Raw genomic sequence first — 119183 nt, 5'->3', positions numbered from 1 at the left:
CCAAAGGATTATAAATCGTTCTATTTTAAGGACACATGCACACAAATGTTCACTGCAGCACTCTTCACAATAGCAAAGACTTGAAACCAACCCAAATGCCCATCAACGATAGACTGTACAGGGAAAATATGGCACATATATGCCATGGAATACTATGCAGCCATAAAAAACGACGAATTCGTGTCCTTTGTAGGGACATGGATGAACCTGGAAACCATCATTCTCAACAAACTGACACAAGAATAGAAAATCAAACACTGCATGTTCTCACTCATAGGAGAGTGTTGAACAATGAGAAAACACACACACACACACACACACACACACACACACACACATATATATATATATATATATATATATATATATATATATATGTATGAAGTCTATACTCTTTCCATAGTCTAACCAAATTTATTGGTGGTGCCTATCACACTGTTCACAATGTTGAACTCAAGTCCCCAGAGGTCAGATCCTTTGCTCTTCCAGGCCCAGCACTCTGCTGATGCTGATCCTATCTGTCCACTCTCAATTTCCAAATGGGTAGGACGTGGCTGTAGGTGAGGGTTTCCTATAGGTCGGAGGAAGCCAGAAGGCAGTGTTTGCAGCCAATGCTCAGGTCAAGAGCTTTGATGTGATGTCTTTCGTTCACGCTGAGGTTATTGGGAGAGTCCACTCTGGGAGTCTGTGACATCAATTGTACTGTTTTGGCTAAAGATGTTGTCTATCATGAGGAACTCTGTAGAGAATTTTCGCCTGGCAATTGAATCAAATAATTTTGTTCCTCACTTGAAAAACTGCTTATTTTGATGTCAGTGGCATTCTTTCTCTTTTGACAGAAGAGAACTTCAACTTCATGAGAGCTTAGATTCTGTCCCTGAAGCCCAGTCTGAACTCACTTGAACTCACACATTGCTCAATCTCAGCACACATAACAGTGTACTTGAATTACTTTTCCTCACATCTTTCTCTTCAACTGCACTCTGAGGTCTTTTAGAATAAGGATCATGACTTTGAATTTCTAGTGCAACAGATTAGATGTGGAAGTTAGAAGATGTTTGGTAAATATTTTTCTTAAGTAGCTCCCACCTGAAAATCACAGGGTCATCCAGCATTTTGCAAAGGCTGGCTCAGTCACCAGGTCTCCCTGGAACTCCTACAGGCACCTCCCACTTAACAGAGTGTCCTCTGCAGTTGGTCATTCTGAGAACAGCTGTTCCCTTTCATTGCCGGTCTGCTCACTGCCTCTGGGAAGAATAGAGGGGATGCAGGAATCTGCTCCTGAGCTGCCTTCTTTCCAAGGTCAATGATACTATTTAATCTTGGTTTCATAGGAAGAAAGAGCATGCAGGACATCCAGGAGTGTTCTCCAGAAAATGAGAAAATGCATGAAAATCTCTCTTGGTACTCGGGAGTTGCAATTCATGACTATATTTTAGGCATGAATTCAACAAACATTCGATCATAATTCATCAGGTACTGTGCTAATTCTACATAAAAGCAAACACCTTTCAAATAATTCTCTCACTAATATATTCTATCTCTGTAAGCAATCCCTTCCTCTTCAGGAAGAAAATATACTGACGGGTTTTGAGCAAATACTGAGCCTTCATGGCCATTTACTGATGTTCCTGTACACCTGGGCACAAGGGCACTGAGTCATCAGCCTCACAAGAACCAATTGGATCTGTTTCCTGTCCTGCTTTTGCCAATTAGGCTTCTCGATATAATTACCTAATCTATCAAAATACAGCACAGATCAATGAAAAAAGAGTATGAAAGAAGAATTGCAGTTTCCATAAAAACTAATCTGAATGCTTAAATGAACAATGAAAGCATGTTCCAAAATTACTGTTAGTTCTGTAGGTGTGAGTCTTCCAATGCCACAGATTAACACAAAAATGAGCAATATTGAATGATTTACTAAGACAGAATGCTATGCGTCTGATGCTAAGATCTACCCTTAAACTAATTCAAACTGCAAATCACTGACAATGATTGATAGATATGCTTTCAACCAGACAGAGTAGAATTCTATTTGCTGAACCCTACATAAACAAATGTTCCACAGTCTCATTCTATTATAGTGAATGAATTATAGGTAAAATTGAAATATTCATGTTACAAATGAATCCATTTTTATAAATACTGATTAATGGACATTTTCAATTGATCTAGCCACTTACATTCCCAAATTTATTATTAAGGGAGCTTTTCATAGCAATATCTCTCACTTTTTCTACTGTTTATTGTATAAATACATACCAAGCATCTTCTATTCTCTAGCTTGCATGCCAGACACTTGGGAGTCCAAGGAAGCATACCCACATTCCCAGAGCTCACAGCCTGTGAATCGCACTAGTGCAGGAAAGACTGCCTCCCAATGTGACACATGCTATCTGAGCATTGCGTTTGTGGCTCAAGGGTGCTCACAGGAGAGGGTATCTAAAAATTCCAAGTTATCTTGCTGCCATCCTGAAGAGGAATGCCACACCCAAGCACCCAGGCGAAGCAGGAAAACATTGTTTTTATAAGTTAGAGAATGCTCACCAGGTGGCTGGCTACTCATGCAAGCCAACAATCTCAGCAACAGTTTTATTATTGACGACATCACAAATCTAATAGGCTGAATCTTTCAACAACCGTCAGTCTATAGTCCAACATCACACCAATGCAAAATTTATGAAAAGATTTTCAAGAGACCCTGAAGGTTCTTAAGTCACAAGCTTTACAGAACTGCCTACTACCATTACCCAGTGTTCTAGCAGAAGGAGTCCTTGCCTCCAGGCAAACACAATTCAGCATCTAGAAATCCCAAGATACACAGGGAAGCAGAACATGCAAGTGCTAGAATGGGAGGAACACCAGTTTAGAATGCTGGTTTCAGAGATTTGGGATTCTCAAGCTGACTGCATGGCCAACATGGGTCACATGCTCATTCCATGCAAACTAAGCAGAGAGTGAGGTTATGGGATTGCCACAGTCTGTGCCAATGTGCATTTGTGCTTATATATCTTTTTTCAGAATATGTGGGTTAAGTGTGACTTTACCATAACTATGGACTGAAGATAACTAGTGTTGTGATCCTGCAGCCTGAGAAATTCACGTGACTACCCAATGACTATAATCACAATAAGCATATGTTCTTTTCATCTATGTGGCAGCCACCTAGAATCTGAAGAGACGGCTGTGATGCTTGTTTTGTATGATGGTGTGGTATTAGTTGGGCACTATTATTGTGAATGTAACAATGCTGGCTATAGATACAGAAGACATTTGCTTGCTGTTATCTAGCGGTGACAGCAGAGTATAGAAGAAGAAATCTCCATGCTCATGCCCATCATATTGGTCCAATTGTTCTGAAACCTTGCAGGATGCAAACACAAGGAAGGAGCGCAGAGACATAGCGGATCTCATTCCTCAGTGTGTATGTAGAAGTGAGTGGATCATGGAAGGCTTCGTGTAATAGGTAGAATTTTAACTGATGACTGCAACTGACCCAGTGTTATTATTATAATTATACCCTCTGTAAATTTTGCCAGTCACCTAAATTTTGGTATTGGGCAAGGAGAGGTAGATAGGATCTAGACAGATGGAAATGGGACAAGAGATAATTTACAGCAGTGTTAATAAAAGCATAGAGTATTTTAGGGAATGGTGAATGATTTATTCATGAGTTTTATTCCTTGTGCCACCCCATGTATTTGGTCATGGTGGCAAGATCCCTCTTAAGTAGAATCACAAGGCTGGAGTGCTCTGAATAACGAGCATTATTTTTTGTGGCCTTGAAGTGACAGGGATTGGTGTTAGTTTTGTGATATTCATAGGGGTGAACACCACAATAATGTAAAGTACAGAGAGAGCCAGGCAGGTCAGGACAACATGACAAGACACAAAGTCAATGCCCTGTTCTACTTATCCTCCTCATAGGGATATGTCCAGCTCTCCAGGGTCAGAAGACCGGATTTAAAAAAAAAAAAAAAAGTGTGGGGTTTAAGGGAGAAGAAAGAAGCAATGGAATGCAGCCCCTCCTCTGGAGCATTTTTATCTGCAAAAGACTCACATTGGGAGTAGGGGAGATAGGTAATCTTTGAATTAAATTCACCATTGTAATTGTCACATAAAAATTTAAATCTAAATTGTTCATAGCCTTAATATGGATGTCCAAGAATTCCTATTCAAATTCTATGTCACTCAGCACCTCTTTGTAATATAATATCTATAGAGACTTGATATTTAGTTTAATACTCTTGTTTAAAATCCTGGTAAACGTGAGAGAACAATACATATCAATCTCAGATGTTCTGAAGTTGAAGAAACTTGTCATTCCCATTTCAGGTGTGCAGGCACCCTTGCCTTCTTATCAAAGACATTTGCAATTATTGGCGAGGGTAGGTAGAAATGCAGGATTCAGTCTTGAGTTGTATCTATAAAATTATATGTATTCATTTTTAAGAGTTATTGGAAACAAATATGATAAACATGTAATACGTGCTTAATTTTGTGTTGGGTTGGTGAATGCAAATTAAATTGCCTTCTAGCCTATGTGTCCGGTTTACAAACTTCCTTCTGGCATACCCTATGTCCTCATTCTTGGTGACTTTAATATCCATGGAGTTACTCCACACAATGAACCAGCCTTCTCGTTGTTTTTACGTTTTCATTCAGAATTAATTGTAGATTGCTTCTGGCTAAGATCAAGTGCAGAATTAATTGCAGACTATGAAGAAGTTACAAAAAGAGTATAGAGAGTTCCTGTATGCCCATCACTCAACCTACAGCAATAGTGACTTTTTAATTGAATGAATTATCAAAACCAGGAAATTGACATTGGTATCATCTAATTATCTGCACTACAAATCTTTTCTGATCTCTCCAAATATCTATAGTACAATCTTACCAAATTTTACCAGTGTTTGCATGCACCCATTTTTGGAGTGAGCTATTTCTCTATGTTTCATTCCGTAACATTTTGTCACATGTGTAGATTCATATAACCAGAATGGCATTGAATATAGAAGTGTTTCTTCACCACAGAAGAATTCCCTTGGGTTCCTCCTACTGTCACACACACAATATGCTTCTTCCCAAATCCCTCTAATCACTGATCTTTTCTTCATCTGAATAATTTTGTCATTTCAAAAGTGTTACATAAATGGAATCATACAGTATTTAATCGTTTGACTTCGGCTTTTTTCATTCAGCATAATATCTTCAAGATTCACACAAGTTTTTGCAAGTAAGAGTAAGTTATTGCTGATTTTTTTTTAGACTACTGACTAGTATTCCATAGTATGGATGTACTATGCTTTGTTTCATTATTCCTAAGTGGAAGGATATTGCTATTTTTTCTAATGTGACATTTAAAAATAAAGCAGCTATAAACATATGCATACAGATTATTTTTATTTTTTACTTTAAGTTCTGGGATACATGTGCAGAACGTACAAGTTTCTTACACAGGTGTACATGTTCCATGGTGGTTTGCTGCACCTATTTTTTTTTTTTTTTTTTTTTTTTTATGAGACAGAGTTTCACTCTTGGTACCCAGGCTGGAGTGCAATGGCGTGATCTCAGCTCACCGCAACCTCCGCCTCCTGGGTTCAAGCAATTCTCCTGCCTCAGCCTCCTGAGTAGCTGGGATTACAGGCACGTGCCACCATGCCCAGTTAATTTTTTGTATTTTTAGTAGAGACGGGGTTTCACCGTTTTGACCAGGATGGTCTCGATCTCCTGACCTCGTGATCCACCAGCCTCAGCCTCCCAAAGTGCTGGGATTACAGGCTTGAGCCACCGCGCCCGGCCTGCTGCACCTATTAACTCATCATCTAGGTTTTAAAGCCCACATGCATTAGGTACTTGTCAAAATCATCTCCTTCCCCTTGGCCGACAGGTCCCAGTGTGTGATGTTCCCCTTCCTGTTCCATGTGTTCTGATTGTTCGACTCCCACTTATGAGTGAGAACATGCAGTGTTAATTTTCTATTCCTGTTAGTTTGCTGAGAATTATGGTTTCCAGCTTCATTCATGTCCCTCCAAAGGAATGAACCCGTATTCTTTTATGGCTACATAGTATTCCATAGTGTATATGTGCCACATTTTCCTTCTCCAATTTATTAAATAGGAAATGCTTTCTCCATTACTTGTTTTTGTCAGGTTTCTCAAAGGTCAGGTAGTTGTAGATGTCTGGTGTTATTCTGAGGACTCCGTTCTGTTCCACTGGTCCATATATCTGTTTTGTTACCACTGCCATACTGTTTTGGTTACTGTAGCCTTGTAGTATAGTTTAAAGTCAGGTACTGCAATGCCTCCAACTTTGTCCTTTTTGCTTAGGATTGTCTTCGCTATACAGGCTCTTTTTTGGTTTCATATGAAATTTAAAGTGTTTTTTTTAATTCTGTGAAGAAAGTCAATGGTAGCTTTATGGGAATAGCATTGAATCTATAAATTACTTTGGACAGTATGGCCATTTTTACAATAATGATTCTTCCTATCCATTAGCATGAATTTTTTCTTTTATTTGTGTCCTCTCCTCTTTCTTTGAGCAGTGGTTTGTAGTTCTCCTTGAAGAGGTCCTTCATGTCTCTTGTAAGTTGCATCCCTAGGTAGTTTATTCTCTTTGTAGCAATTGTGAATGGTAGTTCATCATGATTTAGCTATCTGCTTAACTGTTATTGATGTGTAGAAATGCTGATTATTGCACGTTGATTTTGTATCCTGAGACTTTACTGAAGTTGCTTATCGGCTTAAGGAATTTTGAGACTGAGATGATGGGGTTTTCTAAATATACAATAGTGTCATCTGCAAAGAGAGACAATATGACTTCCTCTCTTCCTATTTGAATACCTTTAATTGCTTTGTCTTGCCTGATTTCCCTGGCCAGATCTTCCAATACTATGTTGAATAGGAGTGTCAAGAGAGGACATCCTTGTCTCTTGCCACTGTTCAAAGAGAGTGCTTCCAGCTTTTGCCCATTTAATATGATATTGGTTATGGGTATGTCATAAATAGCTCTTATTATCTTGCAATGCATTCCATCAACACCTAGTTTACTGAGAGTTTTTAGAATGAAGAGACGTTGGATTTTACCAAAGGCCTTTTCTACATCTATTGAGATAATCATGTGGCTTTTGTCATTGGTTCTGTTTATGTGATGGATTACATTTATTGATTTCCAAATGTTGAACCAGCCTTGCATCTCAGGGATGAAGCCGACTTGATCATGTTGGATAAGACTTCGATATGCTGCTGGATTCAGTTTTGCATATGAGATGGGTCAAATACAGCACACCTATTGGTCTTGACACTATCCAATTTGCCAGTCTGTTTCTTTTAATTGGGACATTTACATTTAAGGTTAATATTGTTATGTGTAAATTTGATAATGTCCTCATGATACTAGCTGGTTATTTTGCACATTAGTGGAGGCAGTTCCTTCATGGTGTCATAGGTCTCTACATTTAGGTGTGTTTTTGCCATGGCTGGTACCAGTTTTTCCTTTCCATATTTAGTGCATACCCCAGGAGCTCTTGTAAGTCAGGCCTGGTGATGACAAAATCCCTCAGCATTTGCCTGTCAGGAAAGGGTTTTATTTCTTCTTTGCCTATCAAGCCTAAGCAAAGAAGTTTGGCTGGATATGAAATTCTGGGTTGGGGTGGCTGGCATGATGGCCAAATAGGAACAGCTCCAGCCTGCAGCTCCCAGCAAGATCAGCACAGAATGTGGGTGATTTCTGCATTTCCATCTGAGGTACCCAGCTCGTCTCATTGGGACTGGTTAGATAATGGGTGCAGCCCACAGGAGGGTGAACTAAAGCAAGGTGTGGCATCGCCTCACCATGGAAGTGCAAGGGGTTGGGGAATTCCACCTTCTAGCCAAGGGAAGCCATGAGAGACCGTGCCATGAGGAACAATGCTCTGCTTTTCCCACAGCCTTCACAGCCTGCAGACCAGGAGACTCCCTCAGTCGCCTACACCACCAGGGCCCTGGGTTTCAAGCATAAAACTAGGCATCCATTTAAGCAGACACTGAGCTCGGTGCAGGAGTTTTTTTTTTTATTTTTTTAATACCCCAGTGGCACCTGAAATGCCAGTGAGGCAGAACTGTTCACTCCCCTAAGAAGGGAGCTGAAGCCAGGGATTCAGGTGGCCTAGCTCAGTGGATCCCACCCCCAGGGAGCCCAGCAAGTTAAGGTCCACTGGCTTAAAATTCTCACTGCCAGCACAGCTGTCAGAAGTTGACCTGGGACACTTGAGCTTGGTGGGGGGAAGGGCTTCCATGATTACTGCGGCTTGAGTAGATGGTTTTCCCCTCACGCTGTGAACGAAGCCACCTGGAAATTCTGACTGGGCAGAGCCCACTGCAGCTCAGCAAAGCCACTGTAGCCAGACTGCCCCTTTAGATTCCTCCTCTCGGGCCAGGGCATCGTTGACCAGTGATTATGATTTCGGGCAAGGTACTTCTCTCCGGGTCTCAGTTACTCCGTCATTAAAATAGGTGTGTTAGAAAAGTTCATCTCTAGAATGCCTTCCAGCCCTGGTGATTGTGGATATATGCAACTTCTGATCCTTGTACATGTTTCTCTGCCTCCTTTCCTCTTTCCCATAAGCCACACTCAGGACCATTTGTACTTCGAGAATAAAAACCTTGAACCAGATTTCTTTGGAGTCCGCTTGCAGGACCCAGAACAGCTTCTAGCGGTATGGCTCCTGTCTGCCAAGGTGATGTCCAGAGACCTTAGCTGCTTTCACTGTGATGTACAAATCTTCCTGGGGCCCTAAGTCTCTGGCCAAAATCATTGTTACATATTCTTGCCAAACCACAGTACTATTACTGTGAATTGATGAATCTTAGAATCTCTGGTTAGAAAAGAATATTGGAGGTTGTTTCTCCCAATAAAATGTATGCTCCTAAAACAAGGGCTTTGTTTTGTTTACGACTGTATACTTGTCACTCTGGAAAGTTTCTGGAGCATAGCAAGTACTCAACAAATATTTGCTCGTTTGAACAAGTGAATCTAACCTTACCCCTCCATTTACAGAAATCTTAAAAAGGACTCATGCAGAATCTGCTTCTACAAGTCTAGCAATTGAGAGCTAATTGTTCCTAAAATCACCCATTTCATTGTTTCACTGAGAAGCTGGTATAACTAGAGGAGGGCAGTGTTGAACTCCATATATCCCTCTACCCCAGCACCAAGTCAAGAACTGAGGGGCAGGGGTGGCATGGCAAATGAGCAAAAGTCATCTCTGAAAGGGAAAATGCAAGACTCAGACACAATAGCCTTCCAAGTTGTAGACTGTATTTTACCTTATAGTATATCTAGGTCCGTTCTTATCCTCACCTGTGGGTTAGACAGAAGCAGGATTTATTAAATTCGGTAATGGCCGAGGCTTTTTGCAATTTTTATATATATCACCAGAGGGCGCACTTGTTGTTTAAATCATCACAAACCTGCTTCCAGGGACTTGCAGAATCTGAGATGCAGGATTTGAATAATAAATAATCAGACATTTAGGTCCTGTCACTGGCCCTTTCTACAACAAAGTTATGATACCAAAAGAAATATTACCGAACAAAGCCAATTCTCGGGGAACATCACAACAGGTAAGAACGGTGGAAAGAAAGCCCTCCTTTACCACTTACTAGGCAGCCAGCAGAAAGCCAAAGGCCACAGACGGAGCTGAGTAGTATGAGTATTATGGCTTCTCAATGAAGGGGTCCCAGGGCCTTGCTCACCCAGACTCAGAGTCCCTAGAGAAGTTATCTGCAGGCGCTACCTCACTCTCTACATCTCTGGCAGTCTCCTTATAAACTGTCAGGGCTAGACGAAGCTGCAAGGACATCAGCCATTCCTCCGCTCTTCTATTTTACACGTGGGGAAACTGAGGCCCAGAGAAAACTTAATAATGACTTGCCCAACATCAAATGACTATCTAGTCGCAAAGTCTGGAATTAAACCCGGGATATTATTTCGCTATTTAATTGTTCGGCTTCTTGGAAGTTGTCTTTAGAAATAACCCTTTGGATTCAGGACAACCTAAACTCTCTTGATGACTAAGACTCATCTCTGTAGAAGGGGCTATTTATTGAATGTGATATCTTCACTCAAAAGAGGGAGAAGGGGGTGGGATAGGGAGGGAGGGAGGAAGGTAGGAAGGAAGGGAGGGAGGGAGGGAGGAAGAAAGGGAAGGAGGGAGGGAGAGAGGGAAAAGACGAGAGTTTCCTGATGGCCTTGTATCCAGGCAGCTTCTGTTGCTGCTCTGTCTTCCTAGCAACTGCAGCTATGCCACATTGTTTGAAGTATTCATTTTGTTCAAAGATGAAGGATAAACTCTCAAAACAAAGGACATTTTTTCTAAGGACTGAGATAAATTATAATTCAAGGACAAAAGAGTCAAGGGTGAGCAATCCCTCAAAAACCATCTGCAGAACAATTAAGCATTGTCAATAGCACAACTCATTTCTGAAGTGCAGACTCAGAGAGCCTTGGAAGCCAGAACTAGAGAGGCCCTTGGAATCATCACACGCAGATTACTCACTTAGCAAATGAAGAATGCGTGGTTCAGAGGGGAAGGGACAAGATCATAACTGAAATGCTTTCAGGAGCCAAGGAAATTAAGCAAGCCGGGGTCAGATAGGAGATACTTTTGATATATTACAGGAAATGTGTGACTTTCCCCTTTAAGAAAAATAACAGAGCAAACATTTGACAAATGGCAAATGGCACATGCCCTCAGTGATGGGGACAAGAATGGGCACTGTGACAACCTGGACTTGCTCTGCCTCAGAGGGGCAACTGCTATCCAGCTCCATTTGGTCACTGTCATGTAGAGATGGGAGCCTGAAGTTGCCAGGTTTTCTGTTATTTTTAAAAATATGGGATTTATACTTGAAATACCCCGATTTTTTCTATGGTGGCCACCAATTTGAATTCACTGCAGGCCAAACAGGGCCCTAAAGAGTCTGGATTCAGCCCCATGTTTGTAGTCTGTGCCTTCTGGCTCAGGGTACTATGGGATGGCAGGGAAGGGGCCCTCCAGGAAACCCTGGGCTTGGGTTTCAGCTCAGTCATCCACTTGGCTTGTGACCTCCAGAAGCCTCTTCTCTCTGGCTTCTGTTTTCTCACCTGAACTGTGGGAGAGAGGAAGCAGGGGATCTGTTTCTAACAGTCTCTGGGTTTCTGACAGCCTCTGCAGATGGAGACTCTAAATTAGCCAGGCACTGTGGGAAAATAATAAGATCTAGAGACAAAAGGTCCAGCAAACTCCTTTATCTCTCCATGTCCCTATCCCACTGTAACTTCAAATTCCACATTTCCAAAACTGAGCTGATCTTGCCCTCTCCCCACATGGCTCCTCCGCTAGTCTTCCTACAGCGGATGGTGCCACCCCTCAGCCAGTTGCCGAACTCAAAAACCTTGCTTTCATCCTCAACTTCTCCCTCCGCCTCTACCCTCATCCAGTCAGTAAATCCTGCAGATTCCATTTCTTACCTCTCTACTCTCTTCACTTCATCTGCAGCACCATCCTCCTAAGCCAGGCGACCATGACTTTTCACTGGAATCACTGCATCAGCCCCTGACTGTCTTCATTCTTAGCCTCCTCCAGTCCATTCCTCAAGTTGCAGTCAAAGTTGCCTTTTTAACATTATGATAAAAATGTATCTTCATGTGGAATGTAGAGGGTGCAGGTGCAATTTTGTTACATGGCTCTATGACATAGCGGTGGTGAAGTCTGGGTTTCTAAAGTATCCATCGCCCGAAGTAGCTGTACTCACTAAGTAATTTCACATCCTCCACCTTCTCCCACCCCCTTCACCCTTTCAAGTTTCCAATGTCTATCACTCCACACTCCATATCCATGTGTATACATTATTTAGCTCCCACTTACAAATGAGAACATGTGGTATTTGTCTTTCTGTTTCTGAGTGTTTCACTTAAGATAATGGCCCCCATTCAGTTCTATTCACTTTGCTGCAAAATAATTAAGGTAGACCCCTATCTCTCACCATATATAAACATTAACTCAAAATGGATAAAAACCTGTAATCCCAGTGCTTTGGGAGACCAAGGTAAGAGAATCACTTGAGGTCAGGAGTTCAAGACCAGCTTAAACAACATAGCAAGACCCCATCTCTACAAAAAAAAAACCAATCAAATAACAATTAGCTGGGTATAGTGGTGCACACCTGCATCCCAGCTACTTGGGAGGCTGAGGCAAGAGGATTGCTTGAGCTCAAGAGTCTTAGACTGCAGTGAGCTATGATTGCACTACTGTACTCTAGCCTGAGTGATACAGTGAGACCCTGTCTCTTAAAAAAAAGAATTGAAGACTTAAATGTAAGACCTGAAACTATTAAAATACCAGAACATACCCTAGGAAAACTATCCCTTCTGGGCATTGGTCTGGGCAAAGAGCTGTCTTTACAAAACACAGGTTTCCAGCTTACTGTCTTTCAGTGGTTGCCCTCAATATAAAATCCAGACTCCTTAGGATGAATCTTTGTTTTTTTCTGAACTTTGCTCATACTTCTCTTACCAGTCCCCTGGAGATGGTGAACTTCTGGAGAGAAGAAATATAGCTTATTCACCAGTGAGTTCCCAGAACCTAGCACAGTATCTGGCCCCTGAAAGCCACACACCATTTGACAAATGAATGAAATGAATGAACGACTGAGTGAATCTATGAATCTAAGGACTCTACCATTTTCCAGGTACGTGACCCTGGAGTGCACATGCTCACTTTCTCTACCTGTAAGAGACCCTGTAAGGAGCAACTTAGACAAGAGGTATTATGAGCTTTAGAAGTAAAATTAAACATCAGTTGCTACATATCTTGTCTGTGTTTCAGTTTCCTGACTCAGTACATATCTCAGTACCTGCCTCATAGCCATAAAGGATGAATTAAATGAGTCCACATGTTTTGAACAGCACCTGGCATATAGTAAGTAGTTACTAAACAAATAAATGTTTATTTGTAATTATGGTAATGATGACAGTGATGACTGATCTTTACAACCCTCTGAGATGCCAGGTGTAGTGCATATTTGCTCCTTTGGGGCTGCTTTTTTGGTAACAGCCTCTTGATTTCCTTTTGGATGAAGCCTCAGGTGAAGTTTCGATATGACATCAACTAGGATGTGCCCTCCCTAGCCAACGGGGTGAGGCCACAATTGGAACTCAGCCAACATTCTAAGTGATAGGAAGGGAGAAGAAAAGTTAGCTTCTCATACATCCTTGTGGTGACATCTGGATGTGACTGTGGAGCTGTTCCTAACCCTGCAAACTTCTGGAGCTTCCAGACATCTGCCTTTCCAAACCTGGTTCTTCAGCTTCCAGTTTCATTCGTGAGCCTCCCTGCGGCCTACCCAGAAATTCCCCTTTGCCTAAATCAGCCAAGGGTCATTTCTGTGGTTTGTTGCCAGAGACCCCTGACCATGCTTCATGGTCAGGAGACTGTTCAGCCATTAACTCACTGTGTGACCCCAGACAAGGGATTTCTCCTCCCCGTGCCTCAGTGTCCCCCTCCGAAAGTTGGGGTCCTTGGTCAGGCTAGTTGTTTCCAACCCTGGCCAATCAACAGAATCATCTGGGGAACTTATTTTACTTCAACATTGAAGTAAAACTTATTTTACTTCAACATTGATCCCACTTAATTAAATTTTTCAGGGGAGGGAGCTTCAAAATCCATACATTTGTTGGGGGGGCGGGGACTGAGTCTCACTCTATTACTCAAGCTGGAGTGCAGTGGCTCAATCTTGGTTCACTGCAACCTCTGCCTCCTGAGCTCAAGCAATTCTCATGCCTCGGCCTGCCAAGTAGCTAGGATTACAGGCACCTGCCACCATGCCTGGCTGATTATTTTGTATTTTTAGTAGAGATGGGGTTTCACCATGTTGGCCAGGATGGTCTCAAACTCATGACCTCAAGTGATCTACCCGCCTCAGCCTCCCAAAGTGCTGGGATTACAGATGTGAGCCACCATGCCCAGCCCAGAATCCATACTTTTTAATAGTTTACCCAGATGATTCTGAGATACAGCTGGGAAGCACGGGGCTCCTCTCCTACTCCATCACTCACTCTGTTATCCTGCTGTGCCTAGAAGAGGAAGTTCTGCCCAGGAAACCCTTCCCCTACTCTGTGTGGGTCATTACTTCTTACAATTCAAGTCTCTGTTCAGATGGTATCTCCTCCAAAAGACCTTCTCCAAACACCCAATTGAAAGTGGCAGCTCTCCACCTTCACTCTGCATCACCCACCTTCTTTGTGTTTTCTTCACTGTACTTACCATTGTCTGAAATTGTCCTTTTACCTGTTATTTTAACCTGGTTTATTGCCAGTGTGTCCCCACCAGAATGTGAGTTCCATGATAGCAGGGAAGCTGACTGTCTTGTTCTCTACTACATATCCAGTTTTTGAAATAGTACCAGCTCAGAGTAAGCCCTCAATAAAATATCTGTTAAATAATTTGCTTTGCAAGATCTTAGAACCATGACCACAGAGAAAACAAAGCCATGATTCTCACTCTTCCTGAACAAGTGTTTCTAATGTTTCTTCCTGAGATCAGCAGCCAGGTGACCTTGTCTTTCACCTTGAGCTGACAGACTGATATCTGTAGCCCCCAGGGGCTTGTCCCAGATCTGTGGCCAGCCCCTACAGAAAGATCAAACCACACTGCACCAGCCCCCAACACACACACACACACACACACACACACACACACACACACACGCACACACACACACACACACACACACGCACACCAGCAAATGGTCTCAGCTAGGATTCTCCTCTGAGACACCTTGCTGATGTCCTTGGCTTTTTACTCTTCAGGCTTGCAGCCAGGAAATACAACTCTGGAGACAAGCTCTTAGGAGCACCAGGATGTCATCTCTCTTTGAATCAATTGTTTCACAAAAAAAGTTCTGCTCTTTATTTTCCCATCTCCATCCCCATCGCATCTGCTCTAAATCCCAAATCCTTGAGATATGGCATTTGGGCACTATTCCTAGACACCTAAAAGGATTACCTTTGCTGATTTAAGTAAGGGGATAATATACAGCTTTTGTTGAGAGATCCTACCACAGTTAGGTTCATGAGTTTCCATTTGCTCATTTGCTGTAACAATGACCCTAAGGTCCCTGGCTGCATAAACCCTAAAGGTGTAGCATCAGAAAAACCTCCTGAAGACTTGCTCTTCGAGATAAGTGCTAAAACTAGCTCCCATTTTTTATGGAAGTGAGTAGGGAAAAAGGAGAAAAGAAAGAAGGAGGGAAGGGAAAGAAAGTATGAGTTTTCAAAAAAAGAAAGTGACGTACTTTGTTACTTCAGATATACTAATCTGTTTCTTCCCCTCTGAGATAATTATTTCAGCATTCAACAAAAATTTATTGAGTATCTACTATGTACCAGGCATTGTCCCAGACACTGAAGATATATCAATGAGCCAAACACATGAAGATGCCTGCCCTGTGGACCTTGTACGCCAATGAAAAAAACAGATATTTAAAGGGTGAACATATGAAATAAATGCCCTAATCTATAGCTCATAAATAAATGTATCAATATAGAATAACATATGTCATAAGAAATATGTAAAATATGAGATACATAACATAGTTTCATTATTGTACTTTAGGTTCTGGGGTACGTGTGCAGATCATGCAAGATTGTGCATAGGTACACACATGGCAATGTGGTTTGCTGCCTCCATCCCCCCATCACCTACATCTGGCATTTCTCCCCATGGTATCCCTCCCTGACCTCCCCACCCCCTGCTGTCCCTCCCTTGCCCCCCACCCCAACAGACTCCAGTGTGTGATGTTCCCCTCCCTGCGTCCACGTGTTCTCATTGTTCAACAGCCGCCTGTGAGTGAGAACATGCGGTGTTTGATTTTCTGTTCTTGTGTCAGTTTGCTGAGAATGATGATTTCCAGATTCATCCATGTCCCTACAAAGGACATGAACTCATTGTTTTTTATGGCTGCATAGTATTCCATGGTGTATATGTGCCACATTTTCCTTGTCCAGTCTATCATCAATGGGCATTTGGGTTGGTTCCAAGTCTTTGCTATTGTAAACAGTGCCACAATGAACATACGTGTGCATGTGTCTTTATAATAGAACCATTTATAATCCTTTGGGTATATACACAGTCATGGGATTGCTGGGTCAAATGGAATTTCTATTTCTAGGTCCTTGAGGCAGCACCACACTGTCTTCCACAATGGTTGAACTAATTTACACTCCCACCAACAGTATAAAAGTGTTCCTATTTCTCCACATCTTCTCCCGCATCTGTTGTCTCCAGAATTTTTAATGATCGCCATTCTAACTGGCGCGAGGTGGTATCTCAGTGTGGTTTTGATTTGTATTTCTCTAACAGTGATGATGAGCATTTTTTCATATTTTGTTGGCCTTATATATGTCTGTTCATATCCTTCTCCCACTTTTGGATGGTTTTGTTTGTTTTTTTCTTGTAAATCTGTTTTAGTTCCTTGTAGATTCTGGATATTAGCCCTTTGTCAGATGGGTAGAAAATACAAAATAAAAATTCCCATTCTGTTGGTTGCCAGTTCACTCTAATGATTGTTTCTTTTGCTATGCAGAAGCTCTGGAGTTTAATTAGATCCCATTTGTCTATTTTGGCTTTTGTTGCCAATGCTTTTGGTGTTTTAGTCATGAAGTCCTTGCCTATGCCTATGTCCTGAATGGTTCTGCCTCGATTTTCTTCTAGGGTTTTTACGGTGTTAGGTCTTATGTTTAAGTCTTCAATCCACCTGGAGTTAATTTCATATAACATAGTTTATAAAGAATTTATCCAGTACTTTAGAAGGTAAAATGTGTCATTATAAAAGAAAAGATAAGGAAGACTGGGACTCCTGAAGGAAGCAGGCAGAGGAAGGCTTATGACGTCTTAGGCAGAGAGGTCAGGGGAGGCCTCCCTGAGAAAATGACACTGGAGCAAAATCTTGGAGGATAGAAGGGCGTTCGTTCTATGTAGCACATTGTTTCTTCTTGGCAACCCAAGATGATCAGAATCAAATTTGAGGTTCAAGCACAGTACTCTAGAGGCCCCCGTGGTCTGTGCATTTGTAGTCCTTTGTCCCTTCGAGAGGCAGGATAGGACAGTGGTTAAGGGCATCGGTTTCACTGTCAACCTGGATTCAAATACTGCCTCTACCACTTACCAGCTCCATGACTTAGAGCATCATATTTCATTTCTCTGAGCCTCAGAGAAATGCTTTCCTGTGCTTCAAGATGAAGACAGTGATAGTACTTACCTCACATGGCTCTTTCAAGGGTTAAATAATGTACGCAAACTCCTTCGCACACAGAAATAAACTCAATAAAAACCAGCTGTGATTATTGAGCCTTGATCGTGTCACTCAACATTTATTTACATTTTCCTTAGTCCTGATTCTTTATCTTCACTGATATTTTAACATTGTTTTATGGATCCTGCTCCTGTGGTAAGCTACTTCAAATCCTTTGTGGATTGCAGTAAGTTATAAATAAGTAAGAAAATAAATAAAAAGTCTGGATAGGGGACATTTTCACTGAAGCAAAGCATTTCATTACCAAGACAGTGAATTGCAAGTGAGGTCAAAAGCAGGAAGGATGGACTCTAATATCCAACAGTCCATCAAGAACCACCAGTAAAACATTCTCTGGTTTCTCAGATCATCTTTTTCTCCCCATCTCCTCTTTTCTTAAATCTCTCTTCTTCCCTCCATCAAGAGAGAGTAAATGAGTCACACAAAATAACCCAAGAAGCCTCCCTAAGTCATCACAACCTCACAACTATTTCATTGCCATGGGCCTCATAGAATTCTTATTCCTCATCAGAGAAGAGAAAGAAAATCAAAGAGGTCACTTTCTATGGCTTGACAGGGTGCTGGTTAAGTGAACAGAGTCAGACATAAGCTAGAATCTTGTTTAGTGAGCTCTGTGACCTTGGGAAGGCCCCTGGACCTTTCTGTGCCTCCTCTTCCTCTTTGGTAATAGCAGTCCCTTCTAGGGTGCTTTGGCAGATCAGAGGAAAGAATGCAGGGAAGCAACGTGGATAGCTGATTTTTAAAGCCCTCGATAAATGCGAGATTTCCTTCCTGAACTGCAACCTGGGGTAACGCTCTTCAATAAGAGGGTGTATAGGGTGGACACAGGATAAGGAGACTAGCTTAGGTGCACCCCTGTCTGATAGAAACACAATACAAGAAACAAAAGGAGAAAGCTCTTTGTTGTTGTTGTCCTGCTACTTTCTAGAGGTATTGTCACACTTCTTCCTTGCCATAGCCCTTTGAGACGGGCATTATTATACACATGTGACAGCTGGGGATGGGCTTTGAACCCAGAGCACATAGCTAGGAATGTTTACAAGGCAGCTCCAGCTTTCCAAGGTTGCCTTTACAATGGGCAGGGGCAGCGATTAACCCCTACCACAGGACATCAGAGGCAACGCTGACAGGAAGCTGTGAGGTCCCAGACCACTAGAGTTCCATGACTCTGTGACCCCTGAGCTGGGGACATCAAGAGTCTGTGCCAGGCTGATGCTGCTGAAGCTCTCTAAGCCTTACTTCCTTCCCTTCCTTCCATCAGCCCAAAGGGCTTTTATGTTAAGGCATCCCTGCTTCTGTGACCATGGGCTACGGAACTGGTTAGATCTGAATTTGAAACACTCACCTCTGATTGTAAGAAACTGACATGCTTCTGCTTCCTCTTCTGAAATTGGGAACGTCAAAAGGCCCACCTCCCACAGATGCCATAAAGATTCAATAGAGCAGTGCCTTGAGAAAACACAAAACAGTAGCTGGCACATACCAAAGTGCCCGTGTATAGTAGCTGCTATTGTTACGTTGACGCAGCCTGGAGAAATCAGACTCATGCTGAACCATGGTGATGATACTCTGTGGGTGGGAAGCAGGTCCTGGCACACAGGCTGACGTATCTATGCACACTTCCATACAACCCAAGCAGTATGGCCTTTTTACCCAACATATAATCCTCCCCCATTCCACAGGAAACTCCTTGAGGGCAGCACAGGGACCTAGTTGGGTCTAGGTCTCTAGGCCTTTTCCCAGGAGAAAAAAAATAAAAGACCAATCAAGGCCCGGCCTAGGGCCTCCCGGTCAGTGCCCTTGATCCACAAACATGTACCAATGGGCCCTTCTGTGCTGGGAACTGGGGAGAAGGAAGACATCCCGCCCGACTTTCGGGGAGTTCAAAGTGCACCTGGGGAAAAAGACAAGGAACCACTATCACAGTAGACAGAAAGTAATGAGGGCTGAGTGTCCCCGGGAATATCGGGAGAAGCAGGTGATATTTAAGCTGGACCTAAAAATTAGTCAAGACATGGAAGGATGGCATTTCAGACTGAACAGACAATGTGAACAAGGGCCTAGAGATGGGAAAACACAGGGTTTGTTGAAAGAAAAGAGTTGTGAGGTGAGGCTGAAGGACTGGAATGGAAGGGGACTGAGGTGGGAGCCGGCAATGAGGCCAGTGAGCCTCAGGGGCAGGGAACAGAAATAAAAGTCATCGCTGTCATAGAGAAAATGAGGAGGGAGGGCCAGCGACTTGAAACAGAATAGTCACAGCACGTCTCTTAGAAGTGACGCATTGAGGCTGGGCACGGTGGCTCATGCCTGTAATCCCAGCACTTTGAGAGGCTGAGGTGGGCAGATCACCAGGTCAGGAGTTTGAGACCAGCCTGGCCAACATGGTGAAACTCCGTCTCTACTAAAAATACAAAAATTAGCTGGGCATGGTGGTGGGCACCTGTAATCCCAGCTACTCAGGAGGCTGACACAGGAGAATCACTTGAACCCGAGAGGCAGAGGTTGCAGTGAGCCAAGGTGGCGCCATTGCACTCCAGCCTGGGCAACGGAGCAAGACTCCATCTGAGAAGAAAAAAAGAAGAAGAAGAAGAAAGAAGAAATGACACATTGAAGAGGTAAAGGAGTAACCATATGACTATCAGGCGGAAGAGTTTCCAGGCAGACAGACCAGCAGTGCAAAGGTCCTGAGGCCACAGGGCTGCCAGGTCGGTTATACATTTAAAAGGCCAGTGTTACTGGAGCGTGGGAGAAGGGAGAGGGTGGTAGAAAGAGAGGTTAAAGAGTTAAAAGGGAGCCAACTCCTGAAGGGCCTTGCAGGTCATGATAGATCTTTAGCTTTCCTTTGGATGAAATGGAGTGCTGTGTAAGATTTCCAGTAAAGGAAGGACGTGCTCTGACCTAAAGGATCGCTCCGACTGCTATGTAGAGAATCAGCTGCAAGGGGCCAAGGGTGGAAGCTGGGAGACCAGTAAAGAGGCAATTACGGAAATCCCAGAGGAGGGGGAGGATGGTGGCTGGAACCAGGGTGGTAGCTTTATGGTGGCTCGCCTCTGATTCCCCGTCTAAAAATGGACTTTAGGATCCCTGCCCTGTTGCAACCCATAGCCCAAGCCCGCCCCCATGGGGATGGAAAGTCGGAAACCTCGGGCCAGCGCGGTAGCAGCGTGGAGAATACGGGATTGTGGGGGGATTGTGGGGAGATTGTGTGGGATTGTGGGGCTCATGGGCAGCTACCTGCACGTCCGGGTCCCTGGTGCTCACAAGAAAACCAAGACAGGTGCGTGCCCCACGCCGCACGTCAGGAGGGCAAGAATCCGTGGAGGGAGGGGCTGTCCACTCACTCTCGCTCCCCAGAGGCCGAACAGGGAGAATTAGGAAGAGGGACGCCTCCTCAGAGTCCTAGAACCGGTCCTGGGCACCCAGCATTTTGTGCGCCCTGGTATGCGGCCGCTCCGCTGCAGGTGTTGGTATCACGCGGGGTGAGCCACAGCATGCCCCCAGTGAGCCGACCGCCCCAAACTCTGCCCCCTTTGTCTCGCTGGGCCCTACTCCCTCTGTCTGCCTGTCTGTCCCGTCCCGGGTTCAGCGCTCATGGCCCTGCTGGGGTCCCTCTGGCTGTCACCGTAGCCGCGCGGCCCCACCGGGGGCTCCCCAGAGGAGAAAAATCATGAATGAAATGGATGCCGTAGTCCCACTCCTCCGCCCTCCCTGTCCAGGCAACCTTGGCGTGGGGGAGACGCATGCGGGGACTCCGCGCAGAGTTGCTCGGAAGAGGGGGGCACCTGAGATGGGGTCAGGGGTTAAGGGTCTGGGATCCGGCCCCCTTCGGGCCCCGGGAGCAGCCGGATCTCTCGGTTCCCCGCCCTGCCAGCCCCGCCAGCCCTGCGCAATTCCCGGGGAGCCGCGCAAGCCCGCCAGGGGGCGGGGCGGAGCTGGGGCTGGGGGTGCCAAATCCACCCGGCGGCTGCGCCGGCGACTCCGCAGCTGAAGCGCATTTGGTGAGGCGGTCGGGCAAGGGAGCGCGCACGGAGCGCGGGACGGAGCGCCGGGCGGAGGGACCGAAGGACGGACGGACCGAAGGACGGACGCCCCCGCACACGCAGACGCACTGAGCTCGGCGCGGCCCCCGTCGCACACACACTGGCACAGACACAGGCAGGGACACACGCAGACACACGCACACTCGCGCGCTCACATCCTCCCGCCAGCCTGCCCGCCCGCCCGCTCATCTGCGCCCGGAGCCCGCTCTGGCCGGTAAGTGCGGCGCCTCGGTCGGCGTCTTTGTGTGCGGAGTCGGAAGGTGGAGGGCGCGGGTCCCTCCTGAGGCGGCCCCGCAGCTGACACCTTCTCCAGCTCTCCGGGCAGAGGAGCCGGCGCCCGCCCCCGCCACGCCCCCGTGGGGCTCCTGGCGCCCCCAGATTGGGGGAGGGGTCCCCCAAGCAGAGGAGGGGGCTCGGCGCTTGGTAACCGGGTTGGAGCGGCGGCCACTCCCCACGAAGCCGGTGCACGGTTCCGGGGAGGAATTGGGATAGTGGTTTGGGGTCTGAGCCTCTGCGGCCGGCGGAGGCTGGTGCGCGGCTCTGGGCTGCATCGCCTCTCCAGAGCCTGAAGCCCCTGAGGGAGGTTGAACATCGCCGCTAGCCTGGTCCAGGTCTCCAAATCGCGGCTCCCAGCCTTTCCATCGCTTTGCCTCCACCGACCCTTTAGCTTTAGCCTCCGGCGTCCCACCCTCCCCCAGAATAAAAGCTTAGCGCGCTCCCTTCCCCCAGCATGCCGCTCGTTTCTGGATGAGGCGCAGGCTCCAGCAAAACCAGAGATTGCCCTGGTCAGAGCCTTGAGAGGGCTTGCCTTATCAAGGATCACAGGTCTTAGAAGGTCAGGGCGAGACGAATCTTGGGAACTTATTCAAACCCCTCATTTTACAGATAGGGAAACTGAGGCCCAGTAAGGTAGCTTGACCAAGGTCACCTGAGAGTGGTAAAGCTTGCATTAGAATCTAGGGTCCCTGGGTTTAATACTCATGGCCCCTCCTACACAACTAGATCCTACCCCCATTGAAGCCCCAGAACCCCAAAATTCACCTGAGTGTACCACGAAAGTCTAATTCCAGCCCTGCCCCACTTGGAGAGGCAGGTGCCATTCATTTGCTACCATCCGTACTGTGCCACAAAAAAAGGGGGGAGGGGGAGAGGGGAGGGAGCTTGGATTTGCTTCATTCAATCTCAAAGGAGAGCTCTCATGTCTCTTATGCAAACACTCAAACACTCTGGATTCGGAATTCCCTTTGGGAGAATGAAGAAGCCCTGGACCTGAGATCACATTCCCAGGTGTTAGTCCTGATCCACCCAGGATACACTGAGCCTGAGTATCCTCAGTTGGATTAGGTGATGTGGCATCCCAGGGTTTGTCCTCTTCTCTACTGTGTCCTGACTGCATGCCCTCCCAGTCACCCTTCCCTCCCCTTTAAGGGCCCAGGTCTTCTACCTCAACCAGGCCCCTTCCGTCATCTCTTTGCGGAGGTCCCCACCTCTTTCTCCTTGGGGCTTGTTAAGGGCAGCCTCTTGGTGCTGCTGACAAAGCTTCTGGGGAAGCTTGAGTGACAGTCACCCCAGGTTCGGGTGGTTTCTCAGCACAAGGCTCCCTCAAGGGCAGCCGGCTGTCCCCAGAGCTGAACCTGATGCCTGGTGCAGAGAGGGTGCCCCGAGAGGTGTGTTGAAGGAGTACAAGCCTAGACCGATGGTGAAGGGATGGAGTCAGTCACCTTGGAGGAGACTCTGGATGGAATAGTTGGCAAGGAGGGCAGTGTTCAGTCTCTAGGGACCTGATGTTCTGGTGTCAAGAACTTCCTTTTTAAAATTATTTTCTTTCCATCGGGCTTTTGGGGAACAGGTGGTATTTGGTTACATGAGAAGTTCGTTAGTGGTGATTTGTGAGAATTTGGGGCACCCATCACCCAAGCGGTATACACTGAACCCAATTTGTAGTCTTTTATCCCTCACCCCCTCCCTCCTTTTCCCCAGTCACCAAAGTCCATTGTGTTGTTCTTATGCCTTCGAATCCTCATAGCTTAGCTCCCACTAATGAGTGAGAGCATACGATGTTTGGTTTTCCATTCCTGAGTTACTTCACTTAGAATCAGAGTCTCCAATTCCATCCAGAACTTCCTTTTTGAGTGGGGTGAGGAGATAATCATGGAGCTGAGCCAGGGTGGCCAATTAGCAGAACTTCAGGGGCTGCTGCTGACCATGTAGTCCATATAGATGGCATTGTGCTCCGAGAAGCACTGTTTACACAGACTTCATAATGAATGGTGGCCCTGGGGTTTTGCCATGTAGAGGTCCTACCTTGAGAGTGAAGAGATCTGGATTCCAGGCCCAGTGTCTTCCTTACTGGCTGTACAATGTCAGTGTATAACCCTCTGGGGTCTCAATTTCTCCATCCAAAAAATAACATCATTGGATTGATGATGTTATGAACTACTTGGCAGTGGGGCAGGGGGACCACTTATTTAAATAACTGCTATGAGCTTCTTTTGCTCTGTGAAGGAATAATTTCTGACTCAAGGATAATGTATGCAGAGTACTTAGTACAGTGCCTGGCTCACGAATTGGTAGCTAGTAATTCCATTAGGACCCAGCTTTGTGGATGTACCGTATACTTTTTCCTTTCTTCACATCATCCAAGCACATGGGATTCTTAAGGCCTCAAAGTCCTCCCCCCTCAAAAAAATCCTTTCCCCACTGACCTGGGGCTCAGCCAGCATAAAACATCCATGAAAACTCCCTGGGAGGAGCAACTGTTTATTCAACGTTTTATATGTTAGCATGATAGAATTTCCTAATTAATTTGTATATAGTGTCAAAAGCTTTTCCTATACTTTGTCACTTACTCCTCGTAACACATCCGTGACATCAATAGTGTTACCCCCATTTTACAGATAGGGAAATTAAGACTTGGATTTTCACTTATGTAAGGGCGCATGCCGTGAAAGTCTCAGATCCAGAGAGCTAGGCCTCCAGCTCAGATGATCTGATTCCAGATTCTGAACTCTTTCTTCTGTGTCATATTGCCTGTCCTTTCCCAAGACTTGCCCTAAAAAAAGAGGCAGATAACCCCTTAAAAACAGTTGAGAAGAAAGGGGAATTTTCTTCTCCTCACAAGTCAGGAATGGCTTCTTGGGGAAGCCAGGTAGCATTCAAACTGGGTCTGAATGATTTGTACTTAGAAGAAAGGAAGAAAACTATTTCAAGGAGTGGAAACAGCATAAGCAGAGGCTGGACAGGTAAGGGAGACTTCTAGGATACGTACAGAAACTGCAAAGCAGTTTATTCCCACTGGAGCCAAAAGAACAAAAAAAGAGTCTTGAGAAAGAAGGTTGGGTAAGGGGATGGAGGTGATGGAGGGGGCACTGACTGCCATGCTAAGGGGTTGGCAGTCTTTAGTTTTTGAGTGAGGGAGAAACATGATCAAACCTTAACATGATTAAACTCACTCTGGCTACCCTATGGAGAACAGATTGGATGAGGAGAACCCGTTGGCCAGAAGCCCAGGTAGGAAATGATGACAATGGTTTAGGTGAGATACAGAGAGTATGGACTGGGGGTGGTTGTAAGAATGGTTTGAAAAAGGAGTTGATGCGAGAGGCCACAGTATCACTGAAATTGGTAACTGATTGGATGTAGGCACTAGCCGGAGGGAGGAATAAGTGATGGCAGGGCTTTGAGACCAAATGGCCAAGGATGCCATTCACAGACAGAGCCCATCAGGAGGAGGAGTGGGAGGCTTAGGAGTAGGGGCTGTGAATCTACCAGGGACCATCATGATTCCTCCTAAAAAGCTGGTTCATCAAGCACCCTAAACTATCAAGAACCAGTTCATCTAGTCATTTATTATCCAAATACTTATAAACATCTGTTACATGCCAAATTGTTCTAGCCCCTAGGGATACATTGCTAAAAAGACAAACTTCCAGCCCAGGGTCTACCAGGGGAGACAGCAAATAAAACATAAGCAAAGATAAAATTGTTCAGGTGCTGAGCAGTGAGTGCTTTGGTGAAAAAGTAGGATGAGGGTTGACTGGGAGGAAGAGTGGAGGAAGAGACTTGCCTTAAAATAGAATTGTCTTTGAGGAAGTGATATTTGAACAAAGACCTGAATGAAGAGACCTGGGGAATAGCATTCTCAAAAGAGGAGACCACAGGTGCAAAGGCCCTGGGGTCACCAAAGCTTGGTGTCTTCAAGGAACCTGAAGTGTAGATGTAAAAGATAGACAAAAGGGGAAAATAATAAGGGAAAAGGTGAGAGAGTGGGCAGAGCCAATCTTGTAAGGGCCTATAGACCTCAGAAAGTTGCATGATGTTAATGAATCTAAGAGAACACATGTCCTGTTCACCTTATATTCTTTGTGCCTAGCAAACCAAGCCTGTCCCTCCACAGTAAATAGTTGAATGAATGAATGTATGTTGGAAATGACCAGTTATGTATGAGACTGCATATCTTGGACTTATATGAACCAATAAATAAAGATGTTATGCCGTAGGAAGGGTATAGTAAGCTGTACTGTGATGAAAATAATAAAGCTCAGATAATTTGAATTCTGTATTTTCACTCAAGTATGAAAATTAGTGAAATCTGTATCTTTTATTCAATGCAGCTTGACATTATAAACATTGCTGTTGACTAAGACTAAATAGTAAAACATACCTGAAATAACTGTAAAACAATGAAAACGATAATGTTTTTCATCTTCCTTCATCCTCCTCCCAGCACAAATACACATCTTTCTGGCTTCATTTCAAATTTCCTCTTGCACTCTCAACTGTTTCCTTTGTAGAGGTTTTAAAGAAACTTATCTCTAACACAAAGACCTGTATTTGCAGGACGAGATGTTATCATCTCCAGTAAATTGACTTATCTTAGGGAATTATGGAAAATAAGATTTCTTTAACATCTCCATCTTTTCCACATCTGGTGAGATGTGGAACAAGCATCGTGGCCACCAGTGTCTGGCAAAACTTAGAAGTTTCCAAACTCTTAGACTGAGAAAAGCTTTTCCCACTGTGCTGCAGCACATGTAGCAGAAGCCTGTCTCCTTCCTGGGTCCCCGTTGAAGCAAGTGTGACTCAAGTTTCTATACCTGGGGTGTAGCATGTTGGATGGGGAGGGGATCCCCTCACACCAGATGCAGGAGATCCAATGTTTGCAGATTTGTAAGGAAACAAGCATCTTGGGAATTCCTAACTTTGGGGTAACGTAAGGGATAGACTGTTCACAGCCAAATTTCCTGGTTAGTCAGATAGCAAAATAAAGACCCTAAATTGCCCTCCTTTTTTGTGGTGAGCTGGTTGGTTGCAATCATTAGACACACCAAGTCTCCACGTGTCTTTCTGAAGAGTCAACATGAAACACCCCCTCGCCTCCCATTCTTCTGGAAGCCATCTGGGAGGGATTTATGGGCCTCAGTGGCGGCAGCATATGGGCATCTGGAGTCAATGTTGAAGATTCTTGCAAAACTAACAATGTGTATATTTCATCATCTGCCTAAAGGTGTTGTCCGGCATAAATAATAAATTACAGTTGTGAAAATAGCCATACTGCATGCTAGAGAACAAATGTAAGATGAACCATCATTTTATATGCCCCATCCTGTGTCTTCTGTAGATCTCTATTTTATAATAGTTGAAATTAGTCCACATATGGTTTTATAGCCTGCATTTTTCACTTAACGTTTTGTCATGACTTCTCTGTTTATACCTGATTGTCCTCTTATCCTCAGTGGCTTGCCCCTGCTTTAGTTAACTGTCTTTATTGTTGCACGGAGTCAGTAATGAGCATCTCCAGGCACATAGCTTTTCCATCTCGGAGTCTCAAGGCATCCATCTGAAGCACCCTCAAGAGATAGGATGAGATCAAGGTGGTTAAAGAGGGGTGCAGGGAACAGAACATGTCGTGGTCCTGGGGTCTGGAGTAGAAAAAGAACAGGAAGCTGGGCGCAGTGGCTCACACCTGTAATCTCAGCACTTTGGGAGGCTGAGGCGGGGGGGATCACAGGAGTTCAAGACCAGCCTGGTCAACATGGTGAAACCCTGTCTGTAGTAAAAATATAAAAATTAGCCAGGCACGGTAGCGCCCACCTGTAGTCCCACCTACTCAAGAAGCTGAGGCACAAGAATTGCTTGAACCTGGGAGGCGGAGGTTGCAGTGAGCCAAGATCATGCTGCTGCACTCCAGTCTGGGCAACAGAGCAAGACCCTGTCTCAAAAAAAAAAAAAGAAAAAGAACTGGGAACCCCAGAGCTGGAACCAAGGAGAGGACAGAGAGGAAGATAGATCATGAGCCAGGGGGTCGAAGTCAAAGTTACAGAGCACTAGGGGTGGCAGAGCGGCGTGCAGCTCTGTCTGATTTCAGGGGGAAGTCTGTCCTTCCAGTGTTCTGTTTGTTTGGCATGGGAGGCTTTCATTAAATTGTGATAAAATACACATAATACAAAATTTACTATTTTAACCAATTTTTAGTGTATAATTTTGTGGCATTAAGTTTATTTACAATGTTACACAACCATCACCACTGTCCATCTCCAGATGGTTTTTCATCTTCCCAAGCGGAATCATACTCATTAAATACTAATTCCTCATTCCCATCTCCCCCAGCCCCTAGTGATCTCTGTTCTACTTTCTGTCTCCATGAATTCACCTAGTAGGTGGTGTCAGGTTTGTCTTTTTTTTTTGTCTCGCTTCTTTACTTAGCCTGATGTTTTCAAGGGTCATCTATGTTGTATCATATATCAGAATCTCATTTCTTTTCAAAGCTGAATATATTCCATTGTATGGATATCTCACGTTGTTTATTCATTTATCCATTTCCACCTTTTGGCTATTGTGAATAATATGGCTATGAACACTGGTGTGCAAGGATCTGTTTGAACCCCCACTTTCAACTTTGGAGTATATACCTAGCAATGGAATTGCTGGATCATATGATCATTCTGTGTTTAACTTTCCGAGAGGTGCAGGGTGCACTTTTTAAAAAGGATCTTTGTGTGCCCAGTATGAAGACCACTGAGTGAAGTCTTAGGAGTAGAGAGTCCAGGAAGAAGCTGTTAATTTAAAAGCTCAATGTTGTTTGGGTTCTGCATAGCCCTGGAGGTAACAGAAGAGGGAAGAGGGAACAGAATACAAATGAGTCTGACTCCATTTCTGAAGAATTGTTGTGATTTAGCGGCATTGTGGGTGGAAAAAGAAAGCTCTCAGGAGAGATCTTAGTGGGTGGAATTCATTCAAGCATGCAAGTATTTACTGTACTGAGCATTGTGGTGGACAGAAGACCCTCAGCAATCAACCTGACTGCAAGGACCCTGCCTGCAAGGAGCTTAACGTCTAGTGGAGGCGCTAGAGGAGTCACCTGGCAACAGTGGTCTGTACTGATGCATTCTAGGCTCATCATAAGTGCTGACTCTTACTGAGTGCTTACTACATTATCTCAATCTTGGTTAACAGTTCAGTGAAGAGGTATTCTGTGTATCCTCAATTTGCAGGTGAGGAAACAGCTTGAGTAACTCTGTTTTAGGTACACACAACAATTCCAGCTCTGTCAGAGCCGGAATTTAAACCCAGGCAGTAACTGTGTTCTGTAGGGCTGTGGGAACCCAGGAGAGACACCTGCCCAGGGTGGAGGTCAGAGAAGGCTTTCTGAAGGGAGAGGTCAGGTGAGTATTTTCATGCAAGTTTGCTATGATCTTCTTTAGCCCGTGATGTAAGACAGTGCTTTTCTGTAGTAGCCGCAGTAGTGTTCAGCCTTGCTTCCAGTGACTCCAGACTCTCAGGGAGCCCCCTCTCATTGAGACTCCACTTCAGAAGAAGATGATCACTTTTATCATCCTTGATGCTTGTTGTGAGGCAGGGAGGCCGGGGGTGAGGTATTGCCTTTTCCCACTGCCATCTGCTGCCTCTGATACTTCCCTAGCTGGTCAGCATCTGAGGTGCCTCAGAGGGACCTCCTGGAACCCCTCCAGGGCAGCATCAGGCCGGTGAGCCAGAGTTAAGCAAATACAAGGCCTAGGAGTGGCAGTGAAGATCCTGTGTCCACCTTCTGGGCCACATCACTGTCCCAGGATACTCCCACCACCACCAAAGCCCTGTCTTACCAAAATACAGATGTAGCAAGGTCTTTCTGGTGTTTCTGTCCTTCTGCGGCTCCCCATGGCTTGCAGCAGTATATCTCAACAGGGACCTACTGGCCTTTGAGTGGGAGAGTTCTTTGCTGAGAAAGCATCCCTGGCCCTGTCTCCTGTGTATTTGCCTGTAGCACCCTTCAGTCATTATAACAACCAAAAATGCTCACACACATTCTTCAGGTTTATTTTACAAGCAGTCAAATGTACAGATCTTAAGTGTTCAGTGCATTTTGACAACTGCATGAGTGCATATAACCATCACAAAAATCAAGACTCCGAAGATTTCCATCATCCCCGAAAGTTCAGCAATAACGATTGTTCCCATTTCTATCACTGTAGATGGGTTTTGTATGTTGCTAATCATCATATAAGTGGAATCATACAGTATGTGCTCTTTTGTGTTGTGAAATAGTTTTTGAGAAGCCAAACGCAGTGGCTCACACCTGTAACCCCAGCATTTTGGGAGGCCGAGGTGGGCAGGTCACCTGAGGTTAGGAGTTTGAGACCAGCCTGGCCAACACACAAAATCCCATCTCTACTAAAAATAAAAAAATTAGCTGGGCATGGTGGTTCATGCCTGTAGTCCCAACTACTCAGGAGGCTGAGGCTGGAGAATTGCTGGAACGTTTGAGGTGGAGGTTGCAGTGAGCTGAGATCATGCCACTGCACTCCAGCGTGAGTGACAGAGTGAGACTCCATCTCCAAAAAAGAAAAAAGAAATAGTTTTGAGATCCATCCATGTGGTCAGGTTTTCCCTGCTAACCCCTGACATGCACAGATTGAATGCCAACTAGAATGGCAATACCTGCCTCTGTACCCATGAGAAAAAATGGCCTATGAGTCAAAGTTAGTGTGTCTTAGGCTGATGCAGGAAGCCCTCTGTCGTGTGACAAGAGTCCCTCTTCTGTCCACTCTGTGGCCACACTGAAGTGCCTCCTCTGCCTGGTGTACCTTGCGCTTTCACCTCTCCGGGCCTTTGCCCTGCAGTGCTCGCTGCCTGGAATGCCCTCTCCTATCTGGTGAACGCCTGCTTGTCCTTCAGGTCTCTTCTGTGCAGCTTCCCAGACGCTATCCTGTGCCCTCCTGAGTACTCCCATAAGACAGCCTCAGTGGCCCTTAATGCATTTCTCACTGTACTCGCTAGGCTGAAAGCTGGGTGTAGGGCAGGGACTGGCTCTGAGTTATCTCTGTGTCCCCCAGGGCTCAGTACAGAGTCTGATATTAAAGAAATTGATAGACGATTATGGAAAGATTATCTCACAGACGAACTGGGTTTAAAATGCAAAATGTATTCTGAACTGCCCTCTGGAGCTAAGAAAAGAAAGGTGGGGCCAGTCGCAGTGGCTCACACCTGTAATCCCAGCACCAGGTCGAGGCGGGCAGATCACTTGAGGTCAGGAGTTCAAGCCACCCTGGCTAATATAGTGAAACCCCATCTCTACTAAAAACACAAAAATTAGCTGGGCGTGGTGGCAGGCGCCTGTAGTCCCAGCTACTTGGGAGGCTGAGCTAGGAGAATTGCTTGAACATGGGAGACAGAGGTTGCAGTGAGCTGAGATCGTGCCATTGCACTCCAGCCTGGGCGACAGATGAGACTCCTTCTCAAAAAAAAAAAAAAAAAAAAAAGGTGGTCAAAAAAGACAGTCTAATCTCTGGCTACAGATGATAAATGTAAACTGAAACTCCCCGCCAGTGAGGCAGAAACCTCCATCCCCTCCTCAGAGGACCTGGCACCATGGGAAATGGCATGGATGAACACAGAGTAGCGCAGCTCAGGGAGCCAAGGGAAGGGGAGCAGAGATCAGAGTCAGTCATGGTAGGCTGCCTGGAGGAGGTGAGTTCCAAAGGTTTTCAAAGAGTTGTTTGTGTCAAGCCTAGGAGTTGCATAATCAGAGTGTGAGAGCCCTAAGGCATGATTCAAGGCCACCTGGATCATGGGCCTGATCTGTCCTCTCATGACCCTGGTACTGAGTCTCATGCAGCTGCCCTTCCCTCCTCCTTCACTCCTTTCCACTCTTATCTTCTTTTTCTCCCACTTGGTCTTTCCTTCCCGTCTTCCTTCCGAATCTAAGTGGAAAGGAAAGAGCTTGGTGTGCATTCCCCTGCCTTCCATTTTTTCCTCCTCTGCCCTGGGCTTTCTGTCGTGTGGGATAAAGGAGTTCTATCCCTTGCCCTTCTCAGCCTGGGAAGCTTACAGAAGCCAAAGGTATGGACAAGAGAGGCAGGGAGCAGCCCAGGACAGCGTGTGGCTCATTACCAGTTTCCAAGTCACAAGAAATGCTGGGGGAAGGATTCAGCCAGAGGAGAGATCAACACACCCTAGACTGACTCGGAGGAGGCCTGGGCTGAGGTGGGCCTTGGAAGGGCAGGAAACCACAGCACAAAGAGGAGGAGCAGGGAGGCCTTTCCTGGCCGGGCCTGAGCACAGAAAGGTTAAATCAGTCTGGGGACAGGGGGCCTGGTGAGAAGCTGGAGCCCACAGCAGAATGTGGCAGGAGCTAGGAGCCCCTCTAGGAGCTGAGAGACTAAGGCAGAGAAGCAGGAGGGAGCATGGCTGGGGCAGGTGGATGTTGTGGCAGAGGAGGAGCTGGGAAACCCTGTGAAGTGGAGTTTCCAGTTCTTTTTTTTTTTTTTTTTTTGAGACAGAGTTTCGCTCTTGTTACCCAGGCTGGAGTGCAATGGCGCGATCTCGGCTCACCGCAACCTCCGCCTCCTGTGTTCAGGCAATTCTCCTGCCTCAGCCTCCTGAGTAGCTGGGATTACAGGCACGAGCCACCATGCCCAGCTAATTTTTTGTATTTTTAGTAGAGACGGGGTTTCACCATGTTGACCAGGATGGTCTCGATCTCTCGACCTTGTGATCCACCCGCCTCGGCCTCCCAAAGTGCTGGGATTCCAGTTCTTTTACCCACCCTTTCCTAGGGCTCTGGGTCTGCCCTGGGGACCTGGAAACAGCCTGGAGCTCTCCCGAGGGCAGAGGAGGTTCTCCTGGGAAGGCCTCTCATCCTCCAGCTGCTGTTGCCTGCATTGTTCTCGTTAGCTCCAGAACAGCTGACAGAGCCTGAGGAAATAGGAAGTAGACCCTTGGAGCTGGTGATACCGCCTGGTACAAAGAGCAGGCGTGGCTCCCGTGTGAGGTTGGCTTGGAGGGAGACAGGAAGTGAAGGTTTGAGCCAGGTCAGCAGGAATATGGAGGAGGAGGCCTGCCCCAGGATTGCTGAGCTCTCTCTATGTACGGTCCTCACTTCCCAGGCTTCATCCCAACCCTGCAGCTCTCATCCCTGCCATGTTAAATGGGAGGAAACTGAGGCACAGAGAGGTTAGGACACCGGCCCAAGGCCCCATGGGGAAAAAGTGGCAGAGAACAGCGTTTCAGCCAGGTCTCTCTGCCTCTGAATTCTTCCCTTCTCCAGAGGACCACGGTTCCCTTACAACGTGTGATGTCACAATGGTCCATCTGTCGTGCTTTGAGGAATTCAGCCCGTGACTGAGGACCTGTGTTGACAGCCTGCCCTGGGCCCAGGTTTCCAGCCGTCCACTGGCACAGGGCAGGAAGACGATCAGCCATCCTGGGCCCAGGACCAGGCCCCGTCCTGTGTTCTCCATTGTCCACCTCAGCAGGACCAGGGAGACCACATACCAGCTCTCGTGTCAGTCCCTCCCCTCTCTAAGTGCCTGTAGCTCCTGCAGAGTGAGCTCATGATGTCCTCATCAGCTTGTCTCAAAGGGCTAATGAAGTAAGGTACTGAGAAGCATGTGGCACACAGTAGGTATGCAGCTGCTATTAATTAAATTTGAATGCAAGAGGTCAGGCTTCTTTTAACCTTGACTCCTGGTCCCACCTAGATATTTTTTCCTAGTTCCCACTTTATTTTTTTTTCCCGGCAAAAGACCCTCAAATCCAGCTAATGTTTCCAAACCCAGCCTCTCTGTATCTTCCCCTCCAGGCCCTGCTTCTGACTCAGTTTGTCTGACTCTTCCACCAAACCCAAAGATGCTGAGATCTTCCCAGGTTGCAATGACCTGAGCCAGGCCTGAGCACAGAAGGGTTAAATCGGGCTCGGGGCACGGGCCCTAATGAGAAGCTGGAGCCCACAGCGGGGTGTGGCAGGAGCTAGGGGGCCCCTCTTGTTGCACGTGGGAGCAGACTGAGCTTTGAACTTTAGCTCTCCCTTCTGTGAGTACATCCAGGCCTGTGAGAAGGAGCCTCGTAAGCAATGAGGAGCAGAGCGGATGCCAGAAAGGATCATCAGGGACCATCCGGAGCAGGCACAGCCACGCTGGCAGCCCAGGCCCAGGCAGCATCAGGGAAGTCTAAGGATGAAACCAGAGGCATGAAATAATGTGTGATTGGGGTGAGTGTGTAACCAACACAGGCTAGGCCAGAATTCTAGTTCCAAGGATTCTGTTAGACCATTCTTGTATTGCTATAAAGAAATGCAGCAATTTCTTTATAGCAATGCAGGAGACTGAGTAATTTTTAAAGAAAAGAAGTTTAATTGGCTCATGGCCAGGCTGTACAGGCAGCATGGCACTGGCATCTACTTGGATTCTAGGGAGGCCTCAGGAAGCTGACAATCAGGTAGAAGGCAAAGAGGATGCAGGCACATCACACAGCGAAAGCAGGACCAAGAGAGTGAGTTGGGGGAGGTGCCGCACACTTTTAAACAACCAGATGTTGTACGAACTCACTATCGTCAGGACAGCACAAGCCATGTGGGTTCAACCTCCATGACCCACCAGGCCTCACCTCCAACACTGGAGATTACAGTTCACTGTGAGATTTGGGGGTCGGGGACAAATAGCGAAACTATATCACAGAGGGGAATGAGAGAGCTGCAAGAGTGGACAAGGCCTAATCCTGGAGGGCAGAGACTCTGCCTACCAGGGCAGAAGGCCAATTGCTGGGGTTGGGTCAGTGTCTGAGCCAGGTGAGCAACAGTGAGACTGAGTTAAAACTCTAAACAGTAATACTGGCTAACACAGAGCATGCAGTGTGCCATGTGCTTGTCTGAGAGCTTTAGGTTTACTCCTCACAACTGCATTCTGAGTTAGGTCCTCCTGGTGGTCTATTTTAAAGATGAGGAAACTGAGGCACAGATTGAGCAAACCTCCGGACCTCTGCTAAGGCTGACTGCATGACTCTTCATATTCATAGCTTGAAATCAGTCATGGTGGGAGCATTTACACCATGAAAACTGGCAGAGGCACAAATCAGGGCTTTGCCTTTCTCTTTTGTTTGTTTGTTTTAAGAGACAGGGTCTCGAACTGTCACCTAGGCTGGAATGCAGTGGTGCAATCATAGCTCACTGCAACCTTGAAGTCCTGGGCTCATGTGATCCTCCTGCCTCAGCCTGCTGAGTAGCTGGGACTATAGGTGTGTACCCCCTTGCCCAGCTCACACTTTATTTTTTTGGTGAGATGGGATCCCACTATGTTGCCCAGCCTGGTCTTGAGCTCGTGGCCTCAAGCGATCCTCTTATGTCAAACTCCTAAAGTGCTGGAATTACAGGTGTGAGCCACCATTATTCCTAAAGTGCTGGAATTACAGGTGTGGCCTACATTATTCTTTTTTAATTCCTGCATAATATTCTGAATAGTTTATTTCATCTTGCTCCCAGTGATACAGCAGTTCAGTCCAGTAAAGAGACAGTCAAGAACCAGTTTACCAGCACACCACAGGATTCATCCCAGAGCCTTCGTGGACCTCATCCATGGGAGAAGAAATGCTATATTAACTGGGAAACAGGCAAAGCCTGAAACACAAGACGATGATAATTAACATTTTTAGGAGCTTCCTAGGCCCTAATCTATACATTTTCCATGCATCTCATGTAAAGACTTTGTGTGAAGATCAGCATTTACTCAGTCTCCATCATAACCCTCTGAAGTGTAGACACATTTATCCCTGTTTCACAGATGAAGAAACTGAGGCACAGATAAGTCAAAGTCTTGCCCAAGATCAGGCTGCCAGTGGGGGAGCCTTGTTTCATACTTGGGCAGTCCAGAGCCAAAACCTGTGTGTTTACTACTTTTATGCTGTTGTTTGTTTTTGAGACGGAATCTCACACTTTCACTCAGGCTGGAGTGCAGTGGCACGAAGTCAGCTCATGGCAACTTCCGCTTCCTGGGTTCAAGCGATTCTCCTACCTCAGCCTCCCCAGTAGCTAGGATTACAGGCACCTGCCACCACGCCCAGCTAATTTTGTGTTTTTAGTAGAGATGGGGTTTCACCATGTTGACCAGGCTGGTCTCAAACTCCTGACCTCAAGTGATCTGTCCACCTCGTTCTCCCAAAGTGCTGCCCACCTCGGCCTCCCAAGAATGAGCCACCATGACTGGCCTTTTATGGTGTTTTTCATGAGCCATTTGTAAATGCTCAAACTCTACCCCACTTTTTTTTTTTAAACATTTGCCTGGTTCTAGATACAGTATTAGACATGAGAAACAGAAAGGTCCCATATCACAGGCTGCAAACCTAGTGATTTAAATAAAGCCTGGGTCGAGATAAACTGAGTTTGAAGCCTGGTTCTGCCACAAACCAACTCTATGACCTTGAGCAGGTGACTTAGTCTCTCCAAGTCCCAATCTCCACGTATAGGTGGAGGATGACTGTTTACCTCATAGGGTTATAGTGAGAAGTGAATGATGTCATACATGTGCAGTGCTTGGCATCCAGCACACGATAAGTTTGCAGTAAAAGGAAGCTGCAGTGATCGTAGACTGCAGGTTTATGTCCAGGTAGCTCCGTGTGAGGCAGGGAGACTGGCATCAACAGATAATGACCGTGTGGGGAGGTAAGAACAGAAGACGGGGTACCCAGTTCTTCCTAAGGGAGTCCGAGAGGGTTCTATTGAGGAGGTGATCTTTGAACAGAGTCTTAAAAGGCAAATAAGAGTTTTCCAAGCAGAGAAAGGAAAAGGGGGCTTTTCCAGTGGAGGGAGAAGTGCATCCCAAGGCATGATAGGTAGGAGCGAGCAAGTAACTGAACGGAAATACCAGAACACACCCAGGAGAGGTGTGATCACACCTTCTCGTTTGTGACGGCCTGTTTTCTCCGTGTAAATTAAACTGCATACCTAGGAGGAGGTGCCAGGAGAGGGAGCAGAATGGAGTGTTTTCAGAGTCTTGGAGAACAGAGGATCAGACCAGATGACCTCTGAACTCGAAAGTTCAGCGTCTTGATCGTCTTTTGGGCTTCCAACCACTGCACCATTTATTATCAAGTAGGACCATCCACAGCATCAAATCACAACTGAACCTGGACTCTTGTCGATAATTGGCACTGGCCAGATCCGCCCTCCATGCTTGCCGATTGCCCTCCGTGGACTAAGGCCTGTTTCCCTGACGCTGTGAGTGCCCTCTGCTGGTTCACTGCCATTCCACCCTCTGCCTCACTAAGCCCTCACAGGCCCGAAATTGAAGCCTGACCTCTAAGGAAAGACCCTTGGAGTTCATCTCATTCAGGCCCTTTGGTTTTCATCGGGGCTGCTGAGATTCAGATAAGAGAAATGACTGGCCCAAGGTCACACGGTAGCCTGGGACTAGAGCCCAGGGCTGCTGGACCCTGGGCCAGTGAGCGTATGTGTCACGGCACCGATGGAGCACAGCTGCCACCATCACAGGCTCCCCACCCAAGCCAGCCTCCCAAGGCCTGCTCCCTGGGTTGCCATTTCAGGTGGAGAAGGCCGAGATGGTGGTCCAGTGCGGGATTTCCGATCATTCTTCTAGGGAGAATGGCAACGAGCCCCTTCGGACACCCAAGCAGGAACAGGGACACAGGCACAGGGATCTCCCTCTTGTTCCTTCACTCGTTCGCCTGGGCCACTTCACCCCCTGAGCCTTCGTTTTCTCGTCTGTAAAAATGGGGATCATCACATGTTACTCACATAGATTTATGGTGAGGATTTCTTAACAAATAGAAAGCAACTGCCGTGATGTGCGGTCTCTTCCTGTTGTATTTGCAGAATATTGTTTTTGTCAAAAACTAAAAAGTGAAAGAGGGGTTAGGAATATGGGCAGTAGGGGAAGCTCTGTGATGACTAGCTGTGTGGCCTTGAGCAGGTCACTTCACTTCTCTCAATATCCATTTCCTCCTCTAGAAAATGCAGGGAATGCTAGTATGTGCCTCCAGGGGCCGCTGTGAGGGTTGAATCTGCTAACACGTGCAAGGCACTTGGAGCAGTGCCTGGCCTGTGTGGTCCACGTGCTGTGGTGATAGATGCCCATTCTGTTGTGAAGATGTCATTGTTACCCTCTTCATCCGTCAGGGGCTATCTAAGATGTTCCTGGATAGGTGGCCCTGAGATTGCTTCTGCCCTGTTTCCTGCTTCCTTCCTCACTCTGATCACGTCCCCCGTTCCCTTCCATCCTCACCAACCTGACCATGAAATTTTAAAAGTGTAGATTTTAAAAGAAAGCCAGCGTGGCCCTGAGAAGAGGCTATGAGGGTCCACAGAACCGGAGCTGAATCACTGTGAATTCCTGACCCTCTACCCCAAAGACGTAGTTAGGACAGAACGTGTGGGCGTCAGCCATGAGCCCCTGGTGTCTCACGATGCTGCCTGCGCAGCTAGCCCATGCTACTTTGGTCCCAGCAGGGTGGCCAAAGCCAGCAAAGAGTCTGAGTGTTTCTCCTGCTCCCGTCCCACCCAATCTAGGAATGTGGCAGGATGGGGCTCCTCAAATCTCCCTCTAGCGCCCTCCTCCGCAGAGTACAGGGGGAAGCTGGTAAACTCAGTTCATACTGGACCTTTGGAGCAGACCACAGACACCTGCAGTCCCAACAACGCCTTTCTGTTGTCAGCAAGGGAGGGCACATGGTCCTCGGATGCCTCTCTTGTCCAAAGGCTGCCCTGGATGATTTGGCAACGTTCAAAGCCCTTTGCGCTTTCCAGAAGCTAGGTTCCCAGCCCTTTCCTGGGAGTTTATACGCGGTCTATACCTGCTTCCCCACCACCACCACCCTCATTTCTCTTCTCTGCCATGCCTTTGTCGGTTGTTTGCATAGTTCCCCAGGACCTGCTGTTTACCAGTCACCATGCTAGTCAGCATTCGCCTTCTCTCATTCACTGGCAATCTTCACCACAATCCTGTGTGGAAGGTATTGTCATCCGCGTTAAACATATGAGAAAAAGGTAAGGCTTGGAGTGATAAAGACACTTTTCCAGAGCCACACAGTTTGACTAGAGCAGAGTGAAGGCCTGTCCTCAGGGAAGGCTTCCTAGAGCAATTCAAGATTAAGCTGGAGCTTAAAGTCTGAGTTGGATTTTAAGGAGGGGTGCAAAGAGGTGATAGCCTTCCAGGCAGGAGAGACAGCTTAAGCAAAGGGGCAAACGGAGGGCTGTGCTTTGTGGTCAAGGAGGTGATGAGGAGGCAGTTATGGTCTGAAATCAGAGGGACCGGAGTAGGTCCCCAGCAGAGGGGCAGTCCCCAGCTGCAGTCCGGGGTCACGACGGCCCCTCTCTTATCTGATCGTCATGCCCACCTTTTTAGCTGGTCTCCTGCCTCCCAAGCCAAGAATCTATTCTTAGAGCTGGTTGATTTTTTAAATCCTTAATATCAGGTATAGAAGAAATGTCTCATTGTGTTTCTTAAATGAAATTAGCCCAGACTCAGAGCTTCCCAGCATCCCTACCTGATAGGAAATTCAATCCCAGTCATCACTGGAGGGATCCCAACCCACTGCTGTGACCACCATACCAGGGATGTTTGAAGGAAACCACACTGGTTATAGCTGAGACACCTTCTGTGTAGAAAGAAATTTAGTCTAAAAGGGGAGTGTGGAAAGGGGTGTGGCATGGGATGGGACAATCTAATCGCTCCCTTGTAATTTTTTCCCTTACTGTGCCTTCTGCAGGGAGGGTGCCATGTGGGGTGCAGCAGAAGCCCTGGAGGCTGAGATCCAGCCCTCTCTACGCACTCAGCATCACCCACGCAAACACCAGGCACTAGTCATAGAACTGATGGGCTCTGTCACCTTCCCAGGTCCCGAGGTCCCCTCCCCTTCCAACATCCCCACCTCCCTGACCAAGAGACACCTCACCCCCCAGTTGCTCAAGCTTTTACAGAACAAAGATTGGAAGGATAGCTCCTCCAGGAACTTGACCTTTGGTCCTGCAGCCAAGCTGCCTCTCCCAAGGGAGAGGTCCACCTTACCTCTCTGGAAAGAAAGGGAGGGATAAAGAAAAAAATTACAAGTGAGCAATTCAGCAGATTGTCCCCTCCCCTTTCCATACTCCCTTTTTAGGCTAAATTTCTTTCTAGCCCTTGAATATGCCCTGCTTTGTGTCAATTCCAGGCCCATCCACATGCCCTCCTTCTACCTGGAACACCCCACCCGCTCCTGTCTCATCCCACAGCCTCTCACCCCCACTCCTCTTTCACGTCTCACCAGAGACAGCCCTTCCTGGGAACCAGACCTCTCCTGAGTCCTCTGCCTCCTTAGGGGTCTGGCTGGCACTCCCAGGGCACCCTGCTTGCCTCCCCTCACACAGGTCACTTGCCTTTTCTCCTTACCTGCATCCCCCATGAGATGCTTGTCATTCATTGTATTCCCAGGGTCCCACACGTAGCTTGAACATAGTAGGTGTTTAGAAAATGGGTTGAACAAATGAATGGTCCAGTCCCTGAATCAGACTCAAATGAAAAATGGACAGCTGTTGCCCAAGCCCCTCAGCAGGCTGAGCCTACCCTGCTGTTTTCATCTTCGCTTCCCTGGGGTCTCTGCCATGCCCACGCCCCGCTTCTCCCACTCAGAGAAGAGCAGGGATAGAAGGGAAGTCATTTGTCTGGGCACATCCCAAGCAGAGAACACTCAGACCCTGTGTTTGGGATCCAGAAAACTCCAAGTTTGCAGTCTGCTCAGACGTGAGGACAGATGGCTGGACAGTGGACAGCTGGGCAAGGAGGGGAGGCAGCTTGGCAGGACGGAAATAGCAGTGAACTAAGCATTGGGAGTCCTGGGCTCAGAGCCTATTCATTCCATGAGTTTGCTGCACGCATCAGTCTGGGTTCTTTGGTTGCCAGCAACACAAGAGGACTCTGAGTAACTTGGGCAGAAAAGATATTTATTAGAAGGCTTTGGGGTATGATACAAATAACAGCTAACTGAGCTCTGGTTCTGGGCTGTCTGTGTGGCAGGAGGCAAGCAGGGCACCAGGGGAGGAGAAAGGTGGCTCACAAAAGGAAATCAGGAGTTTAACTACCTGAAAACAATTGTTGACACACTGTGTGACCTGAGACTAGTCACTTAACCTCTCTTTGTCCCCGTTTTCCCGTATGGATGATCTGAAGCTGCCCTCTCTCCTCCATTTATATCTCCAGCTTGCTTTTTGCTGAGAAAGCTTCCTGCCCTGGAAGATGGCACCCTTCCCCATCCAGACACCTTGGGAATGAATTATGAGGGAGCCAGGTGAGTGAGTGTTTACGTGGTTCCCCTGCACCCCGCCCACTGAGAAGGCCAAGCCTTCTCCATCTGGATCCTCTGGGGCACATGAGGTGCTCAGCCTGATCATTCCTTTTCCGTGAAGCCAGCATGTCCTCTGCCCCTGCCTGCTGAACATGCTGGTGAAAATCTGGATGGCATTATAGGCCTCTTCCTGGATATAGTTTGGCCATCTTTAACTGGGAGGCTCCTAGCTGGAGTCTGCCCTCCTGGAGCCGCTGAAGCTACCTGGGACCCTGCCACTGCCCTAGATGTGGCCTTTAACGTGTACATCAACAGGCTCAGGCCCTGTGCTAAACACCTGGGATGCAGAGGTGGTTGAGGGGGTGAGGATGCTCCAAAGTCAGAAGCTGGTGGGGGAGGAAGGTGCATAAACAGCTAACTATAGCAGCAGAACAAAGTAAGAGACAAAAGGATATATGAACCAGGTGTGTGGGGGAGCCCAGAAGTGGGAGGGCGCAGTTCTTCCTGAGAGATCAGGAAGTGCTCTGTGGAAGGCATACCACCTAAGCCCCACCTTGGAGAACAAGTAAGATTCGACAAAAGAGGAAAGGGTCTTCCAGGCTGAGGGAACAGCACAAACAAGGCTCAACGGGAGGAACCGACAGGTTTGATTCAGCAAATACAGATGTCGGGTGGAGTTGGAGCTTTAGGAGGGCGGCGTGAGCACCACATTAGCAGTGAAGGGTCTTTACAGGGTACCAGGAGCACAAAGCCCAGGAGAGAGGGCTGGGCTTGGCTCAGCCTCACACTCAAGAATCAGGCTCAGGCTCTCTGACTGGCACAGCAAACCTGCCAGCTCTTTCTCTGCATGAGTCCTGGGCAAAGCCACGACTTTATGTTAGGAGACTCCAGGATGTCTCTTAATAGCACCTCCCACCCCCCCTCCACTCCCCAGGCAGAGGGGAGGTGCCTCTGTTAGAACACTTCACCCAAGCCGAAGCTGCATCTGTTCTGTGTCTTCTGCACTGGCCGTGAGCTTCTAGAAGATGGGGTGGGCAGTCTAGGCTGGGTCTCCAGCACCCAGCGCTGGTGGCATAGCTGCACGGCACATTACCTTCACACAGACGAACAAGCAAAGGAAGGTGATGACATTCAAGTTACAATGGGCTTAGAGTCTAGGCACCTTATTCTCATAAGCGAGGCCTCAGACCCAGAGCGCAGAAAGGATTGCCCAAAACCACAAGTGTGATGGGAGGAGAGTGGAAACAGAACAGTTTGGTTCATAGGAGCACTATTCACAAATAGCCAAAAGGTGGAAACAGCTCAAATGTTCAACTGATGAATAGATAAATAAAATGTCATCCATCCTATAGTAGAATATTATTCAGCCATAAAAAGGAATGAAGTACTGATGCATGCTTTGGACTTGGATGAACCTAGAAAACATTATGCTAAGTGAAAGAAGCAAACACAAAAGGCTACATATTTTCTGATTCCATTTATATGAAATATCCAGAATAGGCAAAGCCATAGAGACAGAAAGCAGATATGCGGTTGCCAGGGGCTGGGGGGGAGGAGGACAGGGAGTGACTCCTTAATGAGTACAGGATTTTCTTTTGGGGTGACAAAAATATTCTGGAAGCAGATCATTATGATGGTTGCACAACATTATGAATGTATTAAATGCCACTGAATTGTACTCTTTAAAATGGTCAAAATGTTGAATTTTATGCTATGGGAATTTTAGCACAGTAAAAAGAGTGGTTTCAGACCAGTTCAGATGCTACCAGCTGAGTCTAAAGTCCATTCCTTAAACATAAGCTGCTGCTCCCCCACTTCCTGTTATAGGCGTCCCCAGCCAGGCCAGGTGTGAAAGAGCCAGCATCACTCTCAGTGCAGGAAGCCACCTGGTCAAGTGGAAGAGGGCTTCCCCCGCCCCCAGGGAGGCAGGATTCCTTGCTTCTGGGTTGCTTCTTGCCCACATGCCTCTACTGAGGCCTAGCCCCCATCTGCTGCTCCATCCCACTGACAAGCCTACTTCTGATTGCACCAGATGTTCCCTACATCTTGAGCTTCCATGGCTTGCTCTATTTGCTCTACTCAAGAAATCCTTTTCCCTTGCAACACTTCATCCACCTAGAAACATATTTTAAAAACCAGCTCCTGTCTCCCTCTTGGAGAAGACTTCCTCTACCCCTTGCCCCTCCCCACAAATGAGCAGAGCCTTCCCCAAAGTGGTCACATGCATACCTTAGTTAAAGCAGGTATCAGAGTACAGTCGTGCCTGCATGTCTTTCTCTCTGAGAAGACTGGGAGCCTGCAAGGAGGGGCCTGGATCATTCATCACTGTATTCGTAGGGCAGCTCCAGGCCTTGCTCACAGAAAGTGCATGCCTGTTGAATGACACGATGGCTTTGGGAAGCTGCTTTCACTCTGGGATGTCCTCCATCAGTGAAGTGGGGGCAGGCTGGGTGATTTCCAAGTCCCTCCATCCCTGGAGCTCTCTGGTTATAAAGGAAGCAGTGGTGTGGGCAGCCCAGCCAATGGCTGCTCTTGTCATAGGCCAATCTTCTGTTCCTGTTGCCTGGCTGATAGAAGTGGGGAAGGAGAGAGAAGGAGCCTTAGCAATCCAGTACAAGCAGCTATTTCTGCTGGTGGTGGGGAGGGAGGAAGGCAGTACCCAGAGACTTGAGTTTTCCATCCAGCCTGAATGGCCATCTATTTTCTCTAGAAAGCTGATTAAACCCTCCACTGGACAGTCTAGACATGCAGGTTTTGGATGGGGTCGCCTGGAGTCCTTTGACCTCAGGGAAGAGCAGTAGGCTCTTGCTCCATTTTCCTTTGCAGTCAAGAGGTGCTACTCGTTCTGCTTTTCTGATTATGAAATTAGTCATTTTCTAGGAAGCTTATTTATAGAGTCCGCCGCACACATGCAGCACTGAGCTATTCTGAACACAGCTTGGGGCCTGAGAGGCTTAAGGTGTGAAAGCAGGTGTGAGTCACACATTGGTCCCCTCCCAGAGGTATCTGGATACTATGCCTTTCTGTACCCAGCCAGGGGGCTGCCCTCAGGGGCTGCCATCCGGCTGGGTGCTCTTTAGGGTAAGGAAAGAACAAGTTTAGGATTGGAAGGTTGGGGGTGGGTGCTCTCAAACACAATCCCTGTGGCCACGACCAGCTCAATATGAAATGTGGGGCAAGTCAGAGCCCACCCTCTGCCTCAGTTTCTCCTCTGTAAAATGAGAGGCCTTCCAGATCTGTGATTCTCTGACTTCTGTGGACGACAGCTGTAGAGGAGAGCTCCAAGCTACTTAACAAAGACCCTCCCACAAAGCAGCTCAGATCATGGCTGTGTTTGAGGTTCCTAATGTTTTCTCAAGAACGTCAGGTCAACATTCACTTATTCCATAAGTGTTTATTTATTGAACACCCTCCTACGAACCAGGCACTGTGCAAGGCTTTGAAGATACGATGGTAAATAAAACAGAAACAGTGGACCCTGCTTTCATGAAACCTACAGTTGAATGATGGAGACAGATGTTGAATAATGGCATAAATTAAAATGACATTTCTAACTGTGTCAGGTACATACCATGAGCAAAAAGTACGAAGAAGTAGAGCTGGAGAACCGCTCTAGGTAGAGAGAAAAGCATGTGCAAGGCACTGGGAAGGAAAGAGCCTTCCCGGTGTGGCTGGGGTGCAGAGGTCAAGGGGGAGAGGGGCAAGGGGTAAGGCTGGAGGGATCAACAGGGACCAGACCACCCAACATCTAGTGAACGATGCCAAAGGATTTTTATCTTTGTTCTAAGTTCAATAAGGATGCCATGAGAATATTTTTTTGAGAAATGTTATGTGATAAATGTTGAGTTTCGAGGAACTGATTCTAGCTCCTCTGTTCGGAGAAGAGTTCACCATGCCGCTTTCCATTGCCTGGGGCAGAGGGGACTTCCACATCCAGTTGTGCAGGTGGCAAACTGCACAGTCTATCTATGCCATAAGCATTGGCGCCATGTGGAGAATGTTTTGGAGGCCAGCCTGAGTGGATGCCAGCAATCAGTTAAAATATTGCCACCGCAATCTAGACAACAGATGATGGTAGCTGGGACCACAATGGGGAGGGAGAAAGGTGGGGGTACTCCAGGGACATTTAAAGAAAGCACCTAAAGTCAGACGTTTACGTTGAAGGTAGTGACCCCCTCTCTGCAGGAGTGCTGGGCTCTAGGACTTGTGATTCCCTGAGACCCTGGCAATTGGGTTGAGGCAAAAAGAAAAATGAAGTAATACAATCCCAGTTGCAAAAGAAGCTATCGCAGAGAGAAGGGCCACCCTGAACCTGTCCTCTCTGCACTTAAGTATTTAAAATCCAGAGTTGGGCCTGAAATAGGCCCCAGGGCCAGTCCAAGAAACAGGATAGGAGGACAGGCAGGCAGAGAAGCAGCTGAGCCTCTGGACTTCCTGGAAGTATGCTAGAGAGGCTATGTCAACAGTTCTTTTGGTTGCCAGTTTCAGAAATCGCATCCCACTGGCATAAACTAAAATGTGGGGATTTATTGGAAGGATCCTTGGCCATCTTATGGTCTTGATAGACATACTGTCCAATCAAGACTCAGTAGAGATGGTAACAAGGCAGCTCTCAGGCCCTCAGCAGCAGGTGTTTGCAGGTCTTCTCTCCAGGGCACTGTGGCTACCATGATTCAGCACCAGCAAAATGCACCAGAATGCATTTTCAGTGTGCAAGGGAGAAGATTTGATTGACTCACCTTGGTTTGTGTGTCCAGCCTTGGATCAGTCATCAGCTACTCCCCAGGGTCAGAGACACGAATGATAGACCAGGCCACTGGAGCCCACGCTGCATTTCAGGCCATTCCCAGCGTAGGGGAACCCCTGTGAACCAAGTGGTTGCCCTCAAAATATGTCTACTCTAAAGATGCTTCATGGGGTCTAGCTGATCTCCAGTAACCTTTTTCCAGCTTACCGGGTAAAAGATCAAAACTAGACACCCATACTGTCCTATAAGGTGCCCTGATAGGCTAGAAAGAGGGTTTTCTGATTTCAGGAAGGAAACATTTAGACTATGCGAAACATGTATATAACTACTTTTTCTAGCTATTTCTGGAGAAGAGTTCTGCATGTCACTTTCCACTGCCTGAAGTAGAGGGGATTTGCACATCTTGGAGAGCTGGACACAGGATTGTGGGTTACTCAGAGCCCCCTTCCTGTTCACCTATGGTTCACAGCCACAGGAAATAGGACACACAGTGGCAAGGCAGCAAGTGCATGAGCCTGGAATCCTAGGCCATAATTTCAAACTCTTCTCTATTCTGTTTAGCTGTGTGACTTTGGGCAAGTTATTTAACCTCTCTGAGCCTGTTTAATCCCTCATTCGTGGGCTCATGGTGAGGATTAAATGTGGTGAAGTTGGCAAAGTGTTTGCATATAGTAAATCTTCCTTCCGTGATAGAGATGATGATGGTGATGATGATGGTGATGGTTGTGATGATACTGCTGCCACTGATTCCACAAGGAGGACACCTGCAAATTTCTGCTCCTGCCTCTGCGGCTTGACCCCTCAATAGGCTGTTAGTTTCCACAGGTCCCTTTGATGGGGTGGGGTTATTCAGAGGGATACAGAATACAGGAGAGGGAGGTTTCTTATCTTTGCTCAGGGTTTTTGTCTTGATCCTGGCTCACCAGCATCATCTCACCTTTTCTATCCTGCTGCAGGAGTGAGAGAGAGAACCACGCTGCTGATGACTCCAAGGGAGGGGCCCTGGACATGTGCTGCAGTGAGAGGCTACCGGGTGAGTCTTCGCAGCCCCCAGGTCCTCCCAGAGCTCAGAGTGGAAAGAGAATACCCTGGCTGGTGCTGGGGCTGGAGTAAAGCCGAGCTAGCTGTGAACTTGCATGAGAAGAACCAGGCAGCTGCTCCATAGGTCTTCATTTAAATGGGGGCTTGTTTTTCTAATCCCTGATGCATTCTGGCCTGTTACCATTTGGAGCTGCTCTAGGCTCACATGGAGGGAAGAGCAAGCAACTGAGGGTGTGCTAGGAAATGAAGAGAAGGATGAAGAGCTGGGGAGTCCAGGGCTCCTAGGGAATGACCGGTGACCGTTCATTGCTGGGCTGACTTCAAGAGGTAAGGGTAGGAAGCAAAACCTGAAGGCAGCATGAGCCAAGGCGGGGGGCGGCGGGGAGGGGAGGAGGTGCGAAACTACCTGACGTCCCTGTTGAGAAGCCCGGCTTGAGGGTGAAGCTGTGCTGCTCGAGGCCAGCTGACCACACTTGCAGGCCATTGCAGCTACCGTGGAGATTATTACCAAGGCGCTCTTGCCCACAGGGTGGCAACTTGTCCCAGTTGTAACCCCATGACCCACGCCCTGATAAACAGCCTCAGAAGGAAGAAAAAGTTAGGGGAGATATTTAATTTTTTAATAAAAGCTTTTATTGTGAGCCGGGCATGTGGCTCACGCCTGTAATCCCAGCACTTTGGGAGGCCGAGGCAGGCAATCACAAGGTCAAGAGATAGAGACCATCCTGGCCAACTCGGGGGGTAAAACCCCCCTACTAAAAATACAAAAATTAATTTGGCGTGGCGGGGCGCACCTGTAGTCCCAGCTACTTGGGAAGCTGAGGCAGGAGAATCACTTTAACCTGGGAGGCAGAGGTTGCAGTGAGCCGGGATCATGCCTCTGCACTCCAGCCTGGCAACAGAGCAAGACTCCATTGCAAAAAAAAAAAAAAAAAAAAATTATTGTTTTTTTTCCTTCTTATAACAAAAGGTTAACTGTCAAAGCATTAGAAATAAATACAGGTGGGAAAAAATCACCATAATCCTGTAACACAGCATACATTTTCGTCTCTCCTTCCAAACATTTTGTTCAAAGTCTTTTGAACTCTAACTTTGAAGCCCAAAACCTGTAGCTTGTCAGAGACCTCATGATTGGCAAGGAACCTTAGAATTGAGTCTTCATGTGACGTTGTTTAAGATAGACACTGGAGGCTGGGCGTGGTGGCTCAAGCCTGTAATCCCAGCACTTTGGGAGGCTGAGGCGGGTGGATCAAGACCATCCTGGTCAACATGGTGAAACCCCGTCTCTACTAAAAATACAAAAAATTAGCTGGGCATGGTGGCATGTGCCTGTAATCCCAGCTACTCAGGAGGCTGAGGCAGGAGAATTGCCTGAACCCAGGAGGCGGAGGTTGCGGTGAGCCGAGATCGCACCATTGCACTCCAGCCTGGGTAACAAGAGCGAAACTCCATCTCAAAAAAAAAAAAAAGATAGACACTGGAAACAACCAGGTATGGGTCTAAAACAATGACTCTTCAAAACAAGTGACATTTTATTCACACCACACTCAGTGCCCCAGCTCCTGAGGAAGCCCTTTGGTGCAGTTCATACCTTAACCAGTAGGGGGTGCCATTGCTCAAAACACTTTGGTCAGCCTGCTGAGATAGTCTAAGACGGACACCATCTGTCTTGAAGAGGAGAATTCTCTGAAAAGATGTGAGAACTCTCTGAATATCTGAATGGCTGTCTTATGGAGAGGACAGGAGATCTTTTCCGTATAGCGTAGGATGACATGATCCCAACACATTGAAATTAAAGACAGGCCTGCTGGCCCGTAGAACTCTGACTCTAAAAGTGGTCCAGTCATAGATCTCAATAATTCCAGAGGAAGAAACGAGTGTTCCATCACAGGAGGCATTCAAGTAATGGCTAGATAGACATTGGAGAGGAAATTTCCACAGTGGGTGGGAGGTCCAGATGACATCAGAAGTCCCCTTCAACTATTAAACAGTTCTGTGACTCAGATATGAGTCATAGAGTTCGGAGATGACTCTACAATCAGGGATGGCCCCACTGGCTAGAAGAAAGCCACAGAAAATAGGGCAGAATGAATGGAAGTCCAGAGAATGGCATGGTGTGGAGGCAGAAAGAGCATTTGAGTCCCCCTGTTCTGCTTCAGGCTGTGTGTTTATGCACAAATCACTTAACCTTGCTGGAGCTCCAGTCCCTCATCTGTAAATAGAAACAATAGTGATATGAGTATTTATCCTCACAAGCATCCTGGGGGGAATAAAATAACCATGGCCGGGCGCGGTGGCTCAAGCCTGTAATCCCAGCACTTTGGGAGGCCGAGGCGGGTGGATCACGAGGTCAAGAGATCGAGACCATCCTGGTCAACATGGTGAAACCCCGTCTCTACTAAAAATACAAAAACATTAGCTGGGCATGGTGGCACGTGCCTGTAATCCCAGCTACTCAGGAGGCTGAGGCAGGAGAATTGCCTGAACCCAGGAGGCGGAGGTTGCGGTGAGCCGAGATCGCGCCATTGCACTCCAGCCTGGGTAACAAGAGTGAAACTCCGTCTCAAAAAAATTAATTAATTAATTAATTAATTAATTAATAACCACTCAGTCATTCACTCAAGTGCTTCTTGAGCACCTACTAGGTCTCAGGTTCTGTACTAGGTGCTAGAGATATGGTGGTAAATAAAACAGACACAGTCCCTGCTGTACTGAAAGGTCATGGACAAGTTCTGCTTTGAGCTGCTTCTGCAAAATGAGATGAAGCCACAGTAGAGATGCTGCAGTAATAAGCATAATTTATTGAATCCTAATATTCTCTCCTATACCTCCCCAAAAGCCAGAAACCAGTGTAGAATAGAAGAGGAGCATTGGTCATGTCATATCCTAGGAAATCAGTGTCATTTGTACCCCCATCTTACAGATGAGAGGACCAAGGCCCAGGGAGCTTAGGCAGTCTGTCCAAGGTCACTTAGCTGGTAGAGGGAGGATTCACTCCAGGCAGTCTCTCTCAGTAGCCCGCATCCTCACCACTACCTTGTTCTGCCTCTGTTGTCACCATGGAGCCACTGTCATCTTCTGACACCCTGTGGACAGAGGCAAAAAGAGTTAAAGTGTGTTTGTGCCAGATGGAAGTTTAAAGGAGGTAGACAATGTCACTGTGCCTGTGCCCATCTGTGTCCTTCCTCTGGGAAGTCCTACTTGCAGAGGCTGAGCAAGTTGTGTGACCCTCGAGACTCACACAATGCCATCCTGATAGGGGACTACAGTGATTATTTGCCTCCTCCATGGGGCCGTGAGCTCTCTGAAGGCAAGCACCTCCCTATTTCATCTCTGCATCCCATGTGCAGCAGGTATTCACTCATTTCTTCATTCTGTCACTACTGATTGAGCACCTGCATGTGCTGGGCACTGTTGTAAGCCCTAGAGATCGAGCAGAGATCCAAACTGAAAAAATTTCCCACCCTCACAGGACAGTATATGTGCTGGTCAAGAGCAGGGACTCTGGACCCCAGCTTGGTTCCACCACTTACCAGTGGGATAATCATGGGCAAGTACTGAATCTTTCTGGGCCTCTCATTCACAGTATAGCAAGAACAATATTCACTACTGTATAGAATTGTTAGAGGATTCAGTGAGTTAACAGAAAGCTTAGAACAGTGCCTGGCTTATAGCGAGTGCTGTACACACATTTGCTATTAAGGAAAAAATAGACAACAAAAAAAATAAGTAAAAGCTATGCCACATAGTGTGGCCCATAGTGGTAAGTGCTATGAAGACAATTAAAGCCAACAAGAGGCCGGGCGCGGTGGCTCAAGGCCTGTAATCCCAGCACTTTGGGAGGCCGAGGCGGGCAGATCACGAGGTCAAGAGATCGAGACCATCCTGGCCAACATGGTGAAACGCCATCTCTACTAAAAATAAAAATAAAAATAAAAATAAAAAATTAGCTGGGCGTGGTGCCGTGCGCCTGTAGTCCCAGCTACTTGGAAGGCTGAGGCGGAAGAATTGCTTGAACCCAGGAGGCAGAGGTTGCCGTGAGCCGAGATTGTGCCACTGCACTCCAGCCTGGTGCCTGGCGACAGAGTGAGACTCTGTCTCAAAAAAAAAAAAAAAAAAAAAAAAAAGCCAAGAAGAGGGGGATGGGAATGAACTGGGGGGTGGTTTGGCATTGTGAATAGGGTAAACCCAGAGCCTGGTGTGGAGTAGGCTTCCGCAAACGTTTGTCAAGACACTGACCTGTACTGGGACACAAAAGGAAATGGAGGTGTATAGGCCAAGAGGGTTAGAGTGCTGGGCCTTTAGAAGAAGCCTATGAGCACTGCAGGCAATTGCATAATAATGGTGTAAAAATCCAGCCCTCAAGTATTCTCTCCCCTCCTGGCTGTCTTGCCCAGAGGTGAGGCAGAGTAAGGGCCAGCCATGCCTGGTGACTTCTTCATTCCCACACCCACCTCCAGATGGGAGGCAACATGGCCAACACTCCCAGCCGCCATGGCCACCCAGATCTGAGCCAACAGTCATATAGTCCCCTCAGAGCTTTCTGGAGTGGAAACATCCTCAGGCATCACCAACACCTCATGGCAGGCACTCCCCCACTGCCCCCACCCGCTGCCCCAGGGCCAGGCATGCTGCCTCTGGGACACCTCCACGTGTGCGCTGGCACACTCATGTTTCTGCTCACTTGTCACGGCCGCATGCTCCCCTGTGCACATGCATGTACCCACGCACAGTCACCCGGGCACGTGACCTGCCTGTCTCACGCAGCCCTGCAGGGGCGGACGCACACCTCCACGTTCGCACACCTGCACATCTTCCTCTTGCACACTCACCTCTCTCAGCTGCATCCCTCCACCCCCCAGCTTCCACTCCGCATGCTTCCTGGAGATGTGCTTGCTCTCTCGTTCCCTCCTTAGGTGACTTTCTCTCTCTCCCCCGCACCTTCACACACACTCTCGAAAATGACTAGGCAGACTCCTCCCTTTCCTCTCCATTCTCCGTCCTCTTCCCAGACCCGCAGTCCAGTCGTGCACAGCTCCCAGGTACTGTGGGGGCACTGAGTGTCTACCCCACTGCCTTCCCCACCCCCATGCACATGCACACACAGGTATTTTTATTCTCCCTCATGCACACACCCTTTTTCATGTGGTCACCCTCCTTTTCTCTTTCACTCTTCCTCTCTTGCTCACCTCATTTGCTCACAGTCACCCAAACACATTGGTACCTTCAAACTCACACTCTCCCTTCTTCTATGTGTGGGTGTTCATATTTGCAGGAAACCAGGCAGGCAGCACTGCTGATGCTGGAGTCTCCACTCCTTCCCCCAGCCAGCACCAGTACAGGCCCAGCCCAGTGTAGTCCTACTCCCAGCAGCTGCCTCGGAGGTACAGGGTAGAGGAAAGAGGTAGATAAAGCCACAGTAGGTGCCAGTGGGGGGCAGTACATGAAATACAGCAACATCACCAGGCGTTGCTCTCAGCATCTTTACCATGCAGATTCATGGGCAGGCCTGCAGGGACGGAGGTCAGACTACCAATGAGGCCCCTCACCGTTTACCACCCATTCTCTGTCCTGCTCCGCAAGGGCTTTCACTTGCATGCACGTGGGCACATCCGTCTGTATGTCCAAGCCTGGTCCACACTCTACCTAATAGGTTCTCCTTGGCCACTTCTGAAACCTGAAGATGTGTAAGCAGGAGACAGCGTCTACCCGCAAAGGGATGTACCTGGGCAAGAGACCCATACAGGCTTCAAGCCATTTGGGCAGGGAATCCTGAAGTCCTAGTAGCTAGATAGAGTATAGCCTGGGAAGGGGGCATGGTCACCAGCTGGTGAGACACTCCAGGTGAGATATCTCCTGAGCCCTGTGAACTTCTCTTCTTCTGGGGAGTGGCATGGCCAGAAGGGATGGCACACAGGGCCCAGGTCTAAGGACATTGCTGCTCTTGGGAACAAGGTACTACTGGAGCCTTCCTGTAGGCATGAGCCTTCCTGGAGCTGTGACAATCCCTACCACCCTGAGATTTCAGTGTGTCATGATTAGCTGGCTTGATGCAGGACTGTGAGAATGCTCTAAGTAGGCCATGGCACTTTCGGTAGGAACAACTGGCCTCTTGGGCTGGTGGTTCTGAGACCCACTCTCCACCTTAAATCCTGATGTCTTACAGCCTGTCCCCAACCCAGCCCTAGGCACTCTGCTCTGTGTCACTGTGGGTATTAAGTGGACCCTCCTCTGAGGCCAAGGATAAGGTCTAGGTCTCAGCAAGAGGCCACTGCCCATCCCGAGTGCCACTCTTTAAAGTAAAGGAGCTAAAGGCCTGAATCAAGGAAAGCTTTGTCACCCTAATCCTGCGGCACCTATCTCTGACCACCAGGAAGGAATAAGTCATAGCTTTCACAGCCTTCCTACCATGCCGCAAATGAGGTCTTGTACCAGGAGCCAACAAAGCCAGTTGAAAAGGCAGTCTGGGCCAGGCCTGGTGGCTCACACCTGTAATCCCAGCATTTTGGGAGGCCTAGGCGGGCAGATCACAAAGTCAGGAGTTCGAGACCAGCCTGGCCAACATGCTGAAAGGCTGTCTCTACTGAAAATACAAACAATTAGCTGGCCGTGGTGCCATGTGCCTGTAATCCCAGCTACTCGGGATGCTGAAGCAGGAAAATTGCTTGAACCCAGGAGGCGGAGGTTGCAGTGAGCCGAGATCGCACCACTGCACTCCAACCTGGGCAATAGAGCAAGACTCAGTCTCAAGAAAGAAAAAAACATGCAGCCTGATTCTTTTATCCATTCAAATTTGCTGAGCACCTACTCCATGCTGCATGCTTGCCAGGCTCTGGTGATACAGTGACAAGCAAGACAGACATGGTCCCTGCTCCTAGGGTGCCATGGAAGAGTGCAGCCATGATGCAGCCCTTTCTTGGTGGGTCAGGGGAGATTTCCTCCAAAAAGTGGCCTAGAACATGAATAGGGTCTCGGTTCATGTCCTCAGGAGCCTGCTATGTAGAGCATTTTAAGAAGCAGGTTTGGGCCAGACGCGGCGGCTCAAGCCTGTAATCCCAGCACTTTGGGAGGCCGAGGCGGGTGGATCACGAGGTCGAGAGATCGAGACCATCCTGGTCAACATAGTGAAACCCCGTCTCTACTGAAAATACAAAAAATCAGCTGGGCATGGTGGCACGTGCCTGTAATCCCAGCTACTCAGGAGGCTGAGGCAGGAGAATTGCCTGAACCCAGGAGGCGGAGGTTGCAGTGAGCCGAGATCACGCCATTGCACTCCAGCCTGGGTAACAAGAGCAAAACTCCATCTCGAAAGAAAAAAAAAAAAAAGAAGCAGGTTTACCTTGTCCCTGATAGGCCTGCCCCATTCTCACAGAGGCCCGCAGACTGGTGCTTAATACTGGTTCAGGCTGGTCTGTGAGCAGGTGCGGGAGCGTAGATGGACAGATCTCAAGAAGATGGAACTAGCTGTAGTCGTACTGCTGAGATGTCACTGGTAGCTGTCAACACTCACTAGTAGAGGTTCTGTTGATTTCTATTTCTTTGTTAAATGAGAACTGTTTCTATCCTGGTGAAGGAAAATAGAGGGTCGTTCTCCATCCCGTACCACCTGAGGGAGGGATAAAACCACTTGCATTAGTTATATTTTGCTACATAAGAAATTACCCCAAAAACTCTGCAACTTAAAACAACATTTCTTATACCCCACAGTTTCTAAGTCAGGAATCCAGGAATGACTTCGCCACATGGCTCTGGCCTGATCTCTCACAACATCTCAAGGTGTTCACCAGAGCTGCAGTAATCCCAAACTCGACTGTGGCTGAGGAATCCACTTCTAAACTCACTCGCAGGTGATTGGCAGGCTTCAGTTCCTTGCAATGTCTTGGTGCTGTTTTCATTCAAGACTTTTAAATACATTTAGAGATATTTATTGTGATTGATGGTACAATGAGTTTTTCACTTGAGTCTTCACAATAGATAAAGTAAAACGAAACACCATTTGGATGTGCTGAGAACACTAATGGTGCAGTATTCTGTAATGATGCCATTGTATTGAAAAAGAATTACCAACCCAGGTGCCCACTGGTCAGCAGTAGTAGAGGCTAACTATTCTCAGACACCAGGATGGAGCCCATCTAGCTAGGCCTTGAGGTGCTATCTATGGCCAGGCAGACCTGGGTTCAAATCCCAGCTCTCCTTTGACCAGCCGCATTTCCTGAGGTAAATTATCTAACTGCTGTGAGTTCCAAATTCCTCACTCTAAAATGAGGGTGGTAATATGATGAGATCTTCACAGAGATTTTGTGAGGATTATATACGTTCATGGACATAACATGCTTATTACACAGTGCTCTGTAAGTGGTAGCTAATAGTGATGGTGATGATTGCTCCCGGATATGGAATTTGAACAGAAAAACCCTTGCATCTTTGTGTTCCTGCGCTTGGAGCTTGGGCATCAGGTCCGGGCCCATCCTACGGCAGTGGAGTGGGGAGTGTAGCCGGTGGTCCTTTCTTGACTCCCCACCACAGGTCTGGGCCCTCATTGAACCAGCACGCCACAGGCAGGAGCGTTTTCTGATGGCATAGTCAAGGGGCCAGGGTTGGTGAGGAGAGTGATCCTCCATTTCCTTCACCAGGGTAGAAACAGTTCTCATATTCTAGGGAGTTGTCTGGATGTGGGATGACACTAAAAAGAGAGTCTTTGCAACTGAAGGAAGGAATACATCTGGTCCAGTCCCCGGAATCTTCAAAGGCTGTTGCCAAAGCCCTTTCAAACAAATGGGCATCCATCGGACTCCTGAGATATGCAGTGACAAATGCCACTCTCTTTCTTTTTGGTCCAGCTCAATAACAGATCACCCCAGCTCTCAGGAAGTTCTTTATATCTGAAAAAAAAAAAATTCATCCTTCCATTTAAGCTCATTTCTTCTTTTCAGATCTCAGCATCTGTTTTGGTTGTCTGCTGCTGCCTGGCTATCTCAAAACTTGGTGGCTTGAAGCAACAACCATTTTATGTGCTCATGACTTGGAGGGTCATGCAGGGCTTAGCTGGGTGGCTCCTCCATTCCACGTGGCATCAGCTGAGGTCACTTATTCAGCTGTATGCATCTCATTCTGTGCTGGGATAGAACGTCCAATAAAGCAGCCGGGTGCAATGGCTCATGCCTGTAATCCCAGCACTGTGGGAAGCCAAGGTGGGCGGATCGCTTGAGGTCAGTTGTTCGAGACCAGCCTCACTAATATGGTGAAACCCCGTCTCTACTAAATACAAAAAATCAGCCAGGAGTGGTGGCTCATTCCTGTAGTTCCAGCTACTTGGGAGGCTGATGCAGGAGAATCACTTGAACCCGGGAGGCAGAGGTTGCAATAAGCCGAGATTGTGCCACTGCACTCCAGCCTGGGCAACAAGAGTGGCAAAACACCATCTAAAAAAAAAAAAAAAAAAAAAAAAGAATGTCCGAGAAAGCTTTCCTTATACCTCAGCACCCCTCACAGCATGATGGTCTCGTGGTAGTTGGACTTCTTATGTGGCAGCTGATTACCAAGAAGCAGCACTCTAAGAGCGGCAAAAACAGAAGCTTCAGATCTCTTAAGGCCCGTCCCCAGAAGTCACACCATGTCACTTCACTACATTTTGTTGATCAAAGCCAGTCACAGGGGCAGCCTGGATTCAAGGGATGGGAAGTAAATGGCACCTCTTGACAGGAGCAGTGCAGAGACTCTGTGGCCCTCCTTCATCCACTAGCACATCCTCTTTATAAGCTTTCGCATGCCTCCTCATGCTCGCTTCTTCCTCTCCTAAAGCTTCCTGCCCTCGGCCTTCATCCCATGTCCCATTCTTTTCCCCAACCTTCCACTCTTTGAGCTACTCACCCTTTGTAGCTTAAATCTTTGGTTCTTTTGCTCTTCTCCCTGCCACTTCAAAGAACACAGCTGTGTGCAGTCCCACCCCTAACATTTGTAAGGCTATGGATGTTATGTCTAGATAGTCAGCTGTTAGGAAGCAAGCCGATAAGCTTCGAAAGGAAGTATGTCGCCCTTCTACCTCGACAAACATTCATTTGTAGGGAGTTTGAAAGCCAGGTTCAAATGGAGAATTCTGAGTTCTGCACCAAAATACAAGATCTAGGAAAAGACCGTCTCCAGCCCACCCCCAGCTCTGTCCAGCACCACAAGGACATTCATGAGCATTTGTGTGGATGGGATGCGTACCCCAGCCCACACATCTGAGCTCCACGCACCTTCTGCAAACAGTCACCTTAGTCAGTTCTAGGAATACACACAGCACAGTGTACTCTCCTAAAGCAGTCAGAAAAGAGTGCCACCGGGCCCAGGAATCAGGCTGAGAACTGTTTGACCAGGGAACCTGGGATATTGAACATGTGATCTTAGAGGGAGAATGTCCCTTTGGCTCCATGGACTCCTCACCTGCGAGGAGGAGGAGCATACCTGCTAGAGGATTGGAGCAGTGCCCTCCAAAGTGTGAGATCAGGACAAGGGACATTTTCCTGGATGTAAGGACAGGCTGAGTGTGTCTGCTGTTATACTGGGCATTGCCTTTCACTGATGGGCTTGGACAAGCCCCTGTACTGCTCCATTCCTCCCATGAGGCATCTCCACTGTGAAATGAGAAAAGCAATTTTTTCATGGTAGTTGTAAGAATTCAGTGAGGCAATGGATGTGAATGGGGGTTTGTAAACCCCCATTCAAGTATTATTCACAGCTCATTTTTATGGTTTCTTGTTGGACAGAAACCCTGGGTGTGAATGAATTTGGACTCTGCCCTTTTTCAGCTTGGATCTTGCATGAATTACTTTACATCTCTAAACTTTGGAAATTCAACACACACACACACACACACACACACACACACGAAAATGATGTGTGGAACAGGTGGTGATGTTTATTAGGACCTTGGTGCTGTTTCTTTTCAATTCCAAGTGGTTAAAACCTGAAGGATGGGCTGAGTGCAGTGGCTTACACCTGTAATCCCAGCATTTTGGGAGGCTGCGGTGGGAGGGTCACATGAGGTCAGGAGTTCAAGATCAGCCTGGCCAACATGGTGAAATCCCGTCTCTACTGAAAATACAAAAACCAGCCAGGCATGGTGGCATGTGCCTGTAATCTCAGCTACTCAGGAGGCTGAGGTACAAAAATCGCTTGAACCCAGGAGGCAGAAGTTGCAGTTAGCAGAGATCACATCACTGCACTCCAGCCTGTGTGACGGAGTGAGAATCTGTCTTAAAAAAAAAAAAAAAAAACACCTGAAGGATGTAAGGGACCAGGGAGAATCATCAGCAAAAGGGGGACTAGGCTGTCCAAACCAGACATAAGCCAGATATCAGCTGCGGTAATGTTGCCTTTTAAAATACAGATGAGAAGCCTGCCAAGAATTTCCCATTGCAAGCCATTTTCCTAAACAAAACGAGGCTTTGCATAGAGTATCCCTCTTCTGAGGACCAGTCACTAGACTGCTCCCTCTCAGCCCTATTGGAGCTGTGGCTGATGTGACTATTAGATATTGAAAAAGATCATCTTAGGCCGGGCGTGGTGGCTCACGCCTGTAATCCCAGCACTTTGGGAGGTCGAGGTGGGCAGATCACCTGAGGTTGGGAGTTCAAGACCAGCCTGACCAACATGGAGAAACCTCATCTCTACTAAAATGCAGAAGTAGTGAGGTGTGGTGGTGCACGCCTGTAATCTCAGAACCTGGGAGACAGAGGTTGCGGTGAGCCAAGATGACACCACTGCACTCCAACCTGGGCAACAAGAGCAAAACTCCATCTCAAAAAAAAAAAGAAAAGAAAAAGATCATCTTTTTTCCCACACCCCTGTTGAACATCGCTTAGCTTGAGACAAACCCCTTATTAATCAGAAACAAGACCATTTGGAATTGTGCGTTTATCCTCTACTCAGCCCAGTGCCACCCTCTGCCAGCCTGAGTAGCCACCCAGTGGGTCCTGGCACCCGGCAGCAGGGCAATCCCTTGGCCATACCCAGCCTCTTAGGCCTGTCTCTCCTCAATGGGAATAGAGCCTGCTATGAAAGTCCATATCACCTGAGGGAGGGATAAAACTGCTTGCATTAGTTATATTTTGCGACATAACAAATTACCCCAAAAACTCTGCAACTTACAACAACATTTCTTATCCTCCAAAGTTTCTAAGTCAGGAATCCAGGAATGACTTCGTCACATGGCTCTGGCCTGATCTCTCACAACATCTCAAGGTGTTCACCAGAGCTGCAGTAATCCCAAACTCGACTGTGGCTGAGGAATCCACTTCTAAACTCACTCACGGGTGATTGGCAGGCTGTAGTTCCTTGCAGCCTCTTGGCCAGAGGTCTCAGTGCCTCACCACACAGGCCACTCCATGGGCTGCCTCCACAGCCACACTGCAGGGCAGCCGGTTTCCCACGGAGTGAGTGATCTCAGAGAAAGCACACAAGTGAGCAAGAGAGTGCCCAAGATGGAAGTCACCATCTCTTAGGACCCAAACCTAGAAGTTCCATGCCTTCACTTCTGCGGTGTGCTGTTGGCCATGAAGACTAACCGTGGTACCATGTAAGATGGACTGCACAAGGATGTGAAGACCAGGAGGCAGGGTTCATTGAGGGCCACCTTGGAGGCCGTCTGCCATATTGCTTAAAAGTTGAATCCTTGTTATCCAAAGAGATATAGTCTTGGGATATGCCTACTACAAAATGATACACGCAGGAAAAGTACACCCACAAAGAGAAAAATACATCAAAAGGAAGCCAGCGCCTTTCTCAGTGAGGCAAGAGTATGGATGACTCGGTTTTTCTTTATGCTTTTATTACAGGGGGAGATCTTCATATTTTCTAAAATCGTTAAGAAAAAATAATTGGCCACTCCAAAATAATAATTAATCCTTGCCAAGCAAGAGTGATAGCTGGTGAGAGAGGGGGCCCTCTGAGTTGAGTCACTACCCTCTGGGTTGATGGTTGATTGTCATATGGAAACCTGGTGCTGACCCAACCCCAGGGATCTTAATGGGGCTGGTTATTCTTGGAGACAGCCACCAAAGCATAGAATTCCCCTCTCCCTATAGAAAGCCAAGAAAATGACTCACAGGTCATGTTGGTGAACCAGCTCAGAGGAGAGGAGATTCAGGGGTCTCCTTGACAGTCGGCTGTGCTGCAGCTCAGTCCATGAGTCTTTCTCCCTTTGGAAATGTTGATTCCCACACAGCTAGGGTCGGTCTCTCTCTCTCTCTCTCTCGGTCTCTCTCTCTTTCTCTCTCTCTCGGTCTCTCTCTCTCTTTCTCTCTCTCTCTCTCTCCATCTCTCCCAGTTCCAGGATGCAGACAGGATGAAGGCCGTAATTTCTTTTCATTCTTTCTCCCATTGGACCTTGGCTCAACTTCCAACTCAGTGGTTTGTTTTGGGTGTACTTGGAGAGGAAAAGGTGGTTCTTGAGAGTTTCTAGAGCATCGTCCATCAGAGTCCTCAGTGCACGGTCCTGTTATCTCCAGTGAGCCATACAGGCTCTCTCTTTAGTTTTATTCACTTATTTACTTCCTTTTATGCCCCACTGCTGTGGCCCCTCTCTATATAGTTAACGTGTTTAATTTAGTGTGTTTTGTTTCTACGTGTCCTCGCAGAATGGGTGACGTTTTTTGTGTCTATATTTTTAATTGTGCCTATTGTACTGTGTTAATTGTTCTTTTTACTCCACGGTGTTTCTAAGTGCCCCCGCGATGCTATGGGTACTCTGATCCTTTGCTCCTAAAGGCTTCACAGCACTCCCCAAGATGTCCCTGAACACTTGGCCACCAGCTCCCCCAGCCACGGGCTTGCAGATTCTCTACTCCCCCTCCCCCACCACAGGTAGCGCAGGAGGGAACACTGGCTTACATGCTCCCTTGGAGACTGTGTGAGGACTTATTTAACATTTGCACCCTAGAGTGCTCAGTGACAATGTGGACTCTTCTAACCTAGCCTTATAACATAACTTCTGCCACCTTCACTCCATCAGGGCAATCAGCCAGAGAGGAGACATAGATGCCACCTATTGATGGGAAAAATGGTGAAGAATTACAGACATATTTTAAGACCACAGCAGGAATTAAGTTACAGAGAGGTTAAAGAACTTGCCTAAGTCATGTAGCTGATAAATGCATCCTAGAGCAGAACCACCAGTTTCTAGACTTCCCTGCTTCCATACTGGTTCCAACAGAGGATCTGAAAGAAGAGAAAACTGGAAGGTGTGGGTAGAGCCTGGGGAGGTAAGCAGGGGTCAGAACATCCTGATCCTTTGTCATTAGCCATGGCAAAGGCAAGGATTTTGGTCTTTATCCTAAGAACAAAGGGAAGCCATTGAATTAAACTAAAACAAGGGGCTCAGATTTATTTTTAAGTAGCAGTGGATCTTTAGAGGTAGAAGGACCCCTAAAAAAAACCCTAGTCCCACTCTTTGAATTTATAGGACACTTGGAAGCCCCCCTGAGGTAGTGAGATAGATGCCCAAGATCATACAGCCAGCTAGTGCAGGCCCCCAACACCCTGAGAATGTGGTGTGAGCCTATCAAGTTGCAAAGGCCATCCGATGGTGGCAGCCTCTGGAGGCTTGGGATTTGTCCACCCTAGTGTCCTGGGGGTAGAAGAGTTCACCTCCTGTCACCTGGACTTCCCTAGACCTCTGAGGGCATTTAACAGGACCCTTCAAAGAATCCCAAGCCAGGACCCAGCCTTCCACTGCCATGGGGACTCAAGCCTTAGGCCTTCCAGATATCCACATGCAATCCCTGTTGAACGTCATATGCTAGCTTAATGAGAGAGCTGAACTAGAGGCTTAAAGATGAGCATGGCAGTCCTGGTTTTGCCTCTTATTCTCTGGACCTCATCAGTTTTCTCATCTTTGAAATGGGAGGATGGAGCAAGATGCCCTCTCCAGTCCGACCCTTCCTCCCCAAGCATCTGCGCTTAAGCCTCAGGCACTGGGGACCTCTGGTACCTCACTTCCCCAGGGCCTCTGCTGTCAGTTCTTGCAGTTCTCAGCATGGGCAGCTGATGGGAGAAGCACACCCTCAGAGTTTCATTGACCCTTTTCACCCTCATACTTCTGGGCCTCCACGCCAAACAGGCTCAGAGAACTGAGCCTTTGTTTGCAGCAACAAAGCTGTTTGCAATTTCAGATAGAACCATTTTATTGTATCATATCCAAAGAGTACTTGAGTTGTGTTTTGTTTTGAAAGCTCAATAGCGTTCTGGACTTAATTAGCTGGCAGTGACAAAGCTCCCCCATCTCCAGTCCATGCCCACTCCATCCACCGACCCCAGTTGCCGGCCAACAGCCTCGAAGCCTCTGCCTACGTCCAGGTGGGGCACCCGTCATCCTCCCGGGGGACTCACCAGGCAGATGAAAGGGAAATCCTTACTGCTGCCTCTCCCTCATGCTTCTCTTTCCCCATCATCTCTAGATTCTGGCTACCATTTATTGAGTATTCATCACGTCCCAGGCAGCAGATTAAGCATTTTGTACATTTTAATTTATGGCATCCTCAACGTCCTAGGAAGCAACTTTATTTTGTTGTTGTTGTTTTTAAGATGGAGTTTTGCTCTTGTCACCCAGGCTAGAGTACAATGGCATGCTCTCTGGCTTACTGCAAACTCTGCCTCCCAGGTTCAACTGATTCTCCTGCCTAAGCCTCTGGAGTAGCTGGGACTACAGGCATGCACCACCATGCCCAGCTAATTTTTGTATTTTTAGTAGAGACGGGCTTTCATCATGTTGGCCGGGCTGGTTTCGAACTCCTGACCTCACATAATCTGCCCGCCTTGGCCTCCTAAAGTGCTGGGATTACAGGTGTGAGCCATTGCACTCGGTGACTACATGGACTCTTCTAACCTAGCCTCACAGTCCTATAACAACATTTCTGCCACCTTCACTACATCAGTGCAATCGGCCAGAGAGGGGATACAGAAGCCACCTATTGATGGGAGAAATGGTGAGGAACTACAGACATATTTTTAAACCACAGCAGGAATTAAGTTACAGAGAGGTTAAAGAACTTGCCTAAGTCATGTAGCTGATAAATGATGAGCACCCATGTATTAGTCTAGAATCTTCTTATCTCAAATTTGATTCCTTTTCCCACCCCCATCCTGCCTGCCTAGGGAATGTAGAGATGAACAAGAATCAGGCCCTGCCTTCAACCGGCTTACCATCTGAGATGGATTCGCTGCCAGCCCAAGCCCTTATTATCTTCTACCTCCGCCTGTGGATTTCTTGGTCATGTTGCTCACTGATCAGCAGGACTAACAGAGTGGAGGGGCTGCAGGGAGCCAGAACACATTCCCAGAACTCCAAATCCAACATCCATTTGTGTTCGCCTTTGCTGGGAGAAGCTAGAAATTTTTCCCACCAGGGCTTCTCTCACTAGGAGTCCTGTTGGTCAGTGTTGAGGCTGAAACATAGAACATCTTGAAGGCAGGAGATCATCTTGGTCAAGGGCCAGGCATAGAGCAGGTGCATGGTGAGTGTCTGCCGTGTTTCAGGGGCTCTCCTCTTCAGCACTGTACACCCTCTAACACCTAGTTTGCATGCTACACACCCCCAAAAGGTAGCAGAAAATGGAGGGCCACCGCCAGCCTCTCCCAGTGAGTACAGAGACCACAGCAGTGCCCAGCAAGTCCAGGCTCTTCCTCTCAGGCCCACAGGAGGGCTGAGGCTGTGATATTGCGATGGCAGGAGTGGCTGATTGGGCCTATTCCTTCTAGACTCTTCCACCACTCCGCCCTTCTCAGCTCCTCTAGCAGTGCCCCCTTTGATTCTGGACCTATCCAAGCGAAACTTCAAAATAGGCCTGGTAGGCAAACCTGCTCCACACATGCCCCTTGTGGGTTTACAGACCCTTCTGTGAGATAAGAGAAATATCATAGACTGTGGAGACTCACCAGCCTGGGTTCAAGTCACAGTTTTGTTGCTACTGACTCTGTGATCCCAGACAAGTCACTTAACCTCTCTGTGCCTCAGTGGCTCCCCATGCAAAACACAGGCAGTCATGTCAACCTGCAGCGCTGCTGTGGATATTGAACAGCATAAGACTGACAATGTGCCTGGCTCCACACTGGCAGGATAGGAGCATAAAGGGGGGGGAGCAAATCCTCCCTGTGGATTCACCCCTCCACAGGGGAGAGCCGTTGGGGAATTGCCCAAGGTCACCCCTACCGCTCCCACACCCCCCTCCATCCCCACAGTGAGATAGGAGCAACAATCCCATGAACAAGAAGTCAGTGTCTACCGGTGGCATTTTGGACACAGTGACAGGCCATGGAGCCCAGCACCAACAGCCAGGTGGCTGAGGGTTGAGGGTGCTGGAGACTTGTTAACAGTGATGTGGTGTGGGAGGCAGAATGCCTGGTCCTAGGCATAGGGAGTTAGCCTCATCTAGTGTGCAGCTAATAGCGTGGGCTCTGGAAGCAGATTGCCTGGGTTCTAGTCTTAACTTCCACCCATTTGTTAGCAGACCTTGGCCAAGTGACTTAACTTCCCTATGCCTCAGTTTCCTCATGTGTATAGGAGGTAAGAGCAGCGCCTACCCTCTGGGATTGTTGTGAGGATGAAATGTGTTAATACATGTAGAGCACTTGGAGCAGCACCCAGCACACAGTAAGTCTTCAACATCCAGGCTCTGCCTTTGGCTGGCTGTTGACCTTGGGCAAGCCACTTTCCCTCTCTGGGCCTCTTTCTCCATCTGAGACGTTAATGAGCTAACCCACACCCAGATATCCCTCAGGGCCTGTCAGGCTCTGACAGTGAGGAGTTCAGGAAGTCCAGGCAGGTCTGAGTGTCATGTTCTTTTGAGCAGGGCTCCCTGTGACTGCTGGCCACCTTGGGAAGGGAAGAAAAGCTAATTGGGACAGAGCTTCCTAATTCATGTAAACAGGAACAGGCTGAGCCAGCCTTCCACTCCAGTTCCGGTGGGCTGGCAGCCTGGGAGCTCAAAGAATGAGTCACTGACAGGAGCAGCCACAGTTCTGGAGCTCAGGCGGTGCCAGCTCCAGGGCACAGAGTAGCTGCAGAGTTCAATGGTGGGATTTGGGAGCTGGGTGACAGGAGAGGGGTCACAGTGTTTCCCTGTGCCCCGGGTGAAATCTGAAGGCCATTTGCCTGCATGCCATACCCAGGATCCTACAGCTTTGGCCTGCGATACTGAGCTTTGCCTTCCAGGGCATCTTTCCCTCCCTCCCTACCACATGTATACTTTGAGGCTCTGTCAGCTGGGGACGAGGTACAAAATCTGCAACATCACCCACCCCCATGCAGCTGATTAAGATTCAGGGTTCCACCCCACACCTGCCCCAGACACAGGAGCTCCGTGCCTTGCTGCAGTGACCCTTTTCTGAGAAGCGGCATGGCAAAATGGAAATATCACTTGATGCTGGGAAGCCCTGGGTTTGAATCTCAGGTCTGCACTTACTTGGGCAAGACACTTAACCTCTCTAAGCCTTGATTTTTCTGGCCTGGAAAATCCCTTCATCCTGTGCAAGAGGTGAGCCCATGATGTTAAATCACTTGTCAGCAAGCTGCCTCTGAGTCAGGGTTTCATGCATGGCAAAGCCGCTACCTCACTGTGAACTATTGAAAATCCAGCCCTTGACACAAGCAGCCACCTCTCACTGACAAAATAGGGCTGGTGATGATCATGTCTACCTCATAGGGCTGCCGAAAGAAGCAAACGCAGTTGTGTGTGCAGCGCTTTGGGAACTGCACAGAGCCAGCCCGGTGAGGTGGTATTATTCCCAGAACAAGGCAGTGAGTAAAGGAGAGAGCAGGAAAACGATAGAAGCTGACGTCATCTCTAGGAGCAGGACAGAGCCCAAAAGAACAAATGGGCCTAGGACCACAGTGGTCGGTGTACGCGGGAGCTGTTTTCTTCACTGCTGTATCCCCAGAGCCTAGCCCAGTGCTTGGCAAAGTAGGCACACAGTAAATGCTTTTCTCAATTGCATGACGTTGAATCTCTGTGTTCCCAGTGCTTGACGTATTATAATTGGTGCTCAATAAATGTGTGTTGGACTCATGTACAAATCAACAGAGACTAAAACCAGAGTGGCAGGCTCCTAGCCCAGTTTTCCATCTTTGAAACTAACACTGCTTTCCATCACAGACACCCACTGCCCACCCCTGAGATCCGGGGTTCTTAATCTGAGGTCCATGCCTCTCCCCAAAAATTATGAGCAGAATTTAGTGTATGTTTGAAACATATCTTGCTGGATTAAAAAAGTCAGATTTCTACCCAGAAAAACATCTAAATGAACCCTGCTCTAAAAGATGTACATCTACCAGGTGCCCAGTAAATACCCATCAGTTGGATGCATCTGGTCCCCAGGGCTGCCAAGTGAACAGTAGTTTTTAAAAAAATTTTTTTATTGTACTTCAGGTTTTGGGGTACATGTGCAGATCATGCAGGACTGTTACATAGGTACACTGTCTCTGAGATACACGTTTAGGCCCTAGAGCCTGCAGTTTTTCCTACCGCCTCCATAATGTGCAAGGCAGTTAACCGGTCTTACATATGCAAAAGTGATGATCACACATTATCCAAGGGACCTGCCTTCTGAGTGGCTCTTTGGCTACTAGGTGGGTCTCATAGAGCCACGAATACTCTGTCAATCTCTTGCATCCCAGCGTATGCATTTAGATGTGACAGGTGGGAGTCAAGGCCTAAAACCTGAGAATCCTAACTAGGCTTCATGATATCAACTCAGAACTCTGATCTTTTAAAAAAATATATTTTTCCCACTACAAATACATCTTTGCATCCATCTGTGTATGTATACACACACATATATATTTATCTAGTAGAGCAAATTAAGATATGTAAATGAAATCACCTCTATTCTCACCCCAACCCAAAGAACTGGTATTACTACCTGGCTTTAGTCTTCCCATTTACTGTGTGCCAAGCATTCACTGCCCCATGCTGTACAATCTCTATCTCATGTTAACCTCTCATCTCACATCAGGTATTTGCTATCTTTTTACAGACATATTTATACTTTCTTAATTTTTAAGGCCAGTGAGATCATACTGTTTTGTAACCTTGCCTTTCTTAGTCCATACCATCAAAAATTTTCCCATGTGATCAAATATTCATCAGCAGAGTCATTTATAATGGCTGCATGACATTTTATTGCAGTCAAGTTCCATGCTTCTCAGACTGGGCTGCATGTACCCCTGAGGGCAAAGCCACAGGATAAATGTCACACATCCTCCTGAAGCAAAATTTGTGATTCGAAGCTTCAGGAGAGGGAAATGAAACCCATTATTTTCATATCAAAATGAGTACAAATCTATTGCAATGTAGAATGCAGAATAACCATATGTCTTAAACAATGCAGGCTGAGTGCGGTGGTTGACACCTGTAATCCCAGCACTTTGGGAGGCCAAGTTGGGCGAGTCACCTGAGGTCAGGAATTTGAGACCAGCCTGGCCAACATGGTGAAACCCCATCTCTGCTAAAAACACAAAAATTGGCCAGGCACAGTGACTCATGCCTGTAGCCCCAGCTACTCAGGAGGCTGAGGCAGGAGAATTGCTTGAACCCGGGAGGCAGAGGTCACAGTAAGCCAAGATCGCACTACTACACTCCGGCCTGGGCAACAGAGAAAGACTTGATCTCAAAAAAAAAAAAAAAAAAATGCAGCAAAGTCCAAGATCATGTTATTCCACATAGGCCCATGTTCCTTCTCTGAGGTCTGCAGAAACATCTAAGAAGGGCTGAATTCTAGATCAAGCGCTTCTTTTTACAGATAAGGAAACTGACACCCAGGGAAAACAAGGTATTGCCCAAGGTCTGCAATACACACTCTGCAGAACCAAGGCACTAAAGCCAGGAGACCCCTGGGTCTGTCCCTTTCCACCCTTCCATATGTGGCATCACCTATCAACTGTGTGTGGGCAGAGACCTTGCCCCTTGAGAAAGCAACCCTCTGCTTATCAATAGTAGGAACTCTTGCCTTCCACATGATGGGGAAGGTGTCTTTTAGCAGCAGGTTTTCCTTTTTCATCTTGCTCCCAGGAACTGAGCTGACTGCTCAGGTGGTCAGTAGCTATAAGCTCCATGGACAAAGGTAGATGCCTTCCCATGACCCTCTTAGACTCCATTGGCACTTAGATTTATTGCTTAATGCACTGTATTATAAACATGTCTCTACTGGTCTGTTTTAGCCACAAGACTGGAGCCTTCTGAAGGCAAGAATTATGTGTGAGCATTATAATCTGCCATTTCTTGGGGACTTACTAAATGCCGAACACTATGCTAGGTGTTTCATCTGTACTATCTAAAACAGCTTTTCAAAGTATGTATGATTATCTCCATTTATCAGGCAAAAAAACTGAGCAAAAGAGTACCATTTGCCCATCAGCGTTCACTCATTTAGTAAACAGGTATTGTAGCCTTACACACCAGGACCTGTGCTACATACCTTAGACATCAGGATGAACAAAGCTGATGCTGCTCTACCCTCATGGAACTTCTTGGTGGGTAGAGGAGATGATATTCAAAAATTATTTTACAACCCATGGCAAGTGTAATGTAGCCTGGAGCCGATCTGACTGCCCTGGATTGAACCCACCTCCACCCTTCGCAGCTAGGTGACCTTGGGCAGCTCTGTTAACCTCTCTGCACCTTGTCTCCCTCTTCTGCAAAATGGGGATAATAGTAGTAGAAACTCTACCTCTAATAGAGGTACTGTGAAGAATGAAGAAATCAACCCATGGGCCAAGCACCATGGCTCACGTCTGTAATCCCAGCACTTTGGGAGGCCGAGGCTGGCAGATCACCTGAGGTCAGGAGTGCGAGACCAGCCTAACCAACATGGAGAAACCCCAGCTCTACTAAAAATACAAAATTATCCAGGCATGGTGGCTCATGCCTGTAATCCCATCTACTTGGGAAGCTGAGGCAGGGGAATTGCTTGAACCTGGGAGGTGGAGGTTGCGGTGAGCCGAGATCGTGCCATTGCACTCCAGCCTGGGCAACAAGAGTGAAACTTCATCTCAAAGGAAAAAAAAGAAAGAAATTAACCCCTGTAATGCATGCAGAGAAGGGCCCCTGCACATTCCAGGCATATTGCTGCTGGTGGTGATATGAAGGAGAGGCATGGGGTGCTTGTGTGTGTTAGGGCAGGACCTACTTCAGGGGACATCTGATTGGGATCGACAAGATGAATAGGAGTTACCTTGGCAAAGTGTGTGGGAGGCAGAGGAGGGGAGCAGGGTGTTGGAGGGATGTTCCAGGCAGAGGGAATAGTGTGTCACAGCATAGGGGGCGGGCTTACTTGAGGGACTGCAAGGAGTGCAGCTGAAAGGGGCCCGTGCGGGAAGAGGGGCCTGCGCTACAAATACAGCCCCAGGACCTGGGCTCTCTACACCACAGTCTTCACCTAGGCCACAGGCGATGTTCAGTCAATGTCGGTCAAGTGAGCGAGCCACTCACGGACAAACAGCTATGTTGGGCTCACGTGGTTCTGTTGTCACCCTAGCCCATTGTCCCATTACACCATGACATGTGGACAGCCCCTTCCCAGCTGTCAAACTGTACACATCCATGTTTTTGTCCCTCTCTTCTTGACAGTAAACTAAATCCTGTGAATTTGGGTGCAGACCTCCAGTATCTGGGACTCACTGAGGTGGCTGCAGCTGAAATCCCCATGCTCTAGCCAGGGGCTGAGATCTAAGCCAAGGTTATTCAGACTCTTTAGTAGTAGAACTCTACCTTGAAATAATCTGAGCAGAAATCCAGTATATGGCACAGGGACAGGCAGAGCTTCTGCCCTTGAGAAGCAGACATGGGGCCTCAGCCCTGTGCACCTGAGAAAACACGAGGGCTCTGTAAAGCACAGTTAGAAAAATAAGAGTTAAACCCGAACCCCATTTTCAGGTGGGGAAACTTAAGATCCAGAAAGGGAGTGACTCTCTGGAGGTCACACCAGCTAGGGACAGACCCAGAACTGGCCCCAGATACCTGGTATCAATTCTGCTACACCAAGATCGCCCTGCATTTCTCCCTAACTGCCCCCAGCCCCTCTCCGTGTGCAGGGAGCCTTGAGATGGTCTGGAGACACGTGGCTGTGGTCTTGTCAAGAGTCTGGCCTCCAGTCCCAGTTAGGGCATGGCCCACAAGAAACAAGAATCCACAGGGCAGGCGTGGGTGGGTTGCTCAGGGTCACAGCCTGGTTATGCCCTGTCTTTTTTTTTTTTTTTTTTTTTTTTCTTTTTTGGTGCTGCTGCTTCTCTTAATTGAGTTTGAGGTGGTTGTTTTTTGTTTCCTTAAGAAATGGAAAAGAATGAAGCTGCATAACTACAACTATATTAACTCCCTGAAAAACCTCCTGCCATTTTAACTCTGTTACTGGAGAAATAAAAGAGAAATAATTTGTCCACCCACACTTAGCTCTTTCTGACGAAGGTAGGTGAATATTGCTTTGCTAATCGAGGGGGACTGCTGGAAGTGGAGCCACGCTGACTGATGCCAGATTGAGAGGCAGCCACAGCCGCCCCGAAAGGAACGGCCCGCCCGGGCGGCAAAGCCCTGCTGGTGGACAGGGCCAGCGTCATCGGCTGCCCGTCCCATCTTCCGCAGGTCTCCCCCAGCCGGTAGTGATGGAGGCGCCGGACAAGGTCGAAAGGCTCCAGGACTCACCAAGAGAGATGCCGCCACCCCCTCCTCCCTCGCCGCCTTCAGATCCAGCTCAGAAGCCACCACCTCGAGGCGCCGGGAGCCACTCCCTCACTGTCAGGAGCAGCCTGTGCCTGTTCGCTGCCTCGCAGTTCCTGGTAAGGATGGCACAGGCCTCACGAGGGCCTGGAGCGAGGGCGGGCGGAGGGCCAGCCTCCCACTTCCTCCCCAGGATGGCCACCTGGAAGGCAGGAGGATGAGGGGCCTCCCTGGTGTCCCTTAGGGCTGGGATGAGGGGAAGGCTGGAATTCTGAGCTACCACGTCAGCAGCCGAAGCCTCACAGCCTGCCTCCCTAACCCAGGAATCTGGGACATAGGGCCTCCCGTACTTGACCTCCCAGCCCTGCAGGGTTCTCCCAAGAACGCCTGTCTGTGGAGGCCTTTCTGGGAGACTTCCCTTTTGATGTGTGTATTTGTGAGGTCCCCTCTGGAAAGGGCTTTCTCTTGGTTCCCTTCAGTCAGCTTTTCTTCAAGGAAAGTCCTGAGGCCTCCCTTGGGCACACAGCACCGGGGCCCTGCTCTCAACTGCCCAGTCTGGACCTTAGAGGTTCAGGAGCCTCCGTGCGGGGCCAGGTTGAGGCTGCAGGTGAGCTCTGCTGGGGGAACACAGGGGAAGGGGGCCGGCACCGTCTTCAGCCTGCTCCCCTGTGCCCAGCTTGCCTGCGGGGTGCTCTGGTTCAGCGGCTATGGCCACATCTGGTCACAGAACGCCACAAATCTCGTCTCCTCTTTGCTAATGCTCCTGAAACAGCTGGGACCCACGGTGAGTAAGCTTTGGGGAGTCCTGGGATAGGAGGGATCTACCGGGGGCCTCCAGTCTCTCCCTCTCCAACCTCTGGATGGGCTTCTCTGAGTTTAGAGGATACTTCCAAGCCCCTGAAGCTCTTCCGCCTGCTCCCCACCCCAGACCTGGAACACGATTTTCAGGTTGTTGGTTTTGTCGTCATTGCGAGAGCTGAGAACTCTGCCCCCACCACCACCCTGACCTGTTTGTCTGATGTTCCCCAGGCCTGGCTTGGCTCTGGGACCTGGGGAGTCCCCAGTCTGCTGCTCGTCTCTCTGTCCCTGGGCCTCGTCCTCGTTACCACCCTGGTAAGGCACCTCCTGACCCCAACCTCAAGGCTGTCCTCCGCTGACCTTGAGGCCCAGATTTCCACCAGCTCCCATCTGACCTCCAGGCTGGACGTTCTGAGTGGGGCAAGGAGGGATACCTGCCTCTTTGCACAAGTGCGCCAGCCTAGGGCAAAAGCCTCCTTCTTTCTGAAAATTGGATTGCAGTATCTGGTCTATGGAAAGAGGATGAGAAAGGGAGAAGGCTGGTGTAGGAACCCCCAGCTCTCCCTGAGAAGGCCTGAAGCCACAAGAAACAGATGGCTGGGAGAGAGAGGGGCAGGAACGGAGAGTGGGCATGAGGCCTCCCATCCAGGGGTAGTGGCTTGTGGACAGCTCCCAGGAGAACAGGGCTGCTCTAGACACCCTGGGGGAGGGGCGGGGGGCAGCCAGTGTGGTCCCAGATCTGTGATGCTGTACACCCCAACCAGGTGTGGCACCTCCTGAGGACACCCCCAGAGCCACCCACCCCACTGCCCCCTGAGGACAGGCGCCAGTCAGTGAGCCGCCAGCCCTCCTTCACCTACTCTGAGTGGATGGAGGAGAAGGTTGAAGATGACTTCCTGGACCTGGACCCGGTGCCTGAGACTCCTGTGTTTGATTGTGTGATGGACATCAAGCCAGAGGCTGACCCCGCCTCGCTCACCGTCAAGTCCATGGGTCTGCAGGAGAGGTGGGAGGGGTGGAGGAGGGGTGGGCTCCACGGGCCCTCAAGCTCTTAGCTCCTGATCAGAAGAGTGGATGTCTGACTCTGACTCCCAGTGCCCAGGACAGAGCTGGCCTCATAGCTTAGCCAGTGTAGACACGTGCTCTCCAAGTCATTCATAGAGACCAAAGTGCCCCAAGATGAATGCTGAGAAATACTGTTACTGCCCATGCACACACAGGTGTATACATGTTCACACACACTGTCCCGTGCTCAAGCAAGTTTGGGTTTTTTTCTTTGCTGCAGGACTTGTCAGAGCCTTTAACATGCTTGTGTTCATTGTAAATCAGCAAGGGGGCAGTATGTGGCATTTCCCAAGGTCACTTGACCACAGAACTCTTTTTTTTTTTTTTTTAATTTTGGATTGAGGTAGTACATGTGCAGTGCTGTTCCCTGAGCATATTGCATGATGCCGAGGTTTGGGGTGCAAATGATCCCATCACCCAGGTACTGAGCATAGTACCCAGCAGTAATTTTTCAGCCCTTGCCCACCTCTCTCCCTCCCTCCTCTAGTAGTCCCCAGTTTCTATTGTTGCCCTGTTTATGTCCCTGAGTAACCAATTAGAACTGTTTTTATAGGGTATCTCATACTGTTCCACAGAGCACACTCTGGGAAGTGTAGACACCCTCTTTTCAGAGTCTAGGTGGCTAAGCCAGATCACACCAAGTTTGAGTTACCCACGCGATGTCATGGAAAGAACACTGGGTGTGGAGTCAGGAAACCTAGCTTTGTGTTTCAGCTCCCATACTGGGAGAGCCTGAACAACTCATGGCCCTTCATGGGGACTCAGTTTCCCCTTCTATGTAACGAGGGCCCATCCTGTCCAGTGGTCTGAGACACTGAGTGTAGTAGAGTTGGTCCAGTGTAGACATCCTTGCGGCCACCATGCTGCCTGTGGGACTCCCTCCTTCCTGGCAGCTGAGTGTCCTGGCCTCTCGTGGACAGTATGTCCTTGACTCACTGGCAGCCTCGTCCCAGGGCTGCTAGGCCATCCTGGAGAGGGTCTGGAGCCGTCCTTCTGGGCCCAAGCCCTGCTTCTGTGCTCCAGGCAGATAGCCCCTCTCTGAGCTTCCTGGGGACCACAGGGTGAACAGCCTCCAGTGGTGACGGAGGAGAGTCCAGGGTAAGGCCATGTTGAGGTGGCTTTGGATGGAATTTTAGAACTGGAGCCCCAAACCCCCACTAAGTTAGCATCTCCACTGCAGGAGGCGGGAAATAGGGAGGCAGGCCAATGCCACGGGGCTAAGATTCGTGCTTCTTTGACAGGGGGTCTTGTCACACTCACACTCTTCTTCCTCGAGCCTACCGAGGAAGGGCTGTTCCCAGCTGATCTCTCCCTCCCTCATTTTCCCACCCCTGAAGCCCCCAGCTCATGCCCACCCTTCTGCCTCTGAGACTTACTCTCCCTTTCCTGGTCCTTCAGGAGGGGCTCCAATGTCTCGCTGACCCTGGACATGTGCACTCCGGGCTGCAGCGAGGAGGGCTTTGGCTATCTCATGTCCCCACGGGAGGAGTCAGCCCGCGAGTACCTGCTCAGCGCCTCCCGCGTCCTCCACGCAGAAGAGCTTCACGAAAAGGCCCTGGACCCTTTCCTGCTGCAGGCGGAATTCTTTGTGAGTTCCCTTGAGCCGGCCGCCCCACTGTGTGCAGACCCATGTCAATCATCCACCCAGCCAGGTGGTGGAGCGTGGTGCCTGGAACTCAGCATCTGCTGTAGATTAGTATCACTTTATGATCAGCTCTCCCACCATCTTGGGCAAGCCGCTTTCCCTCTGAGCTTCAGTTTCCTCATCTGGAAAATGGGGATAAAAACAATAGGGTTGTTGCAAAGATTAAAGAGACTAATAGCATGAGCAGAGCGCCCAGCCAGGTGACGCAGGTACAGTGGCAGTGCAAAGTCTTTATTGCCCACTACTGTGCTTTGAAAGCCATAGAGAACCTTCACTCTGACTCTTCTGTTTTCCCGCTCTCCTCCTGCCAAGCATTGTTCTGCCTTTGAAATCGCTCCAGTCGCCTCCCCTCCTTACCCCCGCTGAGGCTCTAGCTTAGGACCTAATCACCTCCCGCTGACTTCTATCCCGGCCTGAGGCTGACCCCGCCTCACTCACTGTCCTATTGGACTTTGAGGGGCTCAATAAATGGCACCCCTGTTTACCTGTGTGAGTGCTCAGCCCGTGGAGAGCTAAAGCATAGGAGGTCACAATGTCACCTTTATTGTCAGTAACACACAGATTGGAAATGAGGCTTAGCGGGGTATAGCAAGAGTGAGCCTCCCAGTACTGAGGCCTGGAATTAGACGCACTTTCCACCCACCGCAGGGGTGCCAGCACATCTCCCTGAGGGCACCCCTATAATTCTTTCCTGGCAGGAGGGCCCTGAGAGAAGGAGAAAGGAAGGGGCTGAGGCCCAAAAGCTCCGTTCCTCAACCAAATTCACCAAACAGGTAACTCCCCACTTCTGTGAGCAGGAATGGGCGAGAGGCCGAGAGTACTTGGGGCAAGTTCCTCCTGACAGAAGCCAGAGGGGTGAGGAAGCAGGTGCCTCCTCCCTCTCAGCTCCCTTCCTTTGGCCTCTGCCCTGGGCCTATGTGGACCAGGTAGCTCCCCACTGTGAGACGACCTCCATCACGGTCTGATCTGCTGCTCCAAGTTCTCCAGAACTTGGCACCACCTGCATACACCATCAGTGCACCGCACCTGGTGTGGCCCCAGCCTCCCTCCCCAGCCTCTGCCCCATGCCCCACCCCTACAGGGACTGTCCACTTCAAACTGGGCCAGCCCCGCCTGCGTCTTTCTCCTGCCGTGCCTTTACTCACATCATCACCCACTCCAGATGCCTCTAGAAAGCCTTCCTCGACCACCCCAGCCTCAGCTCTGAGCCCCCACTGCCATCATCTCCCCTTCGAGAAAGAATTACATCCTCTACCTCATTCCCTGTTCACCGGGTCATTGTCGAGGAAGGAGCATGGCCTGAGCACCCGCTCTGGGGCCAGTTTTGTATGTGCTGTAATTTCTTTTGATTCTCAAAACCCTGGAAAATTTTATGATCCTCGTTTTACAAAGCGCATACTTAATGTGTCCAAAAACAATGAACAGTGTGAAGCTGGGTGCAGTCAGGGGGCTAAGCTGGTGGACAGACTGGAAGGAAATGCAGAGGCAAGGGGCATGGGGAGTCATCCAGAGGGTGGCAGGAGGAGACAGACTCAGAGGTGAACTTTAAAGGGTGGGAACAACCTAGAGAGCTGGGGGTGGGAGAGACAGTACCCCCAGGAGGCAGAATGTCACAAGCTCAGACCTGGAGCCAGGACTGAGAACAGCAAATGAACAGCAGGGGAGAAACAGGCACAACTGGAAGTAAAGAGAGGCCAGATTTGAGGAGCCCTCACGTGCCAGGAGAGAGGTTCAGACTCAGAGCTGTGGACACAGACAGTGGTTGGGAGGTGAAGATACTCCTGGGATCTCAGGAGGCTTCTCTCCTGCTGGAGAATTAGGGAGGGCTTCTCAGAGGAGGTGGTATATGAGATGAGGCTGGGGTGGGTATCATCACAGAGCGAGCAGCATGAACCGAGGTCCCGAGATAGGGATGCCCAGGGGAGGAATGCTTCCCAGGGAGCGTGGAAGAAGGCAGCAATTGGCCAGGTCACTTTTTGTTTTATTCCTCATTCATCAGCTATTTATTGACTGTCTACCATCTGCCAGGCTGCCCCTCCATAAAAAACAGCCATTACAATATTTCTTATGCACTCGGCATGAGCCAGGCCCTGTTCTGAATGCTTTGTGAGCACTAACTCTCTTAATGGTAAATGTTTGTTGAATGAATGCATGCACTCAAGCCAGCCCCTGGGTTAGGAGTTGGGGGTACAGCAGCCCCTGGATTCAAACATGTGTGTGGACCCATAGCTGCTCACACCCCGTATCTTCCTTCCGCAGGAAATCCCCATGAATTTTGTGGATCCGAAAGAGTACGACATCCCTGGGCTGGTGCGAAAGAATCGGTACAAAACCATACTTCCCAGTGAGTACTCACTGCCCTGGGGGGGTGGGGGCGGGCTCAGCTTCACCTGGGGACCCCCTTATCCTAAGGATGACTGTAAGCCTACATAGCTGGGCCTCCAGGGCTGAGGGGATACTCATTACTGGAGGAGAAGAGGCAGTGGGCTGGGGTGCTGGCTGAAGGGAAACACCACCCCCGTGAGGGCAGAGGCAAGTTCACTTCCTCACACAGCACTCTGGTCCTTTGCCCTGCCTGGCCACATGTTGTGCTGGGCCCTGTAGAAACCCAGAGAGAGAGGGTGGTGATGACAGCAGCTCCTAGCCACGGTGTGGTGTCTGAAAGGTCACCTTCCACATCCTTTATCTTTTCAGAGTAGGCGGATTTTAAGGAAAGGAAATTAAGGCTTAGCGAGGTTAAGTGGCTCATCGGCAGTCCCACAGCTAGGAAGTGCAGAGCTGAATTTCAGACCTGGGCCTCTGTGATCCCAGGGTCAGGCTCTCTGTCTACACTGTGTGGAGTGTGGTCAGATTATAAGCCCTCTAACAGGGAGATCCACTCCCACAGACGAATGAGATGTCTCTTCTAGGGAGTGAGCTCCCTGTTACTCAGTGTATCCAAATGAGGCTACATGAGCGGTCCCCTCGAAGGTCTAAAAGGGGTTTTCCTCCTTTGGGGGCAGTTAGACCAAGTGACCTGATCCTCCTCTTTCAGCTCCGGGGTATCATTTTCAGATAACTTTTATGAAGAAGCCTCAATGAGCCCGCCACCCGTGCCAAGTTCTGACCCCAGGCCCCAGAGCGAGCTTGGGGGTTGACTTGTTGCAAGTGAATCCCTGTAAACTTATTCCATTCAGTTTGTGGAGTAGCAAGGCTTTTAAAAAGCAGTTTTGCCATCAGCATCTCCAACAACATGTAAGATGTCATGACTTATTTTTAACTTTTAAAATATCGACTTGTAGTTGCTATGGTTACGCAGTCTCTAGGTAGTTCTAGTTAAACAAAGCGCCATTTAAGGCCAGGATGGATGGATTATTCAGGGCTGCTCACCTCTTCCCTCATCTTGCCCTCCCCCATTCCAGCCCTACCTGGAGGGAGGAACTCGAGTAGCCTAGAACCTCGGGCTTTGCTGGCTGCTCAGAATGGCCACTCGGGGAAGGTGGGAGCAGACCAGGATTCCATGCAGTCCCCACTGCATTCTGAGAGGCTCGAACTGCCTCCAACCATGCTCTGAGCCTCCAGGCCCCTGAGCCTAATAGAGAATCTTGTCTGTGTCCAGCAAGAATTGACTCTGTCCTCTCAGAGGCTGGGTTGCGGGGCAGAGGGCAGGTGAGGCTTAGCAGAGGCTGCCTCTCAGATCCAGAGCACCCTGCGGTTTGTCCTCTCATTCACGGGACACACATTTCCTTGGCTCCTGTCCCAGGGACTAAAGATTTAGATGTAAACAGGACACAGACTCTGTGCACAAGGAGCGTCCAGCCTATGGGGGAGACAGGTCCATGCACACTTAGAGTCAGAGTGACCAGTAACCCAACAGGCAGCATTGAGAGCAAGATGCTGGGAGCAATTTCTGTCCCCTTCTCCGCTGTGTCCCAAGCATCGAAACAATGCTGCCTGGCACATGGTAGACGTTCTGCACCTATTTGGATTGTTTTAATTTTTGTAGAAATGGAGGTCTGGCTCTGTTTACCAGGCTGGTCTCAAACTTCTGGCTTCAAGCTGTCCTCGCCTGCCTCGGCTTCCCAAAGTGCTGGGATTATAGGCTTGAGCCACCATCCCCGGCTCTGCACCTATTTGAATGAATGAATGAATGAATAACATCTCTCAGATCAACATCTTCTTATCCAGCCTCACTGCCAAATGATGTTTTGGGGGTTAGGGCTTTCATGTTGCCCAATTCCAGGGGACACCACATACGTAGACTACACTGACGTAAGTGCCCCCTGGAGCTGTGCCAGGCTGGACAGCCCTGTGATCCTTGACACTTCTTATTTGGATCATCGTGGTAAAACTCTGACGGATCCGCTGGCTCCCACAGTCTCCTCTCCATCTTCCATTGCCACCAAAATGATGCAAAACAGAAATCTAATTGTGTTCTCTGCCTTAAATGCCATCATTGTCACCTTGTAATCCTCAGATTTAAATTCAGCCTTTTTTTTCTTTTTCTTTTTCTTTTTTTTGAGACAGAGTCTCACTCCGTTGCCCCGGCTAGAGTACAGTAGCATGATCTCAGCTCACTGAAACCTTTGCCTCCCGGGTTCAAGCGATTTCCAGCTAATTTTTGTACTTTTCGTAGAACAGAGTTTTACCATGTTTGGCCAGGCTGGTCTCAAACTCCTGACCTCAAGTGATCCGCCCACCTCAGCCTCTCAAAGTGCTGGGATTACAGGCATGAGCCACCCCGCCCGGCCTAAGTCCAGCTTTCTAGGCCTGGTTTACATGACCCTTTGTCACCTGGTTCCTCGCCCGCCTCACCTCTCACCACTCCCACCCTGCCCCGTGCACGTGAATCTGACAGAACAGCATTGCCTGCAGATGGCCCGTACACAGCTTCCGGCCCCTCTCTGCTGCAGGCCCCCCAGAAGCCCCACTCCCACTTCCCCTCACTCCTCTCCATCCCTGCCACCCTCTAATCTCACTTCACAAGAACTGCCTCCAAATCACCTGCCAAAACCTCAGGCAGTGGGGTTGGGCTGAAGAGGCGAAGCTTGTGCCCTGTACCTCCCCTATTTCTCCTACCTGGTTGGGATCCTTCTTTTTATCCTTTAACTTGCAGAACTTGTAATAATGGCAATTATACCAGCAACTGATGCTGTATGTTGGCCAAGTTACTGGTATAAGGACTCGAGTTCTTAAGGTTAATTCCTTTAACATTTACAAGATAAACATGGTCCTTGGGGAATGACCATCCACGGGTTACAGTTGAGGCCCAGAGAGATGAAGTAACTTGCCCATGTTGACATTGCTACAAGGCGGAATCAGGATTTGAACCTAGCTTCTCCAGCTCTCTTCATGACTCCCCTATACTGCCTTTGAGAGCCTCCTGACGTGCACACTAGAAATGCCTTTAATCCAGTCCTTCATTTTACAGGGAAACTGAGTCCTGGACAAGTGGGCTGATAACAAAACTAAACCAGAACCCAGGACTCTGGGCCCCCAGCCAGCTTCCCTGCTTACCCCACACAACCTCAGTCTTGGCCTCTGCAGGCTGAGAGAACAGTGAGTACAGGAAGGCTGTAGCTGGAACGAAACAAAATCTACTCCAGGAGGAAGAGCAGGGTTGGGGCTGGGCACAGTGGCTCATGCCTATAATCCCGGCACATTGAGAGGCCAAGGCAGGAGGATCACTTGAGCCAGGAATTGGAGACCAGCCTAGTCAACATAGCAAGACCTCATCTCCATTAAAAAAAAAAAAAAAAATTGTTTCATTTAGCCTGGTGCAATGGCACATGGCTGTAGTCCTACTTACTCAGGAGGTTGAAGCAGGAGGATCGCTCAAGCCCAGGAGTTTGAGGCAGCAGTGAGCCATGATCATACCACTGCACTCCAGCCTGAATGACAGAGAGACACCCTTTTACAATAGGATTTGACACGTAAATAAATTTAAAAAAAAAAACACACACACACCTTTTTGCACATGTGCACATAAGGCTAAGCCCCTACAATCTCGTTTCAGATAGGGAGACTATTGTTTCCATCTTAATAGCCTCCCTCAACTTTCTAACCCCGAATCTTAACAGCCCTTTATATTTACAAATCACTTTACAGTTTATACAGAACTTTCACATCTGTTTTCTCATTTATCTTCTCAACAGCCGAAGGACGTAGGCATCTTTGCCTCCATTTGAAAGATAGGCAAACTGAGGCTTAGAGAGGCCATGTGTTTTACAAGCCTGCACAGCAAGCCAATGACAGTGTGTACTCAAGCTGGCTGTCTCTTGCTGTCCAAGATCTTTACAGGCATTTCCCTAGGTAATTCCATTCTTGGCTTAGCTTTCTCCTCTTCAGAAGATGCAGTGAGTACAGGGCAGCTTAAGGTGCACAGGCTAAGGAAGGTACTGATCCTACAGAGGTAGAGACCCAGGACCCCGCTCTCCTTCCACCCTCCTCCTCATCCTGAGTCCTCACCTGTAAAATGAACCACGAATGGGTCAGTGTTTTGCCACTGGGCAAGGGAAGAAAGAACTGCTCAGGTCCCAGAAGAAATGTGGGTATCCTGGAATAGGCTAGAGAAGGTGGGCATTGCACCAGAGGGCCCAGCTTCCAGCCTTACCTGTCTCCCACCACCCCAGACCCTCACAGCAGAGTGTGTCTGACATCACCAGACCCTGACGACCCTCTGAGTTCCTACATTAATGCCAACTACATCCGGGTACGTATCCCCATCCTGACGGCCTCTTGCTGAAGGGAAGGCCTGAGTTGATGGGATCCGTCCTCCAGCCTTGTCCTTATGCCAGTCTGGCTCCTGCCAGCTCCTGGGAAGAGCCCAGGTGTGGGGTGGGGTCCCGGGAGCACTGTCTCTGCCTCTGACAGCCTGGACTTGGCTGGCCACAGGGCTACGGTGGGGAGGAGAAGGTGTACATCGCCACTCAGGGACCCATCGTCAGCACGGTCGCCGACTTCTGGCACATGGTGTGGCAGGAGCACACGCCCATCATTGTCATGATCACCAACATCGAGGAGATGAACGAGGTAGGGACCCGGGCCCCATTCCGAATGTCTGCTACATTGCGCCCTACACTAAGTGTCTTGTTCTGAAATTAATCTTTATGACAATCTCATGAGGTTGGCGGTGCTCACTCCGATGTGGAGATGCGAGGCTCGGCGAGGTTAAGTCATTTCCTCAGGGCCTCACAGATGGAGGCATGCCTGGAGGTGGCCTCTCCACCTCCAGTGCCCGTGACCTTAAACACAGCACTTTGCTGCCTCCCAGCCTGCCAGGACAGGTGTTGGCTACTCCTGTGCCCATAAGGGCCCATTTAACCGAATCTCCATCCTTCATATGGGTAGCACTTCTGTTTTCCAGAGGAAGAAACTAAGGCTCAGGAAAGGGAAGTAGCTTATAGAGTCTGCAGCTGAGATTTGAACCCAGCATCCTGTAGCAGCAACCCTGTTGCCCTTGTATATCTCTCCGCTGGCCCTGGAGGGTGTTGGGGAGAGTGTGGGAAGGGAACAGGATCGCATGGGAGCCTGATCTGGGCCCCTGCAGAAATGCACCGAGTATTGGCCGGAGGAGCAGGTGGTGTACGACGGTGTTGAGATCACTGTGCAGAAAGTCATTCACACTGAGGATTACCGGCTTCGACTCATCTCCCTCAAGGTGAGGCCTGGGGCGGGGCTGGGCGAGGCTGAGGACGAGTGTAGGGGATTAACTAGGGACTCCACGGAGAACAGGTCCCCACAGTCCACTGTAGCTGACATAAAAGCCAGTGTCACTCCCAGATTTTCTAGTAAGTACAGATGAGTAGGAGGTGAATGGACTTGGGGGCCAGATGCAGGGTTCCCCTTGCATCTCCCGGTTGCATTTCATGCCGTTGGGCTCTCTCTCTACCCTGTCATTCATAATGCCTTCTAGCTATGCTTCAGACATTTCCAAGGCCAGGACTCTCTGGATGAGGGGATTTCAGCAGCCTCCAGCACTGTCCTTATGATTGAGGGTTCTTCATGACTTTTTGAGATCCTGCCGAGAAATCTCTTCACCTGGGATTCTGGGCTTCTGGCCTGTAGTGCCCAATCTGTCCACAAGAGGGCAGGCACTCTTTGCTGCCTTGGGGTTGCACAGGGAGGCTGTGGTTACAGAAAACAGCAAGAAAAAGGAAGATCCACAAAATATGAGCAATACAAAACAGCCCAGAAGAGTGGGGGAAGGTATCCTCCCACCCTGAAGTTGTGCTTCTTCCAGGATCAGCATAATAGAGGAGACTATTCCTTTGGAATTGGGGTTAGTGGATTCTGTTTGCGAGAAATGATAAGACCCATGTTTAAGGAAGGTTGTAATAACCCCAAAGGCTGGAAGAGGCGAGCCAGGCACCAGGAAGCTGGTGCTGTATCCAGGAGCAACCAAGGAAGTGCACTGATGCTGACAGCCACAGGGGCTACTGAGCACAAGATCTGGGACTTGGCCCTCTGAGCTGCCCCTTCTCCCACTGGATAGGGGCTAGGGAGGGTGTCGAGAGCATCTCAGCCCCCAGAGAGTAGTACCCCACACCCCCAAGCAGCTCTAAGATCCAGGACTTGTTGGAGGGTATGAAGGGTCAGGAAACGAAGAGCAGAGGCAGTGGTGGCTCACACAGCCAGGAAACCCAGGACCTGAGAAACTGCCTTCCTGGGTAGAAATTCCCCAGAAAGCTCCACTCACCGCCGGCCTGTGAGCACCTGCCCATCATGAGGGCCAGGCTGCAGGAACTGGGGGCAGGTGGTGTGTAAAAAAAAAAAAAAAAAAATAGTATGCCTTCTCAGCTTGGAAAGTCATAGTAAAAAAATAAAAATAAAATAATAATAAAGAAATTCCCCCAGAAAGACAGGTTGAGATGAGGCAGGGGGATGCCATGGGGATGGTGAGGGAAGAACCAGGGCATCCTGGAGTTTGAGGGAATTTACTTTTGTCCATAAACCATTACAAGCACCTGGCCTGAGCCTGGTTCTGGGTTGGGTGCTGTGAACACACAGCTGCCCAAAGCCTGGACTCTCTCCTTGAGAAGCATGTATAAGATGGTAAGTACTGAGCTAGAGATAGATATATAGGATATAGGATATGTATGTCATATGTATGTATAATCATGTATATATAGAAGAAGGACTCTCTGCCAGCTAATGTGCTCACGGAGGGCTTCCTGTAAGTGGTGGTGCTGAATGGGTCTTGAAGGATAAGTAAGCAAGAAGTGAGGAGAGCATTCCCAGCAAAGAGAAAAATAGAAGTAAGGGCATGGAAGACGGAACACTTGTGTGCATGTGTGTGTGCACGTGTGTTTGCGTGTGCTGCTGAGAGTTTACCTACAAACCTTTTGGAGTGCGGGAGCACTGAGCACAAGCATGCAGGGGAAGGAGACGTATCTGGAAGGGCAGGCCCTGTAGCAGGTATCTTACTTGCCAAGCAAAGGACTAAGGAGAGTGGGTCTTATTCTGAGAGCTGTGAGAGATACTGAAGGATGCTGTGGTCTGCTCAGGCCGCTATAACAAAATACCATAGACCAGGCAGCTTACAAACAACAGGTTTATTTTTCATAGTTCTGGAGGCTGGGAAGCCCAAGATCAAGGCACCATGACCCTGGTGAGGGCCCGCGTCCAGGGTCATGTCCTCACATGGCAGGAGTGAAAGCTCACTGGAGCCCCTTTTATAAGGGCACCGATCCCATTCATGAGGGCTCTGCTCTCATGGCTTAATCACCTCACAAAGGCCCTCCCTTCCAATACCACGTTTGGAATTTGGTTTCAACATGTGAACTTAGGGAGACACACATTCAGCCCAAAGCCATGGGTTTGGAGCAGGAGAGCGGTACGTCCAGGTGTGTGTTGTACACAGGCTGTTTTGACTCTGTGGATCTGGGATAGTCGGGGATGAGGGAGAAATCTCACACACTCGAGCAACGATCAAGGTCAAGGTGGAGTAAAGCGGGCAGTGTGAAGAGGTGGTAAAACTTGCAGCACTAATTGTAGCACTGAGGATAGAGGCAAGCCGGGCAGGCGACGCACAGCAAGAGAAGAGAACCGGGCTGGGCTGTGTGACAAAGGGACGACTCGGGGGCCATTTATTAATATAAGGAACGCTGGAGACAGTAATAAATTGGAGAAGGGGCTCTTGGCCCCTCTTGGATGATCCTGGAGTTGTTGGAGCAGAACCAAAGGCAAGATCCATGTCAACGCTGCTGACCAACCCCGACAACTGAGCGGGCTTTGGGTCTCTGGTGCCACTGGGCCATACGGCCTAGATGGAAGGGTTAAGGAGTCCCACTCTGCGTGCTTCTTGTGTTCTTCCACCTCTCATCCTATCTCTATCTCTGGGCTGGTTTGTGGGCTGAAAGAGTTCACACATACCAGGGGTGGGCCTCTGTCTCCTCGACAGAGTGGGACTGAGGAGCGAGGCCTGAAGCATTACTGGTTCACATCCTGGCCCGACCAGAAGACCCCAGACCGGGCACCCCCACTCCTGCACCTGGTGCGGGAGGTGGAGGAGGCAGCCCAACAGGAGGGGCCCCACTGTGCCCCCATCATCGTCCACTGCAGGTGGGTCCTCCCAGCCAGCCACTGGAGCGGGGCAGCCCACCAACCCGCTGGACTGCCCTGCCCCTCACCCCACCGGTCCCCTCGGCCCTCAGTGCAGGGATTGGGAGGACCGGCTGCTTCATCGCCACCAGCATCTGCTGCCAGCAGCTGCGGCAGGAGGGTGTGGTGGACATCCTGAAGACCACGTGCCAGCTCCGTCAGGACAGGTCAGTCCGCGGGCAGGGGTGGGGGACACACAAGGGAGCTAGAGCCCCAAGTGGACGAAGGGAGAGACCCACATGTGCATGGAGGATGGGGGCAGATGGGAAACACTGGCATGGACTGATGGGCAGACAAGGAGCAGCAAGTGCAGCTGGGTAGAGGGGCGGGATCCCGGCAGCGGGGGAGGGGGCGCGGATGAAGAGAGAAGAGAAGCAGAGCTGGTGGGCAGAAGGACAGAGGCTGAAAGTGGCAGGACGTGTCCTCTGTGTCCTTGATAGGAAGGGGCAGAGGGTAATGGTTGGCAAGGGTTGGTCTCTCCAAGATGCACAGGGCCAAGGCCCCTAGCAGGCCTGGCAAGGGATTGCTACTCCGTGGCTTTTGAGACACCCTCCCGCAGCCCATCCCTCCACGACCCTCCCTGCCACCACTGTGCATCTCTGCCGGGCAGGGGCGGCATGATCCAGACATGCGAGCAGTACCAGTTTGTGCACCACGTCATGAGCCTCTATGAAAAGCAGCTGTCCCACCAATCCCCAGAATGACTGCGCTTCTCCTGCAAGGTTCTCTGGGCACGGCCCAGCCTGAGTCTCGGCCCTCACCCAGGGCCCCGCCTCGGGTCCTGGGCCTGCTCCCCGCTTCTTCCCCTTCAGTCGGCTCCCTCTGTCCTCTGTCAGCCTGGCCTGGCCCCTACCCTCCAGCATCACTCTTCCTACTGTACATATTGGGGAGTAGGGGACAGGGTTGGGGAGGGACACGCCAGGCCAGGCCTGGGGCCCCAGGGCCTGACCCACACCATGCAGACCCGGGGCCCCAGTTTTTAACGATGGTTCCATCACTACCTGATCCAGAACGTTTCCGTGCCATGTGTCCTGCTGCAGTGTGTTCTGTCTGTCCATCCGTCTCTGCTGTCTGTACCGGACACTGTGTCTCCTCGGCCAGGAAGGGGTAATGAGCTCCAGCCCCTAAGCAACCTGGGCAGAGGTGCCTGCCTCAGCCCCACCTGCACTTCTCCCAAAAGGTAGATGACCGGGAGTTAGGCATGGGGAGCACCGGAGGGTTACCAGAGAGCTTTCAGCTGAGGGAGAGGTCTCTAGGTTAGAGCGGCCATCACAGCCAGGGTGGCTTCTGGGTGTCAGATGCCCTCGGGAGGCAGTGCCCAGCCTGTGAGGCACTGGTGAGGGAGCAGGCAGATGGGGCGTGGGGAACCCACAGGATCTGAGCCCTGTGTGGGAGGGGAGGGGAGCTCAAGGTTTGGATGGGGACTCAGCCCCATATCTGTGTGAGACATGTTTCTGCGTCACTGTGGGAAAGCCTTCCTAGAAGTCTCACTGCGTGTCGCTCTGCGTGTTTCCCGTGTCCATGCGTGTGTCGAGAGCCCATCAGGAGGGCATGCATGACTCTTTGGCAACATGTGTTATCTTGGAGCCACGTGTTTTTATTGCTGACTTTAAATATTTATCCCACGGCAGACAGAGACATTTGGTGTCTTTTTATAATTCGCTCGTGGTCATTGAATAGAGCAATAAACGGAGCATTTTGAGCAAAACTAACCTCCTGGGTCTATGTGATTTGCCTCTCCCCTCCACTGCCTGCCTCCCTATACCTGGGTCTTTGTGCCCCTCCCCAGCATGGGCACACAGAGAGCTTTGCCCTTCTGCTCACTGGAGCCCCTTGTGGAGACTTCGAGTATGAAGCGAGTCCACGTGTGTAAAGCCAAACTGCATCCCTTCTGCAGGATTCTCACACAGCCTCAGCCCCGGCCCTGACAGATGCTCTGGGCCATGGGGAGCCTCAAGGACAGGTGTGGAAGGCTTCCAGGGAAGACACAGTGGCTGGCAGGTCACCAGTTCCAACAGATGTGCCAGAGAGCCCAAGGCTAGGTCAAGGAGACATTCAGGTCCCACCCAGGCCCCTCCCTGTTGGCCAAGCACTCATCCCATGTTAGCGCCACAGGTCCCAACAGCAGCTGCAGCCCAGTCATTTCCCTTGTAAGGCCTGGGCTCAGAGTAGCTCCTCCCAAGGGGCCCAGGGAATCTGCGTGTGGGCTCAGATCCTGAGCCATCCTGGACACTCCTGTTCTATTCTTGTCCCCTGCCCCCGCTTGGATGGAGCAAAAGTAGTCACGATGCCACTGCTGGCAGGTGGGGATCACCCCAGGGCAGAAGAAGGGGTCCAGAGCAAGGGTGCTGACCAACAAAAAGTCCTCACAAGATGCCAGAACTTTGGGTGGGATCCAGGGTCCAGGCATGCAGAATGTGCTACAGATGATGAGAAAATAACAGGGTGGCTGAAGCAGCCCAGATGGAGATCCTTGAGAAGAGGTGACCGTACTCTCCAGTCACCCTCAAGCAGAGACCTCCCCACAACCCCCAGAAGATAGGCCCTCCTACTCTTCTACCCAGATTAGGGAGATTGGGCTGTTGAAGTGGGAAGAGGAAGGAAAGGGCCGGGCGCGGTGGCTCAAGCCTGTAATCCCAGCACTTTGGGAGGCCGAGGCGGGTGGATCACAAGGTCGAGAGATCGAGACCAACCTGGTCAACATGGTGAAACCCCGTCTCTACTAAAAATACAAAAAATTAGCTGGGCATGGTGGCGCGTGCCTGTAATCCCAGCTACTCAGGAGGCTGAGGCAGGAGAATTGCCTGAACCCAGGAGGCGGAGGTTGTGGTGAGCCGAGATCGCGCCATTGCACTCCAGCCTGGGTAACAAGAGCGAAACTCCGTCTCAAAAAAAAAAAGAGGAAGGAAAGCTAACATTTCCCTGTCCTTCCCCAGGATGGCCTTGAAAAGATATTCAGGCTGTGTATGAACCACACATAAGAGTGCAACATGAATGGCACCCCCCTGGATTTGTGTAGCAAAGCAGCAGATCCCAGAGGCCCTCCCCAGTTCACCCTGTCCCACTCCCTGGAAAATATGGACCTGTTGCTTTGCTCCCTGAGCCCTGCTGGATTATGCATGCACACGTACCTGAGTGTGTGCCTGTGCACACACACCACCCTGAGCATCCTAGCTCAGAGAGGTCCCACCCCGCAGCAGTGAGAGCCAAAACCCGTACCACAAGGGAACAGAAAAGGCGCTGCTGGACTGCCAACCTCAGCCTCCTTCCCGCCTGGTCTTCAGTATTTCCCCCAGCCTGGATCCAGCTTTGCTTCCCACCTCCCTTCTCCACCACCCTCCCCCTACAACCAAGCAGTGTGCCATCTAGCTTAGACAGCTGCAGAGCCTGAGTAAGGAATCACCCCCAGGGGGGCAGACATTTAAGGAACTGATGACACTGGTAGCCTCACTGTTGGGGCAAAGGAAGAAGGAGACAGGCCGCCTACAATCCAGGCGCTAGCTGAGCCTCCAAAGCCGTGGACACAGCGTTGGAGAGTTGAGAGGGACTGGTCAGTGCTGAAGGTAAGGCTCCCCTCCTCCCTCAGGAAGAGACAAAGCTGACCACCTTCTGAGCCCAGAGGGGAATATAGGGTAGAGAGCAGGAACAGGGGCAGGGGAGTAGTCTCAGAACCCAAAGGTAGAAGCAGCCCAGGCAGAGATATATTAGGGGTGGAAGGAGGGAATAGAGTTTAACTACCTGGTTCAAAGAAGGCTTTGGAGCCCTCTGGGAGGCCACTGGACTGGGGTCAAGAGCTAGGAGTCTAGTCTGAGTGATCTTGGGCAGGTCATTTCTTTCAGACATCAGTTTCCTCGTATACAAAACAGGGCTTTAGGCAGGGTGTGGTGGCTCACATCTGTAATCCCAGCACTTTGGGAGGCCAAGGCAGGTGGATCACCTGAGGTCAGGCGTTTGAGACCAGCCTGACCAACATAGAGAAACCCCATCTCCACTAAAAATGAAAAGTTAGTCAGGCATGGTGGCAGATGCCTGTAATTCCAGCTACTCAGGAGACTGAGGCAGGAGAATTGCTTGAACCTGGGAGGCAGAGGTTTCGGTGAGCCAAGATTGCGCCATTGCAACAAGAGAAAAACTCCGTCTCAAAAAAAAAAAAAAAAAGGGGGGGCTTTAAAAACTGCAATGCTGGCCAGATGTGGTGGCTCATGCCTGTAATACCAGCACTTTGGGAAGCCAAGGCAGGCAGATCATTTGAGGTCAGGAGTTCAAGACCAGCCTGGCCAACATAGTGAAACCCTGCCTCTACTGAAAATACAAAAATTAGCTGGGCATGGTGGCGCGCTCCTGTATTCCCAGCTGCTGGGAGAATCACTTGAATTCAGGAGAAAGAGGTTGCAGTGAGCCGAGATCACACACAAAAAAATCACAACGCTGGTTAAATAAAACATGGAGGGACATCCAGTCGTTGAGATAACATGGTGCTCTGAACAGAAATGAGGAAACTCTATGATCTGGTATGGAAAAAATCTCCGAGATACATTAAGTAAAAAAAGAAAGGGTCATTATAATGTATAACTATAAGAGGCTACCTTATGTGTTTTTTATTTTTTTTAAAAAAGAAAGATAACAAGAACATATGAGTTTTCCTATTTGCATGTTGGAGTGTCTAGAAGGAGCCTAGAGACTGGTTACCTATTGCAGTGGAGAGGGCTGTAAGATAGACGCAGGAGTGGGAGGGAGCCTCTTCATACGTTATTTTATTCTTTAGCTTTTGATTGCATTACCAGTTCAAAGAAAAATGTAAGAAATAAAAACTAAGCCTTTGCCTTTACCCTGTTGCAAACACAAGCAGAACTGTAACAATGTTTTCTCATCTGTTTTAGCATTCCCCTCAGTGCTGGGGTCCCCAGGACCCAGGAGTAAGAGCCACAGCTTCCTTCTAAGGCCCACTCCAGTATGGCTTAGAAAGGAAGTTCCTTCTTAGGTCTGACTGCATTCCCTCCTGATGAAACATCCAACACTGCCTCCTTAGTGCCATGTAGCTATCAATAGGTATCCTCCGTTCCCTCCAGGCCTTACTTGGTTGGCTGGGTAAGTCTAAGCCCTATAGCCTCTCCCTCTGAGACCCTGGAATAGTTTGGAGTTACTCAGTGAGAGGACAGGCCTATTGGGACTGGTAACTAACCAGGAAAAGGGAGCAAGGAAATGAAGAAAAGAGAGCCTGACTGTTCTTCCGGCCCTCTCCTGTGTGCTTCCATCTCCTCTTACATCTGAACACACACATAACATCTCTGAATCTCCCTCCTACTCCCTGTCTTGTCCTTCATGGCCTCATCCTCTCCCCAGTCTCACAGGTGAGTGCCCACGCCTGCTGTCACCATGACAACCATTCACAGCCAGCAGATGCTGCAAGAGCACGTGTCCATGGAGTTCTCCAGCTCCACCACCCACGTGCAGACCTTCTCCCAGACAACCAAGATCGTGGGAGGCAAGTGGAATGGGGGCAGGGAAGGAATCGGGAAGGGCAGCTATCCTTTCTCCATATCCATCCCTTGGGTGGCCCCAGATTTTGCCACTAATGGGCCCCTCAGGAGTCCACAATACCAACAGTAACCCCCCTCCCAACCTGTGCTTCTAATCTGGGCTTTGTTAAAGCTTCAGCCAGCTTGATGTTCACCACAAATCAGATCTCCAGGAAAACAGCTTAGAAAAAAATCAATCAAGTGGATGTGTGTGAATGACTGATAAACTTTTAATTGCTGAAGGAGATCAGAGCCATAGTGAACAGATTGTATCTCCAAAAGTAGAATTTCAGGCCTAGGGGAAGTTAGGAAGGTAGCCACCTTATCTACATATCAGTAATGCTGACCCTGCTCCACTTAAGAAATAGGAGACGGGGCTACCAGTGGAGAGAGAAGGTGAACACATAAACAACAAGGTGACCTAAGCTTCCAGGCTCTTAGCCCTCTGGGGCCAGACTTCGAGGAGGGCAGAACCAAGGGGAAGCTTAGAAATGATCTCAGCTAAACAGAGTGTTTTAGTCATGTCTCTGGTGGAAAGAGATTAAAAGACGGCCAGGGGCCAAGACATTGGATACCCCTTCTCACAGTCATTGCCCCTCCCTCAAAGCCTCAAAGGGATAGAGTGCCTCAAAGTCCTCTGTGCACAGAGGTCAAGGCCAGACAAACACTCTGTATCAACCAACCCCTGCTGGCCAGTGAGGCAGAGCAAGTAGAACAGCTAGGACTCAAGGCCTGTGGTCTAGATCAGAAGTTGCAAACTCAAGTGATTTACAGCAGTGATTCTCTCCCCTGGCTGCACATCAGAGTCACCTCAGTGCAGGACGTGTGAGGGGGGGCAAAAATATGGCAGTACCTGAGTCTCACCCCAGACCGTTAAATCGGGTATGGCTTGTAAAGTTCTCCAGGGATTATAATGTGCAGCCAAAGCTGTAGACCATTGACCAACAGGGTCCAGGCGAGGAACATAAATGTGGGGAAGACTGCAGTAAACTAGAGACTGTATACCCCATCTAAAGGTGCAGCCACGGCTCACCTCCCACTGAATGTTGCCATATGGGAATACAAGTTCAGTGTTGAGAATCCAGAAATCTGAATTTTTATGTGAAATCTTTCTATTTCAGATGTAGGGCTACTTTTCTGTTTAAACATTGTGGAGGTCACATAAAAGACATCTGCAGCCCAGGTGTCCCCTACACTCTGCCTGTTTGAGACCTCTGGTTACTATTTAAAAGGAAGCCATGAGAGCTTCTTAACACATTTTTTCCCTCTGTCAGATTAGTGGGGTAATAAAGACACCTACTTCACTGGGATGCTGTGAAGATTAAATAAAATCATCTCTGATATGTGCCTAGCACAGTTCCTGACTCAAGGAATGTGTTCTATGACTCAGAGCAATTGTTATGAATTGATAAACTCACCAGCCAAGATTTTCTGTAGTTTCATACTGCAAAAACAGTTTTCTGTTTTCCAAATATAAAATTATATTTCCACATTGAAGATGTGCTTTCAGATAAGGATATTCCCATATATAGCCCCACTGGAGCGGGAATGTGTCCTGTTCCTCACTCGTGAATCACCACTCCCAAGGCAATGAATGCTGAACCCACTGAATGGCGGGGAGAAAACCTAGAGCAGAGCTCAGTCAAGCTACAGACCTCCCAGGCAGAAGCAGGCCTAGCCCCTCTTAATGCTACTGCAGGACCAGGACTTCCAGGAGAGAAGCCTAAGAGACCAAGAAAATTCCAAAAGAGAAGCCTCCTTTAAAAAAAAAAAAAAAAAAAAAAAAAAAATAGGACTCAGGGCTGTGGTCCCCACAAAGGTAATGGTCCACCGTGGTGTGGGAAAGGAATTCGCGTCCCCTAGTGGTTAAAATTTGCCATAACACAATGGCCCATCGACCCATCATGCTTTCTCCCCACGTAGCTGGTCCTGCTCCCACTTCCCTAAATGGCCTTTGTTCCCATGCTTCACCGTCCCCTCAAGAATGCTCAGTCCTCCATTCGCCAGCTGGGCTTCTACCTGGAGCTTATTCTGACCTCTCTCCTGCCCCCACAGAGGAGGTCGTGACGAGGAAGTCCTCGAGCACAGTGGAGTTCTTCAGCTTAGTAACCCGGAGCTCCAATATCCCTGCGGGCGAGAGCGTCCCTGAGTTCGTGGAGAAGCCTCACCCGGTCGCCGCGCCCGAAGGTGTGTCGCTGCCCGTGGCTCCCCGGGGCCCCGGCGCTTGGCTTTCTAATCGAGTGCACCCACCGTCCCTCCCATCCCAACGACCTCCAATGCTAAACCCTGGCAGAGCCTGGCCGAGGGTTCCTCTCCTGCTCGGGGCCAGGCCCCGGTGTCTGGGAGGAGTCAGGGAGCCAGCAGAGGGTGGCAGGGGGTCTAGCCTGTGGCTAAGAGACGAAAACTGTCCTGTGCTCATTGCAGGGGACAAAGCCGTGTTCCGAGCCCGGGTGCAGGGGAACCCCAAACCCAACATCTCCTGGAAGAGGGAGAGCGGCATCCCCATCAAGGAGTCCGCCAAGATATTCTACGACAGCATTAATAAGGAACACGTGCTGAAGGTGCGGGGCCCGAGCCCAAGTCCAGCTACAAAGAAAGCAAGACACATGGACCCCAGGGCGGGCAGCCAGTCTTCTCACCGCGGAGAGCCTTAACCGCGGCCCTAGAACTGGGCAGTGGGAAAAGCAGCTGTCATTGCCCAAGAGACGCGGCAGGATAAGAGAGGCCGAGTCAGGAACCGCTGTATTGACGGAAGGAGCAGGAGACCCAAATTACTCCCGGGGCCAGCTGAGCAAGGGCAGAGCCAGAACGTGACGCTGGAGGGGGAGAGGAGGGAGGGGCGGGAGGGGGCGGGGCCCATGGAAGCAAAGGGAAGTGTCCTCAAGGCGAGTGAGCCAAAAGGAACGCGGGACCAAGACGGTGGCCGTGACCACGGAGGGCAGGACCACAGTGGGTGTGGAGTTGCCGGAGGGACCGATTGTAGAGTAGGGGTCAGGGTCAGGGACTCTGGGCTGCTAGCTCTTAGCTGAACTCTCCAGAAAAGCTTCCCCTAGGGCCGATCATCCTTAGGTCTAACCAGCTTTTGCGTCACTTTCTGAGACCTAGGCCTGACCAGCTGCAACCTCTAGCTCCAGGCCCTTGGAGGAAAGGGAGGGATGGGTCACTGGGAGATCTAGGCCTATAATTACTTCTGATCCTATAATCACTCGGGTCCTGACCCGATTCCCCGTTGTGAAAGGCAAAGAGCCTCCTTTTTTCCCGGCAGACAGAAGTAGTCTCCTCCCAAAGACCCATCATCACTGGACCCTCAGCCCCCCACAGCACACAGGAGCTGCCCCAGGTCCCCCCAACTGGCCACCTCTTACACAAGCTCATGATTCAGCAGACAGTTTCTGAGAGCCTAGCAGACTTCTGCAAGCACCATCCAGACAGGCACCAAGTCAACCTTACTCACCACTATTCTTTCTGGGGCTCAGCCCAGTGCCAGTACAGAGAAGTAAATTGTATTAAATGAAGACTCAGTCAGATGATGCCAGAAACTGCAGATAGAGTTGCAAGGCAGGGAGCTTCTGGGAGCACACAGCCAAGGGGGAAAGTGTGATGAAGAAGCAGGCAGTTTTATTGCTCTGGAATCAGGCTACAAACATGCATGCTCACACTGACTGCTAGCTGGTACCTCCAAATCATACAGGCTGCTCAATCCTCCACACGTATGCCCAACACTCAGGTCCTATTGTCCCCTCAAAAAAAAGAAAAAGCCCTCCTTCCTTATCTCACAGAAAGTCTCCCTGTGGTTCCTTCTCCCTCCCCCACTAATGGCCGGACTTTGATCCAGCTGGAGCCACTGACCTCTGATGACTCTGACAACTACAAGTGTATTGCAAGCAATGACCATGCAGATGCCATCTACACCGTGTCTCTGCTGGTAACAGAAGGTGAGTCGGCCCCTTCCTCCTGGCCTTTCCTCTTAGGGACCATACTCCCCCTGTCTGAACCTGTCCCTCTGTCTATTCTCAGGTCAAGAGAAAATGGATTTCAAAAAGATGCTGAAGAAGAGGTGAGGCTGGCGGGTCCCTCTGCCCAAGATATTGTCTCCTCATCCAGGCTGAACCTCTCGACAGGGCCCTGAGTTTCAAGAATCCATGGAGTAGGGAGGAGTTTCTCAAGGTTGGAAGAGGCATTGTGTACAAGCTTAGTCCCTTCCTCCTTCTCCTAGGGCACCCCCTGCTCCCAAGAAGAAGCAGAAGAAGGTGGCAGATGAGAAAGAGATGCTGGAGATTTTGTCCAAGGTGCCCAAGAAAGACTTTGAGAGGGTCTGCATGGAGTATGGTTTCACCGACTTTCGGGGGCTACTCAAGAAGCTCAAAGAGATGAAGAAGAAAGTAGAGGTGGAGGTGAGTGCTCTGCAGGGGGCAGGAGCTGCAGGCCAGGGGCAGGGCCTCACTCCAAGTGCTAGTGCCTGTGTATTTAATAGCAGTAAGGTCTCCCCAACCCTACATACACATACTCAGAGGCATACTCTACTGTGAAAGCAACAAGGGAGATCAAGTCATCTTCCTTCTACTTCTCCTCTCTTCACCACTCCCTAATATACTTGAATGGACTTTGGAGTCAGACCTAGATTCAAATCCCAGTTCTAGACCAGGCATAGTGGCTTACGCCTATAATCCCAGCACTCTGGGAGGCTGAGAAAGGCGGATCATTGGAGGTCAGGAGTTCAAGACCAGCCTGGCCAACATGGTGAAACTCCCGTTTCTACTAAAAATACCAAAAAAAATTAGCTGGGTGTGGTGGCACACACCTGTAGTCCCAGCTACTCAGGAGGCTGAGGCAGGAGAATCACTTGAACCCAGGAGATGGAGGTTGCAGTGAGCCAAGAGCACACCATTGCACTCCAGCCCGGGTAGCAGAGCAAGACTCCGTCTCAAAACAAACAAACAAATCCCAGTTCTACTGCCTTATTAGCTGTATGAACTTGGGTATCTCTCTGAGCTCCAGTTTCCTCATCTACAAAATGAAAATTATACTTTCTTCTTTCATTTGTTTTTGTGTTGTTGCTGTCATTCATTGGTTCAGTCAACCAACTCATTAAGCATCTACCCTGGAATTAGGGAATCTATGTAATAGGCACAGGTACATAGTGACTATTCCATGAATGATGGTTCTTTACTCATACCCCATAATATTCCTCTCCTTCTAAATCTTTCCATTGATCAGTGGAGCAGTCCAGGGTGTTATCTAATGAGCCTAGTCATTTCTCCCCACACCCTTAAGAGTTTCTCCAGGATTGAGGACACAGCCTGGACAGGCTCTGGGTACCACTGACACTTGTAATTTTATTATCATAATCTCTCAGGCCATCCGGATTCTGAAGCCCCTGGAAGACAAAGAGGCCAAGATTGACACGACAGTGGTCTTTGACTGCATCATGGAGCTGAAAGACCCCAATGTCAAGATGATATGGATCAAGGTGGGGGATGCCTAGCCAGGGTCCACCTTGGTGATATCTCTTCCTCTCTACCCCTTTCTCTCATTATCCATAAGCCACAGCTTCTCTTCCATCCCATCAAGAAGATGCCTCCTGGTATGGTTGAAAGAGGCTAGAGTTGGACTCTACTCTTAGCTGTTTCACCACTTTGTTGTGTGACATAAGACAGTCATGTTCCTCTCTCTATGCCTCAGTCTACCCATCTTTAAATTGAAAGGCTAGATTAGATAGTCTTGAAGGTCACCGAAGAGCTGTGCCTCTAAGGGAAAGCAGCTAATGAACTCATGCATATCAAGAGTTCGGGCCTGTGAGGAGGCCTGTGGGGAGGCAGAGATCTTGGATTCTACCAAGCCAGATGATGAGGCTATAGAGATCATAGGGACCTCTGTGTGTCTTTAGAGGGCTGGACACACACCCCCCAACTCAGGCTGGCTTTGGGGAATGGAGATCTCTGGAAGCCTCCTCCTAAAGCCCTTCATCAGCTTTCCTACCTGTTCCATGAGACAGGGTACTGAGCCACTGAGGATCCAGTACTCCCTGGGCAAGTACGATGTGAAGCAGATGGGCACCAAGTACATGCTGGTTATTACCAACGTGAACATGAACGATGCTGGCATCTACAGCCTGTCCGTGGGCGATAAGCGGATGAGTGCAGAGCTCACAGTGCTGGGTACGAGTGGGGCATGCAAGGGCACAAGGAGGATATGTCAGGTTGGAAGAGAAGAATGGCCAGGGATGGGGTCCATGGCAATATTGGAGAGAGGACTATGGGACTAGGCAAGAAAGGATTATGGGGATAGAAGTCAATGGAGGGAGGAAGCATGAGATGTATGGGAGAAGACTATGAGCTAAGTGCCATGGGGCTGTATAGATAGTGATTAAAAGTATAGACTCTGGGCCAGGCATGGTGGCTCACACCTGTAATCCCAGTACTTTGGGAGGCCGAGGCAGGAGAATCACTTGACACCAAAAGTTCAAGGCCAACCTGGGCAATATAATGAAACCCCATCTCTAAATAAATAAATAAATAAATAAATAAATAAATAAATAATTGGACAGGTATGGTGACATGCACCTGTGGTCCTAGCTGCCCAGCAGGCAGAGGCTGCAGTAAGCCACGATCCTATACTGTACTTTAACCTGGGCGATGAAGCAAGAGTCTATCTCAAAAATAAGTTTAAAAACAGAACACAGATTCTGGAGCTACGCTACTAGAATTCAAATCCCAGTTTCTGCCACTTATGAGCTATGTGATTTAGGTCAAGTTACTTAATTTCTCTTTGATTCAGCTTCCCCATCTACAAAATGGGGAATAATAGAATCCACCTATGTGATAATTGGATGAATTAATTATGGCTAGAATGGTGCCTGGAACATACCTAAAACCACATAAGTGCTTTCAAAATTGCTGTTACCATTACTGGGAAGAAGACCACATGAACATCATGGGAGAGGACTCCAGACAAGAAGGGCTCAAAAACAAAACCGAAGGAAGGGTGCTTTCCCCAACCATGGGCTATAGGAGGCCAGTGACATGTAAGGGCCCTCTTCACCATTCCAACCTTCAGAAGGAACCAGCCTAATGACTACCCTTCCTACTGTTTGCTCCAGATGAGCCACTGAAGTTCCTGGGAGAGATGAAGCCTCTGAAGGTGACAGAGCGCCAGACAGCTGTGTTTGAGATCCGCCTCTCCAAGAAAGAGCCCAACTTTTTGTGGAAGTTCAATGGGAAGGAGCTGAAGAGGGATGACAAGTATGAAATCACAGTGTCCGAGGATGGTCTGACCCACACGCTTAAGATTAAGGATGCCAGACTCAGTGACGGCGGCGAGTTCTCTGCCGAGGCAGGAAAACTGGTGCAGAAGGCCCAGCTCACTATTGACCGTGAGTGGTTGGCAAGACCCTAAGGGGTGCGCTTTATGCACAGCAACCTCCATGCAGGCAGTCATCATTTATATATCCATCTAGCCATCCATCTCCTCTTTTCAAAGCCCTGTGATAGGTACTGGAAAGACAGAGGGTTCCCCTCTCTGTTAACCCCTAGTCTAGTAGGGGAGGCAGATATGAAATGAAATTAGAATAGCAGTTATTATTCCAAGAGTCAAGCCACACTGGGGTCTTAATATCATCTGAGACCATGGACCAAGAAAGTGTTAGCCTATGTCTCTAATGTCATATATTACAGCACACCTGTGTTGCTCTTAACTACATACATTCTGCTACCACAACTAGTTTGGAAATTCACACGTAATGGGAGGTACACCAATAAGCATGTCGCACATCTGAACCGCACCTGGAATCTGTACCACATGGAATCATCATTGCTGTGATGGAGGGAGACACAAAGGCTATAGAAAACCAAAGAAAAGGCATCACCTGGCAACGTCGGAAATAATGAAATGATGTCCGAACTTTGCCAAGAACTAAAAGGAGTTCAGCTTTCAGAGAAGGAAGGAAAGTAGAGAGCATACCCAGCAGAGGCAATAGCACGTACAAACATCCAGACGTTAGAGAGTGCAGGTATGGCTGGAGCTCCGAGGGGGCATTAGAGATCTTGACTGCAGCACTGTGAAAGTTCTCACCCTATTTTACATATAAGGACACTAAGACTCGAGAGGTAAATGAGTTGCATATAGTCAACTAGCAAGTCAGGGCCATAGCTGGGACTCTCCCTGTCAAGTACTTCTGTGAGTCACATATTACACACAAACATTCAACATCACAAGTTCTTGTGTTTTCTGAGGCCAGAAAGAGGGACAGGGCTCATGGCTCTGTAGCTGCAGAAAAAGGACGTCGTGGTTTGGGAGTAGGCCCAAGTGCTTGTCTGTCCACAGGCATCCCCATCAAGTTTGTGAGCAACCTCAAAAATGTACGTGTGAAAGAGAGGAGCCGCGCATGCCTGGAGTGTGAGCTGACCTCTAAGGATGTGACACTCCGCTGGAAGAAGGACGGGCAGCTGCTGACACACGGCGCTAAGTACAACATGAACCACGAGGGCAAGAGGGCAGAGCTGATCATTGAGGATGCACAGCTCAGTGATGGTGGCGAGTACACCGTGGTGGCCATGCAGGATGGAGACCCAACTGAATACTGCAGTACTGCCACTGTCACTGTGGAGGGTAACAGCTGCCCTATCAGTCCCCCTGACCTTGGCATTCCCTTACGGTGGACATCAATTCCCACCCTCCCACTAACTCCAACCCTCCCGCAGACCATGACCAACTTGTCTCCCTACTGTGACCACCCTCACCTGCTAAATTCTGACCAGATCTGACCTCCCATGCCCTGAACATCCATACCTCCTAGACACTGATCATCCCCTATCTTCCAGACTCTATCCCAGATTTCCTTACTTCATCCTTCACTTTCAGACTCTAATCATCCCCAGCAACCCTGATATCCCAGACTTCTTGATCCTGACCATCTCCTACTCCCTAACCATAAACCATTTTCCACAGACCCTAGCCACCGTAAATCCCCAAAGACCCTACGTATCCCACGGACTAGCATAACCACAACTAAACATCCCAATTCCACTGACCACTGGCATCTCCACCATCTATTTCCCTCTTCAACTCGGCATCCTAAGTCCCTGGTGACCACCCTCCACTAATCAACTCCCCATTAGCCAACTCCCTGTCTTCCTGGTCACCATTTACCATGCCACTGACCTTTCTCCACCCCCTCCCACCTATTGCTCCAGTTTCCCTCACTGACCATCCTCCAATCACCTATTGACCACATTGGCAAGCCACCTGCTCATCATAAATTATTTTGATTGACACAGCACCCCTGACCAGGCCCATGACCATCACCACCAGACCTTTTCCCAGAAGTTCCTCCCACTCCAACACCTTGAGCCAGTCCCTTGCCCACCTTTCTCCCCAGAGCGCCTGGCCACAGTGAAGAGCGGGATGTCCGATGTGCATGCAGCCACTGGGAGCCCGGCTGAGTTGTGTGTAGTGCTGAACGATGAGAAGGTGGAGGGTGTGTGGCTGAAGGATGGCAAGGAGGTCTGAAGCAGGGGCCAGGGAAGGGGGTGAAGGAGGTAGACCTGGCCTGTGCTCACACTCATGCCCACCCCTGGGCCCTCAGATTACGGACTTGCCGGGTGTGCAGATTGTGAAGCAGGGTGCAGTGCACAAGCTCATCTTCCCCAGTATGGGCCCTGAGCACGAGGGAAAGTACACATTCCGGGCCAAGGGCGCAGAGAGTGAAGCCTCTGTGTTCATCGCAGGTACGGTCCTGCCCAAGGTAGGCAGAGCTCAACCATGCCTGGCCCACCTACAAGCTCATGGCTTCTCCCCCGCCCCATGGGCTCCTCCATGCCAATGCTCAAGCCCTCCCTGCCGCCCACCCCACAGATCCTCCTACCATCGACCCGTCGGTACTAGAGGCACTGGCCGCGCATCCCGTCACTGTGAAGGTAGGCCACACAGCCCACATCAAGGTCCCCTTTCGGGGAAAACCACTGCCCAAAGTGACATGGTACAAGGATGGCATGGAGGTGACGGAGGAGGAACGCGTGTCCATGGAGCGTGGGGAAGACCAGGCACTGCTCACCATCTCCAACTGTGTGCGTGAAGACAGCGGCCTCGTCCTGCTCAAGCTCAAGAATGACTACGGCTCAGCTACGGCCACTCTGCACCTCAGTGTGCTGGGTAAGGGCAGGGCTGGGTCAGGCTGAGCTGAGCTGAGGGTACCTGCTGTCCAGACTCAGGGTGGAAGGCAGGCTGAGGAGGAGGCCAGAGATAGAGTTGAAGTTTGGGCTGGGAATGGGCCTAGAAGGCTGGCTTTGCAGCCGAAGCCTACTTTCTAACTTCCCAACTAGCTCGTGGCTGAGTGAACCCCTCTAAGCCTCAGTTTCTTACCTGGAATAAGGTGATCTTTTTATCTAGTATCCATTTCTAATGAATTTAAAGGGCACATCCAAGAACACAGGACATAATATACTTCAGATATGTTACTTAAGTACTGTTATTGACTTGAAGATGAGAACTTGGTAGGAGGTAAGGTGGAAATGAGATGAAAGAGAGGTGCGACTGGCCAGGCATGGTGACTTACGTCTATAATCCCAGCCCTTTGGGGGTCCAAGGCAATGGATCACTTAAGGTCAGGAGTTCGAGACCAGCCTGGCCAATATGGCAAAACCTGGTCTCTATTAAAAAGACAAAAATGGCCAAGCGTAGTGGCACATACCTGTAATTTCAGCTACTCAGGAGGCTAAGGCACAAGAATCATTTGAACCTGGGAGGCAGAGGTTGCAGTGAGCCAGTTTCAGGCCACTGTACTCCAGCCTGGGCGACAGAGCAAGATTCTGTCTCAAACGAAAACAAAAACATGACGGCACAGTGGCTCACACCTGTAATCCCAGCACTTTGGGAAACCAAGGCAGGCAGATCATGAGGTCAAGAGATTGAGACCATCCTGGCCAACATGGTGAAACCCCGTCTCTACTAAAAAATACAAAAATAGAAAAAAATTAGCTGGGCATGGTGGCGTGCACCTGTAGTCCCAGCCACTCAGAGGCTAAGGCAGGAGAATCACTTGAACCCAGGAGGCAAAGGTTGCAGTGAGCCGAGATCGCACCACTGCACTCCAGTCTGGTGACAGAGCGAGACTCCGTCTCAAAACAAAAACAAAAACAAAAAAAGAAACAACAAAAAAGAAGAGAGGTGGGATTCAGGGATGGAGGTGAACTTGACTGGGAAGAGTAGTGAGTTTGAAAGTGAAATAGGGTGAGGTGGGAGGTCAGATAGGGCTGGGGATAAAATAAGGTGGGAAAGATGGAATGGGGATTTCCAGTGGGATTAGGAATTGGTATGAACACGAGGATATAAGGAAAGAGATGAGGAGCTGGCCTGAGTGTACTTACATTCAACACGTCACATATATACCATCACCACCTCCTCCACCTGCATTTCCAACGAGCTGTGGGATGGGAAGGTTTGAGTTTCAATTCAGCAGCAAGACTGAGCACCTCCGCTGTGTTCTCACTGCTGGGTGCACAGAGATGAAGTATCCCCAACAGTTTCTCAATTCAAAAGAGGTGAAACTGGTAGACAGACTATAATTATAACATCAGGTAAATGGTGGTACTAGAAAGCACTGGTGTTCTCAAAGCTCGGAAGATGGGGAGAACTTGTCTGGAAGGGGACAGGGGATCAGCTAAGGGTAGGGGCCCCTAAGGCCTCTAGTCTACCCATTGCTAGACAGATGGGAGCTACAGGGGGGCAAGGATCAAACTCTTTGGGGAGTCTTAGAAAGAGGGGTGATGGACACAGGGAGGGGCAAGGTATCCAAAAAGCTCACAATCCAGCTATGCCCTAGTCTGGCCAGACCTTTGGTGAATGGGAGGAGGCCCTTCTGATCCTTTGTTCCAAAGCCCCATTCTGAAGTTGTTCTCTGTCCCCAGACCGTCCGAAGCCTCCACAGGGCCGGGTGGAGTTCCTGGAGCTCTCGGGTAGTTGTGTGCACATGAAGTGGAAGGCCCCGAAGGACAATGGTGGACGACCTGTGACACAGTTCATAGTGGAAAGGAGGGCAGTTGGCAAGAAGTCCTGGATTAAGATAGGCGAGGTGGATGGCAAAGTCACCAACTTCTCCACCAACAAGGTGGAAGAGGGAAAAGCCTACCAGTTCCGTATCCTGGCAGTGAATTCGGAAGGTGTGAGCGACCCACTGGAGACAGAAGAAGTGTTTGCAGGAAATCCCATAGGTCGGTGAGCTAGCCTGGTGCTCACTGGGGAACCCAGGGGTCAGCACGGGGGCCTTTGGCCAGGAAGGAACACTGATCTGTGGGAAATTCCACAGGATCATCTCCCTAGCTGTCTCATGAGACACACTGATTCCAGAGTAAAAACAGAACATCATTTTGGGCAGGAATTCTCAACTTTGTCCTGTCATATCACATGCACAACACACTCCCATGGGTATACCCAGAACATACACAACTTCAGGGAACTGACTCCACTTCTTTCTCCATCCTATAAGTCATCCCAGAATCCAAGTAAGCAAGAGGCTGCTTTAGGGATAACCTTGAAACCATTCTAACTTTTTTCCCCACAGAAAAGCCTTGACAACATTGGCATTTTAATTACAATTGCAGGCTGGACACAGTGGCTCACACCTGTAATCCCAGAACTTTGGGAGGCCAAGGTGGGCAGATCACCTGTGGTCAAGAGTTTAAGACCAGCCTGGCCAACATGGTGAAACCCTGTCTCTACTAAAAATACAAAAATTAGCTGGGCATGGTGGTGGGCACCTATAATCCCAGCTACTCAGGAGGCTGAGGCAGGAGAATCGCTTGAACCCAGGAGGCAGAGGTTGCAATGAGCCAAGATCGTGCCACTGCACTCTAGCCTGAGCAATAGAGTGAGACTCCTTCTCAAAAATAGTAATAATTATTATTATTGCAAATTAATTACTTCTTACACCTCTCCGAACTGATCTCCATATCTCCTTGTCAGGACAGCAGATTGAGAAGGACAGGATTGTTGGTCACACCAAGGGAAAGTTAAGTCACTGATTCTGAATGTTGGCTACACATTAGAATCACTTGGTTTCCTTAATAATGCTAATACTTGCCCTTCACCCCAGGCATAGAATATGGGTAGGTGGGACCCAGGCACTAGTTGTTCGTGATGGGTTTTTTCATTTTTTTTACTTCCCACTTGATGTTAACGTGCAAGCAAAGTTAAGAATCGTTTGTGCTAGGCATGGTGGCTCATGCCTGTAATTCCAGCACTTTGGAAGGCCGAGGCAGGAGGATCACTTGAGCCCAGGAGTTCAAGATCATCCTGGGCAACACAGTGAGACCTTGTCTCTAAAAAAGAAAAAAGAATCGCTGGCTTGAGTTTTTTCAAGTAGGGGAGGCAGAGGTCAGCGTGAGGTGGGCAACTGTCTACATGTTCCCCCTCCTAACTTTCAGCTCCCTCTGTCCCCCACAGAGCCTCCTGGTTTTGCCTCCCAGCCTCAAGTGACTGATGTGACTAAAGAGGCCGTGACCATCACATGGAATGCCCCTACCCAGGATGGGGGAGCCCCAGTGCTTGGCTACATTGTAGAACGAAGGAAGAAAGGCAGCAACCTGTGGGTGCCAGTCAACAGGGACCCCATCCAAGGTGAGGTCCCTGGGACGGAGGCCCAGGAGGGACCAAAGGAGGTCTTGCTGAGTGGGCCCATTAACTACTGACACAGTCCCTCCTCCAACTTTTCTGGAAGTTTTAACAACATCCCATGACCTCCTCTTCTATGTCTCTCACTCTTGTTCTCACCCCATGGATGCCTCTGGCCTCATGACCCCTCATCTTCCCATTTCAGGCACCAAGTGCACTGTGGATGGTCTCCTGGAGGACACAGAATATGAATTCCGAGTTATAGCTGTAAATAAGGCAGGCCCTGGACAGCCCAGTGTGCCATCCAGCTCAGTAGTGGCCAAGGATCCTGTCAGTGAGTATGGGGCTGCCAGGTCCTTACACATAATGGAATTAGCCCATTCAAAGTGGACAAAGAATTTCTTCCCTGAGAAAGTATGACAGGAGAGATCACACAGTCTCCACTCTCGGGAACTGCCAGCCTCATAGAGCAACAAGGTTCACACAGCAAGAGAAAGCCAGCAAATAAAGATTGATAGTCAGGGACAGTGAGGAGGTGCAGTGCAAAGCCATTTTTAAACTTCGTGTATTTCTGGTTAGGTGAGGTAGCAGAAGCATGCTGAGGGCTGAGTAAGGGTGTGGGGCAGATGGTTGGAGAACGTTGCATTTAGGAAGCAAAGTGGGGGTACTGCCTGAAAGTGGATGTGGTGGAGATGGCTGGGTTAAAGGCTGAATTAAAGTTTTGAATATAGAAGTTTTGAATGTGTGGGGTATGCTGAATTTAAGGGGTACTGAGTTCAAGGATGGAAGTGTTGAAACAGTAAGATAACTGAATTTGAATTTGGAGGTCGAGTATGTACTGAGGGTGTTAACTGAGGGATCTGGAGCTAGAAGTAATGAAAGATGTGGTTCAGGAGTATTGAGTGTGGGAGTGGCCATGGCATTGAGTGGAGATGAGTTGGGGGGGCTGACTACATGTCTGTTCTACCCCAGAACCCCCAGGCCTTGTCCAGGACCTGCATGTATCCGATTCCTCCAACTCCAGCATTTCCCTGGCCTGGCGGGAGCCTGCAGAGGGAGACCCACCCTCTGGCTATATCCTTGAGATGAGAGCTGAAGACACCAAGGAATGGTCCAAGTGCACGAAGATCCCCATCTCAGGCACCTGCTACACAGTGGGAGGACTCACTGAGAGGCAGAAATACTTCTTCCGTATCCGGGCAGTGAATGAGGCTGGCGTTGGGGAGCCTGTGGAGCTAGACAAGGGGGTCCGTGCCATGCCACCACCAGGTGAGGACACAGAGAGGGCTGGGGATTGATGCCCAACATCATGCCTCCAAACCTTCTCCTCTGGGGCCTCATCCCACAGGAAAATTGGATGATGCTACGATCATGAAAAAGTCATCCATACTTGTTATGCCTGGACAAAGTTAGGGGTAACTTCAGGGGCACCCCTAACAAAGCAATTATTGTGTGCCAAACAGCATCCACTGTGTGTCAGAGTATAACCACCCAATGGGTTCTTCCTGACCACTGCACAGGCAAAACCAGTTCACTGAGACCACAGCATTGCAACAAAGAGTTTAATGGACACAAGGTCAGCCATGTCGTGTGAGAGACGGAGTTATTACCCAAATCAACTCCCTGAAAATTCAGAGGCCAGGGAGTCTGCTTCTCTGTGGGGCCAAAGGACCAGTGGGGTGGGGGGTGGTCAGGTCCAGGTGGAGCCATCAGTTATCAGAAATGCAAAAACCTGAAAAGACATCTCAGAAGCCAATCTAAGGTTCTACGATAGAGATGTTATTTGCAGGAGTCATTGGGGAGTTGCAAATATTGTGATCTCTGGAGTAATGGCTGATAATCTTTTATGTCTACACCTTAACAGAATTCAGGCTCCTCACATCCTCCTAACGTGGTGGCCTTTCATTGGCTTTGCAAAGGTGATTTAGTTTGGGGGAAGGATTGTTATCATCTAAACTATAAACTAAATGTCTCTCCAAAAATTAGCTTGGTCAGAGACCAGGAATGATTACAGGCAGTTTGGAGGTTAAAGGCAAGATGGGGGTTGGTTAGATCAGATCTCCCTCACTGTCATAATTTTCTCACTGTTACAGTTGTTGCAAAGGCAGTTTCAAAAGGAGATGTTAGGGATATAGAAACAAGACACAGGACTTGCCTTCCAGGGTCTTGCGTACTAGCAGAAAGAGACAGATGAGAAAACAAATAAATGCTTCACAGTGTTGTAGAGCAGCTAGATTTCTGTATGGCCTGTAGTGGGGGCATAAAAGAGGAAAGGTTGGGAAAGGCTTTGATGAGGAGGCTTAAAGCCGAGTCTTGCTGAAAGAGAGAGCCATGGCCCCACTTCTGTCTCCTCCACCTCAGCTGCGCCCAAGTTTGACCTCAGTGCCCGGCTGAAGAGTCACATGGTGGTTCGTGCTGGAACAGCCCTCTGCATCCATGCAGCTTTCTCTGTGAGTTGTCCCTGACCCTGACCCCTTTACGCTCTCCACATGACCAAGATGGCCATTGTAGCCACCACAGTCTCTGACTCTGACTCTGCTCCTCACCAGACCCCTAAAGCAAGAGCCAGGTAGAAACTCCTCAACAATAGCGGAGGGCCTGCCCCTAGATATCACCTGCATGACCAATTGTGCCATCTCCTGTCAATACTCAGGGCTCACCACCACCCGACGTGATCTGGCAGAAAGATGGCATCCCCACCAAGGGCCGAGAAACAATTACCAAGAGCAAAAACTACTCCCAGTTCCTCATCAATAGCACCAAGCGCTCTGACTCCGGGGTGTACCGAATCTTGCTCCAGAATGAGTTTGGAGAAGCACACTATGACATCCATGTGCGCGTGGCAGGTATGGACAGAAGGCAGAGGCCTCCAGGAGCCATCACTGAACACTTCTCCAAAGTACAGCTCCCCAGTGCCGTTTGAGTTCCTACCACAGGAAAGTCGTGCCTTAGGGCCATGAAGATTTCTTTGACGCCACAGAGCAAGACTTTATCCTGCAGAGTATGGTCGGCAGAGAGAGTAGAAATGGGTGAGGGGCAGAAGGGACAAATGGAGATGAACCCATTAAAAATTACGGTGACTGCTTAGAGCTGGAAGCTTTAAAATAAAGCTCTAATCCCCCAAGGAGGAATGGATTCACTTTTACTGGACAGTAACTACATGCCAGGCTCTTTACCCACTATTTCTATGAAATAGTCATTGTTAGCCCTATTTTGCAATTGAGGAAAGAGGTCTCAGATAAGTAACTTACCCCAGGTCACAGGGCTAGTAAATGGCAGAGCAGCACTTCAGAAATAGTTTTCTGACTCCAAGACACCAGCCGCCTGAAACTTGGCCCATCTCATCTTCAATCGGACTTGGCAGATCACTCAGGTGAGGACACAATACTTCAGGCCCCCCAAGGTCGCTGACGGATCTTCCAACTCTTCCAGATTTCCCTCGGCCCCCCACAAACCTACAGCTGTTTGAGGAAGTCCCCAACACAGTGACTCTGACCTGGAACCACAGCCCAGATGTGCAGGAGGATGGTGAGGCTCACTACGTCATCATGAAGCGGGATGCAAGCACCGCCACCTGGTACACGGCTGCCGAGCGTGTCTTCAGCAACAAGTACACAGTGACCGGGCTGCTCCCAGGCAGGAAGTACTACTTCAGAGTGGTGGCTCGGAATGAAATCGGTGACAGTGAGCCGCTTGACTCCAAGGACACCTGGCTCATCAATAAGGACCCGAGTGAGTCTGGGACTTGCAGTTAGGATTAAGTCTGGGTACCCTGACGGTGGGGATGACATAAGGGTCCCAAAGGGTACCCAAGAGGCAAGATAAAATCTGAAAACCATTGCGATAGAAGGGTTAATATCTGGGACGCTTAGGAGAGAAGGAAGTGTTGGCTTTCTTCGGGGTACTTAGGGGTGAGACTAAAGTGGAGGTGGGGAGGTACCTTTGGGGCCGGAAACGACGGTGGAGGGGCTGCGGTGGGGCTTAGAGCGCTAACGGGGGTGAGAACTCTGGGGAGCCTGGAGGATGTCTGCGATCCCTGGAGGCTAGGGGTTAAGGGTGGGGGCCGCGTCGAGAAACTCGAACTGACGAGTTAAAGGGATACGAGAGGAAACTGCGGACGCCGAAATGACGTAGGGGAAGCTTGGAGGCGGAGTTAAAGGCTGGGGTAACGGCTGGGAATACCCGGGTCCAGGAAGCTGGAGCTGGAATGACATCTCTGCCCCGGGGCGTGGGAAAGCGTAGCTTGGGTGGCAGAACCCTGAAGTGGCTGGGGACAGGGCCGGGGAGCCGGGGGACAGGCCTGGGGGCGAGTGGGGAGCCCTTAGGAACCAGTGTAACATCGAGCCCCCGGAGTTGGTGGCGCTGGGAATCTGGGCCAGGTCCTCGGCGTTTCGTGTAAGCTGAACTCTAAGACGTCGGTGGCGGGTGGGGGCTTAAAAGCGCGCTCACGGCCTGCCCCGCCCCGCCCCGCCTGCGCAGTTGAGGACCTGAGCGCCAAGCTCAAACCCTACGAGAAGAAGGACTGGCGCCATGCGCCTCGCTTCCTAACGCCCCTCAAGCCACACACGGTGCTCCGCGGCCAGGACTGCACCATGACCTGCGCCTTCCTTGGGAACCCACGGCCCACGGTGACCCTCTACAAGGGCGACGTCAACATCACAGCCAACTCCAAGTTCTGGTACAACTCCACCAGCGGCGTATGCACCCTCGTCATCCCCACCTGCACGCTCAAGGACAGCGGCGATTACAGTGTGCTGGTGGAGAACGAGCTGGGCAAGGACCGCAGCAGCTGCACGCTCACCGTCTACGGTGAGGGCACCGTGGGGCCTGGCCTCGGGGAGGGGGAGAGGCGCAAAAGCCGGGCCTTGTGGGCCATTAGTCAACTCTTTATTTCGCTGGCACCGTTTTTTAATCTGACTGCCAACAGGTGGTGCAAACATTCTTAATTGGCCGCAGTTCTTAGCGCTCTCCCATCCTTTCAATGTCATTTGTTATATGCCTGACCCCTGCAGACGTGAGAGGTCAACCCCTGGATAAGATGTGGTTTACAACTCTTGGTGAACCTAGACCTGCCTTCAAAAAAAAGATATTGTTGATCAGGACTAAACCACACTCACCAATCACGATCTCTCTGGCAGGGTTCTGGAAAGAATATGTATGTTTACAAAATTCTGCAGGTGATTCTGATATGCAATCAAAATGAAAATTGGTCTAGGATAAGGACAGGTTGGGGGCACAAATAAGGGAGGAACGAAGGGAACTTTCTCTTTTTTTGGTTGTTGTTTGGGTTTTGGGGGGTTTTTTTGAGATAAGAGTCTCTGGCTCTGTTGCCCCAGCTGGAGTGCAATGGCGCGGTCTCTGCTCACTACAACCTCCGCCTTCCAGGTTCAAGTGCTTCTCCTGCCTCAGCCTCCTGAGCAGCTGGGATTACAGACGTGTATAATCCCATGCCTGGCTAATTTCTGTATTTTTAGTAGAGACAGGATTTCACCATGTTGGTCAGGCTGGTCTTCAACTCCGGACCTTGTGATCTGCCTGCCTCGGCCTCCCAAAGTGCTGGGATTACAGACGTGAGCCATCATGCCCTGCACTTTTTTTTTTTTTTTTTTTTTGAGACAGAGTTTTGATCTTACCCAGGCTGGAATGCAGTGGCGGAATCTCGGCTCACTGCAACTTCTGCCTCCCAGGGAACCCTCCATTTTGTACATGGATGCCGTGTTTCTACTCATGTGTGCACACGTAGGGGGAAAGCATTTTATTCACTCCCAATCTGTTGTCTTCATAGCCACACAGCTAGCAGTAAAGCTGGCCTGCCTTGCTTTCTGTTGCTTAAATTTCCCCCAGCTTTCCTCTCATAGTAAAATCCCAAACCAACAAGGTTTCCCCCTCCCCCACCTCTCACTTCATCCTCTGCTACTCCTGAACTTTCCATGACACTTCATTGCTGTGGTTTCCATGGTTACAGACTTTTTTTTTTTTTTTTTTTTTTTTTTTTTGAGACAGTCTTGCTCTATTGCCCAGACTGGAGTGCAGTGGGTCGTTCTCGGCTCACTGCAACCTCTGCCTCCCCAGGTTCAAGTGATTCTCCTGCCTCAGCTTCCCAAGTAGTTGGAATTACAGGCATACACCAACATGCCCGGCTAGTTTTTGTATTTTTAGTAGAGACAGGGTTTCACCATGTTGGTCAGGCTGGTCTCGAACTCCTGACCTCAAGTGATCCGCCTGCCTCAGCCTCCCAAAGTGCTGGGATTACAGGCGTGAGCCAAAACACCCAGCTGTACAGACCTTATTTATCCAGTTATAGATACCTTTCTTTGGGGGAAAGGACCTTGTCCTGTTGCTCTCTCGAGTGATTAGCTAAGTGTCTGGCACTGAGACCATGATATGTCTAGAGAGGTTGCTGAGCTGTGTAACAGAACTAGGCCAGGGAAGACACTATGGGAACTGTCCAGCTTTCATTCCACAGCTAAAGAGATCCCTGACAACTCAACTCTGGTTGTAAGCACAGCATGTGGGCCCAGTGCCCTGGCTCTACCACTGACCAACAGTGTGACTTTGGCAAGCTACCTCATTGAGCCTGTTTTCTCAGCCTGTGAGGTCTAAATAGGACTGTGAGGCTTAAATGAGATAATACAGAACTGCCTGGCACAATGTCTGGCAAATATTAAGTGCTAGATAAATGGCAGCTCTTGCCCCTTCACACTCTGCCAACCCAGAATTAAGGGTCCCAGGGTCCAGCTCCTAGTTTCCTGTACAGGAAGACCAGCAGTTTGGAATTTCCCTTGGCCCCAGCATCATTAATATAACGAATACTTGCTTTGCTCTTTCAGACAAAGATGATAAGTCAATTGTAGCATCCATCACCGAGAGTCTGCAGAAGAAATCAAAGCACCTTATGTGAGCTCCAGCCCAGCCCAGGCATCAGGAGACCATTATTATGTGGAACTTCTTGGCCTGACCTCTGCATGGATCTGTGTAGGAAGCCCAGTTTGCTGTCTGGTGCTTGTCAGTGTAAACATTCAGTGAAGGGATGGGACAATAAACTAAACTCACCTTTCCAGTTCCTCATGGTGGTATACAGCAGGGACCAAGGGGGATGGATGTGATTGCGTGATGGGAAATCCCAGACCTGGACCCCTAAAAGCCTGGTCCAAACCCACCCATGGGGCACTAGTCAGCCCCCTTGTGGCTGGGCCTGGACTTCCCTTCTGCTCCTCCACATCCACATGGCACCTTCCTTCTCCCCTCAGAGCTTGGGGGCAAGTCCTGCTGACTTCGTCCTTCTCTCCATCCTGCTCCCTCCCATTTCTTCACACTAGATAGGTTTGTGTATCAAGATCTTGCCTCTTTAGTGTCCAGCGTTCAGAGCTAGAAGGGATTGATCATCCAGCTTACTAAGTTTCAAACTTACATTTTTCAGTGGAATCCTTCCAAAAACAAAACAAACAAACCTACAACCTAAGAAGGTAGGAGACTTGAAATAAGGAAAGGAGGTCTTGAGCCTACCTTCCCCCATTCCTTTGCTACTCCCTCACCAGGAATCTCTGTAAAAACTAATTTGGAAATCACTGATTCATCCAACCACCCATATGAGACTTGAGTCTCCTAAATCACATCCCCACAAATGTGCAACACCTCTACTAATGGCATATCCACCACCACCCAAGGCTTCCCTTTCTACTTCTGGGTTAGAGCATTGCCTGTTAAGTTGCAAATGCTCCTGGAGTAGGGTGACGCATTATTCTGCCAGGGCTTTACATCTAATGAATGAATCAGCCAATCTAATCCCATTGCTTCCAGCTGTTCAACTAAGCCCAGAGTCCAAGATGAGGGAGATGCTTGAAGGGAATCGGGATCATTTTGGAGCAGGCAGCAGTTCTCAGGTGGGGAGGGGAGGAGGTGGGCAGCAATAGAGGACATAGGGTACCTAAAGGTCACCAAGGGTGCTGGGCACCTGTGCACAGGGAAGTACACCAAGGCCAAATTTAGACAGTGGCAAATGCTACCCATCCCCATCCTAAACCACATCCTCACCCACACCAGGGAAGTGAGATACACTGCAACCAGCGCAGTGTCACCAGAGCCAGGGAGCCAGCCTGGCACCAACATGCACTGCCCAGGACTGTGCCTAGGCTGTGAGGACAGCCAGAGACCCTGGCACCATGTCCCCACACCCTCTCCAAGATAGGCACATGCCACACAGGCGGACAAGCAGGGCAGCCAATGGCTCTTGATTTTTATTTTTTTCACATGGGCAGCAGAAGATGGAGTTGTCCCACCCTTGCTCCCCTTGCATTGAATGTGCCTTGGGTCTTAAAACCCTGGAGTGTCATCGGAGCCCCCTCCTCTTGCTCCTAGTGTAGGAGAGGCAAGGAGGAAAGCCTTGTGTGTGTGTCGGAGGGGAGGGGTCCCAGCTCCCTGAGCCAGGCTCAGCACCCCTCAGCAGCTCCCTGAGGCCCTCTCTCTGTGAGACATTTGACAGACAGCAGGACAGAGACATGTAGATAAAGACAAAGGCAGACTGGGAGACAGACTACACACACACACACACACACACACACACACACACACACAGAGGCTGGCCCCTTCCTTTGGCATGGTTCACCCTAGCCTTGGGGATAGGATCTAAGGGTGGTATATGGGACCTGAGTTTTGGGCTTGCCTGAGAGAGAGATGGGGCCACTTGAATTATTGAGACCCCAAGCTCTGAGACCAAAGTTCTCTCTCCTGCCTAGCCTGGACCCACACGTCTTCACATCCCCACCCACCACTTAGAGATAGAGATTGTTCAAGTAACAAGGATAGAAGAGGGAAAAGAAAGGGAGGCTCCACTCTCATTCAATCTCCCCAACTAGGGGCCTGTGAAAGGGGCTCCTGGGTCTGAGTCTTCTCAGTACAGATTCTCCCATTTCCCTCAACTCTCTGCAGATGAGAAAGCGGAGGAGTGGGTGAACCCAGCACTGCCATTGGTCCTAGGCATAACACATGGCGTCAGACTCTTCCACCTAGTAGGGGAAGGACGGGTGTCAAGAAGCTGAGCACCATCACCTTCCAGGGGCGCTTTTTAAAGTCCTGATAGTATAGAGGTGGGGAGAGTTCTACTTCTGGCTCCAGTCAGGGGTTAGGCTGGCTCTTTTAGCTCTCAGCATTGTCCTGGACCACAAGTTCTGCTAGGGAGATCCTTTTCCAGCTTCCCCACTCCCAAAAATTGCAGATTCCCCAGGCAGTACCTGCTGCCACAGGCTGGCGCTGCAGCCATCCTGATCCAGCTCCTGTAGGTGCCCAGGATCTGGGCCCCAGCCCCAGGAGGAGAGAGGGGTGACCAGACCCTGGCACCTCAGTTGGCCTTGCTCAGTCTATAGTCTTCCACAGGCTCCCGGCTTTCGACAGCTGACAAGGCGATGAGCATCTGGGCCGCATAGTAGGTGGACATGATGACTGCCCGAGAGTAGGGCACAGGAAAACAGAATTTGTTGAGGGCGATGGTCATGTCTGAGATGATAAAGAACAGTGCGCCACTGCCGGCTGCCAGCTCAGTCCAGCGCCAGTCTGCCCCGGCCAGCCGCAGCCCTGCTATAGCTCGCCAGCCCATGAAGCCGATAAGGGCCACATAGACCCCCACCAGGTAGGTGAAGGCACCTGAGAGGCACGGGTAGAGGAGGGCATAGCACAGGCCCGACAGCACTGCCATCACCAGACCTGTCCGAAGAGCCAATGGCCGCATGCCAAAGGCTGAGGCGTACAACATGTGGGTCACAGCAAACATCAGCAGACCTGGGGGTAAGAGGGGCAAAGGCAGCTGAGGGCAAGCTTGATGAAGAATGAGTAATGGGGTGAGAGTGGGGATGGAGATAGGGAAGTGGAGTGTTTGGGATAACCCAGCATCTTTGCTTTGGGATAACAGAGATAGGAAGGTCTAAAGTTAAAGACCACCACCCCAGTCCCCTGAAGGACTCTGCAACTCATCACTAGATACCCTGCGGAGGTCATCTGCTAACAGGGACCCTCACAGTCCCTGGCCTTAGAAACCCTCAGGTTCCCCATACTCTGGTTCAAAAACTCCCTCTTCCAAATCTTTGCCCACAGCCCAGGACCCTCTATCCCCCAGCCCCAGGACTCCTCCCAGGCCACTATAATGGCCACTGACCATGCACGAAGTATCCTTGGTCCTGCCAGATGAGGAAGGCGTCACCTATAGCAGAGAAGACAAGCCCCACAAAGATGCGGGTGGCACTGGGATGGGTCAGCAGGAATCCCAGGCCATGGGCCAGAAGAAAGAGCCAGAGGCAGAAGATGGGCAGGCACTTGATGAGGGCGCTGACCCACGATGGGCTAGATGAGGGCAGCCAGAGCACAAAATACACGCAGGTAGCCTTGAAGAACGGCACCAGTTTGGGTCCTTCACTCTTCACCTGGAGGACACAGGACAGCGGCAGCACTCAGAATTTGGGGGCTTACAGCTGGCACCCTCAGCCTAGGTATCCACCCCAGAGACACTCCCACCCACACCCACACCTCACTTCCACCCCCAACCTGGGAAGACTGACACAGAGAAACCCACCCTGGCCTGCTCCTACCAGCCAGCAGGGTGTGGCCAAACCCATCACTGCCCTGAGGCTCAGTATATTAGGAAGGGAAAGGGCTCCACTGTTGTTGCCATCTGCCTCCACTCTTGGCCCTGAGGCTGGGCTGGAATAGTCACTCACTAGGCAGCAGACTTTGGAATAATGTCCCCTTCGGCAGCCTAGTGTGCTTCTCCCTTCCTGCCCCCTCCTTCTCCCTCCTCAAGGCCCCTTCAGCCCCTCTCTGTGCCAGCAACAGCCCCCAGCTGTCTGGAATGGAGTGAAGTCAGTGGGAAACCACAGAGACGCCCGACTGGCCAACTCGTGATCCTCAGCATGAGGCCAGGGCACAGCCTTAGGGCCCTGGCAACACCAGGTGTGCGCCAGGAATGTGGGAGGGCAGGCAGTGCCAACCACCTCAGCCTCCACAGCCTCTCTCCTCAACCAATCTCTTCCTCAGCCTCCACTCAACCTGCCCCAGACTAAAGGTGGCATCAAGGGCAAGGAGAGCTATGTTAGGGATGCTGGCAAGACAAACGGACCCATTAGTTGGGAGCAAGAAAACTGTCCTTCAAACACCAAAGATTTCAAGGATTGGGGGAAGAGAGGGTGTGTCTCAGTCAGCCTCACTTCCCAGAGAACAAGAGCAACTCAAGGCACACCAGAAACAGGCAGGAAGCAGGGAGGGGTTCTCTTCCCAGCTTCTGATCTGGAGCCAGCAGACAGGCTGGGAGATGGGGAACTGAGAGGGGGAAGTTAGAGCAGCTGACTTGGTCTCAGCCGGATTAGCAGAGGGCAGCTAAAGAAAGGTTGTACCCAAGGCCACTACAGGCAGAGTCCAAGCTGGGGGAGGGGGCTGCTGCAGTGTTCTGAATCTGTGATCCTTGAAGCTCCTTTCCTTGGGCTGCTAACAGATTCCCTGAGGGTGATATGGAACAGCTGGGGTTTTTTGTACACCCACACTCTGCCCAAAGTGATTGGGTCTGTCGCTAGGTGAGCTATCCAGCACAGTACTCAGGAAACACTCGGACTCCCAGACCACCAGGTACACAAGGACTGATCAGAGTGTGATGAGGAGGATTGGGAAGTGGAAGATGGGTGGGTCCAGGGTCCCAAGCCTTTCCTTGTTCTGCCAGAGGTAAGAGCAGGAAGAAGACATGACTTCCACTTCCCATGGAAATTAAGGCTGGTCAGGGTAGGGGCATGGTCAGAGGAGGAGGCTGGAGGGAATGCCCAGACCCACAATGCCCAGCAACCACCTGGCAGCCCTTGGGAGCATCAACCTCCACTCTATGCCATCCCCCAGCCCCATATTTTCTAGAAGGAGATGCTGACAGTAGCTGGGGAGATCCTGACAGATACAGAGAAGCCAGCAGTAGAATAAGGAGGATGGGGAGACGAAACAAAAGGTTCAAGTTGAGAAAGTCTGAAAAGGAGAGGGTGTCATGGAGAATGCCTCCTCTTCCCCCAGCGCTTTATCAGCGCTCCTTAGACTCAGGGGCGTCCACCGACTTGTTTATGAAATGAGGAGGGTCAGGAAACAAACTTAGGACAGCATTCCCAGGAGGTCCTTGTCACCCTCCCAGCCTCCCCCCACCCTCTCCCACGCCTCCCTGTGGTCCGCCTACGCAGAACCCGGAGGACGGCAGCGGTCCCCTCCCTCTCCCGGGCCCCGACCCCGCGGACCCGCGCCAAATACGCGGAGATCAACAAAGTCACGCTTCCGAGTCACGTGGCCGCTGTTTTCCTCCCTCACGCGGGCGGGCTGGGGGCGCGCGAGGAGGGGCGCCGCGGGTCTGAGGAGCAGGGGGCCGTGACAGCACCCGCCTCCCGCCGGGGGACGCCGGCCGCCGCGGGACCCCCGCCCCGCCTCGGCCCTCAGCAGCTCGGCCTGCCGAAGCCCGGTGGCCAGGCCGGTGGGCTCCGGCCGCGCCGAACACTGGCTCGCTTCCTCGCTCACTCACCACAGTGACCGGGGACACCATGGCGGCGGCGGAGGCGGCGGCTGGCACCCCGCTCCGGGCTGCAGCGGCCAGGACGCGCCTGCGGCCAGGTGAGCCGGCGACGACTCTACAAAGCCGGGAGGGACGGGCAGTATCTCCAGAGCGCCGGGCGCCCGGGTTCTGTCAGCGAGCCCCATGACGTCACCGCAGCCACGTCCAATGAGCGGGCGGGAGCCGGAGGGGCGGGGCCCGGCTGGCGACGCCGGCCAGGCCCCTGGCTGCAGCTCGGAGAAATGAGGCATCTCCCAGGGGTCAAGAGGCGGGGGCCCCCACGCCCCGCCCCCTCGGGAGGCCGTGCCAGGCGGCCACGGAACAGGAACGTGACCGCGACCCCGATGCCTGGGTGAGGACTGAGCTTGGCTCAGAGACAAACACATTGATGTCCTGGACGCATAGCCACAGACATTTCCTCATAACCCAGGAGCAAAAGGCAGACAGATTCCCTTAAGCCTTTAAACAGGCAGTCCACCCCGATACAACTGCAATTGGACCCAAAATCTTCACTGTGTACCAACACACATCCAAATGATCAGCAAACGCACAACCTTCAACTTGAAAATCAGCAATGGGTCTATGCAACTGCCATAGACCCATAATCGTAGCATATATACTCACACATGCAGAATCACAATTACTCTTAAGCACTCAACAAGTACACAGATGCAAAACCAACAACCACAAATTGACACATATCCTCCACATAAGAATAGAGACATATACAGGCGAGCAGCAGCTCATTGACCCATGATCCTAGTATAGAAACACAGATAACTGCCCATAGGCACACACCTCTTACAACTCAGACAAGTGCCACACATGCAAGAGACCGCCAAGAAAGACAGGCAGACCTGAGCAAACTCAAGGACCCAAAGGAGCACGAGCTAAAAATACCTCCCAAGTGGATTTAGTGTTGATTTTACATAGACTGAAGGAACACAAGCTCGTTCAGAGCCGTGCATGTTCAGAAACATTGGAATTACATGGATGGACAGGTAAGTGGCCAGATGGACTGAAATCTAGTCCCAGTTTTGTCGCTTCCATGCTGTTAGGTTGGGTGAATCACTTCCACTCTCTGGTCTTGATTTCCTCGCTTAGAAGATGAGCACGTGATTTCTAAGGTTCCACCCAACTCTGACATGTGTAGGTTGAGAAAGAAAAAATGCTGCTGGTTTTAGGAAATTCAGCGGTCCTGGAGACGGAGATTTCAGCTATATCGCAAAGGATGGGCGAGTGGTCTGCGATCTGCTGTCGAAGGGCAGTAGCTGTGTGTCAGGCTTTGGGAATTGGTGGGAAGGGGGTGACCAGCCCCTAATTAGCAGCCATAAAGGAGTTTCAGACATCCTGGCATGATGGCACAGGCCCTTGTGCTGGTCCTGAGCCTTGTGCTGTTTGGGCAGAGACCCGAGGGCTGAAGTCTATGAGCCCCTCTCACAATGGCTCTCTTCCTTTTTCTTCTGAGTCCTACTCAGTTTTCCCTAAAGTCTGTGCTGTTGACCTGACACCCACTCAGAGGGGTGATAGTCCTCTTCCGGTGAGAAAATTGGCAACTCGCTCTGTCACCAACCAGAGATTCAGAGCCCAGTGCAACAAGAGTGAGAGTCAAGGCTTGGAACAGGGATCACCCAGATCTTCCCCCGTCCCCTCCAGTCCCCTTGGGCATAAACTTCTAAGGGTCACTGACCTCTGCCTACTCCACCTTCTTTCCAGTTAGGGACTTCAAGGAGACCACCTTACCAGAATGAAGGACTAGAACTGCTGCCCCAGGGCTTTGTCACTCACACACACACACACTCACACACTCCTACAAAGTGTGCTTCCTAGAGAGAACACTGATCTGAGATAGAAATGCCATACTTAGTCCTAGTGCTCCTTCTCCGTGACTCACTGCTGTGGTTGTATGATTGAGCACATCATTCCATCTTTGGAGTTTTCATTTCCTCCTGAATAAAATGGAGGAAATGGGCTAGTAAAACGTGCAAACATTCCAATTTTCCAGCCAAACCCTCTAACATCACCTAAGGGATATTCTCAAACAGAAAGTTGCAAAGTCAGGGCATTTTTCACTTCTCTAGACCTTAGTTGGCCTGTCTATAAAAATGAGAAGGTGGACTGTATCAGTGGTTCTCAACAAGTGGTACCTATCAAAATTACTTGAAAAGCTTTTAAAAACATAGATGCCCTTGCCCCACCCAAGACCTACTAATTAGTGGCACCAATTTTAAGAAGCTTGCACACACAAACACCTAACTATACAAAACATGAGACTTAGAACTCCCATCTACAGGTTTCGACTCAGTGCTTGATTACCTGGTAGGCAAACTAATCATATACACGTTGCTCACAAAGCAGAGGCATCTCCCCTCCATGCTGGTTTCTCTCCATTTGCCCTCCCACCACCTAGATTCTTTCTTGGCTCTTCTCTACCCTGTCCTGGGAGCCTGAGCTCTACAGACTGTATCTGCAGGGATCACCAGGCTCCGGCTTCTGGTTGAGTTCAGTCAGTGAAAGTCAGAGACAGGAGAGGCGAGCATGGATGAGGCCCGCTGGACCAGGCTGAGATTCTGGCTGTGACCATGCTCCTCCGTGGCTACAGCTCCAGGCGCCCTCCCTATACCTTCAGGCCAAGGGTGGCAACAGTTTCCTGCTGTTGCTAGTGTTTTTTTTTTTGTTTTGTTTTGTTTTTTTGTTTTTTTGTTTTTTTGTTTTTTCTGAGACAGGGTCTCGCTCTGTCACCAACGCTGGCGTGCAGTGGCACAATCTATGCTCACTGCAACCTCCTGGGTTCAAGCGATTCTCCTGCCTCAGCCTCCCTAGTAGCTGGGATTAGAGGCATGTGCCATCACACCCAGCTAATTTTGTATTTTTAGTAGAGATGGGTTTCACTCTGTTGGTCAGGCTGGTCTTAAACTCCTGACCTCAGATGATCCACCTGCCTTGGCCTCCCAAAGTGCTGGGATTGCAGGCATGAGCCACTGCACCCAGTGCTGTTGCTATTCATTAGGTGCCTCCTTACCC

At 49.5% G+C, this 119183-nt stretch overlaps 3 protein-coding genes across 8 annotated transcripts; 2 read left to right on the top strand and 1 right to left on the bottom strand.

The window, feature by feature from the left end:
* The first annotated feature begins 21275 nt into the window (after window positions 1–21275).
* Window positions 21276–86191, top strand: PTPN5 (protein tyrosine phosphatase non-receptor type 5). Of its 6 annotated transcripts, none has more exons than XM_039470910.2 (16): window positions 21276–21590; window positions 40834–40921; window positions 46622–46698; window positions 70316–70509; window positions 71067–71174; window positions 71420–71503; window positions 71953–72194; window positions 73652–73841; window positions 74597–74671; window positions 76158–76242; window positions 80510–80589; window positions 80772–80909; window positions 81427–81537; window positions 84280–84440; window positions 84533–84646; window positions 85090–86191. In XM_039470910.2, exons 2-16 carry the CDS (start codon window positions 40902–40904, stop codon window positions 85181–85183), a joined length of 1773 nt encoding a protein of 590 aa, XP_039326844.1. In that variant the 5' UTR covers window positions 21276–21590; window positions 40834–40901; the 3' UTR covers window positions 85184–86191. The 6 variants fall into 6 exon arrangements, with proteins under 6 accessions (XP_039326844.1, XP_074257317.1, XP_074257318.1 ...); XM_074401216.1 differs by lacking the exon at window positions 85090–86191 and adding an exon at window positions 84920–85083; XM_074401217.1 differs by lacking the exon at window positions 40834–40921.
* Window positions 86192–89486: 3295 nt separating this feature from the next.
* On the top strand, window positions 89487–110963 carry IGSF22 (immunoglobulin superfamily member 22). The gene is made up of 22 exons (XM_003919899.4): window positions 89487–89964; window positions 92054–92185; window positions 92423–92559; window positions 93834–93933; window positions 94016–94055; window positions 94215–94392; window positions 95355–95468; window positions 95994–96156; window positions 97098–97370; window positions 98321–98605; window positions 99375–99499; window positions 99582–99723; window positions 99851–100147; window positions 101902–102204; window positions 103436–103609; window positions 103809–103937; window positions 104576–104872; window positions 105965–106053; window positions 106257–106449; window positions 107036–107335; window positions 108083–108412; window positions 110434–110963. The coding sequence occupies exons 1-22, from the start codon at window positions 89856–89858 to the stop codon at window positions 110502–110504; spliced, it is 3981 nt and encodes a 1326-aa protein (XP_003919948.1). The 5' UTR covers window positions 89487–89855; the 3' UTR covers window positions 110505–110963.
* An 846-nt stretch (window positions 110964–111809) lies between these two features.
* On the bottom strand, window positions 111810–116308 carry TMEM86A (transmembrane protein 86A). Its single transcript, XM_039470908.2, has 3 exons — window positions 116130–116308; window positions 113751–114015; window positions 111810–113377 (listed from the first exon to the last, which is right to left on the bottom strand). The coding sequence occupies exons 1-3, from the start codon at window positions 116148–116150 to the stop codon at window positions 112941–112943; spliced, it is 723 nt and encodes a 240-aa protein (XP_039326842.1). The 5' UTR covers window positions 116151–116308; the 3' UTR covers window positions 111810–112940.
* Between the last annotated feature and the right edge of the window lie 2875 nt (window positions 116309–119183).

Source organism: Saimiri boliviensis, chromosome 6 (genome assembly GCF_048565385.1).
Source record: "Saimiri boliviensis isolate mSaiBol1 chromosome 6, mSaiBol1.pri, whole genome shotgun sequence".
NCBI lineage: Eukaryota > Metazoa > Chordata > Mammalia > Primates > Cebidae > Saimiri > Saimiri boliviensis.
This window is presented reverse-complemented; position numbering and strand designations above follow the sequence as displayed.

Coding starts and splice junctions, on each gene's coding strand:
- PTPN5 (XM_039470910.2), top strand. CDS start 40,902: ATGAATTATGAGGGAGCCAG. Junction 46,699..70,315: donor CTGCAGTGAGAGGCTACCGG/GTGAGTCTTCGC, acceptor CATCTTCCGCAG/GTCTCCCCCAGCCGGTAGTG. Junction 71,175..71,419: donor TGAAACAGCTGGGACCCACG/GTGAGTAAGCTT, acceptor GATGTTCCCCAG/GCCTGGCTTGGCTCTGGGAC.
- IGSF22 (XM_003919899.4), top strand. CDS start 89,856: ATGACAACCATTCACAGCCAGCAGATGCTGCAAGAGCACGTGTCCATG. Junction 92,560..93,833: donor ATAAGGAACACGTGCTGAAG/GTGCGGGGCCCG, acceptor ACTTTGATCCAG/CTGGAGCCACTGACCTCTGA. Junction 108,413..110,433: donor CTGCACGCTCACCGTCTACG/GTGAGGGCACCG, acceptor TTGCTCTTTCAG/ACAAAGATGATAAGTCAATT.
- TMEM86A (XM_039470908.2), bottom strand. CDS start 116,150: ATGGTGTCCCCGGTCACTGTG. Junction 114,016..116,129: donor TGGTGTCCCCGGTCACTGTG/GTGAGTGAGCGA, acceptor TGTGTCCTCCAG/GTGAAGAGTGAAGGACCCAA. Junction 113,378..113,750: donor CCAAGGATACTTCGTGCATG/GTCAGTGGCCAT, acceptor TCTTACCCCCAG/GTCTGCTGATGTTTGCTGTG.